Below are 144179 nucleotides of genomic sequence, written 5' to 3'. Positions count from 1 at the left end.
TGCCAATGTATCCCACAGAGTGACAACTTAGTGCTCTGCTTTGCCAAGCTGCCAATCACCTGATCAGTGGCACTTATAAGGATTAGGGTTAAATTCTTTCCTTCTTAAGTACTAGTTTTACTAACCAGCAGAGGAAAAGATAACCATACTTTCATTCCAATCTGAATTATCATTAAATGAATAGCATTATCCTAAATGGAATGTAAACCTCAGAAGAGATGTTACTACTGCAAAATGTTAAACCCAGAATATGTAGCTGGATTTTAAAATGTACAGCAAGCAATTTGTAATTCCTAATCTAGAGGATTTCTTTACAAGACTAGCAACAGAAAAAATTAATACAAGCACATGGAACAGGAAACAGCACAGGAAACACATAATTTGAAATAAACTCTCGGCAAATCGAATAAGTACAAATTGGCCTTGTAAATAAAAATAAGATTGTGATGTTACTTATGTTGAAAACAGAAGAATAATAATGAATGCTGGAACACAGTTCTGCTTCTGGCAGTTGAACTCAGAGGCAGTTTGCCTTTGGATTCAGTGAAAGTACACTCAAAGGCCCAGATGACATTTTCTCCACTGATTATTTTATGTTAGCATATTGCTTTTTTCAGTAAATCCTGTTAGTTTGAAGATTTGCCTTTCAAGAAATTTAACAAATAGCATAACAAAACTTGTTAAATATCCAAGTTTATTTATTTGTTTATGTTTGTCATGGGGGCTTTTGTCTAATAATTTTATAGAATATGCCAAATGAATGTGACAAATTTGTTTATGTTCTTTCAGAGTAAGAAGAGAAAACAATTTCTATCACACAGTGCTCCTTCAAGTATTGCCTTTAATTTTCTTTCACTAATCTCGTTCAAAAACATAATTGACACACTTAGTCACTAGTATTACTATTCACAAGTTGCAAGAGTTGAAAAGGATGATCTCTTTCTGGGGAGAGAAATTCTGTCCAAGTGAAAATTTTGCAGAAGTACACTCATCTTTGCCTTTTTCTCTGGGATGAAATGTGGTATCATTAGCTGGCTTTTGCCTTTAGCATATCCAAAAGAAATACTTTCTCTCTATCTTCGAAAAAAATCACAGTGTATTTGGTGAATATGATTTTGAGCTATCGCTTATTGTGTTTCCTGTGTTTATGAGGAAATATAAAAGAAACTGTATCTTGAGCTAGCCTGGATAATCATTGATGGACAGAACTCAGAACTTCACCATGGGGCTCCGCACAAAGTTTTCATCAAATATCTCTAAATTGTTAGTGTCTGTTTCTTTTTCTCTTTGAGACATGCATGGTTCGAAGGTTTTGGAGGAAGATAGTATTTGTTGTTGGAAGTTTGAAGGAAGAAGGCATTTGTTGATATTTAGAAGATATAACTTACCTGAACTAAAAATATTTTCATTTAATGCAACATGAACACACCCTTTGGGGCCATTTTAAACAGATGTTTGAACTGCTTTGGGTCTTTTACCATATCAAGTCATTCTGATTGTTAGTGCAAAGATTTCTTATTAAGAACTGGTTTTGGCTTTGGACATATTTTTAAAATTGATTTCTTCTACTGATTTAATTAAATTTTTGCTCCTCTGTTGATTTTTTTTACACTAGGCTGAGTCTTTTATTATTCTTTTTGCATATTGGCAATCCCTCCTCCATATCACTCATATCTAAGTTAAGTAGATCACCGAATCATAGAATCATAAAATCATTTAGGTTGGAAAAGACTTTTAAGAACATCAAGTCTAACTGTAAACCTAACACTGCCAAGCCCACCACTAAACTATGTCCCTAAGTGCCACATCTACACATCTTTTAAATACCTCCAGGAATGGTGACTCAACCACTTCCCTGGGCAGCCTGTTCCAATGCTCAATAACCCTTTCAGTGAAGAATTTTTTCCTAATATCCAATCTAAAACTCCCCTCGTGCAGCTTGAGGACATTTCTTCTCATCTTATCGCTTGTTACTTGGGAAAAGACACCAACACCCACCTCACTACAACCTCCTTTCACGTAGTTGTAGAGAGTGATAAGGTCTCCCCTGAGCCTCCTTTTCTCCAGGCTAAACAAACCCAGTTCCCTCAGCCGCTCTTCATAAGACTTGTGCTCTAGACCCTTCACCAGCTTCATTGCTCTTCTTTGGACACGCATCAGTACCTCAATGTCTTTCTTGTAGTGAGGGGCCCGAAACTGAACACAGTATTCAAGGTGCAGCCTCACCGGTGCCGAGTACAGGGGGACGATCGCTTCTTTAGTCTTGCTGGTCACACTGTTTCTGATACAAGTCAGGATGCTATTGGCCTTCTTGGCCACCTGAGCACACTGCCAGCTCATGTTCAGCCGGCTGTCAACCAACACCCTCAGGTCCTTTTCTCCCAGGCAGCTTTCCAGCCACCCTTTCCCAAGCCTGTAGATGATTGCAAGTATTTGAGTTAGAAAAAAATCTTAATTATAAATTCATTAAAAATGTTTTTTTCAGCTGGAATTATTGTTACGTTTAATACCAGTGTACAGAAAATAAGAATACAGGCTGTTATATATATACATATACATGCCTATATATGTATAAAACAGTGTTGTACGCAAACACTAAATTTTTCTTTTGGGAATACTTTCATAATAAAAGAAGGTCTTGAAGCATTTCTTAAAAAAAAGACTTTGTTTGTCTAACCCATTATGTAGGCAAAATTGTTCAGTATCTTCTGAATCCTTCCTTCTTACATTCTTGACACCCTGCTCCTTGACCAATACCGGCAGGGTAGACTGACCCCCAGCCTCCTGACACCCTGCTCTCTGACCAACATTGGCAGGATGCTGCTCATATTATATATGTACATTATGATTCTCTCAAATCACACTACCACTGGTGAAGCCAAGGGCTGGTGTGACTCCAAAAGTCATTTGCACGATTGCCTGTTGCTGCCAGATGATCCGGCCACCAAGTGTCCCTGGCAGTCCATCGGAGCTGTGGCATGATTTATAATCCTGTGTTTGCTACTGGTGATTGGGTGAGTCGCCTTATGGGCAGGTCATTGCTCATCTTTCTTACTGCCTCAACAAAGCTTTGTTTTGTAATGTGTTGTCAGACTCCATTACTGTTCGGACCACTGTTCTTCACTCCCACAATCATGCACTGGTATTCCCTCTACTTATAGCCTAAGATGTAACAATCTTTTACAAAACTGAAGGTTCTGTGTTCCTTTGATGGCATGGAAATCCTATTAGCAGTGAAATTATATCTTACCTTTTTTACATATAGTAATTAAAGAATACAAGTAGGATCAGTTTCAACAGGATTCTGCAAATAAGGACTTGTGGGAAAGCTGAACAGTTTCTGCTGCTTAAAAGTTCATACTTCTGTTTGCCTTAATGATATCTTGCAATAAGAGTTGAAAATCACTGCAACTACATGCTATTGCACAAAGTTGTTTCTTGTTAAATAAAGGATAAACATAGATTGTGCCTGCAGTTCTAGTTGGCATGATTATTGCTGTGTTCTGAGTAATTATTACAAAAAATCCCTAAAACTGTTTATTCTGGAGGGGAAAAAAAAGGAAAAAAAAGGAGGATTTATGATGATGCATTCACTAAAGCTGATCCTCAGCATTTTGCATTTTCAAGCAACCTTGTGTCAATACTAAAAAAGCATTCTATGCTCATTAATAGCATTGCAAACCCCAGAGCAAAGAATGCAATTCATTCTTTCCCTGGGTTGTATTTCACTCTAGAAACTTTTAAATCATTTGGAATTGTTTACACTTTAATTTCTATTTAATGAAATTGGCCAAATGAAACTTTAACATAATCAACAGGATGAAGCACTAATGAACTTGGAAAAATTATTAGAACAACATGGTCTATGATATTCTGAGGCATTACATTTATCAGTTGGACCCACTTCTATCAGAGAAACATCCTTCCTGGTCTGTGAAACTTCAATTTGTGCCATGATCCTGTTGTTTTTCAAGTTTGCTTAATACATTTGCATGACCACAGCTTCCCACCTCCTTTTCCTGACTGTAAAATGGTGAGACCACTTTCATTTGATGCCTCAACAGTTATCTACATTGCCTCACTTAAAAAAGACTATTAATTTTGAAAATTTATGTCCTGGTTAGGATAGAAATTAAAGACTGCAAAGACTGAAAAGTCTGTTTTCATGTTTTTCTAGTGCAGATTAAGTCAGCCATTCCCAAGACTGCAGAAGACACTGATTCTGTAACATTTACAACCCAAAAACATTTCAATGAACATCAGTGTCTCTAAAGATGACATATTAGCTCTTCGAATTTAGTAATATTGACATGAGTGGGAATGAAATCATGTATTTGTAGTTTGTGAAAAGTTTTGAGATCAAGCTTGCAAAATATAGGAAATACTATCCAATGACATGCATACCTAACTTTTGTTATGGACACTGTAGTTCACAATAACTGGTCATTTTCTAAGACAACTGACCACTACCCTAGTATTGAAAACTTTTGAAAATTAAGTATTTTTAAACTCCTAAGAAGGCATGAAGGTTATATTTTTGCCGTGATCATGTGAGATTGTGGTCTTATTCTCTACCTGCATGCATCAGAATTTTGGAAGTCACTCATTTTTCTCAAAAAATATTTATTAAACTAGTTTGAAGATATGCCTGAGGAGATTTATTCCTAATTATACAGACATATACATATACCCAGTTTTATAACAATATAGGACGTGAAATCTTATGTCAGAGTCTTTCCTATATCTTAATTACTTTGACTCTGTTCCCTTATATCAGACATTTCTCACTGAAATCCCTTAACTGTGTTTGGTAGGAATCATATGTTTTTTCTCAAACTATTCACCTTTCCGGTATGCATTTGAGAATACAGCTGAATAAAGATTCAGTAAAATTTTTGATTTACTGAACACTGTGTAAAAACCCTCCCTCAAGAATTTTCTATGCATTTGTAAGTAATCTCCATTTATAATAGAAAACAGTTATTATCTTAACACTGCAAAGGAGCACTGACATGATCTTTTGCATTTTTGCATGCCGTCTTTTGATTCTTATTTGTATATCAAAATTATCCTTTGTTGTTTTATTTGTTTGCCTATGGTAGGCAACTGCTTCTGATTTAAACAGAGAAGCAGAAAGGCTTAATGTACAGAAATGTCATACTAGGCTTAAATCTCTTTTCTCAGTAGAGTCCTAAACATTCACAATAGGATCTTTGTTATGCATAAGATAAAATCTGTGGTTTATAAGATCAAAACAATTATCACACAGTCTGGCTTTGCTCATCTTTTTTTCATTTACATTTAAAATATTAAAATTAAATATTGCCCTTTTCAAAATTGAAATTGGTCATGTTTGCTTTTGGATATGTTATGCAAATACATTTCTTTCTCTGAGATTGTTGTGGTGTAAGTCAGCTATTTCCCTCAAGACTACTCTGAAACATAAGTCCCATTTCAAGAGATTCTTTTTCAAGGTTCTGGACCATCCTTCTCATTTATAACCATAACCACCAGCAATCCCAGTAGGACCTTTCATAATAATTGAGTAATTCTGCAACAGTTTATGCTTTCCCCAACTGAAACACTAACACATAAGTCTTTAAGTTTCTGTTCAAACATTATAAAGAAGTAAACCTAAGAATAAAATAACAACTAATTTCAAATTCACTCATGATGAAGTGAATTTGAAGTGTGTTTGCCTGTACACTTTTCAGTATATTTTTACCTTGCTTATTCTACCAGTTCTTTATCCTCTTTTCCTAGGTTTAGTCTATTATTTCTTTACTACTTTTCTATTGAAAAATTCTTATAGTCTTTGTTATTGTGACAGTATCAGACTTATATGTTCAATGGTTATGGCATGCTTAATATTCCATTTTCACCTGTACAAGTGTGAGGAGTTTTTTAGCACTTAATAGTAAACTAATTGTAATATTCTTGTGAACCCTCTTTGTCTTCATGCTCTGTTTTTTATGAAAGATTTGCTGTAGTACACCTGTTATGATTTGCACCAGCTGCCGATCCATTCTACCTTTTTAAACTGAAGCCTTAACAAAGGTGTTTGCCCATATTGAAACCTCAGTAAAAGCAGATAATTGGCTTGTATGGCATTCTGTGTCTTCACCTAGGACTCTGTTCATGCAAATCGGAGTCAACAAGTGTCTGTAAAGGATTGTTACGTGAAGGACTGCTGGTGAGATGAATGGCTTAGCTATCAAGGCTTGATTGCTCCTTAGTTCCAAGCAGGCACCTAGATAATTAAAATATAATTTTGCTTCCTGAGAAATGAAGTTATTTTTCATTCCTCTGAAATTGTTTCAGTCAAAACTCGTTCATTTTTTTGAAGGTTACCTTGGTGTCCTGTGGGCCTTCTCTTAGGACTGACCTGGACTGCAGGGCAGATGATCTCTCCAGTGCCTATGGCCCCAGCTGCAGCCTGCCTGTAGGTTAAGATGAGAGCTGGGTGACAGCCGTGAAAGGAGGGAGCTGCACTGTAGGAACCGGGGAGTTACAAAGCAACTTCAGAAACAAACGCGTCAGCTTATCAAGCAACATAAAAGACACATGAAAATTTGTAAGAGGGGCTAGAGACCTTGGAGTGGAAAGACAAGCAGACAAAATGAGATTTGGCACTGCTGGAAGTTTCCCCACTGTCCCTGTGTCCTCTGTGCAGATGTGAGTGCTTCCTCCCTGCGGGGCACCATGAGCCTCCGCACTCCAGCTAATGGACTGGCGGTACCAAGTACAACAAGTAGGGACCCACACCTCTGGTGTGTGTATGTGACCTTGCGGGGTGATTTCTCATCAGTGCATGGATTAGCAGACTGCAGAGAGGTGCACGGGTACACATAACACCGGAGCACCCCCACATGTACACAGCACCCCGGAGCACACACACGAGGTGTGTGTACGCAGTGAACTTGCACTCTCAGGAAAGGGTCTGTGTGCTGGTAACCTGAAGGGGCCAGGGAGTGAATACAACTCTGTGAATGTGGATGTGCGGGATGAGAAATATTTGGGGTTAATTCCTGAATGGTGCTTAGAGATTTCTAGGTCTACAGTAACATTTTGTAAGAAGTGTCTTAATATTGGGATTTACCTTTTCTATTGTTGATATTGATTCTGAATGTATAGTTCACTGATTACTGGTTAATTACATGTGATTAATAAAGCAGCAAACTGCCACCCTCTCTTCAATGTTTTCCTCCTGCCTGGAGCACCCTTTTCACTTTTCTTTCACACCCACTCCTCTACCATCTCAGCTCCTTCCAGGCTGTGTCTCCCTGGCCTTCCTCCAGCCTGCCAAGCCAGGTGACAAGATTTTGTCATTGTCTGCTGTTTTCTGTGCATACACCCATGGCTGTCCCTAGGTCTGTCACAAAAGAAGCTGTTCCTCTCAGCATGAAGTACTTAATCACACCAAACAGGCCAATGGCATGGTATCAAAGTTCCTCGCGTTTCACCTGTGTATGCCAATCCCTCTGTCATGATCACCAGGCAGCATTATCTTGGTGGCATCCCTGGTCTCTCTTACAACCAACTGAAATGATTCATGCCCCAGAGTTGTCATTATGATAATTCCTTAAGTGAAAAACAGTAAGTTAAGACACCTCAAAGCTGTGCTCAGAGCAGTGACAGGTTCAGAAAACTTACCACTAGTATGAGGGAAATTGTGTCCTGTCACTGTTGGATGAGCAGGACTTGTCATTCCACCCATTCCTGGATGGGCAGGACTTGTCAATCCACTCATTCCTGAATGAGCAGGAACTACCTGGAAATGTAAAAATACTTACCAGTGCAACTCATTTTCTCTGTTTAACGCTGGCCTCCCATCCCCTCCAAATCCATTCACTCCTTCAAACAGCTCACCTCCACATCCCTTGCTCTTCATTAACTGCTTTTCACCCCTCTTGCATCCCTGCTCTATGGTAGGACTATCTATCTTGTTCCCAGTTAAACTTGCTGTTAATTATTTAACTGGCTTGCTCTTTGACTCTCTGTTGCTTGCACATTTTAATCATGCTTAACTTACAGCAAGCCAAATACCAACAAGCCTTCTATGTGCTTTTGGTCTGATGTTCTCTTTATCTAGTATGTCCTTCAGTCCTAGATGTTTGAGGACAGGCGTTGAAGCCACCAAGAGCATGACTGCCTGATGAGACTCCTGAGGATGCCAGAGGATTTAATGACAATATTTGGGTGCCTAATGTGGGTACTTGCCTGTTCATTCTCTCTGGACCATACCTGAGCTGATGCTTAGTCGCCTCAAAACCTTTACATTTAATTATAGGATGTTTCCAGTGAGTTTAAGTTTTTAAAGTATTTAGCTGTGCTGGAAACAGAGCAGAATGCAATGCTGATGTGATCTGAGATGGGTGCACACACTTAAAACTCAGTTTATGATATGGAGAAATGGACCCTGCTTAATTCATGAAAGTTCTGATGATGAAAGTATCCTATACACAAAGTAGCCTCTTCCTGACTAAAGTTGAAAGCATTAAAACATGTCGACGTGCCGTATTCCTGACGAAAAGTTGAGTGAGATTTAGGAACATTAGCCTAGTCAGCTCTGCATTTCACTATAATTTGCAACTGAGGCAAAATGGAAGTGCACATCAAACATAGGCATTTCCAAGCTGGTTTAAGAAATAGCTTAAATATTCACAGAGTGTGATTCTAATAATGGGCTCTACACCCAGAGAAAGGAAAAAAAAAAAAAAAGAAGAAGGAAAAAAAAGTACTGATAACATGAAAAAAGAAATAACAGCTAGAATCCTCATTAAGGTAACACGGCATATTCAGGGGTTTTATCTCCTTTTTGTAGATATTGATAACGAGGAATTTCTGATTCTTCCAGAGTACATTTAGAAAGGTGAGTTAAATTAGCTACAAAAAACCTTACATATATAGTGTTCTGAACAAGGAAAACAATCCTTTGCACAAACAAGTTCTGACGTTTGCCAACTGTACTGTAATAAGTTCACTAAGGGAAAGCTTATAGTTTCTTAAGAAAACTTAAGCCCCTTGTTTTTTTCTTAATCATACCTGACACCCTCCCCTTCAAGACATATTTTTCTACTATAGTGCAAATATCCCATCCAACAGAGATCAATTTGTGCCAAGTTATTATTTGCATGATGGTTAGAATAACATGAACACACAACTTCTTCTCAATAATTAGCCAGGCATATACAAGAAGAATTTAATTCTTTTTTTTTTTAATTAGCTTTGGCTAACTTGAATATTTTTTTTCCCAATAGTACGTCATCATTCAAGTTGTTTTCCAAACATGGACTCTTTTTCTGTCTTGTTAATTCAATATATTTAATTGTATGTAGTTTGCTTGTGGTGAACTAGAATTTTATTGCTTAAGCTTTTAAATATTGCTTTGAGGTGCATTTGGTTGGGTAGGAACTTGGACAAAAACTCGGATTCTGTTTTTGTTAAAACATACCACAGCTCCATGGGTCAGACTGAGTCATTGAAACATTATATTTTATTTGCACAAAACCATGGAAGTGCTAACCATATATGCTCACAAGACAAAATGCTTTTTACTGCAAATATTTCACACAAAATAAAACCTATGAATTAATTTAGCTATCTTAACTGTCATAATTCAAATATTTCCAGTAAGTCATAGTTAACAGCTCCAGAGATACATACTTTTAAAATGAGCATGAGTAAGATCAATTAAGAAAGCAGTGTTACATCTGCTTTGGGGTAGTTGTCATCTTTTTTCATACTGCTGTTCATAAGGAGGAAGCATTCATTTAGTCCCATGTACAAAATCACAAAATCCTCATAATTTTTGTAAAAGATTCATATGCAGAATACACCTTGAGAAAGGAATCTTGACATCCTCGTTCATGCAAGCCTTGGATGCTAGTCTTGCTGCCGCTCTGGACTATCATTCTGTCCCTTTGTTCAAGATGGCACTGTGCAGAACGGGAATTTCTTCACCAAGTTCTGACCAGGAATTGACTTTCTGATTTTCTGGCACGTAAAGTGACTGTACCGTGGGACTGACCCAAGTTCTAGTGCGTGCTCTGAGGACATCCCATTCGTCTCCAACTACAACTGATGGTCAGTCTCCATCTCCAGCTTTGGGCACGTTTGACTTCTCTGCAGCCAACCAGCCAGCCATTTGCAGTTCTGAAATGCTGCCTTACTGACCTGTTTTGTACTTCCTTTCAGATGGAACAGTAAGTACAGAGAATTGTCCCCAAATTTGCTAAAATTCTTACAGGAATTCTGTTCTCTTCAGTGAGATGAAACAACAGCTTGCCACAGGCTTCTTAAAATTTGCTATAATTTTCTTTTCTTTATTCTACACATTCTAGCCATGCTGAATGACTTCCATGATGCTCATAACATTTTTAGTGCTGCTACAATATTTCATACAGTCAATGTACATAGATTGTAAACTTGACATGTTTGGTTCCGTTTAGTTCTTCTTACACACCAGATACCACTCATGAATATTAGAGATGACAGTTTTAAAAATATATCACTTTATGTGTTCTACTTACCCTATACTAGTGTGATCTCGTGCTTTGTATGTTCTAGCTAACCTCTAGCAGTACTGGTAGTGTTTTCATATTTAACTTCTGAAAAGTAGTTCTTCAATACACTATCTTGAACTTCAAAAGTAATAAAGACATTCCCAGATTCCTAATTCTCAACTCAAAGATGGTACTTTCAGATACTGTATTTTTAACATGCTTAGCTGAAATGAATCAGACTAACAAACTAGTTAGTTGCTCAGATTTACAAAAACTCATCTGAGTATTAAAGCCAAGTCTACCTAAGCCTTCACATCCTATTCTGATTCATTATACAGACCATCTAAAAAAAAAAAAAAAAAAAATCAGTAATTCTTAAAAGATGGGAGTTAAAACTGTTTCATAGCTAGAACAAGTCCTTTTTAAAGAAGTGGCACAGAATGACCATTTTTTAGTGTACGAGACCCAGCGGTAGATTCCATTTCCACACCAGGCCTCTCAGCATTTCACAAAAGCAATTCTGTGCTGCGGAGTTCATAAACAGGAGTCAGTCTGCTGAAATTTTTCACAAGAAAAGCTTTTAAACTGAGAAAGAAACATAATAGGCAATCACTTTACTCAATGATGTGCTTCTGTCTAGTTGAATTACTTAGATGTTGCATGCAGTACCAATGAATATATATATGAGAAGAAGTTGGCAGTAAGTAGACTTCATTATACCAGTTTAACCTTTTAATTCTTGAAGTGGAATTTTCTTCTGACTTCTGAGAAAATGTCTAGCCTGGCAGGGCACATAACAGTTCAAAAAAACAGAACATTTGTCATTTTAAAAAGTTAATCTTTCTAGATTTACTTACATAAATGAATCTACAGTAGGGCTGTAAATTTAGATAATAGTTCTAATAAATCAGGGACTGACTAATTCTATGACAATTGGCTTCTTGAGTGCCTGAACACACTAAGTACTCATTTTTTAAAAGAAACTTACTTAAAGCTACCTCATATGGTAATGCAAAGGTAACAACAACAGCTCATTTTCCCAAACTGAGTCATCTTGACAGAAAAGGTGCCTTGACTTCTTATGTAACTTCAATATTATTACCAAACTTCTATGGTCTATTTGGCAGATACACAGAAATACTATGCTATTCAGATAGATTATAGTATACACACTCTGGTTGTCTTTCTATTTATGCATGTGTAAACCAGCAAGAGCTCATGCAGTACTGAATACACCCACAGAAAACCAGTGAAAATAAGAGAATAAGGCAGGGTCTGCTGAGGTCAATTTAAAGTAACAGCATGTAGCCTGCAGTCTCCAGGGGGGGAAAAAAGTCTCAAAATATAGGTTGTCCACGAAAAAGGAGGAGGCAGACTGGCTGATAAACTATGTCACAATAACAACACGCTCCGTGGAGAAATGGAAGGTCTTTTATGTCTTCTAGCCAAACACAGTAGAAATAATGAGAAATGAGTGAGGAGAGGCAATGGGAGTAAGGTTTCCATAATAATAGTCATCAATGACTTTCTGCAACAGAATTTAAAAACACAAGGGAAGTCTGGAAAATCTTCCCCAAAAGCACTGGGTGTGTGTACGCTTTTTGAAAGTAGATTCAAAAGAGGCCACAAATGCCATTGTGTCTGGACACAGAGATGGAAAACATCTCAAAGAACTAATTGTATGAGGTTTCTTGAGAATCTCCTCCCAAGTATCATTCTTAAATAATGATGCCTTTTAAAATTAAATTCTTCACAGTTCTTCCCCTACTCTAAACAGTTGGCAGCCAGAACAGGCTCTCTAAACAGAACCGGAAAGAGAAGGAACATCTTAAAATTCTTCTTGTCTCTTCTCACAGACCTGCTTACTCAGTAATTTTCCCTAGCCTTTATTCTGCCCCTTTTGAGCGAAGTTGCCCCTCAGACTCTTCTGAGAACTAACAATATTAAAGGCCAGACTGTGAACCTATCTCTGATCATCATGACAATCTCATCTCATTAGTGACTGGTTGGTGCTGAGCTGCAGTAGATCTAAGCGGCCAGTCTTTAACACCGTTGTCCTCAGGAGAAAGGACAGGGCAAGTGATAGGACAATAGACCTTCACTGGAATGCTAAAAGACTGCCACTTTCTTCTGAAGAGGTTTAGTGTAGACATTCACAATTCTAGAAAGAAATCCATATTTTTAATATGTAGGAACCTTGGAATACACTCTTAAAGACCACCAATGAACCACTGAAGAAAGTGCATTTAAAATTATGTTAATGTTCTTTTATATTTAGATCTCAAACATCTGAATGTTCCTTTCTGGAACTCCTTCAGCTGATGTGGACAGCATGAGCTGTCTTATCAGTATCTTCTGGGCAGCAACACCTATGTTATGAACAGAGACTGGGTCTCTTCTAATAAAGATCAATAATACTAACATATCGCTCCAATTTAATTTGAATTAAATTAATTTCATTTAATTACATTAATCAATCTAATTCATTTTATTAATTTAATTAATTTTATTTGATTAATTTAATTTAATTTTAATTAATTTAATTCATTCTATTATTTCAGGAAGATTATAAAGGACATTGTCCTTGACTAACAAAATGATCAAGCATTAAAACTTCTCTTTTTGTGGCAGTGGTTAAACATGCTATTAAATGTTGTCAGCCCTTTTCACTGAGGGGGAAAAGCTACCAGAAACTGCTGCAGAGTCTGAACATAAAATGTCATTGCATGCACACAGATGCCTGATTATATTATAAACAATCAAGATCGGATAGGAGTGCTACAGATTTTTCCTTATGCATATTAATCCCTTCAAACATCCAGTATATTAAGTATTTTGGATCTGAGGTTGAATTCATTACATCATAAGGCTGCTGTGAGCTTCTGAATTGTATAAATGTACAAATGTAATTTGCCTGGGAATTGTGGTGTAGTGGAACATATACAGTACAGCAACATGTCCAGGAAGTCTCATTTATGAAGGCAGCATTTCAAAGAGAAAAACATGTGAGAAATTCCTCTCATCTAGACTAGACAGAAAAATAATAGTTTGCCTAAAGTAATACACTGACAACCATGGTAGAACTGGCCCTGACTAGTACATCTTGAATATGGTAGTTTTGTAACAGGGAAAGTATGAAAGAGTTGTTATCCTTGTTGCTAATAATGAAGGACAGAACCAGAAAAAGCTACACAGTTGAAAACTGTGTGGTATTTCCTAGCAAAGTGAAGTAATCTTGTATGGTGCTCAACAGGCAGAGCTGATCTGCTTGCCTTCAAATTGAGAGGGATTATTGTGCTTCTATCAGTAAATCAGTTCTTAATAACAAACCTTCATATGTGTAGCACTGATTTCTTTCTATACTTAGGACAAAGGAGAACTTCAATAACATCTGTTACTCCACTGAGTGCAGAGGTATCCATGCAATGCAGTAAGTTTAAGAGTTTTCCATGTGGCAGACAACAGTGGCAGGAACACTGCTTTGGTTTGGGAGGGAGGGGTAGGGGGAGTTGATGGGGGTTTGGTGGAGGGAAGACAGAAAGGTTGTCCTATCTTGCCCTTCAGCTTCCAAGCTTGATCTACTAACTGAATAGGAAACAGAAGTATCAAAACACCCGTGTATCGCAGTACTGCCACAGCTGGACTGCTTCCATTGCTGTACTCCCTTAGACACTCTAGTGTAGACCTACTCTGGCCATTTTTTTGTTCTTTGCTACTAGACTTATACCTTTCCTTCTTTTTCATGTCTACGCAATTTACATCACATTTTGCTCATTGCTCTTTTTCCCTCGACATCTTATTCTAGCCCAATATTTAACCAATCAATACATGCATCCTTGCATAATGCTGCAATTATGTATATCTGTTTCTATTGGATTTATTTTATGCCATGCTAAAAAAAATTAATTATAATTGGTTGTCCTTTATTAACCTTGTGCCTTTGGAGCCATTAGAAACAGAAGGTCTGAGGCAAGAGACAACAGTAATTACTGACGATTAAGAAAACAGAAACTGCTGAATTTAATTCAGAGCAGAAATGAATAAGACATGAGGAACAGGATAATAGCTAATAAAAATAGTGGACACACAAAGACAATAAATCAGCAATTTCTACTTACCTGTTCCTTCAGTAAAGTGTGAAGGTGAAAACTTGAAATCTGGTAAGAATTTTTCATTTTATACAGTCAATCTAAAGCACTCAAGTGGCCACACAATGGCCACAAAATGGCCACAAGTATCTCAGAAACCAAAATAATGGGAGATTATCAAACTGATAAATTTATTAAGATTGTAGAGTGAAATAGGTCCTTCATGATTCAAGACATAAACCAACCAAAGTCTGCTGGGAATTTGGAGATGTTTTCCCTATTCAATTATGAGTCTGTTTCCCGGTTTCTTGACATCAGATATCTGCCACTTGGAGATACATTGGATTGGACTGGATTTACCATTCATTTGATTTCAGTGGAAGTTACTATGAACTTTCTATTTGTAATGTTTTATTTGTTTCCCAAAATATCAAATCATGCTTAAAATACTAATAGGTGATATTTATCTGTATGGAGCTACTGGATCTTTGTGCTTATTTTCTCATGTTCTTTACCACAGAAGTTCTTTATACTTTCCTCCTTAATTCATTTTTTGTGTCTCATTTCTACTTAAAAATATCCGCAGATTAATAAGATCAGTAACTCTCCCTCCATTTTCCAGTGTGATGATAATACATAATAAACATTCAAGAAAATTACTCTAAAACTTCACCAAAAAGTCCAAGAGAAAGGTTCAGTCCTAGCAACATGTACTGCAATGCATGGTAGTGACTATTGTAAATACTCACATTTACTTAAATGGATTTTTCACAGAATTAGTAGTTTGCCAGGTGTGTAAATAGGACAACTAGAAAATAAAGCTTTCAAAATTAGTAACTTCATGTGGAAATGCGGGGTTTATTACAAATTATAATAAATATGTCTAGTTTTAAAATTCAAAGTCTTGCTTGGGTTGAAATTTCATAACTCAACTGTGGAAAATTCAGCCTGACTTTTGACCTCCTGTGTTTTAACTTTAAATTCAAGTCTCGATTTATTTCCTACTGAAAGAAAATCCTTTCAAAAAAAACTGTGATTAGACTGCCAGCATTTGTGGTAAAGAATCTGAGTAGCTTTTTTTATAAAAATCCTAACCTGATTTTTTTACTTCTTAATATAAGAAGCAAAAGTCTTTATGAATTCAAATTTAATCTAAATCTGTACTCCACACTGATGACTTCTTTTTTTTTTTTTCTCTCTTTACATTAATTTGATTTTCTACCTTTAACTTAATGGAAAAGGAAACTTGTTTCACATAACAGCAAAGTCAACCTCTGCTGGAAGGTGACCTTGTACTACGCTATTCCCCAAATACTCATTTACAATGTTAAGTTTTCTGCTGGCTTAAGTAAATGTATTTTAATTTATTTGTACTTGACAGAATATTTCACACTGATAGACAGCTAGTTGAGGAGCGTAAAAGTGTTGTGAAGAAAAACTTGAGAACTTTCCTTTTTTTTCATTGCTCAGGGAGTTAAAAATGATACATACATACATAAATAAGAAATTTGCCTTTTAGTTCAGTAACCTGACAGGGTTTATAACTCATTTGACTTGAAATATAAGTTTCCAGATTACAACAGAGAGCCTGAAAAAATCTAAAAATTATTTCTGTGATTATAGAAAGTCTGCAAGAATACAGAAGGAATATAAGTTCTTTCCTCTCCCTCTGGCAGATGGAGGAATGGAAAAACTTGAAACAAAGCAACCAAATGTCAAGCTTTCAGGCTCTGACCTCTTACGTCACATTCCAAAGTAAAGAAAAAAAAGCTCAAACCCTGTTAAAGGAAACCTTAAATCTCTTTTTAATTTTTTCCCTATATAAAGTGCTTTGTCTGAAAGCTGTTAAAGATCTTCCATAACTGTTCACATATTTTGTCCAATTTATTTACTTGGATCCAAGATGAAGTGCAGATACACTGTACTAAAAGTAAATAATTTTTTAAAATTTTGAATATAGGGCTTTATTGCAAATCAGAGAATTTATTTGATACATGGAAATATCTTTCATATGGGTATGATGAATGTCTGTATGTGTTGTGCTTGCACATTTATCACTGCTGACTTATAAAACACTTATTTAATTTAAACTTCAAACATATAATGTATCATAAATATTCTTTCCAATCCAAAAAAGTGTAATTTTATCTTGCAGAAGAAAGCTTTGTCATTAGAGACATAACTTTTGATTATACTAGCAAAATCATTTTGAATTCATCACTGTTTGTTGTATTGAGCAATCTGTAATTATCTCCCTAATTAATTTTAAAAGTAATTAGATTTTTTCCCTCTGTGTAATAGAAAACAAAAAGGCAACTTTGAATTACTTATTTATTCAGGGGGAAAAAACAGCTAGGAAGTATGTAAAGCAACTTGAAATCATTTTACTTATTAACTCTCCTGGTGGAGTCTGTCATTTTAGAAGATATTTATCAGGTATTAATATTGGTTTAGGTACTGATCGTGTAAACACTGACCTAGGGAAATAATTTCATACTCTGGCTGATATGGGTAAGAATTTAGATAGGGCTCTACTTCTTGCAAACAAGAAAAATAACGATTATAGTGATTTATAACCAGAAATTTACACTTAGTGGTGTGATGTAGCTTACAACTTTTATAAATTATCTAAAATGTAAGCTAACATAGAAGAGTACGTGCGACCTGATGAAGGACTCACTGGAGGTGAGTTATAAGGGGAGCAGAAGTGCTGTTTCTTAGTATAGCACGCAGGATAACATAGAAATAAACCCAGGACAGACTGAAAATGTACAGTTGAGGAAAGTCAGTAGCTGCAAAAAAAGCTGTGTGCCATTTCCCTGTTTAGATGTAGAAGGAAGCAATGTAGAATATCATAAATCAAGGAGAAAAATGTAAAAAGTTGGCTATGATAGATAGACAGCAATGTTACATCTTGCATATAATTCCTGCAAGGCAATCAGATCAAATGAGAGAGTCGATTCTTAGAAGTCCGTGCTATGTATATAAATTTCCCCTATCATGCGCAAGAAGAAGAAGGTATCTCAGGATGAATCTGAAATACCCACAAAACTCAAAAAGGATTCTGCTGTAAGAAGCAGCACAGACTAAAGTAACATGGAGAAGATGGAGAGAGTGGTGAACCATAAATCCAGGCTATTTGGGATAGTATCTTACTTCAGAAAGATCCTAGAACTTCTCCTGGAAGTTCTTAATTATCAGGAGAAGGTGAATTTGAGTACCTTTCTAAGTAATAGTTTGGTCCTTAAAGACTCATTAAAAATGAGGATCAAGGCCCCTCCTCTTACAAGGCAGTGTGTTGCAGTGTATTTAACTCAGTATTGTAAGTAACCCAACAGTTGGCCTGGAGGCTTTCCAGCTGGATCCATCTCTAAACCAGCTGAACCACAGAGGCAGAAACCCAAACAAGAACTTTCCTCCACCTCTCAAATGTGGGGTCAATATGAAAGCAGGAGACAGTGACACCTTGGTGCTCAGGCCTTCTCTCTTCTGCAGCAGAGTCTTCCCCCACCTTCTCACTCTTCAAGTCGGAATGCCATGAGACTTTGGACAAAATTGGAAGTGGAGCTAGATCAGAACAAGGGTAAACAGCTCTCTGTTCTTCTCCTGCTTGGTTAGCCAGTGTTTGTCTTGACGTCATGTCTGGCAAGAAAAGCAATCAGCTTGTGAATGGAGATACTAAGTACCATTTCAAGATGTTTTCTGATAATACCCCAGACATTATTAAGCTAGATATCCATTACCTGTGAGAGTTTGAAGCATATTTCAGGAAACATGTGGAGCACTAGGAGAGTTCCAGGAAAATGTTAACTGAGATGCCATTACCTAACCTGGACCCATACTAAGACTATGACTGCCAACTAGCTGAGCCATGGTGTGAAGCTCCAAAGCCTCACACTATACAGCATTGGCAGTTAAATCTTGTTTTCAACAAAATTTGTTACACTAAAATTGTAAGAAGCACTGCTTTTATTCCTGTTCCCTTGGGAGCAGGTTAGCGATTACACTGGAGCCCACCACAGGAGGGATCATTTACCCATCCGCTAAACAGCTCTTTCGAGTGCAGAGAGTTAGAGTGTTTCCTTCTCCTTTCCTAACCCATTCAGAACCTTGATGCTTATGGAAGAGTTTAGACCACCCTGATATAAATGTTCAAAACAGATAACTTGACATGTTTTGGAAAAAATAGTATCTTTCTTTTTTTTTTTCATTATGCAAAAAGTGTGGGCCAGAAGTCTTGGCTTTTGTGGCTGACAAACCTCTTTGTATTGTCAAAAATGTGTAGTCAATAATATAAGCTTCCATTGATTTAAAATTAAATCCCTAGGTTATAAACAAGGATAAACTTATCTCCTTTCAGTCTAACTCAGACTTCTTTGGGCTATTGTATGTGTCTCACTATGCTAAGCAGAAGTTTTCAAAACAGTAATCCAGTCTCCAGAGATGCACAGCACTTCTGAGCAGAGTCTTCAACCCAACTGCAGAAGGGACATCCAGAACAGGAACAGGGACTTCCAGAGAAAGTCGGTGTGACAGGATAAGGTCACAGCACACCAGCAGCCCTAATCATTACTAAGGGAGTTTATGTTTTGTTTAGTCAATATTACACCAGAAAGAGTTTAAGAGAACACTTTGAAAGAGGCGTGAACATTTGTAAAAATGTTTTTTGTTTCCTGTTTTATATAAGTAACTGTTGTGGCAAATCTGCAAATGATCTTCTACCCTGCTTAGGAACCAAAAAATACAGCAGATGGTTGACTATTTCAGCCATCCCCTAGTAGTTTAACTCCTCTTTAATTACACCAGACAGTTAATTTACTTTAAAAAAACTGGGGCCAGGCCCAAAGTAAATCATCACGTACAAAAATCAAAGGCTGAAAAGTATGACTGGAACAGATGGCACTGAAGGCATCATGGTTTGAGAACAGCCAAAGAGTCATTGGTTTAATATAAATGAACACTGAAAAACACCCAGAAAATTTTACAGGAATATGAACGAACAGAGTTAAGGATATTATTGTGAGTCAGTTAAAAGTCAAAAAGTACCTGTGACATAATAGAACTAAAGGTAGAAATTACTTCTTAAAAATAAAACAAGGGCTTTATTTTGGTGCTTTTCTGTTTTTCAGTTTGTAGGGTACCTTATAAAAATGCTAAATTAAACTCATACTGCAGTTTGCATGATGTTTCATTTTGCCAACAACGTTATGATTCCATATGTGTTGGCAACTGTGTATTTCTCCTTGCTTAGTTCAGGAACATTACCACATCTTTTTTTTCTGTCCCCTGCCCAACTGTCTCCCCTCCTCTTTCCTCCATCCTGAAAGTAACAAATAATTCAATACTGAAAGGTTTTTTTTTCTGTATGGGGGAATGTAATACAATATGCTAGTTGTGTTTCAGTAAAATATAACAACCACATTTTCTTCATCCCTGAGGAATCTTCCCATCACGTGCCATAATCTCAGCCCTGTAATCTCTTCCCGTAAGCTTCCCTGGGACTTCCGCATGTAGAAACTTGCACCATCATACATGAAAGACTTTAGGCTCAAACAACCTCCAAGTAGAGTATGGTGTCAACATTCATAGTATTGTTCCAAGCATAACTGCATCACTGCAATTTGCTGTTAACATTCAACAGAGGGTTTCCTGTGGGCTGAAACTTGGCATGCTCAGTTTAGGAGCACATTTTAGAAGTGTGAGTATTGACAGAATCATTTGGGTAGCCAAGAGTAAACTAGATTAACAAATCAGTTTTACAGATGATATTTGTACAAAACTCAATTGATGCAAAAAAGTGTGTAGCAAAGTAGATGTTCAGTATTTCCAAAAAGAAAAAGTAAAAATCATGAAGGAAATAAACAAATCTTCAATGTGCTTTTGCTTTTCAAAATCCCAGCTTGGATCTGAAAAGCTAGGTTCTAGTTTGTTTCTGTTGCCAGGGAAAATAAGAGAGGGTTAAACATCTTCTGATGCTCTTCATGGCCTGCTTTGATTTGCTTTGTTATATGTGGCACCTACTAGTTCTTTACTGCATGAATAAGGTAGATGTGCAAAAGGCATTGCTGAAGTACCTAACTACTGTCCATCACAACAAAGCCAGTGAGGGAGCAAAGGATACTTCAAAACTTGTCCTAAAGAAGGTAGTTTTTTACTTACAGAATTTCTGAATTTTCCTCTGCCAGACCCTCTTGCTTAAACATGTCTTTCACTTACACTACTGTGCAAGGAGATAAAGACTCCTAATCCTTACCTCTGTCAAAGTGTTTCTGAAGTCATTATCCAAGATTAGGAGAAAGTGGAATAGATGCTTTGGAACATGGTACATGGGATGGATGGAGCAATATATCTGTAACCTTTTGAGCTAAACAGCTCTCCTGTGCTCTCTAAGTGTTATTTGCTCTCAGAATAAAAACTGAAAGTTACTGTTATGTCTTCAGTAATTACCCTCACATAGCAAGATACCCTTACTATGAACTATGTCTAACCGGCATAATGCCAGTATTTATGATGCAAACAGGCCACAATGTTCCATTTGTTTTCAAACTTGTATAAAGTAATTTAGTCAGTTTTGCAGATCATACTAATTGTATTTAAGCCAAAGCAATCAATGACTATGTGCTATGTGACAGGTTTGGTCAGTCATGCTTGGCCATCCTGTGCCCGGATTATTCAGATCAGAGGACCTGTTAAAGCAGAGCACATCTGATTTCTAGCCTGCACAGCTTGATTCTACTCCCATGGAAACTCAGATAAGATAAGGAAGGGCAGGACCGTGCACCTCAGTCTTAACTTGACATGCAGTCAGGTCACAGATAAGCCATATGCCCACCTCAGGAACTGGGAGGCACAACTCGGGTCCCACAGTGCATAGGACTATCAAAGACTAGGTAAGTTGGTTGGCACATCAATCAGATTTATTTCTTCGCTGACATTTTTATTTCTCTATTTCAGCTTTTGTCAGAAACATACACTTCAAGGATGCAGGCATTTTGATGTCACAGTTTGCAACACAGTTAAAAGCAATTTAAAAAAAAAAATGGCAGAAACTGAAATGTTATTGCTCTTCCTGCCATTTAATTTCTAAATTTATGTAGTTAAGCCACAAACTCATTTTTTGCTATTAATCTTGGCCATTTGTTCATTTGAAAAATGTGACATATGGTTTGACACATATGGTTATTTCTATGCTAGTGAAAGCAGATACCCTTGCAAGAGAGACACGGCAGGGAAAAGAAATCTGTGTAATGGTGGAGGTGTTTAAAGGAAGTCTTGTGTTTGCTCTAGTAGCTCCTAGTCTATCGTATCACTCACTCACCTCTACTTGCATCTACTCAAGGAAAGGTAGATCAATTCATTATTAAAGCTATGTATGGATATATTCCACTACTATATTCAAAATATTTTCATGTGTGATTCAATCCAGGTGGGAAAAATACAGTCCTTGTATGCTGAATTATAAAATAATCGGCTAAAGATCTCTTCAGTTCTACTGACATAAGTAGCTATTTATAATCTATCAGGATAGAAATGATCTGAAATATTTCAAATTTTTCTTGCACAAATAATGTAATTTTCATCATTTCACATTTTATAAATGGGACATGTATATTTTTTTTGCAGTGATATAACTTTTCAAAAAGAAATTCTTTATCTGTAGGCCTAAAATTGAGTTTAAAATCATAAAATTGGAATTGAAAGCTTCAGTATGAGCAAAATGTGTTGATTTGGTAGACCTAGACCTTTTTGGGGTTTAACTTGCTTTGAAGGACTTTTAAAATGTGTCTGGTTTGATTTGGAACAAGAAAAGACATTAAAATCATGGAAATTTTTGTGAAATGGAAAATCTGTTTCTTGCCCAGTCTACTCCAATTCCTCCTCATCTAAAATCTGTTATTTTTCAAAATGCAAGTTCATTAAGTTTCTTTGTCCCATAAGTGCCTTCAATGACCTCATACTTTTCTTTAGCATATTCTTGATCTCTGCCACAGCCATCCAGGCCTGGCTTTGGGTTTTATTGAGGCTGTCAGCCTCTTCAAAAGTCATACAAGTGGAGCTGTCTCTGTTTGCCAGATGGGATTACAGTGCTAGGCAAAAGAAAAAGCAGAATAAGAGGCAATCTGACTTCCACCCACTTTTTGTACAGTCTTAACTACTGAAACCACTTCATCTCCCAGTGACGAGGCAAAGGAGAAAATAACTACCTCGCTTTGTTACCCTACTTGTCACAGATTTGCAGTGATGTTTTGGAAGAGGGTAAAGAAAAAATATTTCATGAGAGAAAGATAAGAAACAATTAAAAGGAAAGGAGGAAAGGAAGGAAAATGGAGGAAGAAGACACTGCAGGAAAGTAAAGGCTTATGTTAATGTGGCTACCACTGAAGAACTCGTGTTTTAAGGTCATAATAGGGCCAATGGTATCCAAGCAGACTGGAAGATGTTATTTGTGTTACTTATGAGAAAGTCTGATTATTTTAATATAAACTACAAGAAAAAAAGATCTTTAAACTCTGACTTGAAACTATTCATAATTTGTTATTCTTTACTCAGAAATTGTTCATAGATTTATTCTTCTCTAGTGAAAATACTGAAGCCTAGGGTCGTTCTTTACAAATAAACTGTACACCCTTGACCACAGAGATTTACTGAACAGTGGAAATACCAACAGATCATTCATTAGCTGCAGGGGTGTGAAAGATTCAACAGATACTATGAGATTTTATGTTTCTGAAAAGATATCTTATGTAAAATAGAACATATTTTAAGATAACTTCGAAATCTGTGTAGTTGAAAAAGTTCTGTGGTATCATACTACTTTTTAGCGCATAGTCCAATTTTGAAACAAATCCCCAAGTAACATTTATTATCACTTGCTTTTTTATAAGTGATTGAAATATACTGACCCTAGTAAACTTACTAACAAATATGTAGGAAATACAGGGTTTGGGTTCATTGTTGGTTTCTTTGGGTGTTTTTCTTCACATGGGTTAGACGCTTTTGTAGAATAACAGAAAACCCCAAAGCTAGTGTTGCAGCACATTGTTAGAAATGTGGTTTTTCCTTGCCCTGTTTATATTAGGTAGGGGTTTTCTGTCTGCTGAATGAGAAATGGATGAAATAATTTTCAGTGTTTACTATGGCAAGGAAGAGCAGAAATTAAACCTGCTGGATTTTCTACTGTGTGCCCATCAATCCAGTGGCGCCATTCCTAATCAGCTGTTATTAGCCAAGGAAAGGTTTCATAATGTTCATGTCTACAGTTTGTATCCTGAGGTTTACCACATACTGTAGTGTCATCCTTTGCAGACTGAACTGTGCTTAAGTTCCAAGAAGGCTTTCATGACTGTGCATATACAGAAGTGGTATGTTACTTATAGCAAGTAACTTATTTAGCTACTTTTTTTCTGTTCTACAGTTGTCCAAGAATAAGTAAAATTTTTTTCCTAAAGCTTTATAAACGTGAATGTCTTCATAACTCACTGAATTTTCATTTTATCCAGAAGATGATGAAGTGACAAAAGGAGTATTTTAAAGGTAGAGAAAATCCTGTGAAGTCATCTTTAAAAGAACATCTAAATTGAATTACAGAGATGCTTACAAGACAATCCAAACATGAATACTAATGCTAGACATTTTAGAAGATGTCAGTAAAAAATACTAGTTTAATTAATATTGTAAGACATTCAGACCAACCTAATCAAACTTTGAATAGCAAAATGCAGGAGAGATTTGGTATGGTCCCTTTCACATACAAAGCAGAGTTTATCCTTGCAAACACCTGCAGTGACAGGTAATATGAATTACACTTACTTACTTTTATTTACTTATGTCTAGCTAAATTCCTTAGAGCTACCTCTTACATTTCTGAGGAACATAGTGCCTGTGAAGGCATGCAGCCTTCTTTGGGGTTTGCTCAAAATTAGTTATTTATTTTATTTGGCTACTATTGCATTTACAATATATTAAAGAAAGCCACATTTTATCATATTTCCTTCTATTTGAAGGTTGCCACCAATACAATTCCAGCCAAAGGTTATCGTGGCTTTCTAGTCTTCTCTAGCCCTTGTCTTTTTTTTCCAAGTCTCCATATTATGTTTAGAGCTTTATGTATTTAGAAATGTATTTATGTGCTTAGAAGAAGAACAGTCACAAAAGGACAAAGTTCCACACAAGAAAATCAAAGATATTTTTTCATGCATTCTTCATTGTTTAAATTGCACAATGTACTGAGTATGTTCAGATGATAAGGCCAATTTTTTGAGGTCTTTTTGGTTAGATACAAGATACTTCGTGACAGTACAAGTGTAACACCCTCTGCCACCCTCATCAATCTTCATTTTAACAGATTTACTAGACCACAGCACACCTTCTAGAACCTCTACAAGGAATTGAAATCTTACCTTTCCCTGATCTTAGAGTGATTCAAGCTGCCTGAAGCAAAAACAGATACTGTATCACAGAAAAAAGAGAAAGACACATACATCACTGAGAAGGAGGTACAGGGCAACCTAGCTATTCGAGGAACAGGAACCCATAGACCAGAGTGAGAAAGAACTTGTAAAGAAAAAGAGACCCAAGAGTCAGAAACTAACTCTCCAGGAGCCCGGAAAAATGCAAGGAGCTGCCTGACAGTGTGTAAAGGTGTCAGCACGCTATGCTCTGCAGTGTTCATGATGGTTGTAAAGATTTTAGAATACTCAGTAGATTCAGAAAAAAAAAAAACCAAACCAGTCAATAGTTCAACTAAGGAAGCTGGATTGCTGCAGGTCAATGGATATGTAATTGTTCAGGAATGTTTCTAGAGGGTAATTATGAATTATCTATTACATAGAAGTTATAGTTACTTAATTCGCTTTAACTTAAAGATGTGGCTTTGTTTATTATTTATTATGCTAGCTGATTAGCAACATAACTTCTGTTTTCCAATCAGTCCCTCAGAGTTTAATCTATGTTTTTACATGCCAGATCCATAAACAAATCAATGATACCTTATAACATCATGAATGTATCTTCAAAAACAAAAAATAAAAATTAAAGCAGAAGACCAGCTTTTCAATGTTCTTTGTTTATTATTTGATATTTTTCCAATGTTTCCTTCCCAGTTTGTTCACACCGGTCTTTACTCACCTTCATGTTATGCCCAATTCCTGACTTGCCTGTCCAGCTTTTTTTTTTTTAAATTCCTCATTCTTTCTCTGATTAATGCTGCCTCAACTCAGTTAATTAATAGCCTTCCCATGACTGCCTCACATGCTGCTGTTCTCTTAAAACACAGGCAATTAACTTTCACAAAATCTGCAAACTTTCCTCTTCCTGTATGATCTGTACTTTTCCTTCACTGCTCATGTGTCATCTCTACTGACACTATGGGATGTTTGGGGAATATTATAATCCACTGTTACTTCATGTAATTTAGAGAGTGTGAAGCAGAACAAAGGCTTATTCTTGGCTGAATTATGAAAAACTTCTGATATAAAATTATAGAAGAAAAAGAAAAAAGAAAAAAAACAGAAAGCTTTTCTCAGATGCTTTCATATTAGGTAAAGCATCACATAGCCAAGCAATCATGTATAACTGAGCAGTATTAGTTGCAAGTTTCAAAATATTTTAAGTCAATTGATCAAATCCGATTGCAAGTGGTAGAGTCCCAACTATTTCAGGTGTTACAAAAATAAAAAATCACTTTAATAAGGTTCTTGTTATGTTTGTCTATGAAAATGTTATATTTTTTCTTCAGCTATTCATAAAAACATACAGGACTGTGCAATATTTCATCACATAGATATTAGTTCAAATGTAAGCAAGTTCAGTGACTTTTTGAAACATCTTCTGGCAGAAAAATGTGTTCAGCAGCAAAAGAGGCTAGACAAATATCAACTTGTCTTAATATTTTATATAGAATATTACACAGTAGATGAAAAAGCACCTTCTAACAAAAATTGTTTTATCCTGCAATGTAGTTTGGGAAGTATTGTGCTTCACAATGAATAAAAACCAAATCTTTATCTGTAATGTGCTAAGCAGTAAAGAAAAGAGACATCTAAAGAAATACAGTTAAATTTTAATCTTTAACTAAGAATTTGCTTATATTTTTGGTAAAAATGCAGTATTCATTAATAGTGAAAAAACTTTAATAAAATATTTAGCAAAAAGTCAAAGACTAGAAAGAGCAACTTCTGCTTTTTAATATTCAATGTTGAGAGGCTCTTGACAGATACAGAGACAACACTTTTAATAATACTTAACATTTAAAAACCTTTCAGAAGCTAGAAAAGAAATGACTCAAAAAAATTAGAATATACAGCTGCACAGTGACTGGAGGACTTCTTCCCTGGCATTTCATGTTAAAATAGTTCAGTGACTGAAAAGTAACTTAAAAAATATCTTTAAAGCCTAAACAGCAAGAACAGAATGACGGACTGTGAACAATAGTCCTATCAGGATACAGCTTATGTAAGATACTACACATCCCCTATCTCTTCACACCTCCATCTTTGCCTGAAAGAACATATTCCTGATGGCAATCATTGTAGTGTTCCTTTGTTCCTTCTCTTACCCAAGAGTCATTGCTCAGTGTCCCCTTCTCATTGCTTACCCTTCATCTTCCTCTGCCCTATCACCAGTCGGTATTTCAAGGAGACAGCAGCTTTCAGGCAGTGTTGTCCTGAGAAAAGAGCTCCTTTAATGAGATTTTCTTTTAACTCAGATAAGATATTAATGGAGCAGGTCACAGGTGCTGTATATGAAAGCTTGGATGTCAGATCTTTGTGGCCAACAGTCAATCGCACCCAGCAGAGGGAGATGGGAGTGTAACTTTTTAAGTGCTTTTGCATGTAGCATTCTGGACATTCATCCTTTATTGCTTCATAAATTGATATCTTACCCCACTTTTCCCAGACTTTAATTATCTCTTAACATCTGATTTTTAAGCTTTTATACAAAACAGAAAGTGTCACCTTTTGTCTGTCCAAGGTAACCCTGAGTGCCATTGCTGGAGACAGTGTTAATAACAGTCTAAACTTATCACAACAAGCCAAACACTTTTCATATAACCTCTTCTGATTTTTTTTTTCCCTGAATCCATCAAGATAAGGTCTGCTGGACAATTGATAAAGGTTCCTGCAAGTCAGTGGACTCTTTTTCAAGACCTAATGTGAAGGTCTTTCCCCAAAACCATAAGAAAAATACATATAATTTGTAATGCAAAAGACAATTAGAAAGTGCAGGACATTTCCTCATATGCAAGAATTTTCTATCTTACCAGAAACATTTGGACAATAATTAATTGCAGAAGACCATTCCTGGCTGCTCTGAACCTTGAGCAACCCAAGCTAAATTGACCCTGCTTTGAGCAAGATGTAGGACCAGACAACTTCCAAAGGTCCCTACTAACCTGTATGAATTTATGTCTATACATAATGTTAGACACATACATGTTATGTCTATACATAATGTACCACTCTTCAGGCAAAGAAGAGAAATAGTTAAGCCACTGATCGAGAATAAAGTTACATAAAAATATAAATTCCTTCTTAGGATGAATTTGTCTGAGAAGTCACCACAGCAAGGGGTGCAACAGCAGCCAGAAATGAAAGACGTAAGGGAGAGAAACTCCATTCCAGTCACCCAGCAGCTGGTTTAAACTGCGGCTAATTTCATGGCTAACTGTGAAGAGATGTACTTTAAAAATAGTTTTATGAGAAAATATTTTTTTAACCACAGGTTTTGGAGAAATGAACAAAAACTGATTTGTTAGTTTTGAGATACATTTTGCTAGTACAGCCGAGGATAAATCCTATCCCTTCTCACAGTCAAATCAATCAGGTTGTGCTGAAGGCTAGTAGCATGGAAGAGAGACAGAATATGGCAATAGGGTATATAAAATGGATGTCCTCTGTTAGATTGCATCTAGCTCAAGGTAAATACTCTGTGAAATATGTCACCAAGAAGGTATTGCAAAAGTCAGGGGTTAGGTTTAAAGACTGCCTTTTATACAGAGCCATCCAAGACTTTTTTTTTTTTTTTTTTCCCTCCAAAGAGTGGCAGGGACATGTAGCAAAACCAGCAATAAGTTTTTACTAGCACACACTTGGCTATGCACACTTTGTTAGTACATTTATGTTTTCAATTGTTTTCATACACGCCCATTTAAACTGGAGCCCAGCTCTAGTTTTTTTAATACGATCTTTTATGTTTTCTTCTGAATTTTCAGTGATATAATGTTTTAACTGCACAACTCCTATGATGACCACAGTTGCGTAAGTAAATCCTGGTCTGTAGCTGATGCAGGGTTAAAACACTGAAGAAAAATTTGAATTTTTGAAAACTTTAGCTGCCTGTTGAGCTTGGCTAAGACTACTGGAAAATTCCAAAAGACCACCAGCAGCAGAGAATACATCTTGCCAGGACAAGATTTCAAATCCTGTGAAAATTATATCTAAAGATTCCACATGTAATGCTTGTGGGGAAAAAAAAAAAGGTACATTACAATGGAGTGCAGGATTGCCCTTCCCTTACAGGAACCCAAAATGCAGGGCTCAAAAGCAACACCTGCCTAGCAGCATTGCTTACTTGCTTGTTTGTTTGTTTGAAGTCGGCATAGTCAGCACCTTTGTTTTCAGCATTCTCCAGCGCCAGGCATTTCGTTTGCTTCTTGTGGGCTTAGATCCATACTTTCCTTGGGACGATGTTGCTGTAAGTACTAATGAGAAAATCTGTGAGCAGACAGGTTTTGCTGCTTATTTCTAAAGAGCATTTTTCTTCTGGAAAACTGCATTATTTTTGTTTTCAGTCTGATGAGGGCACATTTTTTTTCTGAATAGTTACATGACTTTCCTGTTTATTTCCCTGTTCATAACTTGTTTTTGGACCATCATCCCCATCTCCTTGTCTAGTGTCCTACTACAGCGGGGAAAGGAATATGCTCATCTTACTGGTGTCTATCCAGCTCTATGCTGCTACCTACTATGGCCTCCTGGCAATGGAGCACACAAAGCATATGAATCTAAACATCAGTGTTGCAATTTGCAGGTACCTAGTGACCTCTGTGGAAATAACCATTTTTTTCTAGATGAGAATTTAATCCTTCTTTTAAAAAACTGTTCTTTTCCTGATAGTTTCTGTATGAGGTAATTTAATTTCTTATTAAAACCTGTGTGAACCATTTTTATTGCAGAGTCCTCTACTCCATTCTCACCTATCAACCACTGCTTTTGGCACTAGTTTTTTGAGCTACTTTGTTTCTGCAATTTTTTACACAGAGAATGGGGCTGTACCCATGTCCCCATATCATCTCAGATCATGCAGTGCTTTAATTTACAGAGCTCTAACTGTGCACAAATATTTTTTTTTATTACCACTTGATAAAGAAAAGCAACTGTTGCAGAATTTTGTATTTCTTGTGTTCTGCTTTTCCTGCAAATTAGTCATAGTAAAGATCATATTTTTGCTGCACTGCTCTAATCATGACAGCCACATAAGAACGGAGCTTTATGCTGCACTTATCATAAACTGCTTTAATCACAAACATTTAAATCCCTGTGAAAATGTATGATGTGGTCTTCACATAATTTGCATGCCTGACTGCTCATGGGTAAATAACATTTCTCATGTATTAACATTCTCACTGCTGCTGCTGCTGCTGCTGTGTGTTATAAGATGGAAAACTTTGTAGTATTTAAAAATATTTCAGATCACATATAAAGTTCCTTATATTTTATTTTAGAACTTAATGTTAATCACCAGAAAATAATATTCCTAAGAGTCTCATAGTTATTTTCTTGTGGCAATATTTTTATTACTAAATTTTATTACAAAATATGTACTAAATTAGCTGTATGGCAAAGTCTCATTATAGAATGAGTGGCTTCTTTACTTTATATAAAGTCTTGCATCAAGTGGTTTTCTGTTGAAATGTTCTGGGAGAGAAAGCATGTCAGAATCTGCCCTAAAATGTGATTGCACAATCTGAGTCTCTGACTTTTAGGCGGAGACAGTCACACAAATGTCTCTGTGGGTGTTAGAAAAGAGCCCTCTCTGAAAGTCACAAAGGGGTACCTACAGGAATTTAATTTTGTCTTTAGTTTTACTCAAACTGAATACAAAGGAATTTTCAGTCACCACTTCAGTAAGACTAAAGCAACACACACAGCAAAACAGGCTGCAGATGCAGCCAGCATTTCAACCCCTGTTTTCTTCTCATCTAACTTCTTAACGCCAAGAAAAGGAAATACACATCAGTACCCATCACTACATATCAGAGTCAGGATTTGCTTCCCATAAGCATGTGTAACTTTCTGCTGGTCTGAATCATTATTAGCAGTCAACCTGTCTAACAATCTCCAGGGTATAGCTGAAGGATCCTCCATTTTGGTCTGGTTGGGTCACGCATGACTTGATGGTTAATTTCTTCCATTTTCCATATAATTTTTACCACTATTTTACTGAATAAATTTTGTCCTATCTGTTCCTTGATACAGGGGAGTTTCTAATGGTAAAAAGTGTTGCAAGATAAACATGGAATTACTATGAACATTTCCCAACAGAAATGTGTCATCTGTCTGATGCAGCCATTTAAGTCCCATTGGACAAAAAAGCTGCTTCCTTTGTGAGGAAGGAAATTCTGGTGAATTTGAAATGTCATTTTAGGTCTATTTTGCCACTGAGTTAAGAGTTTAATAGGAAACAGATTTTCAGGTATGCTTTCCGAGGAGCAAAAAGGTATTTTAAACAATATAAGTGTGGTGATGAACTATGAAGTTCATCTCGTTTTATTCTCTTAACCTCATTGTTACAGTTGTTAAGACCAGTGGAATGATATTATCATCTGCATAACACAGAAAATACATTTTAACCTAATGCTGGGTACAGGCTTTCCATCTGAAAACAGATGTAATGGCTCCACTCACAAATGCAGTCAAGAATGAGGTTTGAGGATGCAGGAATTATATAAGAAGTCAGGAAATCTTGCTACCACAACTATAAACTGCAACTCAAAACTAGAAATGAATGCATCCTATCCTTGAAGTTATACTTTCTATTCTAAAATTATCCTTCTTGGGTATTCTCAGGGAACTGTTTCCCCTAACCATCAAACTTAGTACAGAAAGAATGAGCACTGTTTCATAAAACTCCTGAAGTAGATGGTTAACTGTGCCCACCAGGGATACTGTGATTCGGAACTTCAGACAGCCTTACAGTGAGTTTTTACAATTTTTCTTAAAGACTAATAGTGGTGTGTAATTCATTGGAAACTTATTCAACATTCTGAGGGGGAAAAAACCCAAACATTTCTATGTGTTCAATGTTACATATCAGTTCTGAAAAGCAGATATCTGTGCGAAAACTCTGGATAGAAGTAAAAAGCTGAAGAATTTCTGCCTCAGTACCAGTCAAAGGCACATATTTTGTTCAGACAGCAAAACACTTCAGCATTCTGTGTACTTTTGGAGAGCTGTTCGGAATGCAAGTGAGACAGAATGTGTTGGAAATCACCGTGAGGTATTACTTATCTCCTTCGAAGGAAAAGAAATAGGAATGCACATTTTTCACCTATTCATTCCATCTACTTTATCTAAGAAGGAACGGTATGATGAATGAAGTGCTGTGCATTGGCTATTCTTTGGTTACATTCTGCAAGTCTTCTGCAAGAAACCACAAAAAACGATCTATATTTTTTCTATGGCAATGAATGCTGATGAGACAAAATTTGATGCAACCACAAGCATTCCTTCTCCAAGAAATATCCTCATGGTACAACCAATTATAATTTCTCTGACTACCTGGAGGGATGGGTTATTCACTTACCATCAGATACCTTGGCTCTATCAAATGGTTTCAAGCTGATCAGGTCAGTTTTAAGATTTCCTGCAAAATTAGCAAATTCCTTCCTAAAGGTTTCACCTTTTGGAATGTATATATATTTTTAACCCTTTAGCAATGGTAAAAAAATCACTTTATTTTTCAGTTGTTTATCAGATAACTTTGTAGCCGCTCCCAACAAAACACTTTTCTCTCTTTCAAAAACAAAATTTATGCTCATTGCAATAATTACAGAGAATACTGTCCACAAGTTCAAAATGCAACTCACATTATATTCCATTTGAAACACCACTACTTCAATGCTGATTACAGGGTTCAGTACATGTATAAGGGAATTCGAAATCTGACCACAAGTGCTCTGAGCTGCTGCATTCTTTTCAGCAGAGTTAATGAAACTAAGCCATGTGGTAAGGCACTAATTACACAAATCTGTTTTAAAATCTTTTTTCTGCCATAAATAGGATATCCTAGATAATTCATAACCATTTGTTTATTATTAGTGCATTTTGGTTTTACCATTTAGCTGCTGTGACAATCCAAGAAGCTGACAGAAGTTGCAGTTACTGTGTGTTAAACATTGTTTATTTTGGATAGAACTAGTCATAAGAATTCATTATTATTTATGTTACTGAACAGCTAGAAAGCTCAGATTTTGGATCAGGATCCCACAATGTTAGATGCTGCCTACACTAAAAGGGGAAAGAAGGCAAGGCAAGGCAAGGCAAGGCAAGGCAAAGCAAGGCAAGGCAAGGCAAGGGGAACGGAGTGCTTACTTTTTAGAATGATGAAATAATTTACATTGAAAGAGGGAGAATATCAGCTCAAAGCACATCCACTTAAATGAGGTTGCTCAACCCTTGTCCAGGTGAGTTTTGAGCATTCCCAAGGATAGACACTCCACCCTCACAGTGAAAAGGATTTTCTTTCTATCTAATCAATGAACCTTTGGAAAGAGTCTGGCTCCATCTTCTCCATACCCTGCATTATGTAGCCAAAGACAGCAACAGGTTCTCTGAGTCTTTGCAGGCTGAGCAAGCCCAACTCTCAGCCCCTCCATATGCATTGTGTTCTCCAGCTCTCTAGCCATCTTGGTGGCCCTCTGTTGAAATTGTTCCAGTCTGTCAACCTCTTTCTTGTACTGTAGAGGGCAAAACTGGACACAATCCTCCAGATATGGCCTCATAAGTGGTGAATAGAGGGAAGTATCATGGCCCTCAACCTGCTGGCCACATGCCTGCCAGTAGAGGCCTGGAGGCTGTTGGCCTCTGCTGCAAGGGCAACACTACTGGCTCATGTTTAACTAGTTGTCTGGCAGGACCCCCAGGTACTTTCTGCGGATCTGCTATCTCCCCAGCCAGGTCCCAGCCTGCACTGCTGCACGAGGTTACTCCATCCCAGGTGCAAGACTTCATACATCTCTCATTGGATGTCATGAAGTGTCTGTCAGCCCATTTCACCAACTTGCTGAGGTCCCTCTGATAGCAGCGGTGCCCTCCAGGGTATTGGCTGCTCCTGTCAGTTCGTTACCATCCATGAACTTGCTGAGAATATGTTATGGCTCATCATTCAGGTTGTTAACACCCACATTTAGCAATATTGCTCCAGTATCAACCGCTGAGAGATGCCACTGTTAATCAGACGCCAGTTGGACTTTGTAAACTGTTCACAACCTTCTGACCCCAGGAATTCAGCCAATTTTTACCTGCTTTATCCTCTCCTTATCCAGTCCTTATCTCACCATTTTGTCTATGGATGCTATGGGAGACGATGCATTGCAATCTTACGAGAAACAAAAGCCTCCAGGAGCTGACCCCAGGAGTAACAAGCCACCAGAAGTTACCAGAAGCTGATTACTGAACAAGCTTCCAGCAGTTTCCTGAATTTCCCTAAAGGAAAAGAAGTCAGGAAACTTCTGCAAAAATCACTACATTTCTCTTTGCTCACTCGCATCTTCTTTTTCCATTTGTTATCTGGCATCTCAGAACAGGACTGCAATGGGAGTTGCAGGACCTTATGGAGTCCATTCTGCTTCTAAGAAAGATATTGTATTCAATCAAAACTCCCTGCCTGAGGCCTTTGGTGCCTAGATCATTCTTCAGGGTCTCTCATTTGATCATTGGACAGATTTAGGACAGCTTTGTCTCTCTGATCAGACAAATACATCCATTGCAGCTGAGATATTTGAAAGAAGTGATGGAAAATAAACAGGTAGAGATGAAAACATAAGGGTGAAAAAGATAAATAATGAATAGTATGATTAATATTGCAAGAACAATCACATAATGTCACATAACTAATTATTAAGTGTTTTTAATAGGCATCAGTGCTGATCTCATTTTTAAGAAGGGAGACGATGATCATGAAACTCAAGTTTTCACTGCATATACCTCATGAACAATGGGATTAGACGTGAAAGATTTGGGGGAAATTTGGGAAGACTAGCCTTACTGATAGACAGCTGCTCCTTGGCAGGATGCTCTGCTGTGCTGGGTATTAAAAATCAGGAAACATAATTTCTGTTTATTGAAGTGGAGAAAGAGGAGCCAGGTAAAAAAGCAAAACCAGCATGTTCCAGTGATCTAGCAACAAACCAGCAGGGTGAGCCATTCACTTTCCATGATGGTTCTCTAGTACATATTAATCTTGCAGATGATAAAATGGGTTTTAAATTCCCAAAGTGAATTTAAGGTTATTACTGTTTTAAAAAGTAATATTTTCAGAGTGTTTTCTTCTTGTACTTTTCTTCTTTTATTGTACATTTCTTAGGACAATAAAATAGAGGTAAAACATATCCTGGAGATAAAATTAACACTTTTAATACTACTCAATGATTTTCTGAGTTAGCAGAGAACTGTGCATGACAAGTTAAAAAAATACACATGGTAAGCAATTATAAAGGCTTTTTCCCTCTGTTGTTTTTCCTCAGTCTTGCTGATGTGAACAACTTTTTTTTTTAGCGTCCCACATTCTCATAATGTCTTTTATGGACTATACCTACTGTTCTCTCTTTTTTTAAGACCCTTAAATGATAATGGATAAAAATGTCCACAGTACTATCATTTAAATTTCTCTCTGGTCATAGAATCATAGAATCATAGAGTAATTCAGGCTGGAAAGGACCTCAGGAGGTCTCTAGTCCAACTTCCAGTTCAAAGCAGGATCAGCTCTGAAGTCAAACTAAGCTGCACAGGGCTTTATTCAATTGGGTTTCGAAAATTTCCCATGAAGTTTTCAAAACTGCACAGCCTTTCTGGTAGCTTCTTCCAATGCCTAACTGTTCTCATCATGGAGATGTTTTTTCATGTATTCAGTCAAAACCTCTCTTGTTTCAGCTTATGCCTCTTGTCCTCCTGCCTTGGTCCTGTAATGAAGCTATATCTGACTTTTTTAATATATTCACAAATTCTTCTAGAATAAAATCACTAGCTTGATGAATCTGGATTGGATTTGGTTTGTGCTCAAATGTTCAAAAAGCTCTGAACAGACTGACTTGGCTTTATTGTAAATGCCAAATGTAACCCAAAAAAAGAAGTGACTTTTTTGCATTGGTTGTTACAACAAGCCCATGCAGTGGCTGTTGCTCTGTAAACTTATCACAAAATCACAGAATGGTTGGGGTCGGAAGAGACCTGCGGAGGGCATCTGGTCCAACCCCTCAGCACTCATGGATGCATCCTATCAGCGTCCATGCCCTTATGTGTGTCCAGTTTACTTCAGTATTCCTTTATCTGATCTTCTTCCACCAAGGCTACATCTTCCTTTCCCCCTGGTCTCTGGGACCCAGAATTCTTGAAGTTTGGTCTTGCTGGTAAAGACCAAGGCAAAGAAGGCATTCAGTATCTCAACCTTTTCCATGTCCTGTGTAACCAGGTCCCCCATCTTGTTGAGCAATTGGTCCACATTTTCCCTAGCCTTCTTTTTGTCTCCTATGTACTTATAGAAGCCCTTCTTGTTGTCTTTGACATCCCTGGCCAGATTCAATTCCATTTCAGCTTTAGCTTTCCTGGCTTCATCCCTGGATGCTTGGACAATGTCTCTATTCCTCCTAGGTTACCCGTCATTGCTTCCACCCTCTGTATGCTTCCTTTTTGTGTCTGAGTTTGGCCAGGAGCTCCTTGTTCATCCACGCAGGCCTCCTAGCATTTTTGCATGGCTTCCTATTTGTTGGAATGGAACTCTCTTGAGCTTGGAGGAGGTGATTCTTTAATATTAACCGGCTTTGTTAAGGTCCTCTTCCCTCCAGGGCTTTATCGCAGGGGACTCTTCTGAGCAGATCTTTGAAGAGGCCAAAGTCCGCTCTCCTGAAGTCCAGGGTTGTAAGTTTGCTTTTTACCCTCCTCCCTGCCCTCAGGATCCTGAACTCCACCATGTCATGGTCACTGCAGCCAAGGCTGCCTTTGAACTTCACTTTCCCAACAAGCCCCTCATTGCTGGTGAGTATGAGGTCCAGCAGAGCACCTGTCCTCGTTGGCTCCTCTATCACCTGGAGGAGGAAGTTATCATCAATGCACTCCAGGAACCTTCTGGACTGCTTATACCCTGCTGTGTTGCCCCTCCAGCAAATATCGGGGTGTTTGAAGTCCCCCATAAGGACCAGGGTCTGTGAACATGAGGTTGCTCCTATCTGTCTGTAGAGCGCCTCATCCACTTCTTCTTCCTGGTCAGGTGACCTGTAGTAGACATCCACTATGTCACCCTTATCTGTTCTTTCTTTAATCCTAAACCATAAACTCTCAGTTGGCTGAGAGTAATTCAGATGCAAAAGCGAATGTATTCATACTGTTGACAGCAGGATGTAAGAGGACATTTCTATGAAAAAAATAAAAAAAGATTTAAAAGACATATCCCAAGACTTTTCCAGATGATGAATGAAGGAAAAAAATCACAACTTTACTCACTAAATTTTGGACTCGTAGTTATTTAATTCGATGTTTCAATGGAAATAAAATCATTTAAGGAGGAAACCTTGAAACATGCTTCATGAGTATAGTGTTGCTCATAATCCGAATGCTAAAGTGTTATGTATAGCTTCATTCAACTGAAATTTTTTTCTGCCTCATAAATTCTAACTCTGAAACCATCAAAATGGCAAATGTGCTTCAGGTTTATTATATAAATTGGAATTTAGTGAAGGTTATATACCTGGGACTGGTAGAGGAGAACCAGTTGCTGTGGCATTTAATATTTCCAATATCATATATTTATATAATGTACACATATTTAGTCCATATTATTTTAGGTCCAGTGAAGAAACATAAGCGTTCTATTTAAGCAGTAGGTGTTGGAGGAAGTTCATAATTTCAGATGTCCACTCGTTTCAAAAATCTACTAATGACACATACCCAGCATAAGATTTTTGGGGCATTTAAACTTGATGCATCTGAAACAAGTTAAAGTATTTTTGAAAAAAATTATTTACATCCAATACAGTTTCTGTACAAAGGAAAAGGTGTAACTCCAAAAGATTAGGTATCTATGTATTTTATACATGAATACTTGTGTTTTGTACATGAGTTTGATAATGGCAAGTGCATCAATTGGGTGCCTGAAATTCTCATCCCCTATTACAGTCAACATTGAGGAGAAGATGACTTGAAACTTGACTTCTCTCTTGTTAATGCCAGTAAAAGGAAGTTGTTTAGGATAATTTGCAGGAAGTAAAACTGTTAACTGTTTCATGCTTCAAATATATATCTGTCATCTTCCTGAGATAAGACAAATGTGGAATGATAAACAAAGCTAAAACAAAAAACAGTTGTGTGTCATCTCTAATATAGTATTTCCAGTAACTAAAGATATTACCTGTAACTCTTAGCCGACCGTCAACAGTTTGGTCAACCTGCAGTTAACCTCCTCCAAGTTCTGGGCATTTTAGCAAATAGTTGGCTCCAAAGTGGTAACTGCAGCTCTAAAGGCTAGTTCTTGCACATAAAGTTGAAGAATAAAGATTTGAAGATCTACACTGTAGATCCACACTAACACCATGGGCTTCACCATACTTAACAAAGAACTACAAACTTTACACTTGGTCTCCATTCATAGGACCTAGTAATTTTGTCTGCAATAGTATGCACTAGTACACGTTACTCTCAGACAGTGGCAAAACAGTAGCCACTAGATAGGAATCATTTTGCTTCTGAGTCACCCTGGAGAGGATCCTACTAGCTAGATAGCAAGAAAAGCTCAGAAATGGTTAGGATTTAAGTTTCCTGTGTTGTCTTTTGGATTTAGTCTACAACGTTTTATTCCTATTTGAAATAGGGGGGAAAATGAATCCTTTTGTAGGAAAAGAGAAGAATAAAGTAGTAACAGTAGCATCAAGAATTCCCATTGTTTTGTTTTGGGTGTCTTTGTTGAAGTATCGACCTACTTGAATATAATTTAATATATAAATATAACGATTTTGTGACTGTATGCACCAGTTTACATCTCCTGCTTTCTGTACAATCAGAAGAAAAAAAGAGGAAAAAGAATTACAAGTAATCTCAGAAAGGAAAAAAAGCACAATAAATTTGACTGCAGGTAAAAAGTTGGGAAATTCCAGCAATTAGTAACAAATGACATATTTTCCCATAAAAATTGCTCTAATTGTGTTTGACCCAAAGAAACTTACCTTATTAGCCTGTTAAACGTAATGTATATTTCTTAATCTTTGTGGTTGATTGTCACTGCTGCTCACCTTTAGACTCATAGAATACATTGGTATGATTTCTGGGTGCCTTTGACAATGTAAAAAGGGGAAGTTCTTATCAAGTAAAATATCAAGCTTAGTAATGCACCGGGGCTACGCACTCATTAGGTTCAGCTAAAATGTACAGGCTCTCGTTAATTTCCGAACTGGAAATGAGCAACTGTAGGCTAACTCCTTCTAGTAATGATGCTAGTAATGGTACTCTAGTAACGATACTCTCCCTGAAAGTAAAAAATCTGAACTTGTTACAAAACTGAATGACTGGATTTATTCCTTTCCTATATAAATAACAGTATCCTAAACTGTAATGTAAAACAAATAAGATAGTACATGTTTCAGTAAAAGTCTCAGAAAATATATATTTTAGAACTTTAAAAACTTTCTATAAAATTTTCTTATAAAATCTAAACATGATAAAATAGCTCTAGGAACAAAGGCTTCTGCATCTTTATCCCATCTAGAATTAAAATATATTGGCCAAAATATGCAAAAGTACCATCATGTGCACAGAAGGCAATAATATGAAAGTTCACTATATTTACATTTTTCAGTATGAAATTACTTAAACAAGTTTTTTACATTTAATCCTTTTACATTTTGTACTAGTTGGTTGTGGCTTCCCTTTCTAGCAGATCTCTCCGTGTGACCCTTTTGGCATATTTAATATTTCTGACTTCATGCTATAGCCCTAACTTCAGTAGGGGAACTACGTGGGGTCTCCTTACTCTCCCTGACTCATCCGTCAGACATCAGGCTCATGCATGAGACTGAAGAAACTGGAGCACAGACAAAAGGCATCTAGCTTTGGAGGCCTGGCAGCATTTTTCAGGCTGTCTTTCATCACCTTCCAATTGTGACATGATTCAGGACAATATTACGATTAATGGTAGAAGCAGTTCCCAGGCCGGTCCTCTCTCATCCCTGATTAGCCAGCTGCTGTCCTTTCTTAGTTACTGATCATGCTCCCAGGCAAATATCTTAAATTTTCACACAGTATTTATATTCCCTGGAAGTCCATAATCATCATCTCCCCTAACATCTTCCTAATACCATGCTGCTGTTTTCTAGCTTATCACCTTCCAATCCTTTGTCCTTGCAAACCATCCCATCTGCCGCCTTTCTGTTTACAAAATCTAGGATCTGAGAAGGTACAAAGGGGCCTGCAGCTCCTGCGTTATTGGGCGAATCTCCCTCCAACTTCAGAAACATTGGCTCAGGTTTCTGGCCTAGATTCCGATCCTCTCAGAGGGTTTGGGCAGTGTTCATATGTGTGAGGGAGGTGTTTTGAAATGAGACTTGCAAAAAAAAAAGAGATGAAGAAGAAAGACCTGGTTCCAGTCCCTTCACAAAAGTCCCTGCTTAAATGTATCAAATATTTACTGGAACAGAGATTGGGCTTTTGGAACAGGTTTTGCACATAATTCCAGATATGAAATTGTGCTATACTCTGGTGCTTGTGTGCATTCCAGCAGTGACACTTATACTTCTTTGAAAATTGAGCTTTGTGGGATACAGCACAGTACAGAAGGTGAGCAGATGGCACAGCCAATGTACTACATGCACAAATCTCAAGTGAGCCTCCCTGCTCTTGCACTATAATACATCATTCTGAAAAGAACTGCATACATCATAAGAACATGCTTCAGTGTTTCACTAGCATTTTGCTATTTCAGAATCTGCTGTCTTCCTAATATTAGGGCAGATTGCTTTGGTAAAAGATCATTTTACTAACCTGCTGCCTACTCATATCACTCTTCTCACTGGATCCAGTCACTGTCCTCACCCTCTTTATGGCCTCCAGTATATTCTGCTGGCCTCCATAATTAAAATGAGACACAGCTTTTTACTCTTGCTGCTGTCTTTTTTCAGTTTTAGTAAGTCAATATCTTCCTTCAGCTGGTCATTACAATTAGTTTCCATCACTGCTGGTGGATTTTTTAAACATATATGTGCTGCTTGTTACTCTTGGGAGTAATTTCCTGTAAACATTCATAAAACTGTCCCAATTTCCCCTTCAAATTCCTTTTTAAACCCCTTCTCTTTTAGGAATAGAACATATCTGAAAATTATTAGCTTGGTATAAGTTCATGCTCCCCATACTTGGTCATTGGCCAGGCCAACCAACACTTCCTTACTGTCTCCCTGCTTGTCTTTTTATACATATTTAATGTCTCTTGTCCCCTTCCAAGACCTTTCATACACACACAAACACATGTGCACTTAAATTACAATCGCTATAGCACAAGACAACCTGTTTGCTCTGTTTTTGCAGAACACCTAGTCTAGTCATCGGCCATGGGCCACCATTCATCTCCTAGGAACTGCAATAGTCAGGTCAAAAGAATCTCAGTCCTTGTACTTTTCTGGTAGACCTCATTGTAAGAGGTATGAGAGGCAAGACTAAACTGTCCCTTAAAGGTCCCATTAAAAATATGATTCCTTGTTAAACAAGAAAGTAATAACACTAATTACATGATCTCATTCTGAAGAATGACATTGCTATAGTGCATTTCCAGCAATCACTGCCTTGAAAGGCTTTTTCTGCTTAAGCTTAGAAGCAAGTTTTGATTGCTAGATAGATGTGTGCCAATACTAGTTGGCCGTACAAAATTTTTGTAAACAGACAAATTTCTGAAGTAGTCGTGCAATTCTCTAGGGAGCTTCTTGGCTCAGACTATACACTGACTGGAGGCAAAGACATAACATTTCATGACATAGATCTTATGCTGATGTTACTAAAAGGAGAGAAGTCCTTCATGTTCTCCTGAGTGGAGACAGGCTTGGTTTTGTCTCTGTAAAAAACTATGATATGTTATATGTAGGTTCTACCCAAGGATCTTGTCTGACTTGCATGGCCTCGGACATCTTATATCACCTAGCAGAAAGACAAAGGGAGACTCAGAGATTCTGTATGTGCTCTAAGTACATATGTACAGCTACATAAAAAACTGTATGTACCTATCTAGGGATTTTTCTTCCTGGAATACTGAAGAATTTAAAGGGGACCAAGCCCTGAAAATCTAAAGCACAGCATGATAACATGCATACACATCTCATGATAACAGGATAAGGAAGCAAGGAGTGCATAATATTTTACTAATTCCAAGATGATTCTGCACTGGCAATGACATGAGTTCCCAAGAAATTGTGGCATGGTCATTTGAGGAAGGATGTTTCAATTTAGTCAGAAAAGTGACTATGTTCATCTCCTTTGTGATAATAGGACCTCCTGGACCAACGCTTAATATATATTTATACTGTTGCTGCACCCTAGATGACCCTTTGTCCTATTTTACGAATTTGATGCTTTAGCACAAATGTTATGGAAATACAATTATCTAGAGAGAACAGATATGCCTAGTAGCCTACAAGGGGAGAGGGGCTGTTTGTTTTTAAGACAGGTAGGACTGTCTAAGTGTATCTCAAGTGAAGAGCACTCTTGATTTTTCTTTCTCAACAAAATTGAATTTCCTCATGAATGTGAGGGATTTTTGCTCTTACACTAAATTGTAAAACAGGAGAATCCACACAGCATCAGTTGAATGTTTTCTTTCATCCAGATGCCACACATTAAAACTTGAAAAGATTTTCTATGCCACAATTAGGACACACAGTGGGAATCATTTCCCAGTGTATTAAAACTATGAATTGAGTTCTAAAAGACATATATGGGGCTTGAGGTATTTTACTGTATTGTTGAAAAGTAATGTTCTTTATAGTCATGAATCTGTTTATAAGTAGGAATATTAAAAATACACAATTGTTTCAAGTCAGTTATATAAAATATACAAATCCCACAGATATGATCTATACTGATGGTAGAAAGGACAACAGTGAAAGAATTTTGCTTTTTTTTTTTTCTTTGATTTAGTGTCTCAGGGAAATCCCTTTATAGTTTCAATTAAATTCTCTTTAGTTTTAGTTATCCTCCTTTGATCCCAAGATTGATAGATTTGCCAACTTTTCTATAAAATGTTCTGAAAATTTAAAGAGAGTAGGACTATTAGTAGTATCTTCTCCTTAATACTGTGTTTGTCACTGAATATTCAGAAACTGATACAGACTTAGCCAGCTGGGCATAGAATGAGTCAAATACACTTATTTCAAATATTAGAGTGGTATTCTATAATCCATCTTTTACTTAGATTGAAGCTAGGTGTCTAAACTTCTGCCTTAGAATGCCAGAATACATATCACTATCTTTATTTTCTAAGATAAAAAAATTCATCCTGGCAAGCATTTTTATTAGGCAAGATGTGGTAAAAGCATGTCTCCCTTTAATGTGACTCAGAACACACACTTCAGTTACAAATGGACCTCCAAGCTCATCAAATTCAATGGGAGTCTTTGTATTGATTTTCTGGTTTTGGTTCAGGACCTGGGCATATGACATCAGAGGATGGATTTACAAGTTTGAGTACATTTTTGGCTCAATTGTCTTCTACCAGTAGACGCCTTACAATTCAAAAAGCAATACTAGGATTCTTGTGCTTTGATGATGAATATCTTTGCATAGCAGTGAAGCAAAAGTAGAATGTGCTTTGACTAGAATCTGTTCCAAAAAAAGAAATATTTTTAAGGCTTGAATTCTGCAAGTGTAATTTTGCCATAAGCTCTCATACGGAAAACCAATCAAAAGGATCTTGGAACATAGTATGCTTTCAGGTTGGTCCCAAAGAAAAGGGATCAGATTAATTACAAAGATTTACTAGGCAACGGTACGCCTGCACAGCGTAGTGAAACACTACACACAGATAGCAAACAGCCCTAAGTAAGCCAGCTCAGATATTGGACATGTGCTTTTCACCTAAGCAAAGGTACTGGGCTGTGTGGGGCAGTAGCTGTACTGCTCCCAGATACGAGCTGCCTCCAGAAGCTGAGACTTCCCAGGTGCAAGGGCAGCTGCTGCTGTGCTTAGAACTGGTTGGAAACCCATTGAACCATTCTTCTGACTGAAATGTGTTTTATCTAAATTGAACATTTTTAATGTGCAAACATCTTATTTTTGTAAAAAAAAAAATCTTTTATATCCGAAAAGCTAAAATTATATTTTGTTGGTGTTGATTTAGTCCTTTCCTGCCTGTATTGGTCAGACTTTTTGCTGAATGAACAAAAAATATTTAATCATAGTAGTTTATGTTTTCTTGTTACATTATAGTGTCTGGGTTTTGACTTTTTATCTCGCTGATGGCTTAGCTCTTTTGATTGAGATCAGTCACATAATGTAGTATGGAAGATACAGTCTGGGAAGATACCCTAGTTCACAGAAAACAGGAAATAAAACTCCAAAATTTAAATGCTATGAGTCCATAAGATTTAACATTCATTAACATGTCTCTGGTTTTTTAGATAATTTCAGTAAACAGAAATGGAATATATTGACCTTTCAAAATTTTTATTTTTCATTGCGTACAAAAATGTCTCTTGTCCCAATATAGGATAAGAACACATCCTGAAATATTTGAAATGTCCAGTGGAACAAAAAATTTGAATTCATTCTCTCTCATTTGACATATAGGATTAGAAACAATTTAAATATTTCCCACTGCTTCTGTAATTCTAAACCCTATTTTCTAAAAGGTTCTAAAATGCCACAAGTAATGTCACATTTGTATTATCTTTACTGAAAATTGCACGTAAGCACACTAAGGCACAGCAATTTAGCTTTCATTAAATGTTCTAATTCTGCTAGTCATGAAGGTACATTTGTCACAGATGATGTATACAGCTCCCAGGACAATTAAATAAAGGGATTAAGAAGTATCTGGTCAGTAGAGTAACTCCCTTGCTATGGTATGATGGATGTTGTTTATCCACAAAAAACAAGGATGTCTGAAATCTCTGACAAAAAAAAATCAACCTGGAATGGCTTAAACTAATAGTGTCTTCCCTGAGTATTTCCAAAATGGTCATAATCAGTTTCACAAAGCTTCTGATATTTAATTGTAAATGACATACCTACCTTATTTTGTGGAAAATTACTCTGCTTAAGGACAACTTATTTAGATGTCAAGTGCACCACTGCAATTGCAGGAACTGTACTACTTCTTGAGGTAATAGCATTTACTGATCATTCTGTACTGTTTCTCAGGTGTCTCTGTCTACTTCTGCCTACACTACAACTGGTGAACAGGTTGATACGTATGTAGCCCATGAGTAATTGGATTTATCTAACTGTATGCAGAGAAATACTGTTCACTTAGGACTGAGCTGCTGGGCTGCACTGGTTCTGTGTTTTCCTTTGAGTATAATGTTCTGGATTTTATATTTTCTCAACATATGTGTCTGTACCAAGAAGTCAACACTCTCCACTCATTAGCTGTTTAACATTGATGAAAACTATGTGAATGGGGAAATCAACTTAGTTCAAAATAATTTCCTACTCTAAAAGTATTTGGGGTTTATTAGATCTTGCAGAAATAGCATTGGAATACTCGTCACCAAGCAAACTGATACTATTGTACAGCAGACATTCATCAGTTTGGTTTATCTTCCTCTTTAATCACTAGCAAACACTTAAATCACTACTTAAATTTTCATTTTTGAACAGCACCACTGGTTTTATACACATGATAGCTTTAAAACTGCAGGTTTTGAAACATCATGCAGTTTCTCAAATATGTGAGATTTACGTTTCTCATTGAAATAAAGTGACAGACAACCACAGAAATTGTTACTATTGAATTATTTCTTCAAAGTCATTTTGCCATTTTTTTTCGTTATTTGATATAGCAGATTCCAGAGAAGACTGAAATAAATGTGGAGATTTACAACTACTCCTCAGTGATCTCCACAGAGGAAAACATGAAATAACTTGTATTTTCAATCAATACTTAGTGCTTCTTTCCTCCTTGCCGATTCTTATTAACTTTTTAATATCTTGCAAAATTTCTGCTGAAATGATTTAAAGTTTTAGGAGATTTTTACTTCTCCTTAGAATCATAGCAGTATGAATCTGGAACCCTTCTTTGGGAATGCTTGATAAATAGTTCATCCTCACTGGGATTAATTTTAGAGCCCCTCCCACATTTGTTAAAAACCATGAAGTATAATCTGTCACAGCTTTTAGTATAGATTTAACTCTCCTATCTCTAGGGCATAATACCAGTCCTTGTCCAACGAACTGTGCAAAGCTGAAGGGCAGCTTCTCTAAAATAGAAGGGAACAAGGACCAATGATGGATACTATTCCTGGTCCACAAAGTTTGTAGATAAATCCCACTTAAGCCCAATTCCCAGCAGGACTGCAATCTTCAAAGCCGATGCAGAGGTACTATGCATATGATTTTTCCAGTAGCTTTTTTTTTAAGCACCTCATTTTTTTTTAAGGCACTAAAAACTTCAGCTTCAGTGAATGCTGAGATGCCACTGTCTTGACAAAGCCAAGTAGCTAGTTGTTTATCTCACTCAAAATTCTGTTAGGTATTTCTTCAACTTAACTATCTAATATGCGAGGTTTTCAGAATTTAAGTATGGGGTAGAAAAAAACAAAATGCTGTGGTGACTATGGCTTTTCTTCAAAACTTGACTAAGGAGAAGGAGGAAATTGACATACCATGTTTGAATAATGACTATTCAAACTGTTGGTCAGACTATTGGTCTGACTATTAAAGGAAAATACAAGAGCCAAAGAGGATTTCAAGGTCTAGCTTTCACTCTCTTTGAGTACCTTAACTATGAGAGTACAGCAGTCCTCTTTTTTTTGTGAAGATGGTCTTAATCCCTTTTATTAAAGCTGTTCCACTTTTCTTGGAAAAAACTTAATGGTTTTGTAATAGAGAACGTGTGAGCAAAGCATTAAAAGAATGATTATGACACTCCCATTGAATTCATTGGCTATTTGACATACTCTACAAAGTCAATCTTTACAGCAAGAATAGGAATTCAGGTCTCTTCCTTTTACTTACATAACCTAATCTTGAGAACACAGAGCTGTGTTTACTTTGAATTTTCCTTATGACTAAATTATTTGATTATTCATTCAAAATGTAACATTTTATGCAGGAGGAGTAAGAGCGTCCATTCAAAACTGATCTTCAGATTAATGAGTAGAAAACTTTCTAATGACAAAAGAGCACTTTCTTCCCTCCATCCCATCCTGAATGATGAAGAATTTGAACCATTTTCCACCTCTTCATCTAACCGTTATAATGAGTAAGAAGTCTAGCAATTTTTTTTTCATCTGTTTTAGAAGAGATTGACTATTGCTTCTCTTTTCAGAGTAGGACCCTCATTACATAACTATAGAAGAGGGATGAGAATTGTAAATCTGAACATCTTTTCCTTTAGCAGTACACAGCACTTTCAGACAACTAAGAGGTAAGAATTAAAAGATTCTCCATAGAGTTACCAGTGCTTGGCTTGGGGCTGCCTACTGAGGTTTGCAGATGTGTGCATTGAATTCTTAGGTTTAACCCTCTTACACATTGGATGAGATCTAAGTCTCTCAGAGTTAAGCACTGAAATGCTCTGCGTAGTGACACTAAAATCTCTCTATACACCTAGGCCTGAGCTGTCAAACACAAATCTTTCCAGCACCCTTTGCCAATAAAAGATTGACCTTTCCTTATGCGTGATGAAAAGTCACTCCAAGAGACAGGATATAAGATATAAGCAAAGTTTTGGATAATCAGTTACAATATCCATATGTTTCCCTCCTTGTCTCCCTCTGACATTAGAAAGGGAGAAAGAAATGTGATTTTACTCTTCTGTTTCCAAATGAAAGTTATCAAAGTATTCCACTGTTAGAAATTTAGTGTGGAAGTGATCCTTATGCCTTCTCATGAACCAAGAGAAATGTTTACTTTATGTGAAATTTCATGGAAATAGGAGAGTTAGGCCTTAAAAAGGACAGAGAACTGCTTAGCAGGAAAAAGTAGTTCTTCCTTTCGCACAACTCAAGCGGCAAAGCAAGCAAACAAGTTCTTAAGGGGAAAAATCCATCTAAATAGCAAGTTGCAGGTGGCACTTTTGAGCCTTTTTCTATGTATTTACTTTGTAGTTGTTAAGAAACTCCTGATCAGACATAATATTTGCAATGAGGAAGCATTAAAGTCCAGTCTACCTTTGCATTAAATGCTTCCTTTACAAAAACTGATTTAGATAATGCAGAGCCTTTAGCTTATATAAAGCACTAACCTATGTCTCTGTATATTGTAATATATGCTTAAAGGAATACATACTATTTATTGGAACATTAAACATAACAGTTCCAACCCATACAGATTGCAATTAAATTCCTTTCCAACCTGCTTCATCATAATTCTAACTTTCTTCCCACAGATTATTTTTAAAAGAATATGAATAGAGTGAAAAAAGGCTATGTGACTTCCGTTGGTCTTGGGAACTAAAGATTCTGTGTTGATCTGGCTCATCAAGTACTGTATTTGACCTGAAAGGCACAACACAGATATTCAGATTGATCTAAACTACATCTGTGTTTCATTCAACATCTTGCAATGGAATGAATGGAATAAATTTTTTAAATGGATATAAGAGTTTATTGTACGATTAAGGTTTGAAAATTCTAATAGCTGAAGTTATAGTAAAAACTGAGAAAAGATTAATAATGCAGTTTTAACTGTCATAGATCATATTTTCTGGGTTGTGTTTGTTTTTGAGGGCAATCTATTGGAGCAGACTGCTGATTTAGAACTGCAATATAGTGGGCTTCTCAGAATACACTAGAAATTCTTCCTTTGCAACTGCTCTCCCATTATGGTCTAAAAAGAGCAGTTGCAAAGGAAGAATTTCTAGTGTATTTGTTAGTGTATTTTCTTCTTTCTTCACTTAGGTCTGCATCACTTCCTGGTGCATTACATAAGATAAAGTTCCTAATAAAGATAGTTCAATTTCTGAATAAAAGTGTTGAATTTTTAAGTTTATAGAAAAGGCACTTTCAGCAAAAAGGAAAAAAAAAGTTATATTTTTCCTGCCAGCATCATCCAGTTCCGGAGCCAAAACAGCTCTTTTCTCCAAATGAACATACTGTGCCATTTTTTACTGTCACCTTCTGCTTGATATATCCACTTAAACCCCTCTGCTGGACCTTTGTTGCATAATCTCTGATTTACCTAATTAATTGAATCTACATATTTCTGTAATATCTCAAGTTCACAGGCAATTTTAAGTCCTTTGTATCTTTGGGGATGAGGCTTTACTCCAGGTTCACTTCCACAATGTCTCAGGAAAATTTCAGGAAGTGACATCTCTTTCCACACTAGAACAATAAAATAAGCTGTTTCCAGTCCTTTGTAGAAGAGATTTCTTCTTTGCTAACATGACTTAGAGGTAGCAAATGTCTTATATTCTGAAATCTACTCAGGAAAAGTATCTCTCTCCAGATTCACAGATCATAACTGAACAGTGGTTACCTGTGTCTCCTCTGACTTTTTTTTTTTATGCCATGTTAGTAATCATAAGAATACGAAAACATATGTAATGGCTCAGACCGTACATCTAGCACCCTTCTGCAGAGGTCAGGCCTAAAGAAGGACAAGAAAAGGATATACTGAGACTTTCCTGATAATGTCCTAGCCTCTGGTGATTTGTAGCTCATGATTTCTTTTAGCAAGATGTAGTAGTTTGGGTTTAATAACCTGTGATTGGTTTATATTTCATAAATTTTGCCTCGTTGGCTTTTGGACCCAAATCAAGTCTTCAATTGTAGAACTGCATACAAACTAGTTGCCTTCAAGCTGGATGACAACTTTTAAGGATATCCCAGCTTTTGTATTCATAATTGTTAATCTATATATAAATCTGTACTTATGTTTATCCAGGATGTTCTCTTCCCTCCACCACAGGTTGCTTTAATTATAAGCCTGCCTATTAAAATACAGAATCATATATAAACCTCCCTGATCTCACATTTCTTTATTGCTTCCTCTCTATTGGACCTTCTCTATGCACACAGAGAACAGAGCAATAGCACTCTGTGCCTACACAGAGTACCTTTAGTGCTTCCTCAGTCATATCGGTGTAATTCTCTACATGACCCACAATCTCCAGAGAAAATCTGCTAATAAAGACTTTAATGTCACCCATGCAAAATCACTGCTGAGGACCATGTTACTTTTTTCCTTAGTCCATTCTTGCACACAGAATAGTTGCTTACTATCTACAGAACGCTAGTATGTCCCATCTCATTGCACCACCACCCAGTTTTGCTCTGGAAAATACTTTTTACTGCTCTTGAAGGCATTATCACCAGTTGTTTATAGAAACCAAATGATGCATTAAGACATTGCTGGAAACAATTGTAAAGAAAACAGGACTTAACTTGCTTCCATTCCTTAGATCAGCAGCAACAGTAAAAAACAAATTAACAAATATGGACTCCTATGTTGCTAAAAACACCATCTTCCAAAAATGTGGAAACTCAGAACCAGGAACATTAATTGCTGTAATCTTCCCATAAAATAGTGTGAAAAACACTCCAAGAATAACTTTCTCAAATCATCTCTCAGGGATACTGAGAGATATATCTGCAGCCTAGTTGCAGTACAGACCAGGCAAGGTTGCCTGCATCTTAATTTTGAGAAAATTATAGGATCCTAGTACAAATGTGATAAATAGACACCAGTGTGCTTTGTCTCCATTCAGTCATTCTTTGCTTTTTTATTTCAAGAGCAGAATTTACTGAGTCATTTAGTGCATTAATTCACCAAATTTCTGCCAACAAACCTACAGATCAACAAAGTGAAATTCAAGTTTAAAAAATACCCAAAGAGATATTGAGATTAATAAAGGAAGCCCTTCAGGCTCTTACACTCAGACAGCTATTGCACAGCAGCAGTCAATGGGATTGGATAGATATATATGACTGGCAGTAGCTCCTAAATTGGATTTGTACCTAAGTATTACATTATGGCTCACATGCTTTTTTTTAATAGTTTGTTTGTCAGAGGACTGGCTTAACTTTTCAGCATGTGAGAAAAGAAATTCCCCCTTTTGATAAACCTTTCTTTTCCTTTGTAGCAAGCACGTAGATTTTTGGTCATCTCACGGTTACAGTCTCTTTTCGAAAAGATTGTATCCAAGGAAATATGATTTCTCCCTCAACTAGTAAAAGGCCAATTGACCTGAGAGGTCTCTTGGGGGTATGGGGTCTCTGAATTTGTCTGGATTTGTCTTAGCCTGAGCTAACTTTGGCAACTGCCTAGTGATCAATTGCTATCTCTTATCTTGTTTTAGCTTAGCCCTGTGAATACCGTGATAAAAGTCTAATAAACCTAGACAGTAATTGAATAACAGGCAATAGGTCCTTATGGTAATTGGGGTTGAGGGAGGCTATTGCGCAACTTAAAGTAATAACTAAAGAGTGAAGATAGTCAAACTTTACCTATGAATCAGTGAAGAAAGAGCATGTAACCAGACTGTGTTAGGAAACACAAAAACATACCCAAGCACATCCAAGACCAAGAAAGAAGAAATCCCCACCAACATCGTGGTCCTCCTAGCAAAGAACAAAAGATGTGGACAACTCACTGTAACCTCCATAGTAGATACTCCAATATTTATGGACCTCAGCCTTAACTGTATTACTAACTATAAGTGTATCCCATTGCAACTGGACTACAGCAATAATTGTTGTTGTTGTTGTTGTTGTTGATTTATTTTGGATTCGACTGTTACCATATTATTTGGCAAGCAATAAGTTCTTTGCTCCATGTGTAAGGTGGTTCACCTTTTGCCCATGCAAGATTTTGAATACAGCAAGAAATACATAAATTCTCATAAGTACAGTCCTCCTTAAATGTGAAAATTACAATCTAGATCAATAAAGAAGTAACACTACCTGAGTTATAACAAGACTTTTTGGTTCATCAAGGCCGGGGGGGGAAGCATATATGTGGCTATAAATACATTCCCAAATACATAATACTGATACTTTACCACAGTATTTTTCAGACTATTACAATAATTAGCTTTTATCTTTCAGCAGGTGAGTAAGAATTAAGGATATGAGCAGTCACCAACCTGGTGACACTGCTCTTGAATAAGACATTTTCCAAGAACTAACTTGTCTTTTTTTATGTGTTTTACCCTAACATTGCAAAGGATTACTTTTATTTTTCATTATCAAGGTGACTGTGTATCTTCAGATAGTGGTTTGGTTGAATATAATTTAATTGCTTTTACAACTACATGTTTTTGCTCTGAGTTGACTTTGATAAACATCCTGTCCTGAGCTGATTGTACCATTTTCTTTCTTCTTTTATTATTTCAGTACACCAGCTCACTGAAAAAGGATGTGTATGTTTTATCTTTGTTCTAAAAGAATTGAAACCAAGAAAAACAGAGGTTATACTCTACTGGGAGAATAATTGTTCAAGAACAGCAAAGTAAGGTTTCATTTAATTCACCCTGGTGAAAAATGCTTTGTCTGTCTTTGTGGATAAGAAAATAAGGGGAGAGAAGCTTACGAAGCTGCAGATTCCCTGTTGTCACCCTCTGGGGCAACACACATGCTTGACAGCTCACACAACATAGCCTAGATGCATCACTGATCACCTTTGCTATTCACATCTTCCAGACAAGGGCTAACCAAGTCAGTCAGACACATCTTCCAGACACCTGTTTCCTCTGCGAGAAACGATGGGGGCTTTGGAAAGGAAGAGACGCAAACTATCTAAAATGCCTTTAACTCCAACAAGAAACGAGGTATTTTACAAGCCACCCTAACGAGAGTCATTGTGAAAGACTGAAGAAATCATTGATTTTTTTGTTGCAACGGGCATTTAATGGTTGCTGCTAGACAAATGACTGACATAGAAGAGGGCTTCTCTTAGTGATAACATGCAGTACTAAAAATTAGGGAAAAAAAGTAGACACGGTATTTGTAGAAACTGAGCAACCAAGGCTAAAAGGGGATGGCAGTGTAGATGCAGCCCAGTAAATATGATTTTGTCCCTGCTAATAAAAGGCCATAAATGTTGTCCAGCCTGACAGTGCAGGGTCTCAGGACTTACTCAGGCTTGCCTTGGCCTGACCTGGTTTTCTCTCATTTTAACAACTGTCCAGCTGCCAGGTCACCATTGCCTAGCCTGTTTCAAGCAATAGAGTAAAGGTCTAACAAACATTGACAGTCCCCGTGTAACACACAGTAGTCCTTTTTGTCAATGAGGCTGGGGAAGACTATTGTGCACCTTTCAAACTTTATCTGTAAATCAATGAGAAAGCATCAAACTGTGTTTAAAAACATAAATTCAAAAAAAAAAAACAAACACACATCCTACTCTTCCTAAGCAAAGAGCTCAGGATGTGGACACATCTTCATTGCATTGTGGCCTCCTTTTCTGTTACAGGAGGAGGGAATTCTGGCTTAGGATCCAGAGGAGCATTGGACAGGTGAGCAAAGCACCAGAGAAAAGGGGTAGAAAATAGAAAGAGCCTTTTTTGTATGATAGTTCTGACCCTGCTGTTACTGAAAGCTGTTTTGTATTTATTTATTCTATTAAATTACTAAAATGTTAATAGTAGTAACAAAAAATTCTTATCTCCAAATAGCTGATGTGTTCCTTGTTCCTCTTAACAAGATTCTTTAATTGTAACAGGGAATTGGAATAAAAATCTTTTAAACCTGTAAATAAATAAATAAATAAATGAAAACAGAAGTCTTTAAGGTAAGTGAGATGCTGGTAGTTAGATTGCGAAGCAGACAGTATTAAGGAATAAGTTTCTGCTTTTATAGGTCCAAAAACATTTCTTTTCAGGTATAGCAAGTAGCTTGTTTTCTGCAGCTCCTGGTCATCAGGATCAAGTTTAAATAGCATTCAGAGTCAGATTCTCAAAGACAAGGAGGCAGCTAAATATGTGCCAAATCAGACCTCTCAGAGGCTCCTGGCCTATGTGCACATCTGCCAGAGATAGTCTGGGCCTGAGAGCAGGTGGAGTGATATTAAATTTTTCATACTTACTTCCTGAAAACCGACATTACAGACCTTAGTCTGTCTCTGAATTAAGCCTACTGCATCAGTGCTGCTTTGCAGTTGCAATGAATATGGGCTTAACATCCATAAGCCACGTATGTCTGTTGCTGATCTGTCCAGAGATCTCTTTCAGACTGTCTTATTGGTAGTCAGCACTGATTCTGTCTTTCTATCCCAGCCATTAACTGAGAAGTCAGTGACAAAGGAAAGGAAAATGGAAACAAAGGGCCAAGCTGGGGTCTTTTTTTGTTGGGACTAGACTTTCATACTGTAAGGAAACACAGTCTCTGGACAACCACAGACTGTCTTTTTTATCACTATGAGACTTTCTCTCTGATAAGGCTGCCTGGTCTCCATCCTTTCTTCGTCCTTTCCTCTGCATGGTCCAGCCCTTGAAGCCCCCTGTCATGGTTTAACCCCAGCCAGCAACTAAGCACCACGCAGCCACTCACCCCTCCCCCCTCCCAGTGGGATGGGGAGGAGAATCGGGAAAAATAAAGTAAAACTTGTGGGTTGAGATAAGAGCAGTTCAATAACTAAAGTAAAATACAATATAATACTAACTAATAATAATAAAAATATACTACTAATAATAATTGTAATGAAAAGGAATATAACAAAAAAAAAAGAGAGAAATAAAATCCAAGAAAAGACAAGTGATGCACAATGCAGTTGCTCACCACCTGCTGACCGATGCCCGAGCAGCAATCCACCCCTCCCGGCCAACTCCCCCCCATTTCTATACTGAGCATGACGTTCTATGGTATGGAATACCCCTTTGGCTAGTTCAGGTCAGCTGCCCCAACTATGCTCCCTCCCAGCTTCTTGCACACCTGCTTGCTGGCAGAGCATGGGAAACTGAAAAGTCCTTGGCTTAAGATAAGCGCTACTTAGCAACAACTAAAACATCAGCGTGTTACCAACATTATTCTCACACTAAAACCAAAACACATTGTAGCAGTTACTAAGAGTAAAATTAACTCTATCCCAGCCGAAACCAGGACACACCCATAATGAGAGAAGGGGGCAAGGTTTTGCCAGAACCTAGTCTTCACTCTGAAGTTGTTCTCCTCTGCCATGAGACTACTTTGCAAATAATGTAAGTGGATGTGATGGCAAAATATGAAGCTGTTCCACAAAGAATGATGGAGTTTCCCATGGCTCCGTGTATCAGAAGGTCTAGAAGAGTCTGAGTCCCAAATGACCTCCCAGTGTCGCAGGGGGTGGACAAACAGATTATGGTCAATAAACTGAAGATATTTATTTCCTTGCAGCCTGCTTCATTAGAATCACAGCTTCAAGGGACCTGTGGAAACAAGGGTATTGCCAAAAGACAAGACACAAAACACGCATATGATACTGCAATGTCTGTACCTATTGCACAGTGCTGGATCTTGTGTCTCAGAAGGAAAAGGATTGTAGATATGTCACTCATTCCTATCTTCTGGGATCTCTACAGAACGAAGTCTGTCCATACATATCTCAAGTCTCACACCGGCCCTATTTTAGACCATGCAGGCCAAAAGAGGACATTTTCATTCAGTTAATGGACATGCTTTAACCAGCATATCCCCTTTTAGGTGAGTCCGTGTCTTGCTGCCCTGAAGCTTATGAATTATCTAGATCCCTCCTACAACTCTATCAAGGGAGAAATAAGCAGTAGCAAATGCCAACACTACTGTGGCTGGAATACTTCTGCATAACCCTTACAGCCGAGGCCGATAGCCTCTAAGTGTCTACCTGCTGATAAACAGCCTGTTTCATTAGGAGCCATGAGCCTGGAGGACTGAAACAGAAAAGTAGAAAAGAGACGCTCTTATTGTCACTAGTAAGCTGTAGTGATTTTGACTTAGTGATTCTGGCAAAGCACATCCTGTAGAAATTTGTAGAAAAACAAGCTGTGATGACTGACCTGTCAGCTCCACTGATAGTGGAACTGCTACCAGTCCCTTATGGGGTGGTGATAACCTCCCAAAGAGTCCCCCAGACTTTGTGCCTGCTCACTCCTTTTTTTGGAAGCAAACTTTCCATGTCTTTGAAACAACCGTAGAGAATCATATGTGGCAAATAGAATTACAGAATTATTTGTGTTGGAAGGGACGTTTAAAGACCATCTAGTCCAATCCCCCTGCCATGGGCATGGACATCTTTCACTAGATCAGATTGCTCAAAAACCCATACAACCTGACCTTGAACACTTCCAGGGATGGGGCATCCACAACTTCTCTGCATAACCTGTTCCAGTGTCTCACCACACTCATCGTAAAGAATTTCTTCTTTATATCTAATCTAAACCTACCCTCTTTCAGTTTAAAACCATTGCCTCTTGTCCTGTCACTACAGGCCCTAGTAAAAAGTCTTTCTCCATCTTTCTTATAAGCCCCTTTTATATATTGAAAGGCCACAATAAGATCTCCCTGGAGCCTTCTCCAGGCTGAACAACCTCAACCCTCTCAGCCTTTCTTCATAGGAGAGGTGTTCCAGCCCTCTGACCATTTTTGTAGCCCTCCTCTGGACCCACTCTAACAGGTCCGGGTCTTTCTTGTACTGGGGACCTCAGAACTGCATGCAGTACTCCAGGTGGAATCTCACAAGAGTAGAGTAGAGGAAGAGAATCACCTCCCTCAGTCTGGTGGCCATACTTCGTTTTATGCAGCCCAGGATACAATTGGCTTTCTGGGCTGCAAGCGCACATTGCCAGCTCATGTCCAATTTTTTGTCCACCAGTATCCCCAAGTCCTTCTCTGCAGGGCTTCTCCCAATCACTTCATTCCCAGACTCTAATGATATTGGGGATTGCCTCAATCCAGGTGCAGGACCTTGCACTTGGCCTTGTTGAACGTCATGAAGTTAAATAGAAAGAGAATCCTGGAGACGTCAGTTCAATGAGGTAGCCTGAATAAAGTGTTTGGTTACCACGTCTGTTTAAAAGCCTCTGTAATAAAGCTTTCACAGAAGAAAGTAAAAAACAGATATAACTTTAGCTAAATGCTTGTGTATTTAAATGATTTACATAAAATATTTAATATATGTTAATAGCAGCTCTAACAGGGCTTAGAGGTATAATTAAACTACTCAGGCTTGGCAGGAAGTAGTCAGCCAGCAGTTCAAACAAAAAACAATAACCCTCTCTCAGGAAAAAGAAAAAAATACCTGCAGTTATATAGACTCTACAGCTGGTTAAAATATAATCATTTTTCACCGGAGCTGAGTCATCAAAGGAATATGAATTTATATCCAAAACCTGAAATGTAGAAGGTAACCAAGAGATAAAGATGTAAATCTTCAAGCATGCATGTATTAGACATGAAACCAGGTTAAGGATGAAAAAGAAGATTATGGAGAACTCTTCTGAGTTCTCAGTCATCAGTCCCACAACCTCACAGCTCCTAGCAAGTTTTGTCTTCAGAATTGATGGAGGTCTTTAGGTAGGTGGGGTTTCCTGAAGTGTCTCAGGGAGGCTAGCTCAAAAATACTGAAGAGGCATCTGGTTGTTACATTTAAGCAAGACTTGCATTTCATATTTGGTTTACTTGTAATCTTTTGCCTCTGATGTTGTACCTAAAGACTTCTCTTCTTAAATAAATCTTTTCTTTGCTTTACTCTTAAGTTTGTCTGATGTGATGAATCACTATGAGTCAGCACCAGGCAATTCAGAGGCGATGCCTTGCACAGCTGCTGGAAATTGTAATCAAAGAAGCCAGTGTGATAGGTTCTCGCAGGGATGCTCCCATGTATATATAGAGATCTAAAAGGCAGATGACTATTAATTAGGTAGTGCAGCTTAATTAAATTTGCAGTTGTTTTTACCTTTTTCTGTCAAGGGTTTTAGCTTTGGCTCCTTGCTGAGGTGGGTTTTTTAATTAACTTGGGAGGGAGGACAGCCCAGGATGAATCAGAGTAATGCAAACTTCAGTGCTCTATATGAATGGGCTTGGCAGCTCTATATGAAGTGGCATATGCAAGTATTTTCAATTATGACTAGGTAACCAAGTAGGAAGAGCAGGTAGGTGAAGCTGAGAGTAAGGAGTCTGGGGGTGTAAAATGTCAAGTTTGAATACAAATCTTCCTCTTGTAAGCCCAGAGCTAGTGCCCTTCTTGCAAGAAGCAGTTAAGTACAAGGTATGTTAACGCTCTGGGTCTACTTTTAACCTTCATATGAGATATGGGGAACAGTGCAAACATGCAGTCTCCTTTGAAAGTAGAAAAGAACATCTATATTTGTTTTGATGTAAACTTCTCCCAGCTGAAGGCCCAAGCAGCTTAAACTCAAGGCTGGGCAAACTCTATTGATCCTAGCAGAGACAATGTGAGACTCTGATGGCGCTGACTTGAACATGGCAATTGAGATGAGGTTGCTTTGCATAAAGTCTAATTGCCAAGGTTTTCTCTTGTACACAAAGCTGTTTTGTATGTGGCCGAAGAAACAGTTAATGGTTACTTAAATCAGCTTGTTTCAAATACTGGGAACTGGCTGAGAAGGGGCAAGACTAGGGGTCAAAGGCAGACACAGGGACTATTATAGATCTGTTTGCTATGACTGGTACAGATGATACTTTCTGGCTCTGTCAGCTGAACCCTTACCAGGGTTGAAGTCCAGCTGTGACACTCCTGTGTTCCCTCTCCACTAAGCTTCCAATAGATTATTACTCATAAATAACAGTCTTTTAGGCTGATTTTGGAGGGATCCCAAGGTAGTCCCACAGATAGTTCCCACAGATGTTTTCCTGGATATGCTGTATCTAGGCCTCAGGTGGAAAGGGGTATAAGAATCCCCCAGAACTGATTGACTCAGCAGAACCAACATCTTTCTGTTTTTATTTCTTTTTGTTGACACTACAAAAAAGTCATGGATGGATGCCGCGTAAGTTGTTTCATCTGCTTGGATTCAACAAGTTCACTGTAAAAGGCCAGTCCACAAAGTGTTTATTATAGCGTGCTCTTGCACCTTCAGCAACAGCATTCATGTCTCTCACTTTTGTAATCCATGCATAGTATTATTCCTATGTGTAAATGTTTCTTATCAAATCCAGATGTCACATAATCTCCTTTCATAAACTTGCCAAGACATGTGATGCTAGAGCTCTGATGGCATCCATACTCTATCCACAAACACAATAGTACCTTGCTCTCCTAATCATATGGCTAACCACCTTTTCAACTCACATTCATACTAAACCATCTTCTATAAAGTAGCAATTTTGAGAGCCCCTTGTTTCTTTGCTGTTGATCTTGTTGTACCACATCGAGCATAGATGGTTTGATACCGGGGAATGGCTTGCCTAGCTAGAAATTAGGCTGGTAAGGATGACCTGTTGTGTAGTCCTGACACAAACTTGCAACCACTGTAAAGAGTGGGCTGTCCTGTGTATCCTGGTAGTATGTCCTCTGTACCCTGTGTGGGCCATGGTCAGGTACAGTGATTTGAAGACAACTTTTAGACAGCTGTTCAAAGACAATGTTCTCATAGCACTGGTGCTTTAACCCCTTGAAATCAGTGGAGTTAGAACACTGCTGAATTCCTTCATGGTGACTTACTTGCATCTTGAAGTGTTTAAGAATCTGACTCTTTGAATTAGGAAATTCATTTAATAAATAACACAAACAAACCAGCTACGCTTTCCTCAGAACAGAGCAGATATTTATGCCCTCTTTCATAAATGTTACATCACCAGTGAGCCGCAAAAAAGAAAAGTCCCTCTGAAAAACAAAGTAGTATTTTTCCTTTTTTATACAAAACTGTAATTTTATACTTCTGGCACAATGGGATGCTGTTCAAAGAAGAAAATTAACAGTACTTGCTGTATCATTTTGTCCCTCAGGAATCTGCCCTCGAGCAAAAACTGATTTTTTCCAAATTTTTAGTGCAGATGAAATCCAGAGCACCCAGCAAAAGGAACAGGCAATAGTGTTCTACAGGAATGTATTATAGTTAGTTTCCCATCTCTGCTGGAACTCCTTACTAAACTTCAAACTCAAGTTTTCATGTTATCCAGACTATTTTTTTTCTTTAATATTTTTACTGCCTTTTTCCATTGAGCTCTCTCTTGCTGTGATGGTAGATTACTCCCTCACTGAGCGTCTCTGGCTGATGTTTCTGTTTATCTTTCTGTCCATCTAGCTATACATGTGTGGGTATGTAATATATAGAAACATAAACCAAGGAGTTTTCACCTAGACTTCTTATGTAATATATTGAATTTATACATTTTGTTATGTGGACTTTATTACCTTAAGCTAGCATGAAGGAAATGAGTGGTTACAGGTAGAATTTTTAGTCTGATCAACTATAGACATTTCATTTTCTAACTATTATTTTTTCCTTAGTGTCTTTTGTGCCTTCTTCATCCTGAAGAAATTTTTGAGATGCCTTTATATTTGAAGGTGTTGACAGTGAGGACAGCTGTTTACATAACTGTTATGATTTTTTTCTGTTTAGTACCCAACTACTTCTGGAAAGTACATGAATAAGAACTGAGCAAAGCCACAGAAAAGGGAGCTTAGTACTATTTTACACCCTAACCTCACATAGACACCCTCAGGAGTAAAAATATAATTTCTCTTTGTTATCCACGTAATTGCACACATTCTGTCAGAAGAAATATGGGGGTAAATTGATTAATTGGGGGGGGTTTAATATTGCATGTTTTACAAGGAATGGCTATTAAATAACTTTCTGAACTGTGTTTCTTAGTGTGAAAGCAAATATTGATTTATTTATTTAGCATCTGTATTGGCATGTGAGCTCAGACCTGTGCAAGTCCTCATTCTTGAAGTAGACTTGCCCTTCTGAAATTGCTGTAAGTCTGACAGAACTAAAGGAAAGGAATTGCCCATGTGATGATTTATTCTCTTAATAGAGAACTCATGTATATCAGCAGAATAATGTACTTTTTTCATAATTGTTAATAATGGTATAGGAACCAAATTTAGGCAGGTCAATAAAATTTAAATGTTTATTAACCCTAATAATGTGAATCGGTAATAAAAATGTGCAAGTCTCAGGATTTCAGTTAAAACAACTGAGAAATTGAACAAGTTCAAATGGCAGAGTCTACAGGGTATAATTTCATTACATGCAGACCTTTATAAACTCAACCTCTTGCAAAGTACTAGAGTTAATTGGAAAGTAAAGATGGAGAAGGTTCCTCATAAGCATATTTTCCCCTTTCCTCTACATTTTTTAATGGGTAATCTACATTTTTTGTCAAACCTAAAAACCCAAACACTGATGATTTTTCTACTTTAGGAAACTGAAACCTGGACATTTTTGTCCATAAACTTCAAAAATTTGTGTATGTGTTGGCTAAAGAGTCAGCATTCTTGCCAAACTCGGGTGTTGGTCAAAAAAGTGTTTGGGGAAACTATGCACTCTTTTAATTTAATTGAAAACTAATTTTGTTGTTGAACAAATGTTGATAGAAACTATTTCTTAGCACCAATAATAAGCCAAATACTGTGTGATTTGGGTTGTCCACTCAAAGTTGCAACCACTTATTAATTTCTCTGCCACTAAACATAATTTTGAAAGTATTTAATGACAGTGGTGGCCAGGATAATAAGTTTTCATGTTCTGCAATTCTATTCTGAATTATTAAAGAGCTTTGGAACCTCTCTCCTTATTTCCCTGCAGCGGAAACACTTCAGGGAAAATCTGGCTTCAAAAAGAAGGAAAAAAGAAAAAGCAAGCTATTATAATGAAATTTTTGATTGCACACAAACACCGATCTGATGTTTCATTTTATTAAAAAGTAAATACTATAACCTTAGAAAGCAAAGAGATTTCTGAGTTTTTAGGTTACGTAGTTATCTAAAGTCCGTACAAGAACTTGACTTAAGCCTGTATTTTGCTGCTATAAAAGAAGTAATAATTTAATTTAGTGTTTTCTTAAATAAACATTTAAAAAGCAACAGTTTCTCAGTTTATAGAAGTACAAATATTAAATCCCACAATACAAAAAGAAAATCTTTCCAGTTTTGACCTTGAGAAACGTTTCACTGTGTGGTCTAGACAGGTCCTTCTGATCAAATTGTAATAACATGAGGCAGATTTCATCTCTGCTTTGTGGTGTGACTAGGCAAGGCAATTAATGTAGAATCAAATTGGGAGTCATCCCATATAAAGCAATGTACTGTATTACAGGAGGCTGCAAAAGGTATGAAATAACGTAATGAGTTGTTAACGAGACATATTCACCCATTCTGCCTCATGGCATGAGCACTGGGTAAACCATGTTGCCATACCCAGCCAATATAACTTTAATTTATGCTGTAGCTTTGGGAACACCTGTGCACCAACCTAATCATGCCAATAAAGACTAAAGATCAAAACACTTAAATAATTCACCTGTTTTTCACCTGAGAGATATTCTGACACTACAAAACAAGCTGAAATAAACAGAATACAGAGGACAACAGGAATTTCCTGTGAAACTCATTGAATACTCCAGATGTCATTGTGTAATTATAATCTAACAAATGCAGAGATCAGTTTAATGTCCTGTAAAATAAATGGGAATCTTTCCTTTAAACATTGTCCCCTGTCCCATGCTGCACAATGTGTATTCACTGTTGCATTGCCAGGTTCAGTTTTAAAAGCCATTCCTTTTTCAAATGGTGTGAAACTGAAATCTAAAAGGAAATATAGTATTGTAATATGTGTAAAAGAAAAGCTTATTAGACTTCAGAAAAGGTTAATAAAATGCAGTCTTGAAATAGCAAATAGATTTAGAAAACAGAAATATGAGATAAGACTTTTGTCTCTGTCAAGAGGACTTTTCCAAAAAGTGTGAAATGTAACAGAGAACAAGATTACTCCTTTGTCTCATTTTTAACAGCTTGAAAAAAAAGTACTAGAGCCAAAATGTTGCCTTTAATGTTATTTTCAATATTCCATCATGATTTTGATCAGTCCTCTCCCTTCATAACAAGGCCTTTTTTCTCTTTCCATGTTGGGGCCAATCTTAATACAGAGCAAAACAGATCCTCACTTCCTTTTTCATTTTTAACACAGTCAAATGGTGAGAGACATACCAGACTGAGACTGATATGTTCCCACCCTCTCTTTTTTCTTTTTTAAAATGAGATGTCAATAAAATCCTAAACTATTTCAAAGTGCTAGTTACAGAAAAGCTAGCTATCTTAGGTGCTAAACATAATAGGAAAATCACAAGCCTTGTTTTAAAGAGCATCAGTTTTCAACTGTTTTCAAAAGCACTAGGCAAAGAAGCTGAAAACAAAACAAAGTATGTTCAAAAATAAGAAAAAATATTTGAAGGAAGACTTCTTCTAGCATGGGGGAAAAAAACTAATACAATAAAAACCAAGTTTTTTTTAATAGGTGTGGGGGAGGTACTTCCAAGCAGTTGAAAAGAACTGGAAAATGAGAAATCACAGGGTGAAAAAAGTTTAAAAGGTGAAAATAATGAAATGTAAATAAATGAAACATAAATCAGAACCAGACTGGCTAGAATAAATTGAGCAGAATTTACAAGGGAAGGAGGAAATAAAAAGAGGCAGATTTACTTCAGAACTAAAGGCCCTTCAAAGGAATCTGAAATGTAAAAGAAAGTTGACCTAAGCGAAATGATGTGTAGTTAAAACTGGAAACATAATTAAAAGTGGTTGGAAATATTACTATGAAAAAAATCTGAAGACTTAAAAATTGAAAAGAACTAAAGAATAAAAATTAATTCTGGTGACTGAAATATAAAACCACAAGTAAATAAAATTAGAATTTGATTCAGAGTGCAGAAATAATATGGCATGAAAAGCTGCAAGAGACTTGAGTTTGTTCATTTCTAAAACCTGCCCCAGTGGAAGAGTTCTGACCTTCATTAAAATCAAAATGGGAAACCATTCTTTTTCATTGGCAAAAAGCAAAGCTGTCAGTTTTTTTATTTGCAGTACAGTTAAGATTTTTTTTTCTTACAATTTCTCAACATAGAAGTTGAAGAAAGTCATGCTAAAAACACAGATTTCTTTTTTTATTGTTACTGCCATTACATCGGCAAATACATATCCTGAAACAGACCAGGATAATACTCTTCCAACCTAATTTAGGATAAGAGAGTATCGTCTTCCCGAGTATCTTGTAATATCAGGCCCTATGTCTTTAATTTTCACCTTTTCAGGGCAGCCACCTGCACAGAGCCCTCTTGACTGTCAAGCAGCTACCCCAGGCACAGGAGTTTGTTCATATAGGAGCTGATGTTTCCTTTCCATGTATTTTTATACCAAAGGACAAAATTATTATTCTGCTCATTAAGTGGAAGGATAAGTGAGAAAAATCAAAGTTTAGCAACTTTCCTGAAGATCCATGAAAGCTGCTATTTAAATTAGACCGTTCCTTAACTGATCAAATGGGCAGGATCAAGTTCATCTTTATGTACTGTTATAGGCTACCTGAGGTAGGAGCCTGTTCTTTTTCTGTACTCAGTAATTCACGGAAAGCTCTGGAGATTGTGTATCTTTCTGAAGGTTCCTGTGGAGGAAGGTTAGACTTTTAACTCATCATCAAAGACTTAGAGGTATGCATCTGGGCTTAAATGCCATTTCTTTTCACTTAAGCGGTCTATTAACTTCTGTTTGAAATCAGTGAAAAATAAGAAACTGCAGCATGAGTATGGTGAAATGAGGCTGCCAGAGTGTTTCAGATATTTTTACTTATTCTCTTTTTAAAGCTTTAAATTTACCAATTACTTTTTTTATTCATAGTATTGCCTTGAATCTACTGCCTATGTTAAGTATCTCTACGACAAATAGCTTTTCTTCTTGTTTCAGTGTCATTTTCAGGTTATAATATACGAATAAGAACTAAGGAAAAGCAACACTTCTGAAATTAAAATACCATGCCACCTTCATTTTCTTAAAATACTTTTAAGAATACAGTATGAAGTTATTCTGATCCACATTTACAGTAAGTATGTGTGTGAGAAAGAGACTTTCAAGACATAAAATCTTATTGAGTATTGTATTTCCTACTATTGGAATAATAATACACCATTCTCTTTTTAAATAGAGTATTTTATTTCAAAGAGTATTAACTTTGGTTACGATTATAGAAGCAACCCCAAAGGTTTTAAAGATCTTTTAAAACTCATTCTGATGACAATAACAGTGAACATGTGTTTCCTTTGAAAACTCTGAAATGTATGGAACAAGCAGTTACTTGAGTAGATATCCTTAAATAGGAAAGATTACCTAATCCAACATGGAACAGATGATAGCTACTCTCCATACTATGGAAACATTTTCTAACTTCATATAAACAAAATGGAAAGGACACTGTTCTTTATGATTGCATCCTTAAATGTACAGTACCATATTCTAGGCTGGCACTGAGCAACAGAATTAGAGAAATGAACGTTGCCTGATGATTTGGCTAATGTTTTCATACTAAGAGTCAACTTCTTTCCTATTCTCTGCAATTCAGCTGGCACAAAGACTCATGATGGAGAGAAATGTTACTCTTTCATTTTGTTGAAAAAGGTAAACTTCAAGGAGACCCTACACTGGGATTGCAAATCCTTTGTGAATCATAGGGCTGACATATAAGGTCATAGGGTTGTCACAGCAATAAAAGCATTGACCTAGTAACAGGCTAAGAGAAAAAGATTCTTACAATGAGGGAAAGGAAGGATGGACATCTGTTAGTGCAGCCAAAGGCTGCATTGCTGCAGATTCCTGGACAAAGTCCTACAGAATATATTCCACAAGATATCAGACTAGGTGTCAGGAACATTCTACTTTTTCTTGGTTTCCTTTTGCTATACACTTGTTATTTTAACAGTGCCAATGTTGCTGGGTTTTGACCTATTCAGACAAGGATTCCGTGTCCCTAAGTTAGATCCTTCATTGTAGAAGGGAGGGAGTGTTTGCTATGGACACTATGCAGGCTCCATTGTCTCAAACACAGTTTCTGAAAAACCTTTGTGAAAATGAACTTTTCCTAAGCACCGGAGGGGGAAAAAAAGACAAAAAAACATTCTTTGCTCTTCTGTCCATACTTACTGGGCCAGAGAGGGTGTTTGCACATAGTTTCAAATTCTTAATAAGTCTGCCAGTTAAAATACGGCCCTATGCTTTAGCATAAGTTTTGGTACTGTGTTTTCTTATCCGTAGTAAGTTAAATCATCTGTATCAAATGTTATTATGTCGGATGAAAACTGTCTGAGGGAACACTATGAAAGGTTTATGAAAAACGGTATTGAAGTTCTAGAAAGATGATTAACTGCTGCTTGTCACAAAACTGGTGTGTGATTTGGAAGTTTTAAATACATTTATTAGTTATCTAGCAAAAATGAGCAGATAGGAATACAACATGCATTTGTCATTAAGCTGAGAGGGTGGTTAAAAATAAAGAATAAGAATAAAGGATACAAAGGAATCTAGTTAATATGTATGTGGCTAATGATTTTTAGCATGTTTATCAGTGAAATGAGAGAAAAAATGAAATTGTTCTTCATTAAATTTGTAGATGACACAAAAAGAGAAAGGGTATTTGTATTGGATTTACATGGCAGGGTTTTGGCAGTGGGGGGCTGCAGGGGTGGCTGCTGTGAGAAGAGATCAGGTTAACCCACCACAGTCCTTTCTGGTGCCACACATGGGCTCTGGAGGAATTCCAGATAAGGACAGTAATTGGGAGAGGTAACGGGCAAACTTTGGTCTGGACATTGCCAGGAAGTGGAATATTTGTTGTTGTATTATTTGGGTAATTTTTTGTTGTTGTAATGTGGTGAAGGGATGAGGGGTGGAGGGTGTGTATATTGTCCACCTTTGTTGGTGCAGTGATGATATTAGTTTGACTTTAGTGTGGGCAACTCTTTATTGATGTAAGTGAAGTTTGTGCAGATTGTGTGATGAATGTATATTTTAATGATAATTCTTAAATATGTGTTTCACAGAGGTAAGGGGTGGATGTATGGGGTGCAGGTGCCCAGGTACTGGCAGCGGGGGCTGCAAGGCAGCCTCTGTGAGGAGAGGCCGGGGCTGCCCCGTGCAGGTCACAGCTGGTTCCAGCTGACTCCAACCAACCCCCCGCAGGGCACAGCTGAGCCCCTCAGCCAAGATGGTGGCGCCTCTGGGAAAACAGATTTAAGAAAGGGTAAAAGATGCTATGTGGCAGCTGGGAGAGAGGAGTGAGAAAGATGTGAAAGAAACAGCCGTGCAGACACCAAGGTCAGTGAAGGAGGAGGGGAAGGAGGTGCTGCAGGTGCTGGAGCAGAGATTTCCCTGCAGCTTGTGGAGGAGACCATGGTGGGGCAGGCTGTCCCCCTGCAGCCCATAAAAGACCACATTGGAGCAGATACCCTTTCTGTAGCCCATGGAGGACCCAATGCTGCAGCAGGTGGATGTGACCTGAAGGAAGCTGCAGCCTGTGGGAGACCCACACCGGAGCAGTTCTGGAAGAACTGCACCCCGTGGGAAGGACCCATGTTGAAGAAGTTTATGAAGGACTGTATACCATGGGAGGGACCCCACAATGGAGCAGGGCAAGAGCATGAGGAGGAAGGTGCAGCAGACCTGAAGTGTTATGAACTGACCGCAACCCCATTCCCCATCTCCCTGCACCACTCAGCAGGAAGGAAGTAGAGGAGTCAGGAGAGAAGTTGAGCCTGGAAAGAAGAGGTGGAGGTGGAAAGGTGTGTTTAGTTTTGGTTTTGTTTCTCACTATCCTATTCTATTTGTAATTAGCAATAAACTAAATTAATCTTCCTCAAGTTGAGTCTGTTTTACCTGTGACGGTAATTGGTGAGAGATCTCCCTCACTCAACCCACAAACTTTTTCATCTTATATTGTCCCCTTGTCCTGCTGAGGGGAGGGAGGGAGGGAGGGAGTGGCTGGGTGGGCACTTGGCAGCCAGCCAAGGTCTACCCACTGCAGTATTAATAATGAAAGATTAGTTCTTATCGATATCCACATTGATACACATTTGTGCAAAGTCTGTGCAGATAAAAAAAAAAGACAACAAGCTACACAATCTGGAGGGAGATTTTTAAAAAATAGTGACTAAGAAAAAGATACTGAGATAACCAGCTGAAGGATAATTAGTTGAAATTGCCTTCTGGCAAATGCAATTTTTGGGAATGTCACAGTGAATCTCTTATGTGTAAGCAGAACATAAGGATTGGAAGGTGCAAGTGTAGATACTGTGATTTCCTACTGCCTTTCTCTGCATGGCATTTGTGAAATCATTATTTGATGATGATGTCTACATCTGGTGTTTATTCAAGAGACAAATTTTATTACATTCTGTAGGTAAGTGTGGAATAAATTTCTTAAAGTATGAGCATCTTTAACAGGCAGAAACTTCACAGTATGCAATGGCTGGAGGCTAATGTAAGACAAATTCAGACAAATATTGAGGAATACATTTTTTAACACAGAGTAGCTAACCACTGAAATAGCTTTCCTAGTGAGGCAATGAATTCTATATCATCTGCAATCTTTAAATAAAGGCTAGACCATTTTCTAAAAAATTCTCTAGCTCAGAAGCTGTAGACTGGATACATCATTTACCAGTTTGAAGTCTACAGCTTCTGCAAGCAGGCCAAGATATGATGATTCCTTGTAGACTTGAAATCTATGCTAACTCTTAAGAGGGATATTAAATATGAGTGATAGGTTGGAAAAGCAATTGCCAAGAAGACTGAGGAAAGTTAGGCACAAATTTACAGTGAGGTGCTTGCAGAGATGAAAAAGGCAAACACAGATTTGTGTTATAAACACATATGTCTGCATCCAAACAAATGTGTGGATTCTGTGCATGACTAGTGATTTCCTTTTAATGTATCTTATTCTGGATGTTATCTTGTAAGACAAACTGGAAAGCTTTGGAGAAAATCAACAATTCTGTAGGATAGAGATTCTTTTTTATTGAGGTATTTGAATTTAATTATGTACATTGCATGTCTGAATGGTAACATTTTAGTAAATGGGTACAAATGGCAAGGAAACTAAAGGTAAGATCAACCCATTCTTTCTGTATAATTACCCCCACACAAACCCGCTTTAAAAGTAGGATCACTAGGATTTCAGCATGTCCAGATTTTTTATATCTTTAGTTTTCATAATTCAAGTGAGATTTACTGAGGAAACAGCTCTAAAAAAGGGTGAAGCCACATGCTTATCGCCAACCATATTGCATATATAGTCCCAGATCGTTTGTTATGACTATAGATAGCCACGTACCTCCATTCAGGCTGAAACTTTCACTGATTTTTGGAGATGTTTATAGAACACTTTGAGTAGCTACAGAAGAAATTGCTTGTAAATGTGTCCAGCTCTGAATAACTGGCACAGTATTTCTCCCTGACCTTTTAGACAACAAGAAGCTGACTTTTATGGAATTGCCAACAGCAGCAGCAGAAACCAGCAAAAATAAGGTGTCTATCATTAAACCTGAAGCAAATTTACAATTAAGCAAATAACCCTAATAGACTGTTATGGCTGGCACCATGCAAATGGTTTCCTGCTTTCCAGTCTACATCTTCCATCAGAGTAACCGTATGCTGTTATTACATTAACAATAATGCTCTACTCCAAAAAATAAGAGTGATTAATGATTGATTAGCCATTGTTCCATATGCTACCATGTGGTTCTTACTATGCTTCAATTTAAATGCAGGCTTTATTGCCAACAGCTTTGTTCCACTTCCCTCAAAGCTTCCTTTTAGCACAGTAGGAATAGCAAGGAAAGCTGGCAGAGGAAGGCCAAACTTTTCACATAGCACCTGTGCACACAAGAGCTGCACACCATTAGTCTGTCACAGGGCCGACCAAGTTGATCAGTATGGTTCCCCTTTCTTTTAAGGACACTGTGTCTTGTGGAAAAGCAGTGTCTGAAGTTTTACTGAATCTTTCTTTTGACCTCCTGCTATGCAGTTCCTAGTCTGACAAATAGAAATGAGAGTTTTTCCCAGTTCATATGAGGGCTGTTCAGATTTGGGAGTCACATATAGTGCAAGTTAGCATCAAGTCCATTTTCAAACAGTTCTGGTTCGATTCTTCCCCTCTGTCTTCCCCCAGGCATGAGCAGCCTACCTGGTCTAGCCAACTGTGATCTCTCTTTTTCTGGATAGCATTTACAGGCAGCTCATTTTTCACATCCGCGCTGGAATAGAGGTTTCCTGGAACTATTGTCCTCTCTCAGAATTGAGGATGACAGCTCAAATGTTCCTAGAGCCTTTGTTAAATGGATTTTGGATGGTCTCTTAAGAATAGGCAGAGCTGGATACTGATCAGGATGTCTTGGTCTACTAAACTAAGATGCATGGGTGCAACAACTTTACCCCTTTTTTCATTTTCTTCTTGGCTGCAGGGAAAAGGCATTGTGTTAAACCACAGCAATGTAGACTCAAAAACAGGCAGAGTCTGGTGTAATTTTATGATGAGTATTACTTGATTCTCCCTCTTCTTGTGGGGCCCACCAGTTCTACCTCATAACTAACCTGGCACCAAACCCCCATCCCTGCATCCCTTAGAATATAGGGATTACGTAGAACAAGTGGAGCTGATGTTTTCCTTGTGCAATAGGTGGAGCAGCAGCTGCTGACACATTGCAATATTATACCCCACTTCTAGACAATGTTTACCCTGTAAAGCACATTCGCCAAACAGAATCCTACATCATCATGAAATCTTTTAGCATTCATATTATATATCAGCTAATTTCCAATATCTTTTCCCCATCCAAAAAAATAAGAAATCTCTTACATATGCATTTACCCTGATTGCTGGGTGTTGACTATGTGGGAGTCACTGGGGGAAAGTACACCACTAGTGAAATTTAAAAAGATACACTAGAGTTCTCATTGGGTGGTTTTATGAAAATATGAAGCAGTGAACTGGTTTGCTTCAAATTATTTATTATTTGGCTCCTATTCTACATGAGGATAAAAAGTACTTTCCAAGTATGAAAACAGAACAGACCATTTTTATATCAAATCATTCATCTCCCTCCACAAAAACAAAAAGCTATTTCCCTAGAAAAGTTGCAAAACAGACCATACAGTCCATTTAGGAAAATTGAGTTTTGCTCATAGCAAAATGTGACTAGCTGGTAAGTATGCATTTCTTTGCAGCAGCAGAGAGAATGAAATCTCTTTCTGCTTTATGCTTGTGGATTGAAATAAATAGCTGCAAAGTTCTCAAGGTGAGGGTGTTGTTCACCTTTAGAAATATGTCTCCTTTCATATCTTAAAATTAAATTCATTTTCTGTATGTGGAGAAAAGAAATTGAGGATCTATTGATAACTGGCTTTTTCTGCATTTTGATGGGTTTCTCTAGTCCCTTATTACTAGACAGAATGACACACCACAGCACTACACGTAAATTTTTTTCTGTTTAACTTATTTGGCTAGCAGTACTGTACATCTTCAGCAGCTACATGACTATGCTGTACTGTGTCTTTTTGTGTCCATGAGTTGGATCTTTCCAAAGCTCAGAAGTCTGATTCAAAGAAACTATTGAAATGCATAGGCAGCAGAAATGGCAACCTGCAAGATCTTCTGTGGTTCGTGATGAATTTGAGCCATGACTTCTGACTCCTATTACTTTGCGTGGGTGGTCATTTGACAAGTTATCTGCAGGGATATTACTAATACACTGATACTTTTATTTGAAGTCCAAGCCTATCAGTTAGAATGAAATCATTCTGAAGAACAAACACATTTTACGAGGACAGGGAAAACTTACTTTCAAATGAAATTTAGCCTCATGAAATCCACAGCTCTGGCAAGTGTCTCCGATTGGCTGACCTACCCATCACCGGCAGTTTCTGTAGTGGGTTGAGGAAAACTATCAACAAAACACCTCATTCCCATGAGCATCAAAACATCCCAGCTGCCAAAAATAGCCTCATTTTTATGACTGTATAACGTGCCAGAGTCTAAATACGACTATTAGCCACAACACTGTGGAGAAAACAACTGCTTTGATTTTGTGAGGAGCTGAGTACTCACAGTTCCCCATGATATAATAGTCCTAATAAGAAAATCAGGCCTGATATGGCCTGCAGTTGTCTAAGAAGAGCTACTCCAACCGAGGTCTCAACATCTGCATGTACATTAACTATAGGGGTACTATTTCACTGAATACAAAAGCCACCAAAACTGCTTGCATCAGTCTACACATGGTAGAATTTTTCTAAAAAAGAGAAATGTATCCTCCCATTACAAATAAAATCAGGCCTTAGTACAAGGTTGCAAAATATGATGTTCTCACCCTGTTTCTTTGAATGTTTTTTACCAGAAATAGCTGGGAAAAATGGGATATTTTCAAGAAAATTTCAGTACCAAATGAGCATCTTTCTTCCACAAAGAATTTCCAAGTAACTACCAACTTCAGCTTGTCATCTTTGCAAAATGATTACAAAATCCCAAACCCTCCTTGAAACCTGCACATAAACCTTTCTTTGTGTTCCGTAGTACTCTGAATGAAGGCAGGTTTGCCTGCATTCCCCGCACTCTATGTGATGTTGACTGAATCAAATATGGAGTAAGAGTGCCAAATTACGGTGCTAAACCGCTTGAGAAGAGCTCCAGCTAATGTCCCTGATGGATGCTTTTTCAAGTTCCCATTCTGTATGGGGCAACATTATGCATCATTCTGTCTAACCCACTTTATACTTGATTACCTTAAGCCTGTTTCCATAAAACTGAAATATTATGCACCACACTGTATTGAATGGGCTGGATGCACAGTTATGACTGCACTTGAGAGAATGAAATGGGTAGACACTCTGCCCAGAATATAGTGCTCTATACTACCATAAAGAAGAAAACAGATCAGTGTCATAGACAACTCTGAGGCATTTCTGTCATTGAGAGAAATGGTTTTCATGGGGATTGACCGATCTATCTGTCTCTGTACCTACCCGTATTTCTGTCTCCATTAATCTATTTCCCAAGAGCTATGCAGTGTTTCACCAGATGTGTTGCACAGATTGGAATCAGTGCTCTTATCAGCAAATCTTTGGACCAGAAGCACTCTAACAGTATACAGTGAAGGACCCACTTACAAGAAATGAAGATGTACTTCTGTTAACAAATCTGTTAATCTCAGCTGGTATTTTACTATTTTGTTTTGAATTTATGAGCAAACTTTTGACTGAAATCTTAAAAATTACCTGAATTTCCTTCTGCCTATGAAGGGGCATAATTTTATTATTCTGCAGATCAGGTCATTATTATTTTTATTACAGTGATCGGATTCATGGTTGTCCTATTCCACTCCCAGTGTAGTAATATTGGTAGAAAATTGGAACAGTACATCAATGACTCCTGCCCTTACAAAGAGGATTTCTGTCCTGACCAGCCACAGCCTAATTAAAAAGGAAAGTGAAATGAATTATACACCTAATTACAAAAGTACAAAGCCAGTTTCCTTCAGAGAAAGAAAGAGCATATATTTATCTCTCCAAGTGGCCTCCAGCATATCTGGCTTAAAATATAAGCAACCTGAGCATTACCTGAGATCCCAGGCTATGAAAAGTCTATGTTTTGGCTAAGTTAGATAGTGGTAAATGTTTTCTGTGGAGAGGAAAAAATCAAGGGAATCTCTACTGCCTGCGGAGCTGCCTGAGTCTAATACTGACTGTAAGAGGCGTAGCACTTTGTCATTGCTGATCTGATACAACTTTCCTTCACTCAAGTGCAGCTTGAGTCCCTTATGCCTTCTTGAGAAGAAACTTAATACTAAAAATACAAAACTTTTATTAACTAGAAAAAGAATACTCACTATCCTATTTTGACTCTCTTCAATGTATCAGTGAAAAATTTATTGTTATGGGAATGTTAAGATATGGGTTGCAACATATTCATACTTTATGGAGAAAATAACAGATATGAAAAGAGATTAATTAAACGATGTCACACAAGAAATCTGTGTCAAAGTTAGTTAGGTTTAGAATTGGTATTCCCTGATGCATAATTCTGTACCTGAACCTTAAGAAATTCTCCCCTGTCAGTTACTTATAGCAATTGTTTGTAGATACTTGTTGTATATGTGAAACAGGCTTTAAGCTTGCATTGTGTGCCTGTCATGACATTCTTGGTGCTCAGCTGTTGAGATGTTCATTCACCTTATATCATAGCTCCACACGTACATTTTCCATACAGCATCTGCTGCCACATGATCTCATTCTCCCAAAGGACAGTCAGGTGCTATACATAACTACACACCATCAGGAAATGTCAACATGCATTTGAATTTTCTACTTTTAAAGCAAAAAGCCCCAATTAATTTTTTTCTACCTTAAAAGAAAAAGCAACGGGGAAAAGGATAGTTAAAATCCTCAATTAAACTGGGTAACTGCCTGCTCTTGCTGTTAGTTCAAAAAAGTTATACAACAAGCACAGAAGAAAACCTAAGGTAAATACATTGGCCAAGGGCTACAGTGCTAGCCAGCTCTGCAATAGCCATGTGAAATTGAACCAGTATCCAGCGACTCCTAATCCAAAATACTTTTTAAAGTAAGGACACATTTCTTTGGCTTCATAAGGAAAGTGTCAACTCCTTCCTCTCCTTTCCAATGAGTGTAATCTGATCTTTGTATCTAGATCTGTCACAAACTTCATTTGTGATCTTTCTAGTCGTTATCTTCCCTGCAAAATGGAGATCACACATCCTATTTCATGGGAGCTTTGCACAAGTACAGATTTAAAATAAAAAAATAAGAAAAAAAAAAAACCAAAATGTGCATCACGGGCCTCACAGTTCTGGGAAGGGGCTAAAATGATCTAAACTATTCTTGCATTCTCCCAGGTTTAAACTGTTGGAGTCAGTGTTGTCATAACTCCAGCAAACAGGGAAGTCCTGTGTAGGTTGTGCAATCCGCTTTGCACTGCACTGTTGTTTCCAGCAGCTCTCACAACCCTTATTCCTTCATTCCCAATTGCTGACAGTCCCCTGCCTCCTGTAGGCTGGTACCTGACCCTTTCCAGGGCTAGTGTACTTGCTGGGAAGGAGGTGTATCAGAAGGAAATTGGACAGCTCTGTTTGCACCAGAAGAATCCTCACCCATGCTGGTTTGGAGGTTTTTACATTACCAAGCACTACTCATAACAAAGATGACAATCTCACAGCTTTGGTAACAAATCTGGCCTCATTGGAATCAATTCCCAAACCTGTTTTTAGTCCTATCTTTTTTTTAAAAAAAGATAGAGATGTAAAGTTAAAGGTGGGGAAATACCACATATACAGCCACCTACAGGTCATACTCTTCTTCCCTCCCATATAACATATAGTCTTGGCAAAAGTTTTTTTTACAAATGGAGTAATTTAGTCTTAATAGCACCTACCAATGAGTAGAACTGACTCCTCCATGCAGAAAGCAAGCACTTGCCAGCACAGATGAATTCTTTCTAATGCTGTTGATGATGCAGCTATATTAGTTCAAGACTAGACTGTCAACCTAAATTAGGGGCCAGAGCACTGAAAATGAAAAAGATACTGGCACATACTGCACAGTTTGGCTCAAATACGTGACATGCGAGCCAGGATCCGTAGTACATGAAAGATTCAAAAATGAAAATCTTCATCCTTAATGGTTGCATAGGGACACGTTTTCACAGGGTTAAGCTGCATGACACCCATTAAAGTAAACAGAAGTTTAAAGCTTAAATCATCTGTCCCACTTTCAAGACTTTCCTCATTGTAGTGTATACAGAGCATGAAATACCATATCTTCTCCTGTAAGACCTACAGTTAACAAAATTAGGGGTTAATTAATTTGGTTTATTATGCATCACCTGACTCACCTTCTTAACATCGTACAAGCAGTAAAAAACTGAATAAAGGACTTATTTTCTCAATTTTGGAGGGATTTACTCCTGTACTTTGTCTGTTAAAAAAGGAAAGTGGAGAGAAATATAACTGAGCATCCCATTTAGTATCTATCTCATTTTCTTGCTGTTGCATTTCTCTTCCTTTTTCAACAATTGTCATAAATCTTCTAGGATTAAGGAGATGCAGGCTGGGGGGACAGAGTGATGCTACCCTACAAGTTACTTCTGTCATAAAAGGCAATTTTAAGAATGTTCAAAATCTCTGAGACCGGATGAGGTTTCATTGGCTTTTGTTCTATTCGCATTAAAGAATTACATCCAAGTCTCACTAAAGCTGGGTACTCATTTCTCCTTGCTCAGTAAAACACTATCTTGAGGGAACAGTAGGTATCTCCCACTGTATCTGTTTACCTATACCACTGTCTGCTAGGCCAGATTGTGAACTGTAAGCTACAATCCTTTATCAGTAGAGCAGACTGTTTGAGAGAAGGGTGCTTGTGTATGGTGGGGGGTATTTCTGGCTTTATACTGCTTTCCAGACTGGAGTTTATACCCTAGCCAGGTTCCTGGGACGTGCTAGCAGAATAAATAAATTGCTGTCTGGATCTGTTTGTTCCCTGTGAGGCTGCATTTTGACGAAGGAGCGTCCAGAAGCATGCACTGTGCATCATGCATGTACTATATGTGAGGGTGTACAAAGGCAGAGCACAAAGACAATTTTTGTCCTCTCTGTTGCTGTTTTCTTGTTCCAAGCAAGCAATACTTATAAAATACCCTTCATTTCTGATGCTCACAAAAGTTAGAAACATTGGAAAATTTTTTCTCTTTATTAATCAAATTAAAGCAAATTATTTTCAGGTCTATATCATTGAGTTATTAATGTTTTAACATCATTTTTTCCTCTGCATTTTTTTTTCCCACAGCTTTTCTCCATAGCTCCCCTTTTATTAGTTGACATCATCCAGTCACCTGAGTGTTTACCTAAGTACTTTTTAACTTCACTAGTATAGGAAGTCTTGCTGTCTAAAGTGATCACCATATCATGATCTCAGTGAGTTTCTGGCTATTTGCATACTTTCCACAGATAACATATTCCTGAGGAGCCGATGCACTCTACGATGATAAAAGGGTTAACCTTCTGCCCAATATCTGCTCCTGAAGCTGCTGAGACAGGGTATGCTTATGCCTCTGAGAGCAATGTGATCCTTGTTCCATTTTTCTTCAAATCTTCCATCTGAAGAAACTCAACTAACATAGCTGCAAACCCTTCTGTTTTTATTCCTGATGTTGCGTCTTCAAGTGAGATCTTCTACATGTTGTATGGCATATAAATAATTATGCATAGAGCCAGCAAGGACACTGAAGTGTTACATTTTCATTATGCATTTTTCTTCATTTCTAGACACAGTCTTAAAATCTGTTACACCACATGCTGAGTTTCTGAAGTATTTTGCCAGGGCAGCACTCAAAACTTCATACATGTGTGTAAATGTGCTAGGAGTCAAATCTCAGATCTGACTTAGACACGTTTGCATTGTCTTTGAAGAAATAGGTTCCCATAGCTAAGTAATGATATTCTGTAAAATAAAAATAGCCATTCAGTATTATGACTGTGATGAGGAGAGGTCAACAGCACACTCAAGCACACACCAAGACAGGGAAATCTACTGAGTCACTTCAGCAGCAACAAGCAAGCAGAGTCAAAAAGTAAAGGAGTGGCAAATTATTATATTCACATGAAAGACATGATAAGGTACTAACATTTCCCCCACAATTTGTTCTAGTCGATTATTAATCTGCTTTAATAAGAACACACTTTACGAATTCAATTAGTAATACATACTGTGAAAGTTCATGTACACATAATATAGGTTTTTTAATGATATAGTGGATCTGAGAATTGTTCCTACTAGGGCAAAATTCAGATTATCCAGTCATATGTCTCCATCTTGGGCTAATGTTACATAATTGAGCAGATACAATAATTTCATTACTACCAAAAGAGAGAGGACCACCCCCATTCCACTCCAACTATCTATTCCTTTCCTGACTGTACAGTTGCCTCCTCCCTCCTGCATCTGTGCTAGCATTTATTTCATCCTGTGACGAATCAGTTTAATTCACAACCTAACAAAAAATAAACTGGAATAAAAATTGAAGCTTTTTGCTGGGCTAATGAATTGAATCTGTCTGTGAAGGTCAGCTGAATGCCGAAGTGGGCAGAAGTGAGAGTAGGAAGATAAAAACACCCTCCTCCTCCTCACCAAATTGCTGGATTTGTTCAGTTGCTTTTTGATAGCACAACATCTGACAACAGGTGCTTCACCTAAGAATGATTTGGAGTGTTTCAGAGAATGAGAATTAGATCCCCGAGTCCTTTACACAGCCAATACAGATAGATGCAGCTTGTGTACACAGTCGGAGTGTGACTTATTGTCATAAGTGTTTTCTGTCCAGCATAGGAGTACAGACTCAGCTTCTCTGCATTCAAACTGCAAAGGCAATTAAGAAATCCAATGCAGACAGTTAGAATGTAATTTGTATGTGTGTGATAAATGCTGTTAGGCTGCTTCTGCAAATTCCAGGTACTTCACCAAACTGTTAAGTGAGTCCTGAAGGTTGGTGATTGTGTAATGGGGAAAAGACAGATATGGAAGGCTAGAAAAAGTTATACCCGAAAACAGAAGGAAAAAGCTGTGGAAAGAAGTTTAAGAATTGCAATTCAGTCTGTTCTGTTGTTTTTTAATGATTGTGATAAACTCATGATTTAGTGTCACCAGCGCTTTTTATATGGCTATATGGCCATATAACTGCACGCCATGTGTTGGCTAATTTTCAGCTACCTGCCAACAGTAAATTATGTAAAACCCTTAAGAGACTGTGGATATTTTTGCTATTGTTTAGTTGTTCATAACACAGTTTTCATAGAGAGAACGAATATTTCTAAGGCTGAAAGCGAAATTCCATGTTTCTTTCTTCAGTGGCAGTGCAGGTTTAAGCAATTTCCGCTCTCAGCCCTTCCTTCCTGTCTCCACACCACCACATCCATTGTGCCAGCACAGATGTTTGTGCAGACTGTGGTGAAAATGGGAACCATCTGAGAAATCCTGGGGCAGCAGAGAGGAATCAAAATCAAAAGGAAGCTTATAACAACGTGTGAATTAAGATGTATGAGAGACTGACCTTGCACTGGGACAGCTACGAGGTATATGGAGGCCTTGTTAAGCTGACCCTAGAGGATCTGAGGTCTGGGGAAGATTTTACAGTTTCTTATGAAATTTCAAAATGTGTCTCAAGAACCCTCTTATTTCTCCAATTCAAAAACTCTTTATCTAGTAACCTTACTTTCAGCCATTTAGCCAAGACTCTTTATGAAATAATCTCAAACTTATTTGAAAATAAATCTTCTTGAGGAGTAAAGACAGATCCTTAAGTGCCAACTGTTCCATCCCTCTTTTGCTCTTCTCTCAGGAAGCCAGTTGAATTGTAGCTAGATACATGTTTAGATATAGGTATAGGTATAGGTATAGGTATAGGTATAGGTATAGGTATAGGTAATGTGTGCGTATGTTGCTTACAATATTTTTCCAAGCCACTCTATTTTTTATGTCAGGTAAGTAGCTTGTCTTTTATGGTTTTGCTGTCTTGGGGAGAGCAGAACATTCATGACATCTTCATTAAATACAACATCCATGTTATTAAACATTTTTTTATTCAAAATACTTTATACTTGAACAGAGCTGAACACTCAATTTCCGTAAAGATCCACAGACATAAATGTCTCACCTGTCCGATTTGGCAGTTTCTCCAGAGTGCCTCAGTTTCTCCTTTTTTGAGAACAAGGGGTTCTGTCACACATAAGTCCCACACCAAATGTTGCCCATTTATAGATCTGTAATTTTGGAACACTTCACTGTCCAGATGCATTGCATATGGGAGGCTAGGTATCTGGTTTCCATTCCAGGGACCAGGCAGTAAAATGCATATCATTTAGGTGCTTTGAGTTTTTGGCTAATTTCAAGTCTGTGAGTAATGGCTGGGACTATTCATATCCTTGACGCTAGGCAAATGCTCAGGAGATTTACTACAATGTTAAATCACAGTAACACAGTGGTCTCCGACTCAGAGCTTTTAGTCACAAACTCTCATTTTTCTTCACCTCATACCCTCATACATTGAGTTTTCTGTGCTTTTAAGTAATTATTTTTCTCCTTAAACCTTAAATTCATGGCACAATTTACCTGCTATTTTACCCTGATAGTTTTGTCTTCAAATCAGACAGCTAAAATAAAATAATTTTGGAAGGCTGCATTTCTTTAACATCTTTCCCCAGAACATCTCAAAATGCTTTATGAAAAATAACCAAGCTTTTCAGTATGTCAAAGGCACTTGAGTACTTAAAGGGAAATTGATTCTGACACAGCCCAAGTCTTTCTTCCCAGCCCAGCATTCTCTTGTCCTGATTCATTCCTCCTCTCTCCCTCTCCTCCTATGCTAACAAAACTTCAACCACCTTTGATTCATACCACTCTTTAACAGCTATATCTAACTGTAGACTATTTCTTCTAAAGGCTTGATTACACCATACTTCACATAGCCATCAAAACCTGTTTTCTTTCTGAAGTCCTTTCTTTTTTCCATACCTCCTTATCTTTCTGGTCACCTACTACCTATTCAGTTTACACTTTGTCATTCATTGAGTGAGTCTTATTTCCACAGTATCTTTTTCCTTCTTCCTTCTTTTAACGAGCTCCATTTCAGTTCCACCCCCTTTCACCTTTTAACATTTTTCTGAATTCCTTATTCGTTGTATTGCAAACCTGACTCTTCCTTTGCATGTATTTCCTTTTTGCTTGAATCAAAAATCTGAAAATCAATTAGACTTGCTTTGAAGCAAATTTCTTTTTTCTTTCCATACTGTTTTTCTTCTTGCTAATCAGTTCTACTTCTTTTGGCTGAGAGTATCTCTTATCCTTGAACTTCTAGTGATGGAAAACATTCTTCTTTTTCCACCTGTTGAATTTGGATTGGACATGAGACATCCAGAGGACATCTCAAAAGCAGAAAAAGATATGAGACTGAATAAAAATGGAGAATGTCTACATCTGTTTTTTCACTGAATAAATTCTTTATCTTAACACCATAATTTAAAGACTATGGCATGGGAGATCTCATTGCCATTCTGTACTTTGTTGGGAAAAAATCAACAACAAAGACATGTATGGATGCTGATTTGAGACAAGAGTGTCTTAGTTACTATTTTTCACTCATTTAGTACTAAGTAATGATGAATACAGTACAGATGAAAGACATGGTGGTTCAGTCAGAGCTAGTGAAAAATGCTTTACACTCTCTTTACCAAAAGGGTTAAACAGCTGCCCAAGGCATGTTTTAGTAGCCATACTACTTTTAAAACACTACCAGATATCACCGTAGTTGATTTCCTCAGAAGCAAAGTTGTAGGCTTCAGTCACTCCTTCAGCTGCTGTCCCTTCTCAGTGCTCCTTGCTGCCCCCTCAGCTCTCACCTACCTCATTGCAACTTTCAGCATTTACTGATGACGGCAGTGAGAAGCATGGAAATCTTTAATATTATTATTAATGTTAGTAGCAATATTATAGTCTGAGATTCTCTTATTCCACTAATTAATTTGCCAACTAATTAATTCACTAATTTAAGAAATGAGAATAGCAAGTAATAGGATATTTGAAAAAAGGCACGTTAGAAAATTACTGATTTCAAAATATTGAATCAAGAAGCTGCTGTTTGCTCTCAAGACCCAAAAGTGTACTACTTGGCACTGGGATACTGACAGTGAGTTGTTGCTTTTACTAGCATTAAAGATTTGTTACGTGTTTCTTTCTTGGATATAAAAAATCAAATACCTATGAAAGCAGCTGAACGTACAGAAGATTAGTAACGTTCTGAGTTTTAGCAAGACCATGATCATTCTGAAGACCAAGATCATTCTCTGTCTTGGTAGAGAATAAAAATACAGCATTCTCCCCTTTTAAAAACTCCTGAACATGCCATTTTACCAACACACATGAAATATGAGCACCATCCAGTGGTAGAGGAAGTAAATCACATCGTTCCGATTTCCTCCGTTTTCCTCAAACCACAGAATCTAACTAGGCATTTAAATGTTTATATTAAATTTCCTGCATTTTTTAAAACTGGCATAACTACATTTCTGCTAATTTCTCAAAGATGTTGTAGCAGCAGGAAGCTTTTTTTGAGTACACTGCATCTCAGCTGAACAATGCGTGTTAAGTCTTTCATGGTGGTCAATACAATTAAGTATTTTCAGAGTATCTAAAACCCTTTTGCAAACACATCCTTCTTTTCTCTGCTACTATCACAAACATAATTAATTCCTCCCTAGTGTGACCAGATCACTGTTCCCCTTACGCCAGCATGAAGATTCATCAGCTAACATGTATCTGCTGCTCCCTGAGAATAGGGTTATGATTGTTCGCCTTTTTTTGTTTTTTCTTTCGTTCTTACCTCTTTTTTTCTCTGTTCTTTTTTTTTCTTCTCTGCGTGATATTATGTAAGGTATCGACAAAAAACAGGCAACAAGACTGTATAATCTGTGTCCTGCACTTCACTGAATTTGAGAACCTCTGTTGAAGAGTATGGAGGTAATGACATGGCCTTCGTTTGTGCCATACTGATGCTGACCGATTCTGTTACCTTTCTTTGGGGAAATCAGATCTCGCAAAGCATATTGGTTTCAGAAACCTTAGGCTTTCTGCAATAAATTGTATTGGAAATCTATTTTCACTTTCCCCATGGATGATTTTGTTCTTAGGCTATTTCTGGCTGTGTAAGACACAAATAGGATTTTCTTTAATTTTAAGCATGACTGCCTTTTGCAATGATCTTTTCCTTAAAAAAATGCAAATTAGTTGTGGTTATGACTGACATGACACACAGACATTCTGGCTTTTAAGTAGATAAATATCTGAAACCTCTCTCTCCTGCCCTCTACACTTCTTTTACTTCTTTTTATCCATAAAGACAGCAAGTAGCAACTTGGTCCCAAAGTTGAAGTATGAAAGCGGTGTGGACTCCCTTGGTTTTAACAGCAACTGTACATACAATTTCATACTTTATTTCAGCAGTTCTCTCATTAATATTCAAGGACTTGGATGTTACACTTTATAGTAATTATTTTTCATGTTTTTAAACCTCCCCATCTAGCTTTTTTTTTTGGACCAGTCCTGCTTCTTTAGGCAGGACAGACAGTGCCTTCATTTTTAGTCCATCAGACTAAACCAGGTTAAAGGAACTTTTGCACTTCAGGGTGTTCAGTCATGGTTAAGACCAAATTATGAATCGATCATCTGGCAGTAGACAGGACGTACATTCTGGGCTTTCTCAAGCCTGAAAAATTTCATGAAGCTGAGGTGAGACATGCTAATTGGAGTTATTAGGAAGCAATTGATTGAGAAGCAGTGGTTTAAATGAGTGGAAAATCTAAATACTCATTATAAGTGTTCAAGGAGACAAGCAAAAGGGCAGAAACAAGACATAATATTCCCCAGCAGAACAATCTTCATCAGTCTGCTGAAGCAGCATTAGTCCTCTTTGTGATGTTTTAAACAGAAGTAGCTATTGCCCTTCAATAGTAAGATCTTCCTCACATTCTTTTTAACAGGTCTTGTGTAGCAGCAGACATTTGGCTATCACTTCACATTTAAAACTAGGGTCTATGTAACTAAAAGCACATGTCACTACAGGCAACTAGTCTGTAACAACAGACTTCTGCACTCCGTGGACTGGACACAGAGGGGATGCATGACAACTACCCTGAGCAGTCACTTTGGAAGCCTGATGTGATATGATGGTGGAAATCTGCTGCTGCTCTGCCACAGCAGGAATATTTTGTACATGCTTGCTCTGTGTCTCTGTTGTATACACACTAATATTGCCGATTGATCAGTTATGAATGAGCAACCTGCTTAAATTATGCCAGCTCTCTCCCCTGTGTTCTAATACATGCATTTTAGAGGACTACTTTAAATCCTATTTCATGTGCGCAACTTCTAACAAATGTAAGATAAGCCTGATAATTAAATATAGCTTTTTCTCAGCTAATGCTACTAGTTCAACTTCCTGATGATTGGAAATTACTTCAAAAGCTCCCAGGTTAGAAATGGAAAATTATCTGGGATTATCCTCCAAAGACAAAAGAGTTATCCCTAAGGAATTTTATCAAGTTGCTAAGGTGTTTTAAGATTTTGCTCCTTTTCATTTGTTTGGCATAGCTTTTCCATACTGACACACTCAAAACTCTACTCTTGAAGCACACAGCTTCTGAGACTTGCATTTACCTCGCATTAATCTGGTTCTTTGTCTGATACTGGGACAATGTAACCAGGTTCTGCCCTTTGCTTATTAGAGGTAGCGAAGTCAGAATTTACGCCTAACTTTAAAGCTCTAAGGTAAGGAATAAATCACGTACTAGCTTTCAGAATATCATGCCAGTTTACAGTGCTACATCAACTACTGTATTCACAGCAAAAGTCTTTGTCCAATAGTTTATTAAGATGACTGACTTAGCGCTTTTTGTTTTCAGGTTCTTTTAGCATCTCTATTCAGCTGGTAAATGTTATTCTGTCAGACAGTCCAGCTGAGGGAAGAGCAGGCTGTGTTATAATAAGCGTATTAGGAAATCACAGAGAAATACCTTGTCAATCTCTTTATTCATAGGTTAAAATGTAATGCCATACAGTTCTTAACAATTACTGACTGAAAAAAATTATCTGCGTAAAACAGAAGCAAAACTGAGGGAGACTAATTAAAAAAGCCATCTTACTTCAACTTTTGAAATGATTACAGAGTAATATACATATTTACATTACAAGTATATTATATAAATATAATATATATGTAATCTTGTAACCACAATAAATATCAAGAAGGTCTTTTTTAGGCACACAGCATAGAAAAAAATGCAGAATCTGCACAATCCTTAAGATTCTTGGAGTGACTCACTCTAACATTGTTTTCACACTGAAAAAGCAAATATTTTACACAAAATATACAGCCACAGTTTATGCAGTCCCCAGTGAACAGGGAATCTTTCCTCGCCTTCCTGTAAGTCTACTCCTTGATTTTCTAATACTATTGCTCTATACAGCTATTACATAGGAAAATAGTTTGCAGGTTTGGTTTTTTACTCAGCTAATAGCCTAAGTAATTATCAGTGCTAACAAAATAAGTACAGCATATCTACATAAGGTATATACAAGTGTTTACATAAACACGGGTTTGGTGAACTCCTTCTGAGCTCACTTTTAATACTGGGGAGTTAACCTGAAAGCAGGAAAAAAGGATTTTCAGTGATGTTACCTCAGAAATATTTTATCATTTGAGTGAGACCTGGGCTTCAGAGATAGAAAGCTTTAAATTTAGAAATTAATTAAAAAATCAAATTCTTGGCTATGCTGGCAGATACAGGCTGCCATTGATTTTGAATGTGTTCCCTTCAGTGCAATTGAAAACCCAGAGAATTAATCCAAAGGGAATTTTCCCAACCTGTACGTACAGTCATGACATTTTAAAGACTGTCGCTATGGAGCACCTGAGATCGCACCCTAGTAAGCGAAGCTGACCACTTCTCGTAGGAGAGACATGATCAGAGAGAGAGGAGAAACAAACAGCATTTTTTTTCTGCAGTTACAAATCAGACTCCGGCATATCAGGCATATCTGCCATCAGGTACCCAATACCATAACGTCCATTTGGAGCAGTGTCCAGAGTTGGTGATCCGGTCTGTTTTCGATATATGTTTTTGCCAAAATTTGGAGACGGCACTTCACTTGGACTCTTCCCATGAATCAGACTTGTATCATCTCCCTCCAGATTAACTGGTTCCTTTATTATCCGGCCTCTTTTGTAGGATACAGCTGCCAAACTACCAGAGCTGTCATCAATAAGGTTGCAACGGCGCACCATGAAGACTATTGGGACTGGCAGTATGGCCAACACCATCAGAGATATACAGACAATCATTCCCCATGTTGGATAGCTGTGGAATTCTTCCGTAGCCTGAGCAACCCAAGAGAAAAACTATTAATACATCTTTACTTAAAGAGCAAACCTGCAGTCCTCACCAAGGCCTGTAGTTTTCAAATACATACTCATCTTTTTGTCACCCTGCACCCACAATGTGGGCACCACTACAGATCTCAAATTTGAAGTCATGGAGATGTACGAGCCTACCTTTCTGCCAGTGAGTAGGACCAAAACACTGTCCCACAGTTTCTGAGATGCTCAGAGCATTCTAGCAGAACCCAAATCAAGATTTTCACATCGGGCTTTCTGCTACATTTGTCTGTAGTTGTTCCTTGATCCTTTAAAGGATGTTCAGAACAGACAAGTCTGCAGTTGTATCCGTAACTGTGCCTGGAAAATAAGTCCTCGTTCTGCAGGCTAATAGCTGGTCTAGACAGGTACTGTCTCAGATCACCCTGTGGAGTTGTTCCACTTTGTATAAACTTCATGTAAACTATAACACATTTACTGGGGCAGCAACTGCACCCCACACCTCTACTGCATCCATGAATCACTGGCCAACAGACTCAGTTTGCCTGATTTTATAAACGGAAAGGAACAGTATGTTTGGTATTCTAAGGTATACCTCTTTCTAATTTTTGAGGGCAAGAATCAAACATAACAAGAGCATTTTTCTGAGAATCCTGAGAAAGTAGTAGTTGATCGGTTGTCTGGTTAGGGGCAGGCATCTACCTATAGTAAAGCCAACCTCTTGTATTTACACTTTACCTGTCTTTGCTGCAATTTCCCCCCCTGACTAATTTGGACAATTTTCCATTCAGAAGAGTCCCTGAGACTCATTTCTCTGACATTTTACTCTCCCTATATTTTATATGACAAGCCTGCAGAAACAGCTGAGGGCTGATGAGCCTACAAGCTAGCAGAACTCTTAGGAGTTACCTTGACTGAATCTCTTTTTGGAGCCAACATGCAGCACTGCCTTTTGCTGTTCACACAGACAAGTTTTTTACAAATCAAACATTCGTATCAGAGACAGGTTTTAATGTAGCTGTTACCTACAATGTGATATGTGTTCCCAAAGGAGAAAATTTATGACGTGGCTAAATCTCAATATTTAATTCCACATAAAAAACTGATGTGATATCTGAAATGACTTATTCAGTGTTATCACCCAACTATTTTCTACCGTGAAATAAGATTTAATGAAAGCAAACAACAACAACCTCTCCCAACCTTAAGAATTTCTTCAACATACATCAACAAACTAAAAGTTACAAAAAGCATGAAGGTTTGTGTCAAGCAGTTATATTTTAAAGCAGAACTACTCTAAAATTAAAAAATGGTTGGTTTTACATTAATGTTACCTGAGACAAAAACAACCATGTCATTATTCATACTGATTTTGAACTTCTAATTGCACATTTTTTGTCTTTTCATGTATTTCTGAAATACTTCAGAGATGATCATTATGATGGTGATGGCATCTGTTATACACATACCGTATCTTCAATCCAAGCATTGTAGCCAGGAGGACTTAATCCCATTTGGACAACGCTAGCTACCAGCAAACATAACAATACTAAAGGTGAAACATACTTCCACATGTAGTAATAATACTGGCTTGGAGAAAACCCAAGCATATCCTTCAGATCCTCCATAAATCTGTCAAGGGAATAAAAGGTTATTGTTAGTGCGTACACTGAGATTTCAAGTACTATAATTGATACATAGCACCTAATTTGAGGGAACAGACACACTGAAAAAAAATACATGTATAGAAATGGCTGCAGTTTAGATTACTTGACGGGCTGAAAAATACAGCTTGTATTACTAGTTCAGAACAGATGAACAGAAGGAATTGCTACACAGTGTGGTGACTTAGTAAACTGCTTGCTGGACCGTGCTGGAAAGATATTTAAACTCACCTTTCTTTTATAAGATTCTTTTTTACACCTTCTTATATTGTCTACTGGGTTGTTTACTAAGGCATGTGTCATTACTTTTGAGAACATATACAACCAGCACATCTTACAGATTCTGCAAAATTAATTTCAAACCCACATGTGTGCTGCAGTGTAAAAAATAACTTTATCCATAAACTATGGTTTGCATCATATAAGTTGCTGAAATAAAACTCTGTGGAGTTTTAAATCTGCCTCCTTGTGCCTCAAAATTGCAAGTTACAATATGAACAAAACTCCTATTTTTGTACTCTTGACGGAGGAGTACATGGTTCCAGAGCCAGTAGAAAAAGAGAGAATATTTTTAGAATTAATTATTTTGTAGTGTGCACAAGCACTGATTCTGTTTTAACTCCCTTGTGGTCCCACTCCCTTTTGAAATGTGCATCTCAAAAAAGCTCTTATAGCAATACGTATGTTTTCCAAGCAGTTACACATGTGAAACTACTGTCACATAAACTCTCAAAAATTTTTTTGAACTGCATAGTTTGGGGTATTCTGTCCTTTATTTACACTGCAATGGAACACATCATTAAAAAGAAGCTGAATTTACAAATGGATTGTGCCATCTATAGATAGCTTTTTCTTTCTGGGATCTCCAGTTCTTCCCCCAGTTGAACATAAATCTATTATCTTCACTTTAAAGTCTTTCATCATCTCCATCCTGCTTATCCTCTTTATCCTCTTTTAAAAGCTACCAAGCTCCTTTAGCACTGATTCCAGTGTAGTGCATTTTCCTTCTTGAATACAGGGATTCACATGTCTTTTTGCTATCCTTTGGCTGTAATCCCTTTGGATGCAATGGGGTTATTTTTTTTCTATCTGATCAAATACAATGTGTCTAATAAGACATATATATGGATCTTCATCTACGAGGAGGATGCCTTGGTTCTATCACAGCCAATGACAACCTGAAGTTGTTGATTCTGGTAGTTTTTGCAAACAAGAACGTTAGGTTTCTGAAGAAGGATATTCTGGACAAATATACATCAGAAGAAATGTTAAGAATGCTCCAGAGGGACGTTCAGGTGGCCATTATGAATGAGAAATTTGGCTGCTAATTTTTCACTCTATCCTGTCAGAACCCTTTCTGAAAACAGGAATCAACTGCACTCTGATTCAGAAGCAAAGTATTACCATATTTAAACTATGGCTAAACACTAACTTTCTCACAGGTAAGTTGCTGACTTTTGGCATGTCTACCCCCCTTCACAGTGGAACTCTACCTGACTGGACATTACCAACCTGATAACCAGGTCATCCGTTTCATCTTTTGTTTGCACGTGTAAAAACATCTACATGGTGTTTTCATGTCTATGTGATCAATTATAGGATTATACATGTGGCCCAAGGGGGAATTCTCCCTTAATGAGTAAGTAGACCAGGCACTACTTGCACAGACCAGAAACAATGTCTGGAAACAATAAAATTAAATTTTATTATAGTTTTACTTCATTACGGCGAGGGACTGGCTGATTACTCAGATCGAACAAGTGGAAAGTCAAATGAAAAACCACCCATTCTATGTCACCCTTTGTACATGCAAGGGAATCACAGATGTTTAAATTACTTCAACATGCTAGTATAGCATACTCTGTTCTATCTGTGGATGGCACACATCCTTAAGCGTGGCACACATTGATCTCGCTTAGTGAACACATTCTGGTGATTTCAGTCATAAGATGTAAAAAAAATTAGAGGGACTTGATGGTCGTCTCTCTTCAGCCATCACTGATAGAAGGTCACTTAACTTCACTGTCAACTGTGCTGCTTCCAAGTAAGTTTTGACCCTGTTCTTTGCTATCATTTCCTCTATTTCCTCTCTCACAACTAATGCAAAGAACGATTAATTGCTGCAACACCCCAAACTAAATCTAGTTCATAGACTGAAGCCTTCTTATTGTTACTGCCATTAAGAGTTTGCTTTGTTCCTTTCTCAGGCTGCCTGGAATACTGCAGATCTGTTCAGAACACTCATCCTCATCTGCTGCTTAGACCATGGTTATTACTTCTTGAAATCTTTCTCTTGCTGTCTTATTTCTAATAAATTCCTCATACTTGCATAGCCAGCCTCCTTTACAATGCTCTAATTTTGCCTCTTTTACTGCATTCTCCTCTCTTTGGACCTGCTGCAATCACTTTTTGGGTTTCACTACACTGTCCTGATGCAGTATATCTTGTTCCAAACCTGCTCTTAAAAACAGAATCATGTCCAGATTGACCCACTTTCTACTTACTTGTATTTATGTGTACATCGCAAATACTTCGCACAATATAATTAAAATAGCAATAATTATTGTAATGAATACTGTTGATATGGACAGGGAAATACATTTTCTTCACTTACTTGTCTATTCCATAAATTCGGGTGACTGCAATATTCTCCAAAATGACCACAATAAGCAGGGGCAGAGTAGCTGAGTAGTCATCAAACATCGTCACAAAATAATTTCCAGAGCGCTGCACAAAGATCAGGCCAATAAAAAATGCTACCAAGCAGCAGATGACTGGAATAAAGGACAGAAGCGTGAGCTGTAATTATAACAGTTCCATAGACAAAGAGGAAATAGAGTTCAAAACAGCAAAGATATACTTTAACGCATTATTTCATATAATCAAAGTTGATAACCTTTTACTTTTTAGGGAGTCTCAATTTTAAGAATATTAGGAATCCTACCTATTCCCTACATAACAGAAAAGTTATGAAATTACAATTACTGGAATTGCCATATTACAGCAGTCCTGATTAAGCAGCAGAGATTAATCAAGTGACTATTTCTCATTAAACATTTAACTTAATGTGAACGCAATGCTAAAATAAACACAACTGGTACGCTAAACATCATACATCATGTTACTTGGTCACTAGATCAATTTTTGGAATTTAGAAAAGAACCAAAGTTTCAGACTACAATTATAAAAACTATAAAGGCTGAATAGACTTCCCCTAAAAGATCATTCATGGCATGAAGTTCCATTAGGATGTGGCTAAATGTATTTGTGCACTAAGCAACAACAGCTCTGCCCCTTCTTTTGTTTAGAGACAACCTGAAATACATTTCTTGAATGCTTGATCCTGCATAATGGATCTCAATATAATTTTTTCCTACTAAATTCATCGAGAATAGGACTGAATGCTTACGTAGACATAAAATAACTCAAATTTCAATAAATTGTGAAATCAATTGTAGACTGAGCACCAGGAAGACTGATTCTCCCACTTGAAGTGCCCTTTTTTTTTCCCCCCCACTGGGAACTTAGGCTAAGGATACACCTAAGCAGTCTAAAATTAGGTGAAATGAATCTGGGACAAAATATAAAATATCCTTACACAATATACCCATTGCATAAATCCCAGATAATCAACTAGTATTGGATTATAGTAGTGAAAGGAAGACAATGACACTTTTTAAAACACTGTGGTAGAAGACCAATCACTTTTTTCAACCTTGTAGGAACTATGGTTATAATGACTTTCAGAGAATAGAAATTTATAGAATTAAAGAGATCATTACAAATCGATGTGAACTCCTAACGCAAGATAACAAAACCAAAAGAACACAGATAAAATCTCCTCGACCCGAGTCTCATTTTTCACACTGAGTTTTATTACTGACCCTGTGAAAAGAATTAGACCACCAGAACCATCTGTATGTCAATTTAGAAATTCTTGCTATTCTTATGTTCTCCCATTGTGTCTTACCATTACATCCCAAAAATATGCATCTTTAGTTGTAAACTAAAGCTCTGGTAGGTATACTCATCATAACTCGGCACATACGCATGCAGACTCCGATTTGGAAATACCTGAACACAAAGTAACTTTAAGCATATGAGTTGATTTCCCTGAACTCAACAGCGACTGAACTGGAACCATAGTGCAAAAAATTGCAAATGCGCTCACCCTTCTGTAAAAATTGAAGATTTGTGGGTTTTAAGCACAAACTCTAGTGCAGGCATAATTCTTGTTAAATCCCACAAATACTGCATGAAGTATAACCCAGGCATTTCAATTTTATAAGTTAATTATAAAAACACCACATCAAGTTGTAATCCTTTGAGTACAACTGAGTTTAGCAAAAATCATACGTGCATACCACTCAAAAAAATTACAAGAGAAAGCCAGTTCTTGAATATTCCTTTATCTTAATAGGGTTTTTTGGTCAAACACAATAACAAGGAATTACTGCAAAATGCTCCATTACTCCAGACTAACGACTATATATCATAGTATTTGCATATATACTTAGGAAGAACAGCTAATTTCTAAATGTCACACTGGTTATTCAGTAAGAATTTAAGAGCTGATTAAAAAAACAAAAAAACAAAAAAAACCAAAAAAAACCACCAAACAAATGCTCAATAGGTTAGGAATTCTGAAAAATCAGTTGATTTATCTTTATGAAGAACTTTATTCTTAGATCTAGCAAAGCAAAAAAATACACGTTTCCTCTTAAATACTACTTATTACCTAAGTAAGGTAAGGAAAGCAGTCAGGAAAGAGCAGTGCTCTGCTGCATCAGGGGTTAACTCTTATAAAATATATTATTATTTCCTTCATAGAGTTAGATAATGTTAAAGCAGCTTATTATATTTTTTATTTTCTATCCCTCCTGTCACAGGTATCGATACGAAATCCGAATTTGTGCATAACATATCAAATCCCTTGCAGTTGTCCTGAAGATTTTCAGAAACCTAACCCACTTTTTATGCTGATGTTCTACCTCAAAAAGAGAAATTGATACAAGATCAGAGCTACATGAATAGGCTACACCCCAAGTAACTTTGAGCATTTAAATAAACAAACAAACAAACAAACAACTAAACATCTTGTTTAAGACCCTTTCCACATTCAACACGGAACAATATGTTCCTCTAGAGAGTAACTGTATTGTTTTTTAACATAATAAACGTTTCATCATAAATTAAGATTTCGTTTGGCCTACTTCAGAATAATCTGTAGTAATTTGCAACGTATTTTCATTCTTTCCTCTTCCTTTGTTTCCCTGACGTGTGACACAGGCTGGAATGGAAAATATTCTGGAAGAGCTCAGGACTGACCATACAGAAACTTGTAACAGAAATCCTCCATTAAAATTTAAGTTCTAGGATGTTCCCACTCTTGTAACATTCAGGAAAAGGTTTTACTTGCAGATATTAATGTGCCTGTGCATGGAAGTACAGTCTGGAATACAGTGATTTACTGCTCTGTAAAACGTCAGCACTGAAAACTCATGTCAAAAAACATGACTTCATACTCTCAAAAAAAGAATTTATCTTACTGCTCTAGTGAGAAAAGAAAGTTTGTGCAACTCACCAGTAAGAATTTCTTTCCTGACTTTGAAGGTATCAACAATGGGTGTGATAATGCCTTCAATGGTTCCAAACATACTTCCAAGTCCCAAATTTACCAACATGAGGAAGAACATGACTGACCAGAATGGAGAAGCAGGGAAGTGGGTCATTGCTTCTGTAAAGGCAATAAAAGCTAAACCAGTTCCTTGAACAGCCTGTCAGGGAGGAAAAAATCCACATTATTATTCATGGACAGTATTTTTTTTGTAGTGTGACAGTCGGACTTCCTATTCGTGCAATGTCATTGATTAAATCTTGAAGGTAGAGTGGGAAGCTGCTACCTAACATGCAATTCATCCAAACTTGCAAACTTAATACTATTTACTGAAACATTGGATTTGGCTGAGAATCTGTAAGTTGATAGATATTAACAACACACTTCTTTCATAGAATCATAGAAAACCGGGTTGGAAGGGACCTCAAGGATCACCTGGTCCAATCTTTCTTGGCAAAAGCACAGTCTAGACAAGATGGCCCAGCACCCTGCCCAGCCAAATCTTGAAAGTGTCCAATGTTGGGGAATCCACCACTTCCCTGGGGAGATTATTCCAAAGGCTGATTGTTCTCATTGTGAAAAATTTTCCTCTTGTGTCCAATCGGAACTTCTTTCTCTCTCTCACTGATAATTTTGCATGAGAGCTATTATACAGGACTGCTACAAAATACACTGTTTTCTCCAGTAAGTATATAAAGGACTGCATTTCTACACCTATTTGTTTCAAACTTAAATGGCAGGAACAGCATAGAAACTTTTAATGTCTAAGTCACCAATCTGACATTTTAGCTTCAGATGCTGGTGCAACTATACAGAGATCAGTGTTTGAAACTGGAAGTCCCTCTGAAAAAGCTAGAAAAATTTCTTTTACAGATCTGGCTTAGTGTAAAGATTTCAAAACAGGATGATATTCATTAAACAATTATCTAAGTAAAGAATAACTTTTTCACTTTCTAGTGAAGTAGTATTTATATTTAATAATTGTATCTTAACATTAGAAGACATCATAGTTTGAGACGTTGAATAGGTAACACCTCTGTTTAGTCTTTGGAAAAATCCTCATGCTCAACTCTTCTAAAAAACAGAACTTTAAAAACTTACCACCTCCTGAGGAGAGTGATATCATGATCAAAATACATTATGAATCAGTGAAGACTATATTAAGACATCAGACCCAAAAATCCTCAGGTGAGCTGGAATGCAACCCTGCACAGAACCATATTTTCATATGGATCTCTATAGGTGCACTGCTCATAGGTACACTGTACTGATACTCTGTAAGTATACTTCATGGTTTATTTCAGGCTTACAAATATTCATCCGTTCATAATTTCTGTATTTAAGACTTACTTATTACTCTCACCTTGTTAAGTTCATCTTCAATTTGACAAGATTTCAGACCGAGAGAATCAAACTCTTCTTCTTTAACTTTCTGAATAATGTCATAAACTAAATTGTAATCTTCTGCTGTAATGCTTGAGAAATTGATATGATGTGGGATCATATCCTGGCTCAGATTGCCTATTTTCAAAAGTTTTAAAATCTTCTCTGAATTTCTGTAAAACACAATAAAACAGAGAAATCAAACTCAATGATCTGTGTTAATTCATAAATGAAATATACCATAAAAATAATAAAAAAAGAGAAATGGATATTCATACTGGATAACACATTTTTCATTTATGATATTGGCTTTGAAGCCCAGAACTGCAAACACCACCAAAGTTGCCAGCACAGAAGTGAAAAAATTGATGAAGGACACCAGTACAGCATCAAAATGGCAGTTGTTGTCTCTCTTGTTGTAGCTTGAAAAGGCAATGACTCCACCAAATCCAAGCCCTAAGGCAAAGAACACCTGAGTAGCAGCTTCTCTCCAGACCTTGGGCTCCAGCATTATTTCAAGCTGTTTGAAATTAGATATAATATATGTCAGCTATAAAATGCATTTCTATTATATGAAAAGACAAACAGAAAAATAAAACAGGAAGACAACCTACATCATAAAATGCTAATACTCCACTACAAACATATTGTCATTATGATAAAATGAAAGCTGAACGTGACACCTAAAGTTGAGGGAACTTATGGGCTAGAATTTATTTTATATGATAGATATGATATTTTCCTTAGAGAAACATGCTATACAGTATGTTCCCAACAATGAGACACTACTGGAGCCGTATGATAATTGAAATAGCAGCTAGTTATACTGAGAAATAAGAGAGAACATCCTTTTTTTTTTTTTTTTAAACAGTATTTACTGTCTTTTTGTTTACAGTGTATGTATTGACAGTTGTTAGAATTAAGATGTATTTTGGGATGATCAACCCTCTTATAAATGCAGTAAGTATGTTGAAAGTTGCTTTGTTGTTACTTTTCAAAAAAAGTGAACATGAGATACACGTGCTTATATGGAATTCTATTACATGCAAATATGTAAAGCAAAATGCAACATATGAAATAAACGCTGGCCACCACAATCTGTATAGTCCACGATTCAAATCTCCCTTAAGTCAGACACCTTGAACTTACCCTAAGTTAAACAGGTCATGTATTTGAGGGACAACTAAGCCTTTTATAAAAAAAACCTGAACTGTATTGCTCATTCAGATGACCATACATCAAGAAATATCTTTGTTACAAAGTTATGAGTCATCATCTGTCTCTCTCAGATTCTTCTAGATACTGAATCATAAAAAAGAAGTACATGTGAAATTTAAACATTAGATTTTTCTGAAGTTTATTCAGGGCCTCCATTCATTTAACACTGAAAGACCTTACATCTGCACATGTGATTTTTTTTATTTTTTTTTAAACCCTAGGCTTATCAAAAACAGTAAAACTAAAAAGCATCAGCACAGATGCCAGCAACATTAGAGTGACTGTCTTACTCTGAGGAAAAACAAAATCTGCTACTGTTATGATAACATTCTGAGAAATTTTCCAGTTTCCCATAAAGGTATATTTATTATAGATAGGTAGCAGATACCTTCTTTATTCATTTATATATAGCTAAAATACAATACATTTAAAAAAAAAAAAAAAAGGTGTTTATTACAATAAATTTTTTCTGACTTACAATTTTTGTTATAATTACAATGCACAAGTAGCTATTGCACGTAGTTCAATCTGTCTCTATCACACAGTCATGCTAGAGCTTTTCCACGAGAGGGAGCTCGAGGAATATTCTTAATTTTGCCAAATCTGTAAATGGTTGAAGCATCGAAACACTTCTCACTTTCTGCAATATATCATTTGGTATCATCAAAGGTAGTACGTTCTCAGATACACATTGCCTAGCATTTCAAAATAAACTTGTAATTGATTTGCTACTATAAGATATTTTCTGTGAAATTTTGGGGGCTCTGTATTTAAGCTTCATACAGTTCTACAGTTTCATTGCAGTAGTTGACTTCAGCAGGCTTTTCATATACCTTTCTTTAGGTTTTTCATTCAGGTTATTATTTAGAATTTCTGCTTTGTTCATCAACCACGCCAAACAGAGAAATTCTCCCCTTCTTCATTAGCCCTGTGCTCTCACACTTGCACCAATGTATGCCAGTCCTCTGCTGTCCTGACACAACTCTGGTGTGGGAATGTGTTGTGATCGTCTGTGGTCAAAATGCGTTTTTTTACTGAACTAATCGAGGCTGAAAAGATGCTTCCCCCTCCCCTTTCATGTCTATCTACCTGGATAATTTTCAACCTAGATCAGTTTAGCAATCCTTTTTACAGTCTGCTGCCCAAATAAACTGTTAGCACAATGGAGCAAATGGAAACAACAACAGGTGGGGGAGCCTGAACTCCTTCAGGTAGTTTCATACGAACCTACAGTCCAAATTAGTGCTCAAGTACAGAAACAATCAGAGATTATAAAGAAAATACTTTTGAAGGTTTATATTCACATATACTGTATGTGATATACAGGCCTCCTAACCTCAAATTTAAGCCACAACTTAAATTTTGAGATACAGAACTGGAAACCAGTAGAAGAAATTAAAAACAATTTTTCTTTCAAAATCATTTATCTGAACACTTGAAACAAGTGTATAATTAAGTTATAACGTAACTATAAAGTAAGCATCAGCCGCAACTTATTTTAGGTCTAACTCATGAAAGATGAAATAGTGAAGAGTGAAGAGGTGTGGGTATTCAAGGGGAGTTTCAGTGTATACTTTCTCTCAGTATCTAGTGGTACATCTCTAGTTAAACAATTAACACCGTGGTTGAGAAACCAAATTATAACTTCAGGAGGTCTGTATTCCGTCTCTGCTATAAATTTCCTCTCCACCAGTAAGCATTACATTTCTCTGTTCCTCAGATTTCCCAAATTTGCCTGAGCAGCCTGCAAGTTCCTGCAGAACCATGACTCTCTAAAACGGTGACAGCGAGTAAAGCAGAGCACGACTGCATATCACAATGCAGGAAATGACAATGTGATAGGTCTTTTTTATACGATGACAGTTCTCCACAGATTCAAAACACCTGGAATCGAAACAACTGACAACACCCTGTCATCTGGTATTAGCCACTATGTGCATTGATTTTAATCATCTTATTATTTGGCTTTCATTTTTGAAACATCAGTCCTGTTCTGCTCAACTGTATTATGAAATGGACTTGCTGGAAAGTCCATTTCATAATACAATATGAAGCCCAGCATTATGCATTCCTGAGTATGGCTCTGACTACTCAAACATGCTGTTCCTGTAGTATAGATACAGTTACAAGCATTTGAGATGGGTGTGGGTATAATTTACATCTTCAGCCTAAACAATGATTCGTAACATCCCTTCTCACCTCTGTAGTTATAAAATCTAAAGTTCTCTAAGACACATTCCTGGTAAAAATATTGACAGTAAAAAATGTATGCTTAGACCTGCTGCTATCTTGGCATGACAACCATAAGAAACATGGTAAGGAAAGCTGAGAGGTGAGTACTTACACTACTTTTAATATTAAAGACAGGTCTCCTGTACTTTGGGCTACTATGCAAACAGCATTAATTTATTTCAAAAAAGGAATAAATTTGTACTCTTTCAAAAGGGACAAGTTAATTATGTAAAGCCATGACAGCATTCAAGGTAAGGCATTTCACTGTGACATCCCAGAACTAGGCATTTCAATCCTAGAGACTGGCAAGATTTAAGATTCACTTCTCTTTCAGTATCTGGAGCTCTCTAAACATCCTGAATCTTGTAAACAGCACTTTCAGTTGCTTAGCTTTGTAAAGGCATCTAACTCTGGGAGCCCTTCACCTAAGGGAGGTAACTCTACATGGACCCTTGGAACACTTAGAGCCTTTGGACCTTAGGGCTTGATATTGTGCCACTGAGGTCAACAACAATTTTGCAATTTAACCAAATAGAAATATGGGCAAATGTTCTATGAAGACAATAAGCTTAAATGAGAGCATTCATAAATGGTCAAATTGCCACTGAAACTTTAATACACTGCAAACAGAAATTAAGCGCATACCTTAGGTGTGAACATGTGACGAATTCCATCCACTGACCCATTAAGAAGCAGTCCTCTGATCAGAAAGCATAAAAGTACCACATAAGGAAAAAGGGAACTAAAATACATGATCTGAAAAACATTAAGAAGAAATTTAACATGACATCCATGGACTTTATTTTCAATAGCTTCATTTATTACTCAGTACCTTTTGGATGTATGACTGAATTGATAATCATATGCTCTAAGAAATATGCAGAACACTTCCTATTCCCCTTGTCTTTACAGAAGAAAGCAAAATCACATGACTGTGAAATAAATTCTGTACTGCATTAAAACAATACAGTTGCCATTGTGTTGACTGATAACAAACTGCTGGGCTTAGAGGGAAATTCAGTGTGAATTCAATGAGATGACAACAAGAAGGACAGAAGTAGACTGTTTTAGAAATGCTTCACTTTACAAATGCACTTTGGTTTAAGCACCTAGTATAGTAAAGGTATGCAGCACGAACAGAAACTCATTCTGTCTTCAGAAGGAGAGAAGACGAGTCAACAGAAAGTACATAACCAATAGATTCAAATCACTAAGTAATGCTTACTGCCAAAACAAGAAAAATTAGTAATCAAATACGATCTTTCATTCTCCATCATTGAAAAGCAAATCTATTCTGTAAAGTTTAGTAAAATGATTCTCTCGCTAAACTTGCTAGTTGTTTCTTTAACTGAAATACACTAAAGAGGTCACAGAAATTTCCACCTCAGTACCAAACTTTTTAATAGCAAAGAATTTTGCTATTAGAATGGATTACTTTTCATCCGAAAATGCCAGAGATCAACAGAGCTAGCAAATCATTCACTAGCCAATCCAGCTGGCTGCATGGAAAGGAAAGAAGACAAGGTGACGTACTCAGATGCAAAGGGATGGTTAGTCATTAGTCGAAAGAAACAATCCAGAATCCTGAAAAGTAGCTGTGTTAATGACAGAAGCATGGATACCAATGAAGGTAACAATAAGGAGAAAAATGGCAAGGCATTTTGAGGACCTGGGTGCACTGCAATCATACTGTGAGTATACATGGAAACCTAATTCCTTAGACATTCAGAAACACACAGACTTATGCTGCACAATAAAGCTGAGGTACAGCTACTTGCAACAGTTACGTAGATGAGAACAGAAATTACTCTTCTTCAGATCTCAATTCCCACTAAAATTACTACAGTTTTAATGCTTAACTACTAACATTCCTCTACTTGAGATTATACAAATACCGAAGTGAGTCACAGCTTCTAACCTGCTCCTACAGATTTCATGAGAGAGTAAACAGAGGGTGTGGTGAACAAAAATGTCGTGAAATGTTTCAAAGTAAAACACTGTCATTTAGGTAAACAGTATACTCACTTTGCCTGAAGACTGAATGCCTTTGATCATGGCTAGGCATACCATGACCCAGGCAGCCAGCAAGCAGATAGTCATCTTCCAATTTAAACCCCCACTCTCTGACAGAGAGCTGGAAATATTCAGCGCTTCTCTGTACCAGTAATAAGTGGTTGCAGAACTTTTTTCACACTCTGGCTCCACAACTGTCAAGAGATGTTAGCAAGTAAAGAATGGGTTTGGGACAGAAGTATTTTCCCAACATTTCATAACAACGTTCTACCAATTCTCAATATTTGTAATTGTGCTGTCATCATTTACTGAGAAACTAAACTCACAAAGATTCTTAAGACATTGTCTAAAAGAAAAAGTGATTGCTATCAGTGAAAGGTGCTGGGTATATCTTTTTAGAACACCCTTTTGGGATAACATGTTCCTCTGCATATGGTCAATCCGAGTCGTGGGCAGAATTTGTTTTTCACTTAAGTACTGAACAGTAGGCAGGCCTAGATAAAGACATACATTCCATTTATCACACATAAGATGAGATTACCTACATATAATACTGTGACTTATATACTATGAAAAGTATCTCTCTGAAATTGAACACAATTTTGAAAATATACGGAAAACATTCTCAATTGTGTCTGCTTTGATAGGACACTCAGATCAACAGGCATTTAATTACTATTATAAATGATAAAATAATAATATGATACCAAAGTGATGAGAAAAGGAAAAAATGGCTCCTGCACAGCTACGTTAAATGACAGTTGCTATGTGTATTCCAGAAATGGTTTTTTTATTATACTGTAATTCTGCTTCACTCATGTTACCAAACAGTTTAGGAAATTGTGTGTATCTAGACATATACCACACATAAATAGAAAGAATTCTTCAAACAAAATATTTACTTAACTTTTTTACAAATTACTTCTATGTGACAATCAATCATATCTGTAAGCTAGGTCCTGAGTCAAGGTAATTAATGAAAAGAAGGGAAAAATATACTAATTTTAAGAAACCTAACACAGGTGTCAAATCTTCACTGAAATAAACCATCAAAAATTATAGGATGTTATCAAATATAACACTTTTCTTTGTTTAAGCTTAGTTCAGATGACCTCTGCTGAAGTTAGGCTGACACACTATATCTTAGTATTTAGGCAGGATAAGAGTACGTAAACAACCCCTGTGGCTCGATTAATGGACAATAGCTTGTGGAATACAGTCAGTTTGACTGTGTGCCAACATTCACAAATACTGATTATTTCAAACAACTGAAGCAAGCAACTCTGGCAAAGACACTATAAAAACGTCGGACAACTTTTCAAATGTCCCTGGTTATGTTCTTTATTAAAGGCGTAAAAAAAGCCCACAAAAGGAAATTAAAGAAAACTTAGGATCTGAAATAAAAAGAAATGAAAATAAATATTTCATATTTCAATAGCAAGGATAATGCAAAGTGTGTAACTATTACGAGATAACCAAAACCAAGGGATAAGGAACTTCTAATGCTGTTGTATAATATGCCCATGTGAGACAATCTGATTATAGCAACAAACCCAATGACCAATTATCTCATTTCTATTGGTTTACAAAGCAAACTGCTTTTATCACATGCATTTCATTGATGTTTACAGTTTTCCATTTTCTGCTTTGTTAGTAATGCAACACTTTTTGCTTTTCATCAGGAAGTGTCCTACTAATTGAAATGTAGAAATATCCTTCTTCCACCTTTGTTTTTCACCGAGCAAGCATAAAAAAAACAGTATCAACATCAGAAAAAAAGTAATCAGAATTTTTTTCTTCTGCAACACACTAAATAACTCTCTCCTAATTTCATTAATCTTTAAAATGCTGTTGACAGTGATGTTCCTTTCCAAATACAGTATACTTATCTTAGATTAGGTTTTTGTTGTATTTTTTCCAAGTATTATAATGTGACATCTTATTAAGACGGAAAACCAGCTTTGCATACAACATTTTTTCCCACAAATATCTCTTTGAATTGTATTTTTTCTCCTTTTTGTTTGAAAATCTCAAATTTTACATATTTTATATGATTTTTAAGAACATTAATATAGACTTACAGGTATGAGATGTATTTTTAACTAAAGGACACTGGTCCCATGGCAATGGATGCTGAAAAGACTGGGAAAAGTAAAACAGACTCCATCCAATAATGACATTGTAGTACAGGGCCACAAAGAAACATACCTATTAAAAAAAAAAAAGATCAAAAAGTGACATTTATTAACTACATTTGTAAATTAAAAAAAAAAAAAAAAATCCCTACTGAACTTCTGCATATTTCTGCATATCAGCCACTGAACCTAATTTTAACTAAACTAAGTCAGAATAAGAACTGAATGGCTTGCCCCATTAAAGTAGCTGACATTTTCTAAATTTTCACTTTTCTCTGTACTATCATGTAACACCTACACTTTTACAGGTGTTTTTTCTCCAGAAGACTACTCTGTTCCCTAGTTCCTAATTTCAAAAGAATCACAAAATACAAGTTGACTGCTTCTACAGACACATCTATATCAACATTTTTTAATGTACTAATTTAAGTTTTAAGATCTTCCAAAACATTATAAACTGACTTTGACGCACAGCTACAAATCAGTGGCCTTTCCCTGCAGCAAAACAGAAAGTTTAAATCATACAGACTGAAAGCAAACCACACAATTAATGTTAAAAACTTACTACACAGCTTGCAAATCCAATTCCTCCAAGTTTGGGGCTGATATAATTCCACACACCAATACTCCCTCGGCGGATCCTCTGCCCCACAGCAAGCTCCAAGAAAAAGAGTGGAATCCCTATTATCAGTAGCAAGATTAAGTATGGCACAAGATAGGCACCTATGAAAGGAACAAAGTATAAATCAGAGTAAGTGGAAGAAGAGTGAGAACTTGACACAACAATGTGAAACTTTCTAATAGTTTCAAGTTTGAATTAGTGTCATTCACTACAAAGCTTTTTTGATCACATGCAAAGAGTAATTTTACCTGAATCTTGGCCATACATCTTGTAAGATATGAAAAACCCAGAGACATTGAATTTCTAAAGCACTGTAACATTTTGAGGCAAACCTTACTGAAAGTGAGTTATTATCTAAACTAGTTGTTTCCTTGTGTGTAATTTTGGGCATTTGATCAAACTTTTTAGAAATGTAGTGAGGCAATCAGGAGCTGAATCAACATTTCTTAAAAAACTCTACATCTTGACTTGTAACAGAGCAGCAAGAGTGAATTTATAAAGGAAATATAGAAAATACTGTGCATACAACATTCTGAATTTCATCCAACCTTAAGCGGTTTCAGAAGATCGTCTGTCGATTTCTCCAAGTGCACCTCAGATGCTCAGAAAGGGTATTTCACAATGTACAGAATAATGATTCTATCCAGCTAAGCAAGAAAACTGTATCAGCCCATTTCTACCAGGCTCCAGACAGAGACTAGAGACATGAGGTGGAAATGAAATGGAGTATTGTAGATCCAGATCTTGCAGTACTCACAAACTCTCCTTAAAGACATATTTGAAAATGCAACTGTTACTTCACCTTTATACATATATATATATATATATATATATATATATATAAAAAAAAACAATTCCTTTTTTCAAGGTCTTATTCCCAGGAAGTGGTCATACACAATTCTAACTTAAGGATGTATCTCCATTTACTTCAGTAAAACTAATTGCAAGCAAATATATCCATACACTAAGTGCACTGACAAGTTCAGAGCCTAACTTCCTCCTTGGTGTCGCGGAGTATTTAGTACTAGAGCTAACAAAACATTTAGGCATCAGCAATTAGCAACACGGCACCTAATTTTCAAATGTGTGGCTCTTAACGCTGCAATATAGAGTACTGTGCTAGCCAACTAACTCAAAGGGCTTAGGACTTTTGATTGCAACCATTGTAAGGCTAAAGAAAAGCACTTGAGAGATGCAGACTGCAGCATGTCAGAGCAAGCTACAAAGCAAAGATCTAAAGACCTCGGAAGCTTAGACTCAGAGCTATTAAGTTGTATAATCAGTCTATTCATCTCTGTGATGAGAGAGAAGCTGAGCAAAGTTCAGAAACCAATTTGGGATTTATCCTCAACTCCAGCTAAGTCCTACTTTAAGTTTGTTCATCCAGCATCAACTTTCTAGGGCTTTTTTAGGAGTCTATCAAAATACACTGTCATTTGCATATCCTTAGTAGGCAGCTTATCCCATGGAATACAGTTTATTTTAGAAAAGTTAAACTTTCCTAAGCTGTGCAGGAGGCCTCAGATTTTCTGGCACCATCCGCTCCCACTTAGGTCCACTTGCTATTTTACTCTGCATGAAACAGGCACAAATTGGATATCTATTATCTTCCACTTTAAAGATCTTACAAAGATCCTAAGCATGAAGCAACTACAGTCTTGAGCCTAAGAATAGTAGGAAAAAAGACAGAGGAAATAAAATATCAGAAAAACTACTAGTGGACCAGACAAAGAATATTGATCTTATTTACCTCACAGTCTATAGGCTATTGTTAGCAATGAAATAGCCCCTTGTGTTTTATTTTCATGACATGATAATATGATATGCAATGATACTGTTTGAGCAGCATTTGGTCAAAACCTATGTCAGGCTCTGAACAATATACCTGTTTTGAGGTTACAGTACTCCCTTCATAGAGCCAAACATCATGGTCTATCTGTAGAGTGTCTACGTCAGTATTATTTCTACTGAGGCAGCAGCTACATTGCCATTCAGTACTTCAGTGTCTCTTATGGTTCATCTTGTGTGTGCACATAACAGAAAGAACGCAAAGGACTTACTTTCTACTATGAAAAGAGAGATAGCAGAGACAGAAGGAAATAAATGTGAGGAACACTGAGAAATAAAGTAACAACCACATTCCAAAATGAGGGGGACTATCTGTCTTAAGAATATATAAGACAAATAATAGCATTAAATACCCTTGATCTATCAACATTCTCTCAAAATTTCTGTGGGACAGAAGTATACTGTTAATTCACATTGCAAATGAGAAGCTTTGGCATCACTATCTTTAAAAATTTGGTGATACAATTAATTGAAAGCCAACAGTACTTAAGTTTTTTAAATCGTATAACACTACTGTAAATGATACCTGAGGTCTTAATTAGACAGGTGTTGCATAGCTGAGCAGAGACAAGCCTAAACAGCTAAAAAAAATTGGGGCCTAAGTGACTTACCCTGTATCCCACTGGATGACTGTACTAGAGCAGGAACTGAACCCAGCTCTTCAGTGTCCCAGTCCACAACCTTAATCACAAGGCTGCAAAGTTAAGCACATGTTTAAAGACTGGGCTGACGTGGGTGTTTTATGGTGCAGTATCAATGTAAGTTGCAAGATTTATCAGTTAGATTCAACTGAGTTAAATGTGGTATTAAATCCACGTTACATTATACATGAGAGAACCCTGTAATTCAGTGTGGGTAGCCAGCAGAGTTCACCTCTATACTGTGGGGCTTGTGGAGAGCACCTGAAACACTGGTCTTCTCATCATTCAAACCTGCTAAGCTCCCTTTTGATCTTGTGCCCCTCCCCAAAAGAAGGACATAACGGAAAGTAGTGCACATATGAGTTTCAGTGAGATATAGTTTGGACATAGCTGGATTATACAACTGTATATCACAGCCGCAAAGGGCTGTGCCCTACAGTCAACATGAAACCACAGCATCTCTGGACAAGTATTTTGTTTCAGCCTTCCCTTGAAGATAGACATACTTCAAAGAACTGTAAGACATCTTCACTTCATCATAAAACAGAATCACTACAGAAACAGCTCAGCATATTTCTTATTTGCCAGTCCATGAAAACATGGGTCCTTGGAGTTACAATACTGAATAAGCATCATTTTTATTTGAATTAGAACAATAAACTATACATGCTGGCCTTGAACAGCATCCTACAATTAGTTATATTGTCTGCTATGTCTACCAGCTAAGCAGCCTTCTGAATATTACAATTCTGTGCAGTTCAGGATCCCCAAGTCTCCGTTCTACATTTTCAAAACTATTCTACTGTAAAGTCACATTTTGCGTATTTTGACCTTAAACACTGGCTTTCATATTAAAAAAAACTCATCTCAACTTCATAAGGAAAAAAAAAAATCTAAAAAAAACATACCTCATCCTTCTTCACTAGAAGGAATGACAAAAATACAAAAGATTTCAGGAACTGGTGAATGTTAATAGTGTGCACAGCACTGCTTTGATTTCTTAATTTTTTTCTTTAACCAAGCACCGTAATGGAATAACTGGTAAATTGTCTCTCTTGATATTACAATATATATATACTACATTTGGCAACATTATTGATAGAAGTGGAATATTAACATCGGTTTTGATTTAAGTTCTTACAAATGCTCAGGGGGAAAAAATAACATAAAATAACATGATTCATAGTGATTAAAGAGTTGGAAAATAATTTCAGAAGCAATGATCTAAGACAACATAACCATTACCATCTTGATACTACAGAAGAACTTTTCTTCTCTTAGCCATTCTTGAGGTAACCTGAAAAATATAATAACTTTCCAGATTTGTTTTAACTGCTGCTGTGCTAGTTTTCAATTGTCTAGTGTCTGATTTAATTCTTATTCAATGAAGGTGAGCTTTACCACTGTCTTGAAGAGACATCCCAGTTCTTGTAGCTTACTGGACACTTATTAATAGAAAGCTAGCAAGAAGGTGATATTCAGATGAAGATCAACCTATTTTCAATGTCGAATGTTAAAATTTTCAAAGTTATGACAAGTGGGCAACAAAACACTATAGGTTTACAGTCTACTAAGCTCCTATAAGTGAAATTATTTACCATTACAAAATACAAACTGCTTTTATCAGGAAAACTCTAATAAAAGGTTTTATGTTTTATCTGTAGGTTTGTAGTCTATCCTACTGATAGGATAGTCTTCCTGTCACTAGTCCTTCACAGTTTAAGTATGTTCAGGTGTGCCTATTTACAAAACTGTGCTTAAAGGATGAAAATCCCCTTAGCCAATAAGCTTTAATGAAGAATTACACTTGCAAAATAAAAATAAGACGTTTTCAGCACACTGAAGTACAACTAAATTTCGAGTCTGATAATACAGTTTAAATCAGAACTCACAAAATAATATTGAAGTCATCAGTGAATTCAAGGCACTGATTATAAATTATCAATCAAAAGCTAAATAATGAAGCCACTGAATCCATCCTCAGTGTTGGAATACAAGGGAATAGTTGCTTTGCTCCCATTCTGCTTGTATTAGACAATCAGATTGTAGCTTCCAATGACTACTCAGTCTTTAACAGTTTACATATTATTTCCTCAGCTATTCTCAGCAATAGCTGCTGTGCTTTTTATAAGACCACAGAACTTAACTGTTCAATCTGCTGGTATTTCAGTATAAAATCCAGACTACTTAACTGTAAAAATTCATGATGTGACTCTACCCATGTCAATCTTTTCAAAACATAATGGCAAGATAATCTGCTACAGATTTCCCTATGCTGCTCACAGCTTTTATCTGTTTGTCATTGTTTACTAGTTCTTTTGACTTTTTACATCAGAGATCTTAAAACAACTGACCTTAAAAAAAAAAAAAAAAAAAATCAGGAAAATTAAGTTAATGCTCGTGAAAATGCAACACAAAATCTTTGGGCGTGCAGTACTTTGTAGACTCCCAATAACACTTGCAACACTACAAGCACCTCTTAGATAACTATGTTCACTTGTCTTCATAACAACACTCACTCAAATATCACTTATTCTAGCAGAACAGCTAATTTAGTTTGCTTTTGTAACTTCTAATATGTGAAGATACCATTTTACTTTGGCTAATCCTAAAGGGAAATGACAACCAAACAAAATAAACTCTAAATATTTTTTTTGTTTGAAAAAAGTGGAAGGTGTGCAAGCTATTCACCAAATGATAGCAATGAGCAGCAGGAAAATCTAGTCTAGTTTATCACTATTTATTAGCCTCACGGCAAGACTGGGTAGACCTGAGTGGTTTATTTTTAAGGCTCGCTATCCATCATAGGAAGCTGAGGCAGCTCTGAACCTACTGCATGCTAACATAGGTTATGAAATTGTTATATAGGAACTGTGCCTATATGAACACACATACTTGTCTTCATATAGTAAAGGAGTAATAAATAAACTGTATAGTGTAAAAATATGCTAACTATAAAAAACTTTTAAAGCTAAGTTAGAGCATACCCAGCTCCAATGCAAATCACCTTTGTGAAGCATCAAGGAAGAAACACCTTTTTTATCTGTTAGGCTGCAAAGAGTGGAAGAGGTGCCTTAAGTGCCAGATGGGGACTGGGCATTGCCTACCAGGAGTAAGGAGGACCTGTGGTGAGGACAGAGGTGAAGGCGGCAGAGGGATCTATAGTCAGCCCCTCATCCGCAGAGCCTAAAACTCCTTTGAGCCTTCCCTCTCATCCCAAGTCAAGAAAATGAGCACCCTGGAGTGCTCTCAGTCTCCTCCCAGCCTCTTTTTTTTCTCTTGATACTTCCTGCATTACAGCTACATCCCCAATGTGGATCAAAGTTCATCCCAGCTCCGTACTAGCCTCTTCTCTCACGACAAACTTTTTATTGGGAAACAGCCAAGTGTGAAAGCCAGCAAAGAGCTACCCCATCTAGCTGTAACTTAGTCAAGCATAAAAAAATACCAGATATTACTCTAAATATTTATGAGTTTATATGAATTAAAGCAACAGGAAAAACTGTTAAAAGGATCACAAGAAATAAAGTGAAGGAAGTTGTTTTGGTGGTACAGACCAGACCCAGAAACAGAGATTGGAAAGACACCTACGGATGTCCAAGTGTCAGTGCAGTGTAGCGATACACAAGTTACCTTTAAAGATGGTATCACAGATACCTCACCGAAGCAGTACAGAGCTCTGAAGTCAGGAGTGTTGGTGTACCACAGGCCACAGCCATAAACAAACCCAATCTCTCTAGAAAACAGGGCAGTAAACACCCAGTTTTTTCTCCACAAAATCCTCTAATAGTATACACCTATTCGGGCTAACTTGTCTGTGTCTTTTCTATGTTTATTTTGTTGGTTTTGTTGTTCTTGTCACAGAAGTTTAAAAAAAAAAAGAAAAAATTGAAGTTGCCTTCTCTTTTACTGGTGGCTTTGGAACACTTACATGTTGGAAGAAACCTGTGAAGGAAACTAATGAGTAACTATGTTTTTTACTTCTTTTTGGTTTAAATTTGAAGTATATTTATTGGTTTACCATTTTTTAATATACTCCCCTCACCTGATGGTATTTGCCAGATATAAGTTCCTTAAACATAGAGAAGAAAATGAAAATGTTTGGACAAAACTGAAGATGGAGACCTAGCCATACACTTCACTGAAACAGTTCTAATGAGAATCCACAGAAAGGCTGTTTACCTTATACTCAGAGACTTCAACAGGTATTTATAGTAAAGCTTTTCTCAGCAAAAGACTACAGAGAAGTTCTGACACTGTATTTAGAATGGGTTGCATAAAACCACTAATTTTACCTAGAATGAAACATGTATGAAATACTGTGTAGCAGAAAACTGGAACCTCATATAAAATGTGTGTAGGTTTTTTTACCATGCATTTGAACTTCTCCCTCCCTCCCTCCCCCTATTCTTTTCCGCATTTGTGAGAATTATCTGTCCATCTGCACACACATATACAGGCACCAATGTACTTTACACGTTTCAATGTTTTGTGTCACCTTCTCCATCTTGCATTATGGTTAGCTTGAAAACCAAGAAACCTTTAGCTCTAATGATCACTTTCTTTTCTCTGTTTTTCTGATGGTTGGAATTGGCTAAAATGGTGCAAAATTATTGTTAAAAGCCAAATACATCCTTGTCTCAGCCACGTGTGGAAAACATTATGTCTCCACAGACTATGTTACACATCCAAGTTCCTGCAATCACAGCACAGGGGAAAACATCTAATTTCAACCTGAAATGACTCCATATTTATTTTTTCAAGTTTGATTAATGAAGTGCCATAATCCCTGAAGGCTGGGGTTTTTTTTTTCCTCTAAAATGTGAAATTAATTTAATACATTTATATTTGATCTGAATTAAATTTACACTCACTGGCAGAGTAACTTTAAAAGTGCCTGATGGTATGAATCCAACAGCCTAAGGAGCATACCAACAGATCTTTTCTGTTGGTTCGATGGAGAATCCAATGGGCTTGCAAAATTAGTAACTAACTACATTAAACACAGACTTTCAAAAGGGACACAACTACACAAAACAAACCGCTGTAACGCATTATCCTTGAGACTACACCTTGACACCATACTTAGGCTGAAATAATACAGAACATAAACATTTTAATAGCTACACCTTTAACTATGAATCAGTTTGTTTTAAAAATTGTTAATTAACAAGTGTATTAATTTTTTCAACTAGTAGTGATACATGATCAATTCTATACTGTGTCTAGTAGACTAGATGAGTTTGCCATCCACTGAAAAGCTATGGGTTTTGAGAAACTACATTCAACGTGTTTTCTCAGTTAATATTACAGTTACAGATGAAGAAAATTTTAGATTCCACACAAATCATTAAATCAACCATTTATTGACTTTCTCGCCAGAGTAAAGGAGAAAAAAAGGAAGTTAAATGAGTGGGGGAAAAAAAAAAAACAAACTTACAATAACTAGATATAAAAGAATTTAGAATTTACCCTGGAGATGGATTATTTCAAAGTATAAACTCCATTTTTACTTCTTGAACTGACTGAGAGAATACAAATAAAGTACAGAATTATACTCTGATTATATTCTAGGCTCATTTTTATACTTCTCAATTACATCAGTTTTGTCATTCAACTTTTAAAATCCAGCATGAACAAAATGTTCTTTATTTTCTATTCTGTAGTACCAATGCACTTTTTGTATCATAAAAAGTGACAGGTTTGTTTTGAATTCAGCTGAGTAATTAGCTACAATAGGATGAGCACTAATGTGGTACAGCAGGGTACAGTATAGCATAGGATAAAACACTAATCCTGCATTCATAGAGGAAGGAAGGTCTCCAGCCTCGTATTTCATACTACGTTCAAGACCACAGATGGACAACTAATAAATAAAGAGCTTGATGTTACTGTGCTAAGTGAAAGGTAATTTGGTTATTTAGGAAAATAGTTAACTATATAACAGCACAAAACAGATGCATTCCCTTAATGCAATGATTTAAATTATTCATTATCAGTAAAAAAATCCTTTTCACTCCTACAGTATTTTGTTGTTCTTGCAGAAAGTAAATCGTGATCAAATGGCCTAGGAGCTAAAAACAATTAAAAAGTAAAGGTCTGAAGCTTAGTACCACTAAATACTAAAGATCAAATACTGCTTTGGTCTTTAAAGTGGATGCAGATTTAATGCCTTGATTTATTGTCCTAGTACTATAAAGAATACTTTAGTACAGCAATAGCCAGGTCCTAAATAATGCAGCCCCTTCATAAATATGTGTTTTGCTTAGCCACTAGTTTGACCACTAGTTAAAGTCATATCAAGAACTTTCTCCCCTAAAATGAGGAAATGGAATCTTAGAAGAATCTGCTACTTACTTTAACAGATGCGTCTCTCTAAATAAAGAGAATATGGGTTTTTCCTCAGAGGCTCTGGTAGAAATTAAGAGAAAAACCTGACATGCTGGAATAGGTTTTATTGTGGATATCTCTGCTAACCTTGAAATCTGAAAGGTTAGCTTCATCATTTAGCTATATGACTAGCTATCACAAGACTTACCTCCACCATTTTTCTGACACAGATATGGGAATCGCCACACATTCCCCAATCCCACAGAAAATCCAACTTGTGCCAGAATATATTGGAGTTTGCTGTTCCAAGCAGGTCTTTCGTCTTCTACATCTGAGCCTTCTTCAACATCTACATCTTTTTCTTCCTGATCATCAACCATAAGTTCACTCTTCTTAAAGGCATCATCTGAAGAGTCTTCATTAGAAAGAAGGTCCTTAACTGACTCAATGACCTCATCATCTAGTTCTCTTTTCGCTACCTTGCTGTTCTTAGGCATTTGTAATATGAGAAAAACAGTAAGGAAGTCAAGTTCAGCTGAGACAAATGGACAAGCGCTGAAGAAAGCTCTCCCTCTGCTTGGCCAAAAATATTGAAGAAACAAACTGAAGATGGTGCCTGATGAGTCCTTGATACCAGGTAATCAAGAGTAAGGACTTCTGTTTCTGAACATTTGTTCTACTGAAAGTATCTGTGAAAAAAATAAAAAATGATATTATACTATTATGCAGAAGAAACTTAATTTAGAAATCATATGCTTTGGTTTACCCATTTCTGCTTATCTCAATGATTTCACAAGAGGAGAAAAAGAGAAGAAAGGGATGTTAAACCACTTCCAAATTGTAGGAATTACATCCACTATTTGGTCTTAAATATTTATGTAGAATACATTTCATTCACTTGCTGAGGGTTTTTTTGGTTTTGGATTTTTTTTTTATTTCCTAAAGACTGCTAGGCTAATTGCTCATATTTTGACAGCATAACAAGATTCTTCTTATCAGGCATAATGGGGTACGCACTTCACATAAAATTTAGAAGCCCAATTCCATTATGTCCTGACTTAACAGCTGTACTTGAATTTATTAAAAATGTATTTTAAACAAAGTAGATTAAGTTTTTCAGACCATTTCAGAAAGTCATGCAGCAATTAAAATTTTGATATATAGGATGCACCTAGTGCTTCAAAAGCAAGGGTGACTTATTTTCCTGTATTCCTCATCAAGGAATATATAATTACAATCATTATTCAAAGGAGAGATGCTCATCTCTTATGAGCTTTGATGCTTTAGATAGTTTCTTAGAAATAGGAAATAATTAAACATATCTGAAACATCTGAAAAGCCGTAACCAAACCCATTTAAAAAGCCTGCTGTTTCAAACGTGTATGTACAGACACAAAAATGCCTGTATTTGCATATGCGTTTTTCTTTAACACAATGAATCATTTAAAAAGACAGATAGACTTGCTTGCAGCTGCCATACTGAAGGTAACCATAAGATTTTGGGGAGGAATGTTTTTAAAGAAATTCTTCACTAATCACATGGGATAAAACTAATATGTGCAAAGTCATCTGCACAATTAAGAGTCTTAAAAGGGATTTAGATTATGCATTAAGCTTCAGGAAAACTCTAAGGAGGGAATACAGACGGAGTCTAGAACTGCTAACTGATGAGAATCAGAAATTACTCCGGGATACATGAGACCTTTCAGCGTTTGCTTATGGACTTGCTGTAACATTTGGTCCATAGGATGAAGGCTGTATCATGTTCTGATGAACTCGCATGTACCTGAGAACTGCAAGGTATTACTGGACTGTTAGCACAATAATTGAGAGATCAAGCACCTCACGGCTGCTTCAGTGACAGACCAAAAGGAGAGTTAAGCCACTGGAACCTAGCCCACAGCTTATCAAGATGAGACTTCACAACAACAGAACTAAAGCCTCTGTCACCACAAGTACTATCACCAGCCTCGTGGCCAACAGGACAATTACCTTTTTCAATAGTTTCCAAGTATTTGGAAGTTGAACTTCACCCCAGTTGCCTACTGAACTCCATTGTAACCTCTTTTCATTCATTCCCTAGGCTCCCATCACTGCCTTCTCACTTTCCCCCTCCCTCCTGTTACTGCCTCCTCTCAGCAACTCCAGCTCTGGCAGTCAGCCCGAATTTTTTAAGCACAGCAGAGCCTACTGGCTTGTGATCTGCTTCATGCTCACCACTGTCACTGGAAGGGTTCAGGGTCCTATAAACCTTCCTTCTGACATGCTGTGGAACTAGTATCAGGCTTTGTTTTGACTGATACCAGTTCTTAAAAAAAATTAAGCGCATGAGCTACACACAGAACAGCATAATGGGGAAAGACACTTGTTAAGACAATAGAGAACTCCTAATACTGTATCCTATATATCTGGGCTAAATGAATGTCTGTTCAGGCCTCTTTTTATCCACTTTATCTTTTGGGTTGTAAACTCTTCAAAGGACTACACCCTCTTTTAGTCCATGTATGGTTCAGTAGCTCTTAGCTCTGACTGAGATATCTAGGTAGAACCAGAATGCAAATACCAATAATACATTAAGTTGAAGCATTTAAGCAGTCCTAATGGAGCTTTGGGACTATAAGCTGCAGCATCTGGTACTTGAACCACTACTTTTAGTCACATTTCAAACTTTTCTTTTCGTTTTGTTCTACTGATGTAAATTAGAGTAGATTCTCCGTTCCAGCAATTAGTAAGAAGTTCAGGGAGTACATTAAAATGAAATAATTTTCTCTCGGTATTTCATACAACAGCTGCACAAGTGAAACTACATCAGTATTTGTCTGTAGGTCTGAAATCCTTCTCTAAGTGCAATAAGGAAAAGATATTTTCAGTCAAAAAGGCACAAGCCATCTATCAGTATTTATTAAAATGTTTTAAAAGGTCATATCTGTATTAATTATTTTAGACACAGTAACTTGCAGGGCAGCAATACGATTTATCTGAAGCTCTCACAGATGAGTCAATTCCAACAGAAATTGCATCATTCTGTCCTGTCATGCATTAAACATTGCATTACTACACTTCAGAATAAACCGGGCTTGATACTTTTATTCCTAGCACAGTATCATATGAATTTCCCTTTCATTAACCTTCCATTAAGCAGGATGTTATCCCTAGCACTATCACTGTATAGACTTGCAATACTTGAAGGGCTTGAGAAAATGTGGGAGGCATGCTCAGCAGACTGGTGCTTGGTTTAACAGTACTGGTTTTCTAATTGAATATGTATCATTGGCCAGACTGCACCAAGGATGCAGGATAGTCCTTCAGGATACATCACAAATCCACAGGTGGTCTCAGACTGTCAGATTTAACAACTTGTTCTCTGTACTAAAGGAGTCAGTACCGAACCAAACGAGGAGTCCTACCTCACCAGACACTACCATCAGGTACAAATGTTCAAAGCGTGGTCCCAGCTGGTTTGTGCAAGGATTCTGCCGTTCTGTGCTCCGCACTCCCAGAACACACTCTAAGATGCGCACAGAATCCTCTCTCTTTGACCCAAGTCAAACCCACGCAGAAGGCGGATACCAAACTACTCGGCCCAAGTCAGGTCTAGATATGAATGCTCCCGAGTGAAGACTGAATAGGGAGATAACTAGTAAAGTTACTCACCAGCAGTTCAGCTAAACACGAACCACTGAACAAGCTCTTTTTTTTTTTATATCACAGTATTGAACTTCAGCACTTCGACCTATAAAATGCTACTTTAGGTTCCCACATCATTTGGATCTAGTCCAGTGTTTAAGTTCTTCATTAGCATCAAATAGTAATTAGGAAATATCGTGCCAAATTCTGTTAAACTGCTCTTTCAGTTAGTTGTGTTACTAGCTACCTTCTACATAGCCTTGTGCAGTAATACAGCATTATGTGATAGGACTGTTTCTCCTAAGTATCATTAAAAAAAATCTACATAACAAACCACCATATTTACCAATGAACTACAGAATTCAGTATCGTAGACTCAGTCATTACTGGGATCATTTTAAACTCCAAGTCCTAAATCTTGTCATGTATTTTAAAATATTACTATACCATACTATTACCAGCACCTTGGATTAAAAGTAAAATGTCTAAAATATAACTTGGCCTTATTAAAGCTGTTTATTTGGGGGTTGGCTGTTTTTTTTTTTTTCTATCTTAGATCTAGATCATGGAATTTGATCAAATGATTTAATTCTGGTTTCCAGGCAGTTTCACTCATCCTTTTCATAACTCAAATGATGTCATGTGTCAGATGAAAACACTGAAGGGAAATTTTTATTATCACATTTAGTGGAGAATACAGTATTTCTCTCGACTTTTCCACAACTGAAATGAACAAATAAAGATGGTATCCCTTTTCTTATGTAAAATCCTCTTTAAAAAAAAAAATCTAAAATTAATCTTAAACTGACCTGACAAGTGTCTGTATTGTTTGAGGGAATTTAACAGAATGGAAATTGCTGAACAGTACATGGTTCAGTCAGAAGAACATTTAGAAAATTATTCTGTCACTGAATTAACAGTAATCAATGATCTGAGTTAGCATAAACAAACTTTTGGAAACAACTTACTAAATCAAACAAATCAGCTAGATTTTTATGATGTCTTACTAGCACTGTCCTTGATATATTAAATTCTCTATTTCTTTCTCATACTGGAAGATAAAACGGTGAGTCTTTTTTGACACATCAAGCAAACTGCAGACCCAAACTTTCTTTCTCAGAACATGGTGGGAATTTTGTTATTTTCTTCTACAGAAGAAGAATCAAGCCTTAATGCATCAGCATGCAGAAGTAAAGTAACCCGATTAGACTGCCACATTATTAGCAGATTAAGCAATAATAATCCCTTGCGACAGGGAATTCAGACCCAAATTAGCTCCCTGGGAGATCTGGGCTCGCTATAGAACTTTTAGTTCAGCTACAGGCCCACATTCAGAAACGCTGGCACAGGGAGATAAGACCTGTAAAGCCTCCGCTGACCAAACTGCAAGCGTTTGCAGTAAGACTCAAAGGAACTTCATTAGTCAAAGCACCAAAAGACACATTGAAAAAATTCGCTGCATGCCCTTTTCTCCCAGTCTTTCTTATACGTAATGCCTACTAAGGGAGTTGTACTAGATCTGTCCAACACTGCCTGCTCCTCTTCACCGTTACACTGGTAATGAATCTTATGTCAGGTTCCCTTTCGACACATCTCTATTAGACAGATCTGCATGCCAATATACAGACACTTACTAGACAAACATCATACTTCTAGTTCTCTCAGCTGTGCAGTACCAGTAAACAATTAAAAGTTATGAGGCTGGAGATTTTCACAATGTGTACAGAAAAATACGCACCAAACAAATCTCACTTGCTTACAGATTTGAAAGTATAATGAGCACAACTGCCCCATGTTCTTGCAATTACAGCACAAGTCTCTATAAAAAGCCATTTGTAAACCAATTTCACGTTTAAAACATCCCACAATACTATTGCAACAACTGATATAACTAAATGTTAACTTTTAGCAATGCTTTTCTGACATAAATTAAAACATGATTATTTTTATATTGTGTTCCTTTTTAAAAACAGCACTCCTCTCTGTAAAGGAAAGCCTAATAAACCCTCCATTCTTTTCTAACACAGTGTACTTTATTTCTTTTATTATCTTACTTTTACATCTGATGAAAACACAGCAATTCGGCAAAATTATCTACATTCAAATTTTAATGCATTACAAATAATCCTCAAATCTTCTTTGACCAAAAATGGTTTTCATCTTCAATGTGAGTTGGAAGGAAAGGAAAGAAGGGGAAAAAAATTAAAATAGTGTGTACATGCTTCACAAAAGACTATCAAGAAAGTCCAGACAGAAAATAACTTTCTAGAAGGCTCCTGTAACATCATAAAAAGTAGAAAAAGGAAAGAATGGATACCTTTTTAAGTTCAACGTTTGCCATTAAAGGGAGAAAAAGATTAACGTTCTGTTCTTCAGAGCTCTGCGTTCTTCTCCGATGAAGCAGTTAACATCCCAACGTGCTGCTGTGGGGGTAGCAAAATGCAATATAAAGCTGCAGCCAGTTCACATTACTATAACCTCTGCTTTGAAGGTAGATCGTGATAGCGCAGTGTACCAGTCCAGTCCCACAAGCGTACGTCTTACGCTCCTGTTCACAAAATTTCCACCTTAACTCCCAGTGAAGAAACCAGTATGATTCAGCAGAGGACACAGAACTAAAAGTCAGGATTCTCACCATGTCAGATGTTCATAAAAGATTGTGACTGATATTCATGCCAAAGGTTTCAGTCCGTATAAAATCACTGGATGAGAATTATATGCAAAAGTGAAGAAAAGGAGCTTTTGCACCTTGAAGGAAACCTATAAAATGCATCTCAAAGACAAGTCTAAGCTAGGCAGAAGAAAGCATGATGGGAACAACCAATACAGAAAAAGGAAAAACCAAAGTTTTAGGAGCAAAGGACTGCTGTGAGTCTGCAAAAAGGAGCAAAAAGGTATCAGGCCACTGGTGGAGACAGGATGGGGGGAATAGCTAATGACCACCATATTTGAGTGAGAAAAGAGAAAGAAGACTGCAGAAGCAAACCAGGTTTCGTGGGAGTACTGTGATTGTGAAGAATGGCTATTGCTGGGGGAACCTGTGTACAGATAATTATTTCAGCAAGAGTTACGCTGTGTTACAGTACTCATTGCACAGACTGAATTACTGCTGCAATGCAGCATTGTGTTCTTTGGTGGAAATAAGAATATGCACCATAGCCTTTTTGCCTAGTCAAGCCCATTTTTATCTATCTACCGAAGCAGACACTATGCTGCTCTTCAGTGTGAACTAGATGATCTAGCATTTTGCCCTAACTAGTTTAATACAGCCTGTCAGTAACAGATATAGATTCAATAGGTATATAATCATAATAAAAAATAATTATATTACAAACAATGGAACTTACATTTCTCTGCATTCTTCAGTGATGTTATCTGAGACATGCTAATGCATGTTACACATACTACATTACATTGTAAAAAAATAAGAGCTCTTTGGGCTACGGGAGACTTGAAAGCATTAGGAAAAGTGAATGTTTTTGATTCTGGTGTCTCTATACAATTAAATCATTTAGACTATAGCAAAACTATTTAAAGACACAAGACTAAATTCACACCTGCTGCAAATATGGGTAGTTATACAGACTTCAGTGACACTGCATCTGTTTCATATTGCTGGGAAATTTGTTCTCAGTTGCTACAAAATGTTCTTCCTGGCTTTATCTTACATCAAGACCCTGCACAGTCTCAAATGCAGACAATTTCTCTCCCAGATTAGTCTCCTTAAATTTTAGTTACAGAAGAATAATTTCTACTATTATACGACAAACACAATGATTTGACAAAAATAGTAAGATTTGTTTCTTGGAATTGTTCATTGTCAATAGATGTGATCTTAACAGCTTGTATGACTTTATCCAAATCACTGGCCCAACAGAAATATCTAAGAGAGAATGTTACAACCTAGAGCTCTTGAATGTCAGTTTTTTCTTTTCATTGCATGTAATCTCTAAAGACTTTATCGGCCTCACTGTAGTTTCTCACCTGCTTTCACAGATTTCTCAGTATTTTCTTCTCACAAATCAACTTCACTGAAATACTTCACAGACTTACATGACGTGCTAACTGTAATTTCCTATTCAGATGGAGAAAACATATCACTTATTCTGCAGTCTTTTCTTATATGTACTTTATTGAAGGAACAAATTCAGTAGTTACCACTCCTCCAGCTGAAGCTGAGTGAAGTAATCTCACCAATTCTGACAATACTCCGCCCTTGACTGCTCAAGCTCAAAAGGCATAACTGCTGGCAACTTGAAACAAAATCTCCATTTTCTAAGTTCACCATATAAGCTACAAGAGGACCACGACTTTACTACAAATCTTATCACACTTCCAAGAAGTGAGAGGATATAAAAGTATATTAAATATTTCATTAAACTACTGAAGTTATTTAAGTTGCAAAATCAAGTACTGAAAGTTAGACATTACCAGATATATAGCTGCCCTGAGACCTTAATTCTCTGCCCTCTGTGCTGTGGAATGGATCAATAAGTAAATCAAGTTGTCCTTGGGAAGAATTTATGTGATTACTTTGTCTGTTTTTTATACATAAGCAAAGAAGCTGAACTGTTCATAGACAGGTTAGCAGAAATCTTGCTTCTCCTCAAATCTGCTTATTTAATTTCATGATATAAATCATGCTTTCAAGTTATATTACAATAAATCCCTATGTCTTTAAAAAGAAAATGATTAATACCAATTCCACTATAGAAAATCCAACACTGTAAACGTCCTATTCTAGTTTCCAATCCCTTCTCCATTTTGGCTTAAGAACAGCATGCTGAATCATTAGCACTGCAGTACACATTTCTGACACTTGAAATGCAAAAATAATATCATTTGCCAGCAGCAAAAACCTACTGGCACCATGAGTTAGATTCAAGGCATTGTTGTACACAGCGTTACGCAACCTTTTTCTTTTCTTTCTCCCATACAGAAAATAAGGAACCCCTAGTCTTAAGAGTGAAGCGCTCTATTTCAGTGTAGGCTTCTGGGAAGCTCAGCTCAGTTATTGCCATTGCCTAAAGCAACCATTCTGGCAGTTACTGTTGCTCTTTCACACTACTTTGTATGGGCTTGTCAGGTTTTGTGCATCCAGCTCTTCAGCAGATTAGTGCTCCATTATCATTTGTCATTGATGCTTTTTTTCCTAAATTATTCAAGAACATATCCTGAGTAATGGCAAGGTTACTGTGAATTGAATTTCAAGGAAGAAGGGAGTTGCTTAAGTTTTGACATGCCACCTGCTGATACGTCAAAGTTATTCTGCAACCAACTGAGAATTCAGAGATCTTTAAAGTCACACAGAAAAGCTGCTACTAGTATTATCATTTTTTACAATTCATTGCCATGCCTATCTATCAACTTCATGAGCAAGGACCCAAAACTGTTCCTCCAAAATCAACAGATATTTTGCCTTTTGAGCAAGAACATTATTCCTTGATATGAGTGAAACAGCGCAATGGAAAGTAGCTGGGGAAACAGGTGAACGGGCCCTTAATGTTGTGGACACTTCTGGTTGTACACTAGAGAATTTCAGAAAAATATCTGTCTTCCCAAGAAGATTCCTACCACAAATACTTCCCAACTGATGTAATTCCACACCACTTGAGCAGCAGCTACTCCAATATATCTTAACAATGCAATGTATAGCAAAAGGAATAGCTGTAATTAGTAGATTGTGTTTCTGAATAACCTGTGATTTTTTTTTCTTTTCTGATAAATGCAACATTTTAAAAGTTCTGTGCATACAGGTTTTTGAAATACACAGCAGAGAAAAGAGAGTTGAGAGAGTTCTTCAATCTACATGGTTCTCATCTGCACTACTACTTTTTCACTTGCTTGCCTGTAAGAAAAAAGAAAACTGTAAGAATGACAAGACACTAAAGGTCAACAGGAATCAGCTTATGCTGCAAAACTAGTTTCAAGATGCCTTAGCAGTTTCACTTACTCAGTTTCACTACTGGTGGCACATGTGAACAGCTATGAAATGGTTTGGTTTTTCACTCACAGATCAAAACCAATGGGATTTTTTGTTCTTGAATCTGAAGTGCACAGCTGAGCCCAAAGGGAGTGCTTGGTATGCACCGAATGCAGGCTGTAATTCTATCATTATCTTAATATGGTCTATGTGTAAACCAAAATCTTGTATATTAGCCAAGACAAAATTAAGCAATCTTTCCTAAGTATTTTTTAAAGTTTCCTTTTTAATGAGATGTTGATAATGGGAAACACTACTAAGCAGAAAAAAATTGTGTACATTGTCATCATTTTTTAATCAAATGGAGTAAGCTGTCTGCATAATACATCCAGTGCACACGTACATGACATCAGATAACAAAACCTTTACTTCATTTATGCTTTTCTTTGGAGGGGGAGACAGAGATTTGGATCCCTGTCTTATAGTATGTCACAGTGACATATTGATGGCGACACACTATTTAAAAACAATTAGGCTTCTCTTAGAAATCAATACTACAGCAGTGAGCTTGTTACGTAGCAATACCACACAGAAAATAAAATGGCTGATGAGGATGAGGTCTTGACTACATCTTTTACAAATAAAGTGCAATTTACTTGAAGAACAAATCCCATTGCAACCTCTCATGTGGCAGGTCAGTGTGACTGTGCAGACATATTTCAATCATCTCATTTACTTCCACCACAAGAGCAAAGCCTTGCAAAGAAATTCCAGTTCGCTCTAATACTAGCAAAATCGGAACAAAACCAGCCAATATGGGCATGGGAAATAAGAAATTAGTAAGAAAACTGAAGAGAAAAAAATCACTGGGAGAAAACTGTAGGTATGAATCTGCCCCGTGGATACACCGTAGTACACAGAGGACTGCAACCATTAAAATCCTGAACAGAAAATAAATCCAAGACGCACAAAGGTTGAGAAAAGGTCCTCATTACCATACCCACCCAAACATGGCTGACACCAGGGTGCACCAGCCCCCAGCCCGCCGGGGCTGCTCCAGCCTCCGCGCGGCGAGGGATGCGGGCGGCGGCGGTGGGAGGAACCCGTGGCGGTCCCCGCCGGGCGACGCCCACGCTCCGCGGCAACAATGCAGCGCCCGGGCAGCCGCGGGTCTTCCCCACCTACCTCCTGCGCCTCCGCCCAGCCCTCCAACACGGCGACCGCAGCCCTCGCCCTGCTGCGACGCTTCCCTCTGCCTCGCACGCTGCCGCCGGCGCCAAGTGGGGACGGACGCCCGCGGGCCGCTTCCCGGCGTGACTGGCGATATTCCTGCTCCCTCATCTGCCGGAACGGCGAGGCTCGTCCTGCTCCCTGCGAGCCCCGAGCCATCCGCGCAGGCAGGCGCACGAACACGGTGCTCCCGGGATGGAGACAGCCCTCGCCCCCTCTCGCCCTGAAACACGCGCTACACATGCATTTAAGGTGTTTTACGCAACACGCGGGAGATGAATGAAATTTCTATCACTCACGGTACGAAAAGGACGTAAATTCCCCGCGCCCCCCCCCCAATAATAATAATTATAAAAACAGCCCCGCACATCCTTTTAACCTACCGCTGAGTTAAAACACATGGGCGGCTTCCAGCGGGCGCTCGCCATTGTCTCCCGAGGGGCCGGCTCTCTCCCTGCCAGCGAGAGGCTGGCGCCGGGGCGAAGGCAGCCTCCCCGGGGGGGCTGGGGGGAAACCCCCCCCCTGCGCCCCGCAGGAAAGCGGAGACCGGGCGGAAAGGGTCTCCCGCCCCCCGCAGATCCTGCCCCTTCCCGCCCGGCGACACAAGCCAGGCGGCGGGCCGGCCGCGCTCCCCCCGCGACCCCAGCCGCACGGCAGGGCTGGGAAAGCGCGGGTCGCGGCGGCGCCCAGCCCGCCCGGCCTCCGCAGCAGCGGCGGCGGGTGCCTTGCCTTGCCTTGCCTTACCTCCGCCCGCGGGGCTCGCCGGGCGCCAGCTGCGGGAAGGGGGGGCCGGGTGCCCCCGCGGGCGCGGGGTGGCGAGCGGGGCCGTGCAGGCGCGGGGCTCAGCGGCGGGCAGGCGGCGGCGGCGGCGGCAGGCACATGTGCCCAGCCCTCGCTGCGACGGTGTTTAAAGACAGACATAAAAGCGGCGGGGGGAGAGGAAGGGGGAGGGCAGCGCCGGGCCGGGGGAGCCGCACCTCCTGACGCAGGGAGGAGCGCCCCCCGCCCCCCACGCCTGCAGCAGCATCTCCTTCGCCGGAGGCGGGCGGGGAGGAGGCAGAGGCGGCAGCAGGAGGAGGAGAAGAGGAGGAGGAGGGAGAGGCCCACCGGCCCCGCCGCCGCGCCAAAAGCCCTGCGGCCGCGCTCCGGCAGTGCGGGTGCCCCGGCCCCCGCCGCCTCCCGCCCGGACGCGTGACGGTCACCGTGACCCCGGGTCCCGTGTGCCGCGCACATGGGCGGCCGGCGGTGCCGCCCGTGGCCCGGCCTTGGCCTCGTGTTGGCGGGGTAGCGGGGCGCAGGCGGGGAAGGTGGCCTCCGGGGTGGCGCGGAGGCGGGAAGCAGGCGCACGGGTGTGACCTTCCTTGGAGAACGTGGAGGTTTTCCAAAAGGAGGGGGTGAGTGGGAGTGGGGGGTGCGGGCCTGGGGAAGGAAGAGGGGTCGGTCAGGAGCAGGGTGGCGGCGGGGCGGCCGCAGCGGGTACACCCGCGGGATGGAGGCCGGGAACGCGGGATGAAGACCTGGCAGGGGCGAGCCTGGAGACTGAAGGGATGGAGGGGGACCGTGAGGAGGATGGAGGGCACCAACCAGTACCCGTGGTGATGGTGCACAAGTCTTGTAGCCCAGACTTTTACTGCTGCTGCAACCGCGTGAAGATGATGTTTCACTTTAACACCCCTCCCTAAACTTTCTGTCATTAAGTCAGTCCACTGCCCTTCAACCATTTTTTTTTCTTTGCTTGCATTTTTCTTAAAAAAAGAAGGCAGATCGATTCTGGCTAGAAAGGAAGGCTTATAGTAACGGTGAGAAAGTAAGCTGCTGAAAGGCGCGGCAGTCAGACGGGAAAGGCATGTTGACTTTGGTAAAGATAGGCATGATGGAATGGAGCGTGAACTGTTTTAATGTTCACTCTGTGAACAATTATTGCAACAACTTCAATCTTAACACATGCTGACTAAAAAGATACAACTTTCTTACACCACAGGAATCAAGGAGATATTTTTCTTCAAAGAGTTCTGAAGTTAGTCTGCTTAGCTGGTTTGCGTTTCCTTCATATTTTACTGAGAAAGCCATGATGCAAACTGATTTTCATATTTCTACTTCATTATCAAGAGCAATTTGTCATAGTATTTTGCATTTGTCATTATTGTTGCTAGTACACTTAACTAACAATTTCCACAATGTATTTCGGTTATATGTAAAAACGGTCCTGTGAACAATAGATTTTGCACCTAGTGATTGAATATTATTTGGAACTCAGTAAAAATGAACTTACCTTGAGTAAGTTTCTAATTGTGAACTGAACTTCTTTTATGCTAAGTACTAATGAGCGGAACAATTTACGCTTTCTATTGCCAGATCATGAGTGATACTTCTGTTTAGTAAATTAACTAATAACGTTATCACATGACTGTGTAGTTAATTGACACAGGAAAAGGTCATTCCTGGATCCCTTTGAATTCTGCGTACAGTTAATGATGAGCTTAGGTCTGTGATCATGTTCTCAATTATTTGATGCCTCTAATTTTACCATAGGAAAGGTATCGTTCAACTTTTAATGTCCACCAAACATATCGTCAGATATTTACAGCTTTTTGCAATTCCTTGAGGAATTTGCAATTCCTCAATACCATGTAAAATACCACATTGGTAACCATTCAGTAGGAATCTTTTCCTCTTCTTCAGACTTTCTGCAAACTAGCGATCTACATTCGGAATAGATGGACTAGGGTATTTTTACTGCAGCTCTTTTAAACAGGGTATTTTTTACTCCAGTGCTTGTAATCACCTTTGTAATCTTTTTTGTTAGGTTTATTGGAACTTAAAACAACCGTCTTTTAAATTCCACATTGGTTTAATCTTCAAGGCGCAGATATTTCCTGCTTCAAAACTGTAGAAGCAATTCCACTTCCAGTGTAGAAGGATTTCCACTTTTGCTTCTGGGTGCAAATGACAAAAATATGATACAAAAATAGCTCACTCATTTTTGCCATTTTTTTTTTTAAACACAAGAAACCACTGGTGGACGCAAGGTTTGCAATTTAGCCGCTACAAGATTGAGCTACATTGGAGGGGAGCTTATCATTCTCTAAGCTGAGTTATGGGCCTACGCACACAGAGAGAAAGCCTCATTTGCTGGTCAGACTATCAATGTATCTGTGCTTGTGACTCAGGAGGTTTGAGGACAGAGAGAAACAGCCTAACTGGAAAGCAAGAAATGCCAGCATGAGAAAAAACATTATCGTAAAGCAAAGCTGAGGTGCTGATGTACAAAACCTCTACCTTGTCAAAACTTTAGATTAAAAAAATGCACAAGCAGAGAAAACGAGTGTACACTGTTTGGAAGAAAATGTTTTAGGTAGCAGTTATGCCAATTTTATTTTTCTGCTAGGTTTTACTATCTTGTCACTTGCATAGAGATTTTAAATGTAACACATTACTTTATGGTTTTGTTGGAAGTAAACATGTATGAAATAAGCCACATAATAAAAAATATTTTTACACCTCTTCTAACTATTAAGTAACTACAATCTTAATTAATAATGTATTGAGTTCTTTAAAAATCTCTTCTGCCCTGAACTATTTCTATTCCTTAGATTGTTGGTGTGCCATTCAGTAATAGGTGAAAGTTAGGAATAACATTCTTGTATCTAGAATGAAGTAGACAAGCACATACCTAAATGAGTCGGTATACATCAGTAAATTTGAATGGAAACAATGGTGAGTGAGTGTCATTATTACTGGTTAAAAATCATACCTCAGGTCCAGGGCTTGAACTTCCAGGACAGAACCATTCAGTGTTTTGGACTTCTCCATAAAATCTGTTGCATAGCGCTTCAATAAAAAAAGACAGTTTCTTGTTAAATGGGCCTTTTCTATACAAGTATCGTTAATATTCTCAGTGCATATAAATGACACTTTTTCACATGCTGACTAAATGTGAAATTGGATAATATTGCATCTGGCACCTTTTGAATCTGTCACTATTGTTAATGTTCTCTCTTTGTCTCGGTATTAGCTCAGCACTCAATTTTAGCTTAAGCTATTGCAATTCAAAATATTGTGGATTGTAAGCTGAGTTACATCAGTAATTATCAACTGTACTCGCTATTTGACCAGTCTGCTACAGGTGTACCGTGATGACCTAAGTCTCTGGAAGACTGCTTTACACCAATACTTTGTCTTTACGGATTTTAAACTATGATTTGAGGCACAGTAAGCATGCAGATGCTACACACAAAACCCCTCAAAAAATCAGGTATGTTGTCAATAGCAAGTCCAGAGTTTTGTGCTTACACAGCAAGATGATTGTTCTAAGGATCATGTTCAGCCTGAATTTCGATCATGTGTTAGTTTCGAACTCCATTAGAAGTTGAACAAGAAAATGTGCTTGACTTTGTTAATATAATTTGTCAATGCCAACCTCAGTGTTAGACAGCATCACTTGGTAGTGTGCTGTCAAAATAGAAAATTTTTAGATTTTCCACCTTGGGTTGCCATTTATATTTTTCAGTTCAGCATTTAACTTAGTGCAAATTAACCCCCAGCCTCAGTTTTTAGCACCCCTCTGCTCACTCTTCAAACCTGCTCATAATTTTGTCTGTCTGTATGTGCGCTTCAGGTTCGCAATTATCATCAGACAGAAACTCTCAAGTAGTTTTGGAACTCCAGTTCTGGACAATTGAATAGCTTTTCAGGTTATTAAAATATGTCCAAACGATTGCAATCACATTTCTGAGTACATTAATGGGAAGTGCTGCATAGAAGAGAGAGAACACTCTTGGATTTTTATCTAACTTAACTTATCCTTCAAAAATGAGAAGATTTCAGGCAGGATGACATTTCAGTCTGACTCTACAATGCTTCTCACTGTAGAACAACCTGATGACGCAAGCAGACTTCCTTGGACAAGCAGACAAGCATAATAGTTGTATTCCTAAGTGTTCTTACAAAATCTACAAAAAATATCATAGACTTCGATGTGGTTCTTTCATGAATGATGAGCTACAAACAACATGTCAGCTTATCTTGGATCAGGTGAGAAGCCACTGTGATTTAAGAAATACCAAGCAATGGTTATATAGCAAGTGATCTGTTGAGATACTGCCAACTACTGTGAGCAGTTGTAAGCCCTAGTAGTTGCTCCTACATGTTGCAGGAATGATGGAGTCCTTAATTCTTCAGTTTTTTACATTTTCATCTCTAAATATTTTCTAAAGTATTAACAGATATAAGAGATGTGCTACTTTTTGCTGGCTTTATCAAAGGACACATCTGTTTCCATGTCATCAAAAATGTGAATTGTCTGTTACTCTGTATGTAACTTCATTGCAATATTTAAGAGTCTGTTGAGAAGGTGACTGAAACATTTTTACAGTTGCACACAGAAATTACTAACAACTAGGCAACATAAGATGAAAAATCAGTTGAGAAATCCTCTGAGTATACCAGTGGCACATTTAACCATAGTGGCAGGGCTAGGAGGTATCTAGGATTAGCTACTGAACTCCTATTCTCACGCTCACTTTCACTGGTTTTGGATGGAAGGTGCATGAAGATTTCAGTGCATAGGATTTCTGTAACTCTACAGGGGCACTGCAGGAAGAAGTGGTTGTAGCAGCTGTCTGTTGCCTAGAATTACAGTATGTTAATAATCTCTCAGCTGTGGTCTTGTGTGGCCTTGCCACGTGAGTATAAGAGAGCAAGACAGGGGCTGATGTGATTCCTGCCATCACTGCTGTATCATGCTGAGAGAGGAACATCCTAAACGTTAAATCTTGCCTTCAGGCTTTGTCTCTTAAATACATATATTTAGGCAACTCTGGCAGCTAATTTAGGAAGTTGCAGCATACCTCATTCTAGTAGGGAATGACACGAGAAATGAAGTCCTGGAAGTTGTGGGCTATTGTAGAAATCTGGCTAGAATAAATGCACCCTTCTGTCACCTGTTGAAGAAAAAAACTTTCATAGATACTTTCGAATGTGAAACAATGGCATCCTATTGAGCGATAAAACAGAACATTGGAAGGGTATGCAAATCACAGGTGGTCAGAGCACCACATGGTTCATTACAGGTAAAACATATATTAAGTTAGCATCCAAACCAAGCAGAAGACTCATATATAAAGTCATATTTTAGCAGTTAATATCTAACATAGATGATTATGCTACTTGTGAAAATGTGGAAAATGAAGATATAATTCTGATAATGGAGCCATTCTCCGTATCTTAGAAATCATCAAAATTAGGTTGATAACAGCAATGTGGAAAGCTAACAGCCACCCAGCTACATCTTCTTTTCTTGAATATAAAACAACAGATATGATAACTACAAGAATTTATGTCTATACAAATCAAATTTCAAGACACCAAACTTTTAAAAATAATATGGTTGAGTGGGTTGAGAATGAGGCTAAAGCTAAGGAGCTAAGAAATCCCCCAGCAAATGCACAGCAACTAGAAAAATAAAATAGGCTATGCAAACATTAGCCACAACTGCAAACACTGAAAGAGATCCTGGACAAAGCTAAAATGTGAACTCTTTAACATCTTATACACTGGAGTCTTAACTACAGTTTTCAAGAAGCTGTCACTCCTATTTTTTCCATATTTTTCAAAAAGCCTCATGATCCAGTAACTCTAAATCACTTATGACTATTTTCAACTTAAAATTTTTATTTTAAATGTAGCCTGTTTGGTTAACAACTTTAGTGACCTATTAATGGAATTAAAAATATGCTTTGTCTGCAACAGTAGCAGAAGGATTAAAAAAAAAAAGAGTAAAAATGTTTTATGTAAGTTGCCTATTTTCACTGATTTTGTGATAATGAACATGTTGAGGAACTTCAGCTGAAGGGCACAGAACCATGACTTCTTATTGCAACATTGTACCAGCTGCTCTTAGTTCTCTAGGAGATGGCGTCTGGTCAGGATTCTGAAGGACATTTTCCTTATCCCTTGGGACATGAATTATCCCTTTGGACATAGTGAGCATGGATTTGCTAACTGCGCACCTGTTTTTGTGTTCTGGAGACATTTAAGAGGGCACCTTATTCTCCCCAGTCTGGGGGAAATGAGAGTGCATTGCAGGACTTGGGCATGTATAGGGATTAAAATATTCAGTTCCAGGAACACTGTGAGTTGAGGGTTTGGCTACTTAGGTTTTTGAAATCTGTATTTAAAATTTAATTTTCACTAAATTGAAGGTTTAGGTGTAATTAATGGAGCGGTACATTGACCATCATTTCTTCAGCAGAATAAATTAAGTAAGTACCTTATTTTATTCAGAAAGAAAGTACCTTCTTTCTTTCAGAGAAGAAAGAAATAGCCTTGAAAATATTGTTCAGATAGATACAAAGTGTCATGTAAAGTGTAAGTGTAGCCATAAACATGCAAATTTTGTTTTTGAAAATAATACGGAATGTACTGCTTACGAAGGAATGATTCCATGTGTTATGTTCATCTATATAAGACATTATGAGAATCTCAGAAATTATATTCTCCATTTAAATCCAGAAGACCGATACGCTTACCGTAAAATCATAGATCATACCAATAAAATCATACCCAGGGGAAGTACTTTCTGATTCCCAAAACTCACTGAGGCTAGAAGAAAAAGATTGTAGCAGCTCAAAACTGTGCATGAGTTAAAAACAGTTTCCTCTCATGATGTGTTGTATCCAAGATGACACATTTTCCAGAAAATTGTTGGGAATGTATTTTTTAAATAAATTAATACTTTTATGATAGAATGCAACAAGTAGGGACTATTATTTCAATTACTGCAATTCAGAATACCATGTAAATAACTGAATGTAATATTCACACAAAAGAAGAGAGTTTATTTTCAGAAATCCCCAAAGGACTCTTTTACAGATTGAATCAATGATAAATTAATTTTTGTGACAGCAAGGAATAAATAGCATAGGATGTTCAATTGCAAGCCATCCACAGGAGATTTTTAAATGCATTTAGGCAAGTAAATGCACGTTTGTACAGAGTGTTCTACATGGCCATCCAGGACATGGGGAAAAGAACAAATCCTCTGCTCCAGAAAACAGAAGAAGAAAGATGTCACATTCATGGGTGTCATTGCTAGGGCTGGGCTAAGAAAATAATTACTTTGAAAATGAAGAGGCCAGCAGTTCAGTGAGTTGTTTTCTTTACTCCAGAAGTCTGTGTAGATTTGTGTTGCAACACAGCATTCAAAAAATTAAATGTTTAAATAAAAGTCCAATGCTTTCACCTTGACATATACTCAGCTTTAGCACATTTAAAATTAATATAAACCATTATTATCTTTTAGGCCGCACACACATAAGCATCACATAATAGTCCAATATACCGCTGAGCACAGTGATCTGTTCATGGATGTACTATAAGTCTTGAATGAAGTGATAAAATGATAAAATGGCAGGAAGTTTGTTCAGTTTATTTAAAGCTTGCAGAATAGCCCTCTAAAGAAAATTATTTTTGCTTGTAGAACCACACTATATACCACATTTTGAGCATTATACTGAGGACTCAGTTCTGAATGGTATTTTTGTTCATTTCTTGCCTGAAACTGCACGATACTCAGAATTGTTCCTTACGTTTGAGCTAGGTAAACGATTTTAAATATATACTTTTGCTATGCTTTGGTGGTTTTTATCATCATATAATGAGATGAGCCAGAATGAAATCCTAGCCTCACCAACATGTATTCTAAAATTCATGGATCTAGGATAACATGGGCTAAGTCTACATTAATCTGTACATTGCATGAAGAAAACTGTGGTTTAAAGAGAAGTTGCAAAATGTCTGTGGCTGTGTTGGTTGTCTCAGTGAGATTTCAAAGCAAAAACTGGTTTGACAATATATTTTAACATATGACTTCAGATCACAGGCTTCTGGGCTGAGAAAATCCAAACACATTTCTTAATGTCAGGACTGGCAAGGGCAAATGCAATTCTCCACTCATGTCTGTAATCCTATCGGTCATCGCTGCCCACAGAAGCTATCATTCTCTACTTGCAGCGTAATAACTGGGTTATTTCATAATAATATGAAATCCATGTTAGATTTTGCCCATGTCTTACACATGCTGTTTCATACTTAGTTATTGATGGGCAGGGGTGGAAATTACTTTTTTACTCCGGCATGGAATTTTCTTAAAAATCTGTGGTATAAGGGACTGGTATATTCCATATGCCTCAAGCTGACTGACTACCTTATGAATCAACCGCCACTTGATCCTCCTGTCAAAAGACACAAGCAATTCATTTGAAATAATTTCATTTCAATAAATTACAATCATGAAGAAAATCTGAGGAAATGTAAGCTTATAGGATAGTCATAGAATTAGAATTTAGGTGTTGGCTGTCAATTAAGGTCAGGGAGTGAGCACCAAGATGTGTCTTTCATTCACAGGAGTAAGAGACTGGAGGGGACAACTTGCATTAGCAAATGCAGTTTTGTGATATCCTAGTCAACCTACCTGTATAAACTCATCCCTAAATTTATCATGTTCAGTCTTAAAACTGCTTAGATTTCACCACTGCATCTTGTTGAAAAGTTTCTCCAGAACTTCTCTCCTATGATGGTTAGAGACCGTCGTCGAACATCCAGTCACAGCCTATTCATCATCATTGTGCCAAAAAGTTCTTAAAATGTTTTCTGTCTTTGTATTTTATGTATCATCATGTATTTATGGAGAGTAATGCTATCCCTTTCTCCCTTTGTTTTGGCAGAGTGTGTAAAACTGAGGTCTTTTAGAGCAATGAAAGTTAATATAAAACTATCCTCATGCATATTAGTCATGCACATCATGAAGACATATTAGCTTGAGTCTTAAAAGGAGCAGGCATGTGATATTTTATTACAATATTGTAATAATGAATTGTTATCCCTGAGGTAATTTATTACATCTCTGTGAAAGACTAAGTAGCTCATGCACAATACGATGCTGATGTAGCACATGTTTCCAGTTATATGTAGGACCAGAACAAAGGTCCACCTGAACAGTATCTGTCTCCAGCAGTGGTAAATGGTAGACGTTTACAGAAGAGCGTTAAGAACAGTGCAGGTATGATTTCCCGTATTGTATCAAATGCTTAATAAATTTCAGACAAAATTTCCTATAGTTAAAAGAAAATAATGGTTTACGAAAGAAAAATATGAAGCTAATATGTATGAATTATCCTTAGTAAACACATACAGAGCTTACTGAATTTTATTTCTTTCTTTGACTACCTTTTCTTTCAAATTTGATTGAGAAATCTGTATATGATTGAAGTCAAATGATTTATCCTTAAATATATTTTTTCCAGACATATTTGCAATCCTTGACTTTAATTTCTTAATTTTCAAAAATTGCTAAGAAAATTCTTAAAAACGTGTATTAAAACATATCATGCATAGTACTTCTGGTATTCTGGGATGGAAATAATGTGGCTTTTTCCTCCCTCAACTGTCTCCAGCTATACAGAAATAGAAGTTTTATTGTTAAGGTTTGCTCCATTTTAATCATTCTCATTAGCAAAGCTCCCTTTGCCACCAAGAGTTACAGCACCAATTTTGCTGAAGACTCAAGCAAGCTCTCATACTTTTTGCACATTTTACTTAAGGAGATTCTGTACTTTCTCGTTGTGTAAGTCCACAAGCTTCCCTAGTACGTTTCCTAACTTCTTACTGTTGGCTCCTCTAAAACCAAAAATGTTAGTCACAGAATTACTTAACCATTCTGTTTATGCAGTTGAACTAGCTTGTGATCGCTCAGCTCTTCCTTTAACTGATTTTTTTCCCTTATGACTTCACTGTTCCCCAAAACAAGTTAATATTAACCTATTTTTGCTTCATTAATTATGTGTAAAAAAAAAGAAATCTATCATATGTTCTGCTCAGGAATAGTTGCTGTTGATAGTAATATTTCCTCTCCAAATTGTCTATAGTTTCTATCTGTATGACACAGGCTTCAGTAGTGTTTATCTTGCTAGTAACATTATTTTCTTCATATTAGTCTCCTATTCTGAGGGTTTATAGTAGACCTGTGCCATATTACAAAACAAAAAAAAACCTTCCACCACCACCACAAAAAATTATTTTAACCAAAATATATTTCATTCGTGCTCAATTCTGATTTAATTAAAGCTTTCAGCAGCAGCTTCCAGAATACTACACATCATCTTTAACTTTGTCTCTTTTCCATATCTTACACCAGCAGTTCTAAGTCTTTCATTTTACTTTCAGAGGTTTTTGCATTAATGTGAAGATATATTAGTTATTTTCTCTTGAGTTCATCCAATTTCCAAGATGAATTAGGCAATCTTCCTCTGTCTTATATCCCTGACTTCTGCTCTTGTCACTCTCATCACTGTTCATATTTTCTTTCTCCTATAATACTATTCTTCATTTTCTGTATCCTTTACCACTCTATCATTTTTTCTCTTCTTCTTTACTAAATGTAAGCAGACCAATTATCTGAGACTCTCAGATTTAAAAAAAAAAAAAAAAAAGCTGAGGGACCAGCTTTGATCTTAGCTACCTGGGCTTACTTGCATGCTTAGAATCAACTCTATCTGTTGAGAAGAGTCCTTTTCCTGCAAATACCTCCCAGAAGTTGGACATCTCCCTTAAATCTATTCAGCCTTGTTATCTAGATCTGGATTTCCAAAAAACTGCTGCCTGCGGGCTCCACTTCTGAAGGGTTTATAACCCCAAATACCAATTTAAATCATCAAAGTGAGTCTTTGCTGTCTCACTCAAAAGTGTTAAAACTCCATTTGTGATCAGATTCCTGCTATGAGAACTGCTGGACTAGCAGCACACTTGTGTTCACCGACTTTCCACTTTTCTGAATTTTGCCCATGTCTGCTGTTTATTCATGGTTTTCAGTGCAAATCAGGAAGTTGTGTGGCTAGACATGAAGAGCAATCAATGGTTTTTCTGCATTTGAATCCTTTTCAGTCTGCAGTCAGTATCTTAAATCTTTATTGTGTCTGAATCTGCTCAATGGGCAGGTCTCCTTATTCTTAATTTCTAACCACAAAGACCCGACTCTTTTGATGTTGTAGTGAATATCAGACTCTCTCCCATCTGTTCTATTCCTGTCTAAGGATCATTCTGCCTTGTAGACGTTCTCATGTTTCCTATGTATTATCCTGTCTTTGCTTTTCATCTGGTTGCTGATTGTCTCTCCTCTTCCTTAAATTTTACTACTGAGATGAGCTTCCCTCCTCCTATCTATGCCATCCTCTCTTATTTTGGTAGAAATGAGGGTACATCACTGCTACTGATCTGCAAAGCTACTTTGCAGTTTCCAGCAAATGCCCAGTCCTTCTAACCTCCTGAATGGTGCTACTTAAAAAAAATAATACTTTTACCCCTTCTGTATTACTACTGGCTTAATCACTTTTCTGTGTATCTTTTGAACAAGCATTTTAACTTTTTTGTCTTTCAGTTTCCCTGTGTTTCATATATTGTTAATCACACTGGCTGTTGTAAAACCACAAATAATGAAGTACTGATTCACATTATACTAATTAATCAAAGGTTTGGGGGTAGATAATGTCAAAACCAGTTTATTTATCCAAAAGTTGGGTTTGATCAATTTATTTTTATTTCATTATTTCCATTGGCCTACAAGAACAATACTGAAAGTAAAGTTTTGATTCAGACAACACTTTTTTTCTCTAAACTACTGGAAAACTTCAAGTAGAGTTAAATACACACATAAAGGATCTGGATTTTGCATTTTATCTATTTGTTTTAACTATTTTGTTAGCAAGAAGTTACTCTCTAGAGACTATTAAGCAGTAACACTGATAAATTTGGAAGTGTTTTTTAGTGGGGAAAACCATAAAACTACTCAATCACTCATTTTTCCATGAAGAAGGGTAGTTGCTACAGCTACACACAAGCTAAGGCTGCTTGCATGTACTTTTAAAGGCCTATTTTATGCTTTAGTACTTTATTCCTTTATCAGATAGTACTTTATTTCTTTAACAAAAAGGTTAACATCATGCCATCACAAGGGAAAACAGAATTGGTAACATATTGGAAAATTATTTTTCATAGTAAATAGATGCATTTGTTTTAACTACTAACGTGAATACAAGTTATAACATTGGAAAATAGGTTGTATTTTAAAAAACTGCTGATTTTAGTAGTTATTTTTTCAGTTTTGTGAATTACAATTAGTCATATCCAGTATTTTTTTTAAATTATATATCCTGCTTAGTGTTCATTATAATTTGTGAATTTTAAACCAAAATCTAGTTTGCAATGGTGCCTTTAAGATCTAGTTTGGACTAGAAAAATCAGTAATTCCTTCAAACATCAAACACTAGCTCATTCTTGAAAATCAGAAGCTTTCTTCAGGTTGTTTTTTTTTGTTACAGGAAATTCATCATATATGGGTGTATCACAATTACTTCAAAGGCAGGATTTATCTAACACAGTGTCAGCCATCCCAACATTATTGTTACTTACATTCCTCTGGTGGGATGAGATAAGTTGCCCTGTGGATACCTATTCTGTCCAGCAGCTGAGAAGAAGACAAAAGCTTAGCTTAATCCGGACACCTAACTTTGAGGCAGCTGAAAAAATTCCATCCCTCACCCACGCACCTTACATAGGTACAGCTTTGAGATCCCAAGTCCTTAAATTAGTCTCATTATGACAAATATTTTTACATAAGCTTGAGATTCAAACTAACTAGTTGTACACTTTGACTAAATCCATATTATGAGAATTCACGAAAAGCAAGGATTAAAAAAATGGTAAGGTTAGAATGATATCATTTACTGCTAGACTATGTAAAAATGCTAGTTTAAAAATAACAGGCTGTAGAAAAATTGGCTGTGGATTCTACATATTATTTTGCATTCTATGTATTATATTAATATGCATATTTTATAAAGACTACTATGATTCAATTTGGTCATAAAACTTCCTCAAATTACATTTTTCTGAATGTATGTTTACAAATGCTAGAAATCATTAACTAGTATTTCCTTGAAAATACAATAAACACTATTTTCTGTATACAGAAATCAAAATATGCAATATTTACACTAATACTCTTGTGGGATGATTTCTTTATAGAGCACTCTAATTTGGTTCCTCTTTACTGCTAGACAAATGATATATCAAGGAATTTATATTACTTTGGTGAGACTTTTCTATGTAATTATACCTAGACTTTGAAGAGTCATTCTAACAATGCAATTTAAAGTTTCAAAATGAGAGACATTTGGCTATACAGGGCTTGTGACTCAAAAGCAAACCTTAAATGCAATTTGCAGAGGTGCTAGTGCAATTTGTAGGTGCTGGTATGCAAGACCAGGGCTTGGAGTTTGGGGAGGTCTTGTTTGGTTGGTTCTTTTTCCTAGAGCTGTTGATTTAGCCTGGATGCTACTGTATACCTGAGAGCAGTATGCGGTGTTACACTGTGGGACTGAAATCACTAACTAATGAGTAGACTGTGAGTTTAATTCTCTGTAGATGTGCTTTTCTTATGATATTGCCTGTCTTACACAGTTCAGGGCTATGACAGCAGGGATTGATCCTGTGCTTAGTGAAGTCAATGGCAAAATTTCCGTGGTAAGTAATAATTAGAGTCTCCCCATCCTTGACAATGTGTAAGTACATGTGAACAAAAGCTTTACTTTGCTGCAGGTATGAACTAGCAAGAAATAACTCCCCAGAGTAGAAGTAGGCAGGAATGTGCACCACAGCAACGTGTGCCTCGGGGCAGACAGTCATGGTACCTGTGAGCGCTGCTGCTTTGTGCATCAGACTTGCTTTAAGCTAAAATCTCTAAGGAAGTCAGTACAGAGAACCAACATTTCAAGCTGCAGTTACAGGTTGAGAAAGTTTGGCAAGCGTGATATCTTTGTTCAGGTGAAGTATATGATTAAACAGACAGAAAGCTTCTTTACAAATACACGTTTTGTTCAAAAAATAGTATGTCCAAAGTAATGAATCTATTGTGAATATTTACAAAGAGACAATTAATGCTGGATTCACATGAAAGCACCAGTTAGAAAGCTGATTTTCCTGGTCTCTTATCTTTAAAATGCAATGGTCTTATGTGGACATGACAAATGGGAACTACAAGACCCTGCAAAACAAGCCTTGTCTACTTCGTAGTGCTGATACCATTGTTTAATCAATGAAAAGGATGGATTTTGTTATAAAAAAATGAAAATATATTACTGATTTCCTAAGGGATCCCAGTGAAAAAGCATGCAAATAATATTACTCTCTTTTACCTGTAAAAGTAAACCGATTACACACCATCAAACTTTAGTCTTTAATTATGGGAAATGCTTATTCAGATTGGGGGCAGAGAGTTACAGCCATGTTTATCCAATAGAACTGATAAATGCTACTAAATTAAACTGAGTATTTTTCCAGCTGTTTTACAGAGGATTATGTATTTCCAAAAGCTTTTCATAAATTTGTCAAAAGCTGGAAAAAAAGTGAATAGAGAACAGAGCTGCTTGCTAAACAAATAAGCTTATTAATATGCCAGAGCGTGAGAGGATGAGGTTTGGTACATACTTCATGATGGCAACTTGAGTGTAGTGTCATTTTGGCAGCCAGACTCATATATGCATAACGATTATAGCACTCACTGGAGGATCAGCACAAATGATGGGTACAGAGAAGCAGCAGCACCCAGGGCTCAGTTCAGCATTAAGTGGAAGAGCCAAGAGTGGACAATGCCAAAGAAGGTGATGTAGTTTAGCAAGTCTAGTTCTCCAAATATACATGTACACGTATTCGCACTCTTGTGTAAGTGTAACATGCCATGTTTCTGGTTTTATTCATCAATAGAAATTATGTGCTCATTTGGGGATTTTCACAAACTGAGAGAATCTTCCAGTCATTGGAATTTCTCTAATTATTTTCCTTATCTCAAGCTACTTTGATAATGATAACAATGCTTTAAGTAACAAGATTACAGACATTTAATACATAAAAAAGACAATTGTTGAAACCAAAAATTTAAAGACAAAGCTTTAAAATTCTTAGATAATTAGAATCCCTCTCATTATTTTAGCCTAATTACTTTCTGTACCAGTAGAATATTTATGTCTTTGAGAATTCAACCTTGTATTTAAAAGAGCAAATTATCTGTTGTATAAATTCACTAGGCGAGCTCCTTATTTCATGCGGTTTGAATTTGGCTAGAGTTACAGTACAGTACATACTTGAGGGCTTGGCCTTTTCAGTTAAAAATTAAAATGGAGTTGGAGGAGGGAAAGGTGATTTCAGCCATTTTAGCTTTGCTTATTTAGAAAGTTTATGAAAAAAAGAAAAACCCAGATGTTCTTATTTTCTCTTTACAGTGGTTTAGCAGATTTTATGTTTGGTTTCTTCTTTAGAATTTTCTCTCATATCTGAGCTAAAACACTGTAATCTTTTCTATGTCATCTCCTTTGATGTGAGAAATAGAAGCATTATAAATCACAGAATTCCTGCAAACAGAATCTATTAAGTACCTTGGAAAAATTGTGTGAATGAATTTGGATGCACCATTGTGAAACCTGAACTCAAACAGCTTGTGTTCTAGGAAGAAAAAAGAGAGAGCTCTTACTACCTCACACCAGCCAAAGGATGATAGCTATTATGTGCAGAATGCCTGATGTGAAAGATTGAGCTATAGTTTTTACACAGATTAGCAGATAAAGGGAAAAATAGATCTGAATTCATAATGTGAGAGGCTGGTAAAAAAATCCTGAGTGTACATACAAAAGAAAGGTTATCATTCTACAAATGCCTTTAAAAATTTAATATCTTTGTAAATTATGAACTGTATGTGATGAAATTAAGTCTTTGAATAAACTAAATATTGTTATGAAATGCTTCTGTATAAAATAAAACACCTGTGGCTCAAATTCAAGTTCATTGAAAACAAATGAGTTAGTAATCTAGCATGTAGTGTTTTAATTTAGCAAATGAACTCTGTTTGTTTTATGATGGGTAAAAGAAAGAGTATGACTGTACATTTGGGATACTTATATGGATAGTGATTATATGACTCATCATCATACCACTTGCTTCTTAATTGCAAGTCTGGCAGTGATCAGATCAATCATCCTACAAACAATGGACTAACATGAAAACAGCTTCAAAAGTTAACTCTTGTTGGCTGGCAGGTGTTCTTATCAGATAATACTTATAAAATTATATATATTTTTACTGGACCTGACATATATTCTCTCTATATAAAAATACTTACATAAACTGTTCATATAGATGTACATCTCTATATATACATTTGCATATATATACACTATGTGTGTGTGTATACATATGGACACTCACCTATAGATAAATCATATATCACAGACAGAGAGAGAGACGGAGAGACAGATCCATCTGTCAGGTCCACCAACACTCACAACTCATTGAATTTCTTGTCTGTGAAGACTAGGACTGACAAGGTGCTATCGCTAAGCACAATACGGATTCGCTGCAGGAATTACGTGGTGACATTCGATGGTCAGGAGATCAGTCAGGGCTAATAGCGTGGTCAATGGAGAGAGTTAGTCCAAGGGTGGCATTGAATTTGGAACTCTGTGTCTTCCTCTGGATGCACATCTTTCTACCCATAACTACAGGGATCCTGGAGAGACTGTGCCTCCTGAAAAGGGCATCAGAATAAAGTAGTGCCTCGCTCATTCTGCATGGTAGAAATGCTATACTCTTTCAGTGTCTGTGTGAGTGCATTCTCGTATGACTTAAAAACAGGTCAAAGTAGAGTGATGGTAAAACAGCATGAGGAAAATCTACTTAATTGATATATTTGCTTCTTTTATTTGCCTGGCTTAATTGAGCAGCTAATGCCAGCTTCTAGGGCATATATTGGATGACCTTATATCTGTTGTGTATAATCAAGAGAATTATATCCTGTCAGCTTCCCAGTTGTGAGCCATAAATGTTGTCCTCTGGCTACACAAAACTCAAATTTAAAATGTTGTCATAACTTGCAAATATGCAGAAACGATTTACTTTCTGCATCTTGTTAGACTAAGCATAAAATGTACCATTTATTGTTTTATTATTCACTTATTTCTTTTCCTGTGGAGTAGAAGAAAGTCTTCCTGAAAGCTATTGGGGATGAGGATCAGTGCCAAATGAAATCTGAAATAAAATTGTCCGAAACAAGCAGCGAAGTTGTACATTCCTCTGGCATGTTTTGGTATATAGAATATAATAATTTCTCTTAGGATATAATCCTATTCTCCTGACAATAGGTATTTGCTTCTGGCTATGATTTTCAAAAGCATATAAGTTACTTCAAAGCATGATTTTTATCAGTTTGAAATGGAGCCGTGCTTCTGAATTATGGAGATACTTTAAAATTGCTTTCCTTTCACTTTAGTAAAGTACACTCAGATTATCTAATATATGATCACAGACTACTTTTTATCTTTGGACCATTTCTACGTATGAGAAAATATATCCTTTTTTTGATACTACATATTCCTTGCTTTATTATCTGAGAAACAAATTTTATGGCTGATATATCATTTTAGGATGATAGCATAAAAAGTACTCCCACTCATATCCCATAGGGCAAAATATATTTTTTGTGACATCTCGGATAAAACAGTGATGACAGTAAAATGAAAATATTACTCAACCACTTGTTTAAATGACTGAATTGTCCAATAAGCTAAAAGCACATGCATATATTATTTAAAACAGGCACAAGTTTCTGACCACAGAAACTTCGGAACTTGCTTTTATTATGAAGATTAATTTCAATGAAAAATTCAGCATTCAGGGTGTGGGGAGTAGGACACGTTTTATATATCAACTTAAATATACTATATTTTCCTCATACATAATTCAGTCATTTTTTTCTTCTCTCTTATTTGTAAGTTGGCCATTGAGTTATGAAGTGGAAAAACCTATTGCCACTACTGTCTATGCTGAAAAAGTGGACTATGAGGGACTGTGTCAGGGCTACAACTCTGTGGGATGGAGCAAGGCAATCCACAACAGGATGGGTGGACCTTGGAAGCATGGACACTGGGCAAAGGAGGTTGTCTCCCTGATGATTCCACATGTATTCTCCAATGAACCAGATACTACTCAGAGCCCAGTTTTATTCTCTTTTTTGAGTGACAATATTGGAGGAGTAGAAAAGCGCCAACAAATTGGATACATCATCCTTCAGATGTAAGATAACCAGAAGGGAGGTCCAGAATTTCATTTTCAGCTGCCAGGTTCAAGATCCTGGACAAGGGCTCTGGCAGGGTACACCCATTCTGCAGTGCCACGATAACAAGTACAAGGTCCCCTTGCTGGTACCAAGGAAGATAGTCACCTTCCTCACCTAAGTCTGCTTACCACTGGCTCGTAACAGTTGTTCGGTGATCAGTTTAGGGTGGGCAAATTCACAAGTGCTTTGGTCATAGCCTGGATAAGTAAGCAATTCCTGTGTTTCTGTAAAGTTCACATCTTTGGCACCCCAAAGTCATTACCAGACTGACAGCTATTCAGGATCTTCCTTTCCTTTGCCTCCTTTTCCAAAAATAGTCTGGTACTTCTGCTCTGGATATGGCTGTAAGCCCACTCAAAAGCTAAAGAGGTAAAATGGTATCTAAAAAAAAAATTTAAAAATTAGTCTTTAGTGAAAATCAACTTTCCATTTAACAAATTTTTGAATTCTGCAATTCTTTTTATTGCTGTAACTCATAAGCCAATATATATGTGTGAATGTTGTAATATATTTAACTATTGAGTTTAAACTCAATCACTCATCCCTCACTCAATTTTTCAGACTGCAAATCATTTGGGACAAGGGCACCTATTTGCTTATGCAATGTGGAACACAATGGACCTTCTATACTCCTGCTCATCTAAACATGACACAATGACTTTTAAAATACAACCTAGCTTTAGATTTATGCTCTTGCATTGTAAAATATGGGAAATAAATTTGAATGCTGGAACTTTTTTCATGTTGAAAGTTCAGAAAATTTGGGTTGTGCTAATACAGAACAAAAACAAAGTTTGAAACCTTGAAAGTTACTGTGAAAAAGAATTTCTCTCCTGTGCACTTCAGAAAGGAACTGATTCTTGGTTTATGGGATTTCAAACATACAGCTGTATTTCCTCATGACAAGGACACCTGCAGGCAAAAGATATGCACTAAAAAATTGGTTTGAAAATTCTAGCTACTCAGAAATTTCCACAAAACAATGTTTCTTTAAATAATATCAATCCACAAGCAGAAAAGTAAAATCCATCAATTTCAAAGTGCACTGTAGGATCAGGGAAGCTTACACTTCATTAGCAATTACAAATTGTTTTGTATCAGGCCTAATTAAGCCCAAAAACAGAATAAAAAACATTAATCAGAAAGTGTTTGTTGGCCAAAATGTAGTCAAAATTTAAGTCAGAATATGTATATTCTTTCCCTCCAAAACCCATTGATACTCAAACACATGCAGAGGCAGAGAAAAGCCCCTATGTCATGGCTGTGCATGAAGGTAACAATAAGAAGTGGAGATAATTGAATCCATTATCACAGTTATAATGGAGGTGGCAAAATACAAGACATTTTCAGATATTAATAAGCATGGAGAGAAAGAGCGTCTTCTAAAGAGGGACAAGAAGAACCATCAGCAAAAGATAAAAGCAGTAATGTGGACTCAATACTTATTCACTGAAATTTGTCAGCTAAAATATCTTTCATTAAAGCTATAATTTAGTGAAATACTTCACATCAAGTTCAGCAATTTTAAACTTTTGTGAAAAATCTCAGAGTGCATCTAAATTAATATTTCATTTAGCTTTGGATTTTTTTTTTTTTTTCCTGCTTTAACATCTTGTTGGAATATTTCATTATGTTCAAAGTTCAGGGCAACATCACATGTTGCTCTGCATGTCTTAGCCTGGCTGAAAGAGCTTTTTGTCTTTACATTTTTTTCCCCTCCCAACTGATTAGTTCAGTTTAGCCATTTGCTCCTCCTTTCCATAACTGAAGGTTTGTTTATGCTTGGCTGATACTGTGCATTTTGGTAGCAAGAGTAAACTGGTTTCTGATACAGCTCCTTTAGTACCGGCAGAAAACCAGACGGATGCCTATTCCTCCTATCTCATCCTCCTCTCTTTCATTCTCTTTTCACTGCTTATTACACATTTTGTTTTTCAAAGACCTATCCTGATGTTCAACCTCTTCTCTAACTTGTTCTGTGAAATTTACTAAAAGTTCAAATCAAAATGGTTACTTACAGCATTTTCTACTAACTGCAGGATACTAAATGTGTGTTGAGAAACGATGCCCAAAATATTAATAGAATTAAATTTGCAGTTTTAAGGGTGTTAAAGAGAGGGAGAGATCTGAGGTCTAGAAAAAAAATACCATGTCATCCTGAAGTTTTGATGCTGGTTTAACAGTATAGCAATTCTGCTTTTTAACTTTCCCTTTTGAGAAACATATTAAGATACTAAAGATACTAACCAGCTATACAGTTACTACATACGCACAGGTTATAGGGTACTACAGAGTTTTCCATTAGTAACAGAATTTCAGGATCAAGGAATGTATTCTTTAGACATCTACTTCAAACTTTTTCAAGCACTGAAAAGCAATCAAAAGCAAATTATGTACATGCTATCCTCCTTCTTCTTGTTATTATTGCTGCTACTTAGCAGAATTTCATGAATTGTAAAGGTCTTCATTGGAGGGAGAAGGATATATCATGTAAAAATACAGATAAATCTGATTGATAACCTAAACGCTTACCTTTTACATGTACAAAGCATGCATCCTTCGATCGGAGAAGCAGCACACTTTTCTTCCTCATGA

The 144179-nt window shown here is 37.2% G+C and overlaps 1 protein-coding gene across 1 annotated transcript; it reads right to left on the bottom strand.

Annotated features, from left to right (window-relative positions):
• Window positions 1-84521: 84521 nt before the first annotated feature.
• SLC6A15 (solute carrier family 6 member 15) lies at window positions 84522-123157 on the bottom strand. The gene is made up of 14 exons (XM_050894668.1): window positions 123113-123157; window positions 119200-119290; window positions 117533-117638; window positions 111797-112277; window positions 102713-102870; window positions 102094-102220; window positions 100025-100206; window positions 98645-98755; window positions 94828-95069; window positions 94530-94722; window positions 93134-93326; window positions 90164-90323; window positions 87355-87517; window positions 84522-85888 (listed from the first exon to the last, which is right to left on the bottom strand). Exons 4-14 carry the CDS (start codon window positions 112083-112085, stop codon window positions 85517-85519), a joined length of 2190 nt encoding a protein of 729 aa, XP_050750625.1. The 5' UTR covers window positions 112086-112277; window positions 117533-117638; window positions 119200-119290; window positions 123113-123157; the 3' UTR covers window positions 84522-85516.
• Window positions 123158-144179: the final 21022 nt, after the last annotated feature.

Source organism: Gymnogyps californianus, chromosome 1 (genome assembly GCF_018139145.2).
Source record: "Gymnogyps californianus isolate 813 chromosome 1, ASM1813914v2, whole genome shotgun sequence".
In the NCBI taxonomy this organism is placed as follows: Eukaryota; Metazoa; Chordata; class Aves; order Accipitriformes; family Cathartidae; genus Gymnogyps; species Gymnogyps californianus.
Note: the sequence above shows the minus strand (reverse complement) of the source record. Positions and strands in the feature narration are given on the sequence as shown.

Excerpts from the sequence above, each read along its gene's own strand:
- SLC6A15 (XM_050894668.1), bottom strand. The coding sequence starts at position 112,085 with ATGCCTAAGAACAGCAAGGTAGCGAAAAGAGAACTAGATGATGAGGTC. Across the intron at positions 102,871-111,796 it reads GTGTCAGAAAAATGGTGGAG|GTGCCTATCTTGTGCCATAC; the intron begins GTAAGTCTTGTG and ends TTCCTTTCATAG. Across the intron at positions 100,207-102,093 it reads TAAAAATACATCTCATACCT|TTGTGGAGCCAGAGTGTGAA; the intron begins GTAAGTCTATAT and ends ATCTCTTGACAG.